We start from the raw sequence: 144179 nt of genomic DNA, 5'->3' as shown, positions 1-144179 counted from the left end.
GAAATTTGACATTTTGGTCATTTAGCAGACGCTCTTATGCAGAGCGACTTACAGTTAGAGTGCATACATTTTCATACAGGCAGAAATGCCTCAGATATGATGGAAATAAGCCTAGATTCCCCCAGGGTGAAATTCACCTTTAAAAATCTGTTCATATACACCCACAGGAAGAATATGACATTTTTTATATATATTTTCTGGCAAGCCAGCCCTTAGATAAATAATTAAAAAAAGAATATTTGTCTTGTCCAGGACTGGAGTCTACGCAGACCAGTGCGCCATAGCCAATCAGTCCAGTAGGCCTATATGCTAATAAGCCATTTGCCACACTGGCATTGTTGCCTACAATATTTAGTTTTAAGACCACTCCAGCGACTTTTATTGGTAAAACATTCTAGCGACAACATTCAGCTACTTACACGGGCCTGCCATCATTCACTTTAAACTGGACTGTATGTTTACAGGCTGTAGCAACAGCGCGACTTTAGATCATTTCAAACCATTCGCCAAATGCCACAAAATACACCTGAATGGATTTTTGCAAATACGCAAATACCACGGGGACCTCTTACATTTGGGAACTTCACAGTCCTATTGATCAAACAACAAAATTAAAAGGTAGGTTCTCTCCCTCAGTTGTCTATGCACATCAACAACAACAAGATCAACAACTGTTAGCCAGAGCGAGATGAGCTCAAATCTACCGAGGGAACACTAGATAAACCCTCTCAAACTTTTTCAGCTTGTAGTTGGGCGTCAGAATTGCACTGATAAACGATGGGGAATTGTAACCTGCTCGCGCTTCTAGTTAGCTGTATATTAAAGATTCGGACTTTGCTCGTTAATACCGCTTAAACGGAACGTGCAAGAATTATATACATGACATTCTTAATAAGCTGACTATAGCGAACAAGTTACACCCCTTGTTTTTGCAATTCGGTGTAATTTTCTTTCAGTAGGCTAAATGTAGCTAAAACGTTGCTCTCCTCCGCTCAGAGGGTTAAGGGACCATCTTAAAACTGCAACGCCTACTTTTGCGTTTTAATGAAACATAATAATAATAATATGGCATTTAGCAGACGCTTTTTATCCAAAGCGACTTACAGTCATGCGTGCATACATTTTTGTGTATGGGTGGTCCCGGGGATCGAACCCACTACCTTGGCGTTACAAGCGCCGTGCTCTACCAGCTGAGCTACAGAGGACCATGTCAAGAACTTCTCAACCACATGACATTAGCTCTCAAATCAATTTGACTTTGTTCAGAGACCTCTTCTCCAGTGGTGACCCGTCATGCAGGGCAGGTGCCTGTTTTGCATGTTATTTTGGCATTAATACATGTCACATATCAGTTTACAAACAATGTCCCAAAAAATAAAATAATTGAGTTAATAAAGCCGCATACAAACATGGTCTCTTTTTTACTTTCTTGAGTAAGGCAGCTCCAAAACGCTGGTGTTTCAGCCAGTGGAAAATACGGAGCGTAGGGGTTGGTAATGTTCTCTAGTTGCGCCGTGATTGGCTCAGTGATCTGTCACTCATGGGGACACTACGTCACCGCAAAATCTACGGGGAGAGCTTGAAAATTCAAGCCCCTTAGGTGCTGCCATAGAATTACATTAGAAGTGCCCATCCAAGAAGGCTCGTGGTCATTGGCCACAGATAAAATGACGTCAAATCACGTTATATCTACCGTAGCTTTGATTGGACTGATCATGTCAACATCATACTTTCAAAATCATAGCTAGCAAGCTAGCAGTCATCATCATGAATCAAGTCGACAATCTACTGGCAAATCCTTTTCAATCCTTCTGGAACATGTGAACTTTCATGTACCTTAACAACAAACTTGTATTCCATTCATAAATACGAATAAAATTGCTAAATTACGAGCCTAGTTGGTTTAGCCATGGAAAAATACAGGAATCTTGCCGCTAGCCATGATTGGCTGAGATAATGTATGGGCTGGACATGCCGGGAGATGAGTTTGGATTGGTCTGCCATGTAGCACGCTTCTGTCTATAATGTGACCTGTTCAGTATGTGTTGACAGTTCTTTCTACTGCGCCGTTTTTGAAAGATATAACGTTAGCCATCGAGAACTACAAAAGTTTTGCTACTTTTCTCAACAACATTGATGCCCTGAATTTAGCAGGCGCTATTGACAGATCAGTAGGAAAAAGTGATGGGCTACTTTCTGCACATGCCACGGTCAGTGTGAACCGGAGTGACTTGACACAAAGCTGACCAAACAATATGTAGCTACAAACAAAATGGAGTTAAATGGTTCCAGTCTGCCGTGAAGCGTTCATCCATGTATACGGGTAAGAGTCTAGCTACATTTTCCAGATATAAGTTTCTAATTTTGTCAAAGTTTTTTATTGCAAGTAAAAGCGTACTGTTAGTTAGTTAGCAAACATTAGCTTGCTGTCTTGCTAGCTAACGTTACGTGTATGTTCTGTGTAGTAATATTATTCGAATCAGAAAACCATTTGCATTGCTAGTTATAGCCTAATGTTAGCTAGCTAACATTTAACCTAGTTTGTTAGCTTTAGCTACCTGCAGATTCATACTACAGCTATGACAGTGTTTGTATTGGTAGTAGTATGAGATGGGGTTATGCCGTTTCATTGTTTAGCTAGCTAGCTACATGTCTAAACAAAAGACTCCACTTCGGCCGGATTATTACATGACCCATCAAATTAGCAGGTGTGTCTGGGGGTGATTATGGCCATCGATTTGTATTTCATGAACATGTGTGTACATGTCTTGACAATAGTGACCCATCCACTTAGCTAGATGTAGGTGAGGGGTGGTTATAGCATTTCCTTCACATGACCCATCAATTTAGACAAGTCTGTCGGGTAAGCGTCATCTAATAACGATAAAATATTTATAAAATATTTGTATCTGACACTTTCTGTTTTTGATATTGCTACTATGCAAGTACTATCACTGTACCATTTACACTTTCTGTATCCTGTGCATGTGACAAATAAACAAGATTTGATTTGATATAGCGTGTGTTTACCACATGGCCTCACATGTGAATCCTTAAAGAGATGGCTAAGGCTTAAGAGGGTGTGAACGATGTTGAATGGGTGTAGACAAAGAAGAGCTCTCCAGTAGGTGTACCAAAACATTCAAGGGCCATTTTCTCAAAAGTGGGGTTGCAAGTTTATCAACTTTCAAAGCAGAATTACTTTCCCATTGTTCCCCTACTTTTATCCAATGTAAAAAACACAATTTCAAATGTTGCTACATAAGACCAAATCGAGGCGGTCAGTCAGATACGGTTACAAAAGCAATTGAAGTTTTGCAGTTAACACTAGGTTTCAATTGCACTTTTAATACGGTCCCTTAGCTGCAATTACACAGAGAATGAGCCATTGAAATAATTATAAAACAGAATGGAATAGCGAAAACAAGGGGTGTGACTTGTTTGCCATTGTCAGCTGATTTAGAATATGGCATTTATATCATCTTGGCATGTTCAGTTGAAAAGGTATTGACGAGCAAAGTCTGAATCTTTAATATAAAACTAACTTCACTGCACTGCCTGCCAATGCATGCTTGTCCCAACCCACGTTTTGACAACAATGGGAACTTGCCTGCCTGCCCGCCCAATTGATCGATGCCAACTAAGAGATATGCTAACTGTGGATAACAATCGTTCAAGTTCAGTATAGCTAGATAGCAAAGTGATTCACATTTCTTGCTAACTAATCAAATGACACCTGCATCTCAAGCTGTAGCCACAGAAAAACAATATAGGGGGAAACATCTGCCACTCATCCAATGACAACATCCTTCCAGCAGCTAGCTAGCTAATGTTATGCTCTGTGTTTTTAGCTTGCTAAATAAATAACTACATAAATAGATAAGCTAGCCTATTACCCACGTTATGACTGACTTGTGATCATTGCCCATGCTAGTTTGATTGTATTGACATTCCCAGCCCTGGTTACATTTGTCTGTTTTTGTCAAAAATATTGAGTAATTGAAACTGAAACAGTGCATCCCGAATGGCTGGAGGAAGTAAACAATGTACCAGGCAGTGTTGCCAACTCCTCAGTAAGGAAAGTAGCTATTGGCTGTCCTAAAAGTCGCTAGAAGTTGCTAAATGATGTAATCACCTCATTTGCATAATTTGCCATGTGCATGTAATTGTGATGGACGCTGTAGGAGAGAGGAATAACGTCATGGGAGAGACAAAAAGTGAGTAAAAAACACCCTAAATATGTTTAGAACTACAAATGAACTTTCTTCTGTCGATTCTTGTTTTTTTTTATGTAACAATTCCAACCCTCCTCCTTTATCTGGGCTTGAGACCAGCAAAAGTGACCCAAAATAGACACTCTGGCGGAGTTACTTAGTTTTTTATTATTTTAATGTTTTTTAATTAACATTTTTAGTTTAGTTTTCTTAAGTTTGGTTTGGTTTTTAACCTTATGGTCCACTTAGGAGCCTACAACAAGTCACCGTAAAACATGAACATTTTTAACCATAACATTTTAAACATTTTTTGTATACAATCTACATTAACAATCTAAATGGACCAAAAAGAGACAATAGAAAAAACTGTCAATGGCAATGTGAGAAAATGATGGCAACTAGTCTGGCCCTAATTCAGGTTAATTGTTTGTTTTTTTCCAGACCCCCCTCCACACACACACAGGCTGTGCTGGCTCACAAAAAGAGTGGGTCATCGTCATTTTGGTCAAGGCTCTTTATGGCAGGTTCAGCAACTGAGGGAGCTGACTTAAATTAGTAAGCAGCTGATGTGCCAAAAAGCTGCAAAACATTATCAGGCAGCTGGTGCTCATAGCAAGCCTTACCAGACAGCTTCAGTCCATATCGAATGTACAGGATGGAGTTAAGGGTCTGCAAGAACATCCGATTTCTAAGTTTGCTTTTTACCACATTCATCTGTCTGAATACTCTCTCAACTTCATCATTCGAGTGTGGCAAGGACAACACAGACACAGCAACCATGGCAAGTTCTTGAAACGGGTTGATTTCAGCTGCATCCCTGAACTTCCAAATCGCACTCCAGATGCCCAGTGTGTTTTTTGTCTCATTCCATTTACTAAGATGGATGGCACGCCATTGCTGGACAATCTTGTCTATCTCTGCAGGGGAGTAGCCAAGAAGCCTGGCTATTTTTTATATTTCTCCAGGGCTCTTATTGTGCTTTAGAGTTTCCTCCACATTGAAAACTGATATGGACTGCAATGCTTTGATGTTGTCCGGCAGTCTCACCCTCAACTCATTAGTGAGTGTTAAAAATTGCGTAATTCAAATCTGGTATTGGAATAAGAGAAAACATAATCAAGAGATATTCAATCCAAGCTAAATTTATTATATGCAAAATGTATGTATGATAAGTATGATGGTTCGTATACGGGCTCACTGAAATACCACGCAGGGCAGACAGAGAACTGATCCATTGTTACAGGCTGTTCTTTTAAATACCCTGACAGTGATAGTTCCCGCTCCTTGCTGGGCCTATCAGGGTAGAGGTTGGGCGTGGTTTAGAAGAACTCAACCTATCGCTGGCACTCTGGCTGGTCCCAGCCCCTTGGCGCTCCACTGTTGCCAGGCATAAGTTGTTATCGTAACAACCTGTAGAGTCAGCTCCCATAGACACCGTTCCACTGTACTCTATGTACCTACGTTCAAGGACGGTTCACAGATCACAAAGAAGCAGTGTAGTCTAGTATTTTGAGACACAAGTTCTTATCTCATTCTACCCCATAACGTTCCTCACATGAATCACAGCTTGTTATGTGAAACAATTTATATCAGTACAGTACAAACCTTCTATGTTTAATCACCAATGCATTCCTTCTAAGCTATTCATCCCTCCAGTTATGAGAAAATAGATCCCCACAATCCCCCTTTTCACACCCACTGGGTAACCCAAAATAAGAAAACACAGGGTGTCACTCATTAAAATACAATACAAACAAAAATAATCACACTTTTATTAATATTGCAATAATAATACTAAAAAGGCCTTCAGTCCTTCCATCTACACCTAACTTGTACTGAGTTGGCTACCAGCCACCCAGGAATCCTTTACCTTCACATAAGGAAAGACAAACATTCACAATGGTTAACTTGATTAATAAAGCATAAAACACAGGATTACTAGAACACAAAACACAAGATTATTAAAACATAAAACACAAACAGGGAAGTACATTTTGGCCCCCTTTAGACACCCTCTAGGGTGTCACTCCACCAAGCCTGGTAGGTCGTATCCTTCATTCCTTAGGTCGGAGTCCGGGATTGGGCCGTATCTCACCATCTGTTGGGAAACCGCCTCCTCCATTTCCTTTCTCACCAACCCTCAGACACAGGGAATAAGACAACATCCACAAATAACAAGTATACCCATAGAAGCTATAACTTCACCCAGAATAGTTACAACAATAGTTTTCCATTTACCAAATATGTTATCAAACCAACCGTTTAGGGAGCTATCAATACCAGAGATCTCGGCCAGTTCGTTCGCCAGCGTGGTGAGTCCCTGAAGCGCTTTGGTCACGGACCCGTCCGGTGCTGTATTGTTTAGGGATGAAAGTACAGCACATAGATCCAAACAGAACACAAACTCCGCCCCGCTCAGCCAAAAGCATATCTAAAGCTATTCTATTCTGCCATGCCATTAAGCTAGTTGCCGCTGTCTGCTCAGCTAATCCCTTTATTGCATCACGAGTGTGGTTTATAAATCTTTGCTGGTTATAGTAAATATTATTTATCCAATCTACGTTTTTATTAATTGTTGACCACCAGAAAATACTTGATTCAAACCCAGCTGCGATCTGATTCCTAGCTTTGAATTCTTCTGGAACCCCTCGAGGTACTCGTATCCCATCAATATATATCATTTCATCAAAGGATCCCGGGAGGAGGTCCCACTTTCTACGTGACAACTCACCAGTCTCTGACACGTTTGATTGTTTGCGTATGTAGGTGAGTTCACAATCTGTTATCACCACACAACCATCAGATGTCAGCACGGGCCTGGTTTTGGATCCTAAAATCTTCTGGCTGCAACAGAGAGGAGAGATTAGTCATGGTCTCATTAGTTGTGATATTCTCTGTGTGGGAGCAGGAGCTAAGATGCCCTACCCTGTATCCTATCTTATTAGTCCTAGAAAAACAATAAGAATCCCCTGAGACTTCAAACGGAGGCAACCTAGGTCGGGGGGACTTTGTTATCGGGGGATACAGATAGTGCAAGTTACTACAAGACTCCTTCACCACATTCCCAGGTGGCTTGAACAATTTAATAATGGAGGATAAACCTGACAGAGAGTCAAAGCCTGTCAAGGGGAACGGAGTAGTTGTTAACCTTGGTTTGGCTGTCCCACAGGCATAACAGTCCTCTTTAGACATAGTTCTTGCCGTATACTGAATCCATTCCAACCACAGGTCAAGATCTCCACACCCCGTCTCCACCTGTACTACTTCCTTCAGGTCTATAGTTTGCACTATCTTCACCACAGCCCCGGTCTCAATACCTCCCTCAGAGAGGTTTACTCTATAGGGTGCCCCAGTTGAAGAGGATATCTCACTTGTCAGGTCTGTAACCTGTTTTAGCGTAATTCAGACTTTCAGACAGTACCTACCCTTATATGGGTCGCACTGCCATTTCTGGTAATTCCCTACTTTCACAATACTACACTAAACTGTGTATGGAGATTGACATATCCCCCCCGCTTGGTATGAGCAACTACATAGTCCCAGGATATATATGGTGACATACATATGGTGATGTACTTCCCCTTTCCCTACGTCTAGCTGTCTCCTATGCCTTCGTAGACTGTGCTCAGGTATTATTTTATCAACTTGTGTTAGGTTAACTACTACTTCTGGCGGATCAGGAGGGTTTGAGTGTGTTAGGAATATGGCCCCCACAATCAGACAGCTACCTACCGTCAGGAGACCTGTGAATCCCCACCCTCGCCCTGAGAACATGTCAGATGCCAGAGGCCAACCCATTGCTTTACCTTCTATCGAACTCACACAGGGATGATCAGACAGGGTGATCGGTTCTTTCTCCTAACTCTGTGTTTGTTCGTCAGGTGTAGCTGGGTTTACCTTTTTGCCGTGTGTGACATGCACCCAGGTGGATCTTTCAGCTATTCTAATGGCAAAGGCAGTGACCAATAGGACTTGGTAGGGCCCTTCCCAACAGGCCTGCTTCCAGTTTTTCTTCTTTAGGGACTGGATGCTCACCAGTCACCTGGTTAGATAGAGTGGGTCACCTTCTCCTTTAGTTCACCTGTGGGGCACAAAAACTCTGACATACGGGTGTGGTTAATAAACTATCTTTACACATGTTCAGCTCTAGATTTCTATTTCAGACTTTTTATTTTTTACTGTATCTAAAAAATTGTTTGTTTTTTAAAAGTATTTTGTCCTCTCCTTCGTATATATTTATTATTTAATCCTACCATCTCCTACCATCCCCCTTTTGACACGTGTCAATATTACCACCTACCTAAACAATCACTTAGGTAATATTGGTAATTTATCATCCAATTGCCATCCCTTATTTTTATTTATTTTCTTAGACTGTCCCTTGCTTCTTTATTGCTCCTCCCTTCCTGATCTCATTACTAAATAAATGATCTAGGTAATAGCTGTTTCGCATTAGATTGTGCCTTCCTCTGATTACTTCAGCTCATTGCATTAATTTAGTTTCAAATACCAACTTGTTGTTTATTAAAGCATACTAAAAATGAAATTTTAATGACAACATTTGATAATACCTACAATTTACTTCTATCCCGTAAAAGTAATCCAAGATTAGTACAATTGACTAGCAACAGTTATCCCTCATTCAGGGGAAGCTCTCTCTCTCTTCTGTTATTTTATGGTTTAAATCATATATATTATTACCAAATTATAATCTTCTTCACACTTTTCACAGTATTATAAATTACCCTCAACTTAGTAAAATAAACTATCTTAAAGTCCTCCTCTCATGCCTTTAGAATTTACTAGTGTGGATGATTAATTAACACCAGAAAGTTAAAACAGAGTTCAGAGGCAATTGAAATTATTCAACGAACTGTTCCATCCCATAGTATACCAAACATTACCATTATTCTAAATATTTCATAAATGTTACTTATCCCAAGTGTTCATTAAGTCCTCATGACATTCATTCTCATAAGAAATCATATGTACCCCAAACTCCATAAAATTCACTGTGCGTGCTCCTCCAAGACCTATCACCCTTGACCTGCTGAAAACCCCCCAAAATTGAAACAACAAGGCTTTATAAACATCATACTAGGTGTGTTGTTTTTTGTTTGAAAAACCCAATTTGATAAAACAACAACCACAAATAGCCAGGCCCCACTTAAATACTGCCTAACTTCACTACTGCTCCCCCTAGCCCTGGGCAACATTCCAATGAGATAAACTAATTCTCTTTCTCCTGGTTATAATCTAAAGATGGTAGTACACACAAAACATGATACAGACATCCCCAGTCCTAACCCATCAATAATTGTTTGTATCAATCTAATTCCTCATAACTAATCCATAAAACCACTCAAAATTCCTCGAGTATACAATGATTATTTAATTGATTACCCTAAATCTGCTACATGTGATCTCATCTCAAATGATCCATTATCAATTATTTGTTCAACACCCTAGGAAAATCTGTCTCCTCTTCTATTGTTCCTGTCCCCCCTGTAAATGTCATATCATTTTTTAGCCAATACAATCACGGTTACATCAAATGTTCCCTCCTTTGTTACAGTTACTAACTTTCTGGTCCTTTTTCTCATTTGTTAGAGATATTACCAATATCTTCACTATTTTCTGGGAACCTTCTCTTCATGATTGCTACTGGTGATCCTGCCATCTCTACTTCTGGTGTGGTCTGATGTCTATATTAGGGTGTAAGGTAAATTATTCCTGTTGTGTTTTTCAGCTAAACGTTTTATATCCCTCAGTTAATGGTATTTTCTCCCTAATATATCTTCATACTCTTCTTCTTTCCCTAAATGAGATTTAATCCCTTGCCTTTCCTCTACTATCCTTCTATCATTACTGGATCAATGATAATAACTGTAATAACTATTCATAATAATTGTGATAACTATTTCACATTATACTGTGCCCTTTTTCTGATAATGTTATAATTGTAGCCTATTGCATCACTTTAGGTTAAAATATAAGTTTGTTTATTTAACAAATCTAGAACCCACCACAGGCTGGCGCTATTCCCCCAGCACAACAGCCAAAGCCACTTGCATCCCCTGGTCCCCGTAATGAAAATAAATTATCGTTCTAGAATTTACCAACTATTTGTATACACCACTGGTGTTAAGCAACCTATCGAATAAAGTAATAACAATTAGAATTTATCAAAGCACTGCCTTCCAGTCAAGCATTCAGACCTCCACTTGAAATCCCACAGCTCAACCCAACTCGCTTGACTGTCTCTATTTTTTTTTCTCCCGCTAACCAGAGCCATAAATTATTCTCCTTTGTCCTCAACTCAATTTTCACAGCTCTATCGCCATTTCAGTTCGCTATTCAATTTCTTTAACTGTTCTCTCTGATTAGGCCCTAATTAATAAAACAAATACTTGCTATCATTGATAAGCATACATTTAATGATATTCCTATCATTTGAACTATCTCTCACCCCTCCCCTTGCTCCTTCCTACACAACGGGGAAGGTGCGGGACCTTTTAACATATTTTCATAGACCTTTCTAGAATACTTCTACTTAAGCTATCTAATTCAACCTTTCACATTTCTCAATCCACATAGTAATCTAGGTCTATAGCCCCAATGCGAAAGCTTTACCCACTGTCCCTACCTGTGTTCGAACCCGGGACCCTCTACATACATCGCCAGTCACTCCACACATTCCGCGATGCTTTCAAAGTAAATACTTCCAGTTCATAGAACAAGTGACATCACCAAATGAAAGCCGCACTAGCTCTCACCTCATTCAGCAACACAAAGTAATGCTCTCTCTCCCTTCACCCATTCCCTATTGAATAAGTGAGTCTTTCTATTTAACCCCAAAACACGCTACAAATCGTCCATTCAACATCACCAAACCAAATACTCAGTAGCATCCGGTCACCACCCACACCAGCCGTTGAATTCACTCATACACACAGACTTATAATTATATAATTATAATATACTTAACCTCATGCCACCGAAATGCCCAACAAAACATAATAGTTCAATGGAGCCCCCTACTGGCTCTCCACTATTTATACATTACATTCTATACCCATATTAGTTATGGTCCGATTATCCATTAAACCTTATCACATGATCAAACAACGGCACAACCTTAAACTCATATGGGGCGGCAGGCAGCTTAGTGACCAAGAGCGCCGCGCCAGCAACCGAGAGGTCGCCGGTTCCAATCCCCGAGCCGACCAGGCGAAAAATCTGTCTGTGCCCCTGAGCAAGGCACTCAACCCCAATCGCTCCCATAAGTCGCTCTGGACCAGAGCGTCTGCTAAATGACCAAAAATGCAAATGTAAATATTCTCTACTTTCTCACCCATGATGTAGGTCTACGTTCGGGTGAGCAAGTTCATACGTATATATCGTTAGAAATTTATAGGTACCTCTCAAACAATCGCCCCGTGGTGTTCCCAGCCAACTCCCAATCGACACAAATCACCCCCCAGTCTCTCCTGACTCTCCAAAAGCCACACTCTCGCTGTCTCCAGCCCCTCCCCTCGCGTTTTCCTCCTTTTGTTTCAAGGGTGGACTTCAGTACTTTCAGCACTCGTTCCGCCTCTGTGTGTCCTGCCATATTAATGTACACGATGCTTCCTTCTTTTTATTTCTATTCTAAAAGTTTTAAAATGTTAGGTTCAAGTTTCTATTCTATTTTAATACGTTTTATTTTAATTTCTCTACCTTAGTATATCTATTCCCAATTATCATTCACAAATTATACGGTTTAAACAACCACAAACCCAATAGTTATTCACAAATTATACAGTTTGGACAGCCACAGATGTCTTTAATTCCTAATTAGTTTTCTATCAAGGTATACAGGTTTATTAATTTTAGTAACCCGCATTCACTCTTTTATTTAGTCTGCAAACACTCTTTTATTACACTGGGATCATTCGCACTCTCATGCATACGACACCCTATACTTTAAAGTGCTCCTCCGATCTGGGTGTACCCCCAAGTACAACTCCCTGCCGAAGCGCAACACTATAGTGTACTTTAAAGTACTCCTACGATCCTAGCAGTACTAGTTACGGACCTTGCCGATAGCGCAACACTATCTAAAATTGTAAGTGTCCCTCTGATCCTAGCCGTACCTCATAGATACGATCCTTGCCAGTAGCGCAACACTTTTAGACCAATATTCCCTATATCCCTCAGTTCCCACCCCTGGTGGTCCTAGCCTGGAGATTTCAGTATTTTTCCCCGATCCTAGCCGTACCTAGCCCTCTGGTACGTGCCGGTGGAACAATACTCTATGGTACCAAGGTTTAACATCACATTCACCACAGGTTTGCATGTCACAATATGGTGCTTATCTACCCATAATAATTCATATAATTTAGTTCACTTACATCAGACAGGTGTTTCACAAAATTAATTTGGATAAAGCCAATGTGCAGAACTTTAGTTATATAACAATAGGTGTCTGCTTACCTGTTTTTAGTAGTCCGGACTCTTTGTGAAACACACCGTTCAATGACAGAGATGTCCAATGGGCCGGACAATACCCAGCGAAGTCCCTTTACCAGATCACGTCGGGGTCACCAATTGATAAGTTGCATCAATTCAAATCTGGTATTGGAACAAAAGAGGTCAATACACGTCTTCTAAAATAGACTAGTATTTTAATTAATGCAAACCACTTCAATGGTAAATATGATGTTCGTATATACGGGTCCACTGAAATACCACGCAGGGCAGACAGAGAACTGATCCATTGTTATAAGTTCTTCTTTAAATACTCTGACAGAGATAGTTCCCACTCCCTGCTGGCCTATCAGAGTAGAGACTGAGCGTGGTTTAGACTCACTCAGCCTATCGTTGGCGCACAGGCTGGTCCCAGCCCCTTGCGCTTCACTGTTGCCAGGTGTTTAGTTGTTTTGCAACTTGTCCAGAGAGTCAGCACTTTTGCAGTACACGTCCTTGAGCGGTCTAACAAAGAGGCAGTGTTTGTATGTGAGAGACACACAAGTCTTATCTCCCCCTACTCCCTAACAGCTCCTCACATGAATCACAGCTTGTTATGTTAAACAGTCTATATCAGTACAGTACAAACCTATTATGTTTAATCATTAATGCTTTCTTATTAAGCTAACAGCACATCTAAAATATAAGAGAATAATTTCCCACACTATGAAATGTCCTCTGGGAGGAGAGGCTGCTCTACTTCCTTGTTTCCTTTCCTCACTCAGATCTCGCATGGTTTTCTCAATTTCTTTCAGCTGCTTTGCGCCTCTTCTCACTTCCTCTTCCATTCTTTTAACTTCCTTTTTTCTTTCTTCTCTCTCTCTGTCCTCTCGTTCCTGATTTTTAAGTACTGATTGGGTCAAACCCCCATCAAGCATCAGGCTTCCCCTGTCGCCGTCACCCGTCAGGCTCATACGACTTTCTTCTTCCTGTAATCTGGACATGTTCTCAACGCTGTCTCGTATAGCTCTTGCTGCTTCTAGCAGTGCCCCACAATATCCAGTGTTGAGCCATTAGCTTTGGTGCCTCGTATGGGGGTGGAGACGTAGGCAGTTCTGGGTATAATCTTGGTGGCGGTTCCGTAGGAAACCTGGATCCTTCCTTCTTGTCCTGCTTCTCCTTATTGTTCTGTTGTTCTTCCCACATGTTCTTAAGTTTTCCCAACATTGCCAGTCCTATTCTTTCCTTCAGCCTTGCTTTTTCCATTGCTTCCTTGATTTTACCCCTTCTGGGTTCTCCCTCTTTCTTCCATTCCCCCTCTGTTTTCTGGGTTTTCTGCTTCAACGTTTCCAGTATTCTCCCTGGTTCGCCTCCTACAGGCACTCCATCGGGGGATAGTATACAACCATCTTCTATCCATTCCTTATAGAGTTTCTCTCCTCGCCTGCTCCATTCCTTCCCGTCCTTTCCTCCATTTAGTTTCAAGTGTGGATTTTAGAACCTTCAATATTCTTTCTGCTTCTCCACTGGTAGTCATGTTTTTCGTTTTAATTTGTAATATTCATCCGTTATTTAATTATTTAAAGTACGTCTATCTATTTATTTAAATCAAATTATTCCCACCTAATTAGTTAAAGTCGGTGCATATTTATATTTCAGCGATAAACCAAATTATTTCAGTCTAATTATTTTACCAGTATTTTGCAGGGTCAAACATCAAACGTTAAATTAAATAATAAACCAAATTGCTTCAACATAATTATTTAAAACCAGTATTATGCTATGTCAAACATCAAACGTTACAGTTCAATTATATCAGTTCAAACGTTTCAGTTTAGTCATACTAGTTATTCATTATTTTTTCCTTTATATTCCCAATTGACTATTACTCCTTCCTACCTCCTATTCCTCCCCCTATCTACAAAATACTCAGCCGAACCTAGCCGTACCCTCGTAGTTACGGACCTCGCCGGTGTAATTCTTCTAACCTCGCCGAGAGATTTCAGTATTTTCCCCGAACCTAGCCGTACCCTCGTAGTTACGGACCTCGCCGGTAGAACAATACTCTATGGTACCATGGTTTAACATCACATTCACTACACAGGTTTGCATGTCACAATATGGTGCTTATCTACTCATAATAATTCATAATTTAGTTCACTTACATCAAACAGGTGTTTCACAAAATTAATTTGGATAAAGCCAATGTGCAGAACTTTAGTTATATAACAATAGGTGTCTACTTACCTGTTTTTAGTTGTCCGGACTCTTTGTGAAACACACCGTCCAACGACAGCGATGTCCAATCGGCCGGACAATACCCAGCGAAGTCCCTCTACCAGATCACGTCGGGGTCACCATTTGTTAAATTGCGTCAATTCAAATCTGGTATAGGCACAAAAAGAGGTCAATACACGTCTTCTAAAATAGACTAGTATTTTAATTAATGCAAACACTTGAATGGTAAATATGATGTTCGTATATACGGGCCCACTGAAAAACCACGCAGGGCAGTCAGAGAACTGAGCTTTTGTTATAAGTTCTTCTTTAAATACTCTGACAGAGATAGTTCCCGCTCCCTGCTGGGCCTGTCAGAGTAGAGGCTGGGTGTGGTTTAAACTTACCCAACCTATCGATGGCGCACAGGCTGGTCCCAGCCCCTTGGCGCTTCACTGTTGCCGGGCATTAGTTGTTATCTTTACAACTTGTCTCGAGTCAGCAACCTCAGACATAGTTTGTTGTTCTTTGTAGCAGAACACATGTCCTTGAGCGGTTTAACAAAGAGGCAGTGTGTGTGTGTGTATCTCAGTCTATCTCAGTCTACCCCCTAACGGTTCCTCACATTAATCACAGCTTGCTATGTTAAACAATCTATATCAGTACAGCACAAACCTATTATGTTTAATCATTAATGTATTCTTTCTAAGCTAGGCATCACATCTATTTGTAAGAAAATAGATCCCCACAAAACCCACCTCAACCACTCCAGTACCCCTGCACATTGAATAAGGTACTGGCACTGACCTGCATATACTTGCAATCTCGTGTTTCTTTATCTCACACTGTCGTTTGTATTTACATTTTTTGTTTTATTTTCTCTTATTTTCTATATTATTATTATCACTGCATTGTTGGGAAAGAGCTTTCAAGGTAAGAATTTCATTGTTCTGTTTTACAAATGTTGTGTTCTGTGCACGTGGCTACTAAACTTTGAACTTTCCTGCAATTCAGGACATTTGAAACTAGGTTCAAACTAGGTTTAAAAGGGCATCTGAAGTTTGTAATTTCTACTTTGAAATGTCAGACTTGATCTTGCCTCACGAAAAATGTATATTAATTATAATCCACATAATAATTCACATTTCCTTTTGCTGCAGGATTATTTTCCTGCTGTAGCAAACTGGCTCAATTTTAGATCTGTATGAATTATCTTATTGGGTCCTGATGCAAAATGAATTGCTGGTGTTCCTACTCCACACAGTGGACCTTACTGGTAATAGCGTCACACTAACCATTACTCCAGAAGAGATTACATTAGTAGGGCCAGAGGAGATGATATCAGACAACTGTTTTACAAGGTTCAACCAGAGTGTGAAGCACAGGGTTGCTGGGCACTCCTCCCATACCAAATTAGGGTACCCGCCAAACCATTCGTTTTAATAACGCTGGTATACTGATGTTTAGGGAAATGTTTTTGGCTGCCCGTGAAAAACGGTATATTGAGTGGCAAAATATTTGTAGTGATATGTCATTTTTAATTGGAAATATGTATCAAACAGAAACAAATCTGAACTATCTATATGAATTTGTGCACTAACAATGTCTGTAATGTACATCTATACAATATCCCCACATTTCACATGATAATTGAGTATGATTCATCGTCTAGAGAAATCATCATCCATGATGACATTATTCCTTTAGCCACAGAGGCCATTCTACTCCATAACTTAAAACCTAATTAAGTGAATTTATTAGAGTGCTAATAACACTTAATTCCAGCCTGGCCTGGACCCTGACAGACACGCTACATTGATCTGCATTCAAATCTCTAGGCTCACCCCAATTTACCTGTCTCGTGAATAATACCAGTAATATAAAGCATTTTCACTTCTTAATTTGCTTTAAGGATTTCTGATTAGCTCCATTTGTTTAATGAAGTGTGCACACATTGTTTGACAAACTTTTATCACATCCTATTTCCACATTTAATAAAGCTGCATGTGTCGGAGTCCGCTGAAATTGCAAGACTCATTAACTCAGTGCTTGGCATATCACACTCTGCAAATGCCACCTGAATGGTGATGGTCCCTGGGATTTTGTCACACCGTGTTGTTTCATCCACTAACTTCCACCACTTTAACCATTAAATATATCCTACGATTTAAAGGTAGCTTGTTCTTCACAGGCAAATGCAGTCGGAAAGTATTCAGACCCCTTGACGTTTTTGACATTTTGTTACGTTACAGCATTATTCTAAAATTGATGAAATTGTTTTTTTACTCATCAATCTACACACAATACCCCATCATGACAAAGCAAAAACTGGTCTTTAGATTTTTTTGCAAATGTATTACACATAAAAAACGGATATAACATTTACATTTTTATTCAGACCCTTTACTCAGTACTTTGTTGAAGCACCTTTGGCAGCGATTAATGTAACAAAATGTGGAAAACGTCAAGGGGTCTGAATACTTTCCCAAAGCACTGTAGATGTGAGATGTCATGGCAAAGAAAAACAGCATGCATTTTGGTTAGAAAAAAAGTTAGGAGAGCTCAAACATTTTCTACTAATGAAAGTCTTAAAATAAATAAAAATGGTAGACATTTTTAAATGTAACTGTGTACAATTAATGTATTAAATTAAAAATGTATCAAGAGTCAACAGTAGGTAAGCCAATCCAGGTCACCCGTGATACAAGTCAGTATTCGACGTCCATCTATGTCTGAGGACATTGGGAGATGACATGGAAACTGGCCACTACGGGCAACAGTGAGCATTGTTACCTTCAAGTAGGTTTTGGTTTTACTAGTGCATTGGGGATGGTGGATGTACGTAAGCATCTGCTTCTAATTCCTAAGGTTGCAAGTACAAATCCAGCGATAGAAAGTTGTTTTTGAGATTTTTGTTTTAAGCCTATCCCAAACCTTAACCCTTACCTTAACCATTCGGTGTTAATGCCTAACCTTAACACTTAAACACTTTGACATTTGACATTTGAGAAACATGAATGAACGTCTAATTCTGACGTGAGACTGTGAGAGCTAGTTGCGTAAGCCATGGATAAAATGCAGTATTGATTTTCCACTCGGTCTGAGAACATCTACATTTTTCATTTTCATGGATTTCTAATATTGCTGCTCACATTCGTAGGAAAAGGCATGCCCTTATTCAGTGTCCCATGTTTCGGCAAAAGCAATCCGTCATGGTGGTTAACCCACTCTTAAAGAACTGCTTTAAATGCATTGCTAGTATTCCCCAAAATCACTAGCTACCTGTCTTCTACAAGGTGTGGCCATTGACCCATCTAACTGTGTGACACTCTGGCTCTAGGACTTTTGTATGTGAGCTAGAGTGTATGTTGTTTTGTTGGGGATTTGGGTGTTTTTCTATGTTGGTAGTTCTGTCGGGTGTATTTCTAGGTTTGCAGGTCTGTGGGTTGTTTTTCTAGGTGTTGTATGTTGTAGTCAATGACTCCCAATCGGAGGTAACGAGTGTCAGCTGTCGGCTCGTTATCTCTGATTGGGAGCCATATTTAAACTGTCAGTTTTCACCTTTGTTTTGTGGGTTATTGTTCCAAGTTCAGTGTATTGTTACGTTAGGACTTCACTATCGTCTTTTGTTGTTTTTACGTGGTTGCTTTATAAATAAAGTCATCATGTTCACTCCACGCGCTGCGTATTGGTCCGCTCCTTCCGACGATCGTGACAGAATAACCCACCATAAAGGAACCAAGCAGCGCGTCCAGGAACAAAGGGTCTGGACATGGAAGGAACTGGTGGAAGGTAAAGGGTCCTGGACTTGGGAGGAGATCCTAGATGGTATGGATCGCCGACCATGGAACGAGACGGTGGAGAGGCGACGGCGAGAGGAGCAACGGCATCAGCAGGGCCATCATCGTCGGAAGGACGAGAGGCAACCCCAAGAAATTTTTTGGGGGGGGCACATGGCTTGGGCGACGGAGCAGCAGGAGGCTGCCACAAGGCAGAGTCAGAGGGCTGCCAGGTTAAGGGGGCTGACGGAGGCAGAGAAGGGACAGATTCAGTGGGCTACCAGGTCAAGGGGGCAACTGGGTAAAGCAGGGAAGGAAAGTGTTGAGGCACGGCGTGAGGTACTGGGGTGTGTAACCAGTTCGGTCCGGCCCGTTCCTAGTCCCGTGGTGCAGCCAGTAGTGTGTGTTCCCCGTACGGTACGGCCTGTTCCGGTCCCTCGCACTAAGGATACGGTGCGCGTCGCCAGCCCAGCCCGGCCTGTTCCTACTCCTCGCACCAGGGATACGGTGCGCTTCGCCAACCCGGCCCGGCCTGTTCCGCCACTCGCACCAGGGATACGGTGCGCGTCGCCAGCCCAGCCCGGCCTGTTCCTACTCCTCGCACCAGGGATACGGTGCGCTTTCGCCAACCCGGCCCGGCCTGTTCCGGCCCCTCGCACCAGGGATACGGTGCGCGTCGCCAGCCCAGCCCGGCCTGTTCCTACTCCACGCACCAGGGATACGGTGCGCTCGCCAGCCCGGCCCGGCCTGTTCCTGCTCTCCGCACTAGGCGTTATGGGAGTCCCCAGGGTCCAGCATGCCCTGTTCCGGCTCCCCGCACTAGGCGTTATGGGGAGTTCCCAGGGTCCAGCATGCCCTGTTCCGGCTCCCCGCACTAGGCGTTATGGGAGTTCCCAGGGTCCAGCATGCCCTGTTCCGGCTCCCCGCACTAGGCGTTATGGGAGTCCCCAGGGTCCAGCATGCCCTGTTCCGGCTCCCCGCACTAGGCGTTATGGGAGTCCCCAGGGTCCAGCATGCCCTGTTCCGGCTCCCCGCACTAGGCGTTATGGGAGTCCCCAGGGTCCAGCATGCCCTGTTCCGGCTCCCCGCACTAGGCGTCATGTGCGTTCCCAGGGTCCAGCAAGCCCTGTTGCTTCTCTCCGCACTAGCCCTGAGATGCGTGTCCTCAGCCCGGTACCTCCTGTTCCGGCACCACGCACCAGGCCTACGATGCGCCTCAGACGGTCTGAACTGCCCGTCTGCCCAACGGGGCCTGAACTGTCCGTCTGCCCAACGCCGTCTGAACTGTCCGTCTGCCCAACGCCGTCTGAACTGCCCGTCTGCCCAACGGGGCCTGAACTGTCCGTCTGCCCAACGCCGTCTGAACTGCCCGTCTGCCCAACGCCGTCAGAGCCTTCCGCCAGACAGGATCAGCCAGAGCCTTCTGCCAGACAGGATCAGCCAGAGCCTTCTGCCAGACAGGATCAGCCAGAGCCTTCTGCCAGACAGGATCAGCCAGAGCCTTCTGCCAGACAGGATCAGCCAGAGCCTTCTGCCAGACAGGATCAGCCAGAGCCTTCTGCCAGACAGGATCAGCCAGAGCCTTCTGCCAGACAGGATCAGCCAGAGCCTTCTGCCAGACAGGATCAGCCAGAGTCTTCCGCCAGCCAGGATCCGCCAGAGCCGTCCAGCCAGGATCCGCCTGAGCCAGCCAGCCAGGATCTGCCCCTCAGTCCGGTGCTGCCCTTTAGTCAGGTGCTGCCCCTTAGCCCGGTGCTGCCCCTTGGTCCGGTGCTGCCCCTTAGTCCGGTGCTGCCACTTAGTCCGGTGCTGCCCCTTAGTCAGGTGCTGTCCCTTAGTCCGGTACTGCCTACTAAGCAGTTTGTGACTGTGGTAGGGTGGGGATCACGACCGGGGCCAGAGCCACCACCGTGGACAGACGCCCACCCAGACCCTCCCTAGAGCGTATGCTGGTGCGCCCGGAGTGCGCACCTTTAGGGGAGTACTGTGACACTCTGGCTCTAGGACTTTTGTATGTGAGCTAGAGTGTATGTTGTTTTGTTGGGGATTTGGGTGTTTTTCTATGTTGGTAGTTCTGTCGGGTGTATTTCTAGGTTTGCAGGTCTGTGGGTTGTTTTTCTAGGTGTTGTATGTTGTAGTCAATGACTCCCAATCGGAGGTAACGAGTGTCAGCTGTCGGCTCGTTATCTCTGATTGGGAGCCATATTTAAACTGTCAGTTTTCACCTTTGTTTTGTGGGTTATTGTTCCAAGTTCAGTGTATTGTTACGTTAGGACTTCACTATCGTCTTTTGTTGTTTTTACGTGGTTGCTTTATAAATAAAGTCATCATGTTCACTCCACGCGCTGCGTATTGGTCCGCTCCTTCCGACGATCGTGACAAACTGACTAGCTGCTACAGTCATTTGCTTACGTCTTTGATGTTCACCTTTCATTATTTCAACTTTTATTAGGACAGTAATCCCTCAACGATGAGTCATTCTTTTTATACATCATTTTTCAAGCTCTGTAATCACCGGATGATTCATTAAAATACAACTTCACATAAATCATTTGTTTCCTCCATCTGCTCACAATGATCCCATCAATGCAATGGAGCAGGGTTTAAGTTGTAGTAACAATTTGTGTAATGATGAACATAAACATTGCAAACACAATAAAAACTGCAAGGCATCAACATTATTCTTTTGATATAATAGTTATATTAATGCTAAAGATTATAATGTTGTGTTATGCTATGGTAATTGAAACTCAACTTAATGCACCTAATCATTTTGCATTTGCAACATTAAGCAGACAGATTACTTAAAAAATGATTGTTTTAGAAAGCAAATCTTGTTTTGAAGATGTAATTAATTCATTAATTGATTGATGGTTAGTATTGCACTGATGATAGCCTAATAGATAATTGAATCACCAAGAGGACACCAGCTCCATGACACACACTCCATCAGACAGTGTTCAGTGAGTTGTGCAATATGTCTTAGCTAGCACAGTTACTTGGTTGCATTACTTAGTTCCAGTTGACATATGGTTACAGTGGGGGAAAAAAGTATTTAGTCAGCCACCAATTGTGCAAGTTCTCCCACTTAAAAAGATCAGAGAGGCCTGTAATTTTCATCATAGGTACACGTCAACTATGACAGACAAAATGAAAAAAACAAATCCAGAAAATCACATTGTAGGATTTTTAATGAATTTATTTGCAAATTATGGTGGAAAATAAGTATTTGGTCAATATCAAAAGTTTCTCAATACTTTGTTATTTACCCTTTGTTGGCAATGACACAGGTCAAACGTTTTCTGTAAGTCTTCAAGGTTTTCACACACTGTTGCTGTTATTTTGGCCCATTCCTCCATGCAGATCTCCTCTAGAGCAGTGATGTTTTGGGGCTGTTGCTGGGCAACACAGACTTTCAACTCCCTCCAAAGATTTTCTATGGGGTTGAGATCTGGAGACTGGCTAGGCCACTCCAGGACCTTGAAATGCTTCTTACGAAGCCACTCCTTCGTTGCCCGGGCGGTGTGTTTGGGATCATTGTCATGCTGAAAGACCCAGCCACGTTTCATCTTCAATGCCCTTGCTGATGGAAGAAGGTTTTCACTCAAAATCTCACGATACATGGCCCCATTCATTCTTTCCTTTACACGGATCAGTCGTCCTGGTCCCTTTGCAGAAAAACAGCACCAAAGCATGATGTTTCCACCCCCATGCTTCACAGTAGGTATGGTGTTCTTTGGATGCAACTCAGCATTCTTTGTCCTCCAAACATGACGAGTTGAGTTTTTACCAAAAAGTTCTATTTTGGTTTCACCTGACCATATGACATTCTCCCAATCCTCTTCTGGATCATCCAAATGCACTCTAGCAAACTTCAGATGGGCCTGGACATGTACTGGCTTAAGCAGGGGGACACGTCTGGCACTGCAGGATTTGAGTCCCTGGCGGCGTAGTGTGTTACTGATGGTAGGCTTTGTTACTTTGGTCCCAGCTCTCTGCAGGTCATTCACTAGGTCCCCCTGTGTGGTTCTGGGATTTTTGCTCACCGTTCTTGTGATCATTTTGACCCCACGGGGTGAGATCTTGCGTGGAGCCCCAGATCGAGGGAGATTATCAGTGGTCTTGTATAATATAATAATAATATGCCATTTAGCAGACGCTTTTATCCAAAGCGACTTACAGTCATGCGTGCATACATTTTTGTGTATGGGTGGTCCCGGGGATCGAACCCACTACCTTGGCGTTACAAGCGCCGTGCTCTACCAGCTGAGCTACAGAGGACCTCTTCCATTGCCTAATAATTGCTCCCACAGTTGATTTCTTCAAACCAAGCTGCTTACCTATTGCAGATTCAGTCTTCCCAGCCTGGTGCAGGTCTACAATTTTGTTTCTGGTGTCCTTTGACAGCTCTTTGGTCTTGGCCATAGTGGAGTTTGGAGTGTGACTGTTTGAGGTTGTGGACAGGTCTTTTATACTGATAACAAGTTCAAACAGGTGCCATTAATACAGGTAACGAGTGGAGGACAGAGGAGCCTCTTAAAGAAGAAGTTACAGGTCTGTGAGAGCCAGAAATCTTGCTTGTTTGTAGGTGACCAAATACTTATTTCCCACCATAATTTGCAAATAAATTCATAAAAATCCTACAATGTGATTTTCTGGAGAAAAAAATTCTCAATTTGTCTGTCATAGTTGACATGTACCTATGAGGAAAATTACAGGCCTCTCTCATCTTTTTAAGTGGGAGAACTTGCACAATTGGTGGCTGACTAAATACTTTTTTTCCCCACTGTATATGAGGGCTCTCCTCTCTTTTCTGTCTTTGCACTAAGCAAAATCACCAGTGTTAAATTCAGTGTCAAAAGTGATCGACTCCCATAGAGTTGGTTTAACAACTGGCAGTGCCAAATGACCCCTAGCGTCAGTGCTGATAACTGGTGTTAATTGCTAAGGTATAACATTTTACTCTATTAGTGTAGAGTTTTACTCAGTAAGTGTAAACATCATCACAACCCTGCCCATAAATTCAGTTTCTGCATTCAAATTTCCAATTTTCTCAACACCATTGTTGGATCAACAAAATCCTAATTTGTTCCACGCAAAGGTGAGTTTTAAACAATTATTTCACTGAAATGATTTAGCTATTTTAATTTAAATACTTGACACTTGGTTGTCAGACTGCAGTGTAACATAAAAAGTCTAACAGTTTTGATTGTGTGTGTGCAGCTAACATTAGTTACTTGCGTTTCACTTTTTGCACGTCTTTGCTAGATAGCTAGCATGCTAGCTAACTAGCTCGCTCCTGTCCTGTGCAGTTAGTTTTCTCCACTTGGTGGTTCCATGGGCAGGTGTCTCATTTCAGCACCAAGCTTTTTTAGCCTCATGCTAGTTTGTTCTCTTTATTTCAGCTGCTTACTATATATTGAGGACTAATCTGATTAAGATGAGTTGTTTATTTAGCCAAATTATAACTGCATTTTGAACTTTTGGGTGATTCTTTTAGATAAATATTGTGGCCATTGCATCGGCAGTTAGCTAGTCTAGCTAACTGCGTTTCCCACTCGCTTTATCACCAGTTAATTTTGGTGGTCTTGTAAGACTGCTCCTAGAACATGACAACATAATACAGTGACTAGCTGGAATTATGAGTGTATTTTACTGGACTAATTAGCCCGTGTCCATATTTCGGGACAGTGAATGTGAGTTGAATAGTCTGTTTGCTTTAGTTTGGGACCTGCTTCAAGAAATATCAGACAAGTTGTAGTCATGATCCAATATTTTCATAATATACATTTGTAGTCATCCTTATAATGTGTCATGATTGAAATACAAATGTAATGCTTTTTCATCCATTTTGGCCTTATCGCGTACCATGAACTGCTTTCAGACCTAGTCATGCTGATCAGGGTGAAATTCAATGCTGAACAAAAATATGTCAAGATCATTGACCTGACATTTGAAATCCTTTTGATTGGAGGTAAACATTTAATTTGTGATTGGAAATACATTTATTGTTTTCATACATTTACAAGTCACTCTGATTACTCTTACCATTATGATTGCAATTCTAATTGTAGGTTGTTGTTTTAATGTTTGTCACAGCTTTCCTGAAATTTGAGATCCCACTTACTAGTTTATCAGAGGCAAAGCTGTATGATGGGTCTGGAACTGAAGTTGATGGGGATGTATTTGAGGAGGTGGTGAAACGGCCAGATCTTGGTGTTTTCAAGCTCACACTGAACAATGATGCTAAAGGTATGTGTTGGTTTTCAAGTCTTGGTTACTTGTGGCATCACTTTCAATATAACCATACATTTGACATGCCTGTATTGTCATCTTTGTGTATTGCAGAGTCTTCCCTGACGAGTCCTGTCTCTGCCAGTTCTGTGATGGTTGGTTCAGACCATGAGTCGGATGATACAATAATTTTGAGCGAGGATGGAAGCCCCTCACGAAAGCGTCAAAGATCTGATGACGAAGCAAAAAATTTACGTTTGTAACTCATTCTTCAATTGTCTTGCCATTAAATTGATTTTTCATTGCTGTTTTTTTTTTTACAGCTAATAGAGAGCATACTGAAGAAAAAGCCTGTTGGAGAGGTTGTCATCAAGGAATACTCCAAAACTAAAAGCCTGATTGACTGCACCAGATGAAAGATGATCAACATTCTTGTTTTGGCGATGACAGAGACTCATGGGTAAGTTTAAAGGAAAGATTCATAATGAAACTTGTTGAGCATTACTTGCTCCCATATCTGCTGAATGTTAAAAAGGACTTTATGTAAGTATACATTACAACTGATGAAGGGCATATGTGTTTAATTCGTCTGGTATGGTATCTGAGCAAATGGGACTTGGTTATTTGTTTTTTCTTTCAAGATTAGTAACCATGTTCATTTTCTTAAGGAACATTATTACAACCCTAATAGTGGAGAAGGGTACCTCTCGTATAGAATCAAAACCGTTCAGAGGAATTTGGCTTCATCTGAGAAACAGCCCACTCAACTATACCCTGGAGGGCCAACTGCTGAGAGGGAGTCCAGTCCATCCACTTTGGTTACCGTGAGTGAAGACCAGTGCAGAGAGGCCATTTCTCTTTTGAAGTATTCTTCTGATGAAGAAACAGTCAAACAGAAGATTAAATTGACCTTTGAGTACAGGAAGAAGATGACCCACGACCCGAGTAAATGCTCCACCATCCTAACCAAATTTCCACGCTTTCTGGATGTGAAGAGCTTGGTAGACTTTTTTTAAAGAACAGTTTTCAATTGTATACATTTCGTTTAATCTCTAAATGCCAATTCAGGTTGGCCAGTAAATTTAAACAAAAACAACACTTCCGTAATAGTAGTTAAATTAATGTGTATGCTGGTGATTTTCTCAAACTCTGTTTTGGAGGTTAAAGTGGAATGTTTTGTAAGAAAGAAATTGACTTGCACAAAACTAATGTTTTGTACTTTGTCTTATTTGTTTCAGATTGAACAGGATTTTGTGCTGCTGTTTGGAGAGGGAACATTAGCCAAGTTTTTGGAGAGGTGGCCAACTACATTCAAGCAAAAGATCATCATGCTAAGCATGGCCACTCAGGGAGCTGAACTTCAGGAGCTGATCCAGATGCCAGAATCTGCTGTTGATGAGGGAGCTGACACGAATGCTGACAGTTAGATGATCATAATTTATCATTAATATTTAAAATAACTCTGAAATGTTAATGTCACTGATGATGGAATTTACCATTTTAAATCAGGATCTCTTCTTTGTTTAGGATGGGACGGTGACCTTTCCTCCATCCTTCTCCTGCTCCATTTGATTCCTCCTTCATCACAAGGCCGCAAAAGACCAGGCAAGATGTCTGCATCCCAAGCTGAACAGCATCTTGTGATATTCCAAAAGATTTGTATTAGCGTTCTTATTCTTGGATAGTGCTGCAGCCGTTATGATGAACTAATGATGGTGTTCGTTTATGTCGTCTTCAGATAGGAACCAGTATCCAGGAGCACATTGATGCGATTGACCAGAGCCGCCAACCATATCTTCTTGCAGTCGGGACCAGGAAGAGCAGCATCCATGCTTACTTCATCATCCTGGACAAGTGAGCCTTGCTGTGCAAGTCAACGAGTGCTCTTGGTGCCTTCGATTAGCTTTTCAAGACTAACTTTGTTTTTGGTACTGCTTACAATACAATGCTGCTCAACATGTACACCTTCATACAGACAACTGTGTGCAACATAGACATTGGGAAGGTTAAGGAGACTCCAAGGGTTGCTGAGCTCAGAGCTAGACTCCTGCACTTATGATGATATGTTTTTTTTGCCATGCTAGTCATGGACATACCAACTTGCTCGTGAGGCATCTCAAGTTGATGCATGGAATGTGCCCTGGTAGAACTTTTAGACTAAAATGTGGTCAAGCAGATTGTTGTCGTGTATTTGGTACATTTTCAGGCTTTAGGAAGCATTTGAACAGGAAGAAGCAGTTCAAGAGATACAGGGTCAAGCTAAAGCAACTACTCTGACATATATATCTTCAAAAGACATCATTCTTTTCCTTTCACATTGTTGAATTCGATATCAAAACGAAGTGCTTATTTCATACAAAAATGGGGAACAGTTATGCCAAGAGTGTGCAAAGCTGTCATCAAGGCAAAGGGTGTCTATTTGAAGAATCTCAAATATAAATTATATTTGGATTTGTTTATCACTTTTTTTGGTTACGAAATGATTCCATGTGTTATTCATAGTTTTGATGTATTCACTATTCTTCTACAATGTAGAAAATAGTAAAAATAAATAAACTCTTGAATGAGTAGGTGTTCTAAAACTTTTGGCCGGTAGTGTATATATGAAGAGACGTCCTCTCTTTTCTAAAGAGAAAAATGCATTGCAAATTAAACTCTTTTATGACGACTCTGAGACTGCTAATCCATTGGGATCAAAAAATAGTATTCTCAAGTTGGGAGGTATATACTTTACTTTGAGAAAGTTTCCCCCAAAGTTTAATTCAATTTTGGTAAATATTCACTTATGTGCAGTCTTCCATACCCAGGACCTTAAAACTTATGGATTTGATTCCATTCTTGAAGTTCCCGTCTTCAGTGGTCGTACACATGGCAGTATTGTCCAAGTAACTGGAGATAATCTTGGTATACATTGCCTGTTTGGTTTTGTGGAATCATTTAGTGCTTGTTATTGTTGCCGTTTTTGCCTCACTGAGAAAGTGGATTTTCAAATTGTGTTCTCTGAGGATGACCGAAGAGTGACTTTATGAACAAAACACATGCACTCAGACCATTGTCAAACTATTCAGTCAAACCCAACACTACCTCGTGTACGGTGTGAAGCATGCTTGCTTATGTGTACGGTAGAATTCAATCATTTAACTATGGCTACACATAGAGGAGGAATTGTCCACCTGCAGTCAAATTGGATGATGGGAGCAATGGTTTGGGTCTAAATGCTATTCAGTCTTGGTGTCTTCTCCGTAATTTGCCATTGATATTTGGTGATCTGGTACAGAAAGATGATAAATACTGGCAGCTGCTTCTGTTACTACTACAAATGGTAAATGTTGTGTTTTCTCCTATATTAACAGAGGGCATGACTATCTATCTGAAGCACTTAATTGCTGAACATCATAGGCTTTTCAAGTATTTGTTTCCTGATAAAAACCTGTTAACGAAACACCACTTCATGATACATTATCCTCGTTGTATAAGGAATATTGGGCACATTCTTCACTTGTGGTGTATGCGCTACGAGGCAAAACATAATTTCTTAAAAAAACAACTGAAGAGTTTTAACAATGTCACTATGACCTTAGCCAAGAAACACCAAAAGTACATGGCATATAATTGGGAAACGTTCAGCCGGGATAGACTAGCTATAGGTCCAGGAAAGATGTCAAGGCTCAATGACCTGAAAGAATGCCATGAGATTGCTGCCATGTTGAATGTCTCAGTGCACACAAATGTTTTGTCAGTTAAATGGGTAAAGCACCATGATCTTGATTTGGTCATGTGGTGAAGTAGTCATTGAAATGCCAGTATTTTACGAAATTAATGCTATTGTTCTGAAAGAGGAAAATGTTGTTTTGGTTGGGTCAGCTCTTGAAACCTTATGTTTTGTTGATCATTTGCATGCATTTAAAGTTGTTTTGATGCGAAGTCCACCATGCAAGGTATTTCATGTAAATGACATCATGCACCACAAACCTTTTGATTTGATCATGTCATATGGAGCAAGGGATTTGTTGGACTACATTGTCCCCTACTGTCACTTGATAACAGTTTAAGCCAGGGCTGAGACTTATGGTTAGGTTGTGAGAAACATATATATTTTTAATGTAAATGGCATCATTTTCCAACAAACCTATTGATTTGCTCATGTCATATGGAGCAAGGGATTATTTTGACTACATTGTACTGTCACTTGATAACAGTTTAAGCCAGGGATGAGATTTATGGTTTGGTCATAATAAACATATTTGAATGTTGAAACAGCTTTGCTTGAGTTTATTGTGAAATTCCAAGTGCTTTTACAAAATATGATTTATATTTACGTGGGGGAAGAGTAAATTAATTAACACTGAATAGAGTAAAGACATTTTTACTCTAATAGGAGTCACCCTAGATCAACACTAGTGAGTGTCACTATAACACTCAGTGTTGATTACCTCTTAGTGTTAAATTTGATCAACACCGGCCAGTGTAGTGCAGTGTTAACTTTTTGCACTCCTCAGTGTTAAATCAACACTATAAATGTAACACTTTGATCAGTGTACTTTTTACTCTGTGTAGAGTGGGACCATATGTACTCACTGACAGTGTTAAATGTAACACTTAAAGTGTTGATTTAACACTTTCAAATGTACTGTGTACTCCAGTCAGGTAAGTGGGTACTCTCTTATGCCTGGACTAGACTGACTGGATATGTCCTTTTTCTATGATGTGGTTATCTAGTGAGTGTGGCTTATTGGGCCCTTCTGGCCTCCCCTGGCTTATGGTGGTTAATCATAGGATGCATGACTGAGCAGTCGGCGCTCAGCTCTCTGAGCTCCACCATGTTTATTCACTCAGACATGATGGATAGAAACACTCTTCTGTCCTGTCTGTCTGTCCACTACTCCTAAGAGTGAAGGGAGTTCTTGTTGTTTATGCTCTAAAACACAGGCCATCTCTCCGGTTCTAGCAGTGGGTGCAGATAAGCATTGTTATGCTCTGCCTTGGAGGAAAAGGGGAAGTGTTCTACAATTATGTTTGGTTCACAGCAGCATGCAAATGTTCTGCAGCAGCTATCACAAAATCGTACATTGTCATTATTTTTATTCAACAGTAAAATAGAATACATTTACAATAGGTTTAATTGGTCTATATAACCACGTGTGAAGAAAACCCTCACCTCACCTCCTCTTTGTTGCAGTGAGTCACCTCCAGCCAGCGATGCTTAGACTGAAGGTAACAGGCTAGAATAAAGCCTCAGGAGTCACATAACGCTATATCCTTGACGCTAGACCTACACAGTCCATGTGAGTGCACAATAAGTACTGAATACAAACTGTTTTGCAGTAGCTACTGACCGTCGTCTTCTGTGCTGCACTTTACATGCGAGACGGTTTGAGGAGGCTTGTGTGAGCGCAGTCAAACAAAACTGCATATTGGATCAAATACATAGACAATGTACTGACAGGATGGCAGGCATAAAGGGTTTCACTCATCCATTTTAGCTTCAGCTTTATTCTGTGAGCTTTATATTATGAAACTATACTGTAGGCTTAGTTACATAAACATATTTGGTGGCATATCCACTAATTACTGTATTTTCTTCATCACCAGAGTACTGGGCTCAACTCAGTGGTGCTGTAGTAGAATAATCAACACATTTTGAGTATCTGGCCCTGACCAAGGTTTCAACAGAAAAACCTCATGACTGACCAAAAATCATAATCTCATGCACCCAATTCTACCACATTGCATTTTTAACAAGACACTCTGTTTTTCCAATAAGACATTTTTGGACAAACAAAACTACTCAACCTTGTCTAGTTTCGTAGCAATCATGTGCCAATGGGGAAAGAGAGAGAGGTTTTAGGATGGTGCTTACATTTAATCAAACAACTGCAGATGTAACTCCTGTCATGCTCATTTGAGACTGACTGTTTGTAAGCCCCTTAAATGGAGCAGTGGGATTGGACAGACCATCAGGTTGAGAACGTTGGCTCTGCTTGGACTGAGAAAGCAATGGCTGGGCACTCCTCTGATCCTGATTGGTTTTAACACCTGAGCTAAGGCTCCTCATGGGAGCGCTTACTTTGCAAGGTGTTTCCAAGTGGCTGTATGCCTGGATGCCCTAGCAACATGGAAACTGTAAGTACTTCTGGTTAAGGGCTAACATTATACGCTATACTGTATCTATTGAATATACATATTATGTCTTTACTATATTGTGAATCACAGCACTAGGAATAGTCTTTTGAAAAACCATTTTATGCTTTTGAAGAGTGGTTAAAAAATATAGAAAATGATATTTGAAAATATTTGAATGAAATCGAGAACTATGAACAGCCTTGATGTACAGTATGAGACAATCCATTGTACAGTAATTATGAGAATAATATGATTCAATTTTTAAAAATTGTACAAGGGTGCATTTAGATACATTTTCTGCTATGTTGATTACACTGTTATTGCTTTGTAGAGTTTAAATGTTCTCTAATATCATTCTCAATTATTTAATTCAAACACGACTCTTGGATGTAAAGCAGTTCATCAATCATACTTTTTTTTTAATCACAGTTAATAGGAATCATTTAGGAATCATATAGTTTTGCAAGTGTCTGGGATGTTGGCTGACAGAGAATCAAAACTTAATGTAGGAGATTGTATAAGTGGGAAGGGTATTACTGACACAGAAGTACCGGTATAAATACAATACTACATCCAACCCTGTTCATTATCAAAGTCTAAAAGGAAATTGATATGAATGCAAACATATAAAATATTTATGCTACATGGGAGATATTCAAATGATTAATGGTGTGCTGAGTGTACCTTGTTGACTTTTATGAAACTAATTTCCAGAACGCTGTGTGTAACAGGTTCCTCTAGTCTAGATGACCTTCAGTTGGTTCTTGTGAATTGTTTACATTTGAATTAGAGGTATCTATCCCGCTGTGCGACCTTGTGCTAGATCAGGAGTGGGTGTTGCGAGCAGTAAAGCATGTTAAGATGAACTTTCAAACAGTAATTACACCATGGTGGAGGGTTGTGTCCTTTTCCTCCCACTCCTCCCACTGCTGTTCTCGCAAGGGCAGACCCTGAGCCAGTTGTTGGATTATGAACATTTTCTCCATCAATTGTCAACATTTTATGACAAATGTCTTCTTCTAGCTATTCTTGTAACATCTAGCATTCCACAGTAAAGGGTTTTAGTGCCTAGATAAATGTGTATATTGTGACAAAATGTGTGTCTTTAAAGCAAAAAGTCTCTGTGTATCTGTAGGTATGTTACGTTCCACAATAAGAAACCAAAAATCGTCACTCAACAGAAAAAGGGAACTCGCAAATGAGCAGCCTGTCAGCTTTGAATGGCCACCTTATCCCCAGGTTTGCCCCCATAATGTTATCAAGACTACAGTCCCAATCAGAGGGCTGCATTGACTTCCATTTTCCAGTGGTTGCCAACTACTGTAAGCCAAGTTAGACATATTCTACAATTTCCCACCATCTCGTTGCAGTATTCTCTGCAAGCTTGATTATTTATTATTGGGCAGTGGAAGTAATGCAATAGATAAGAGAGAATGTTTGTGTTTCCATGTGACAGTGTCAGAGAGGATGTCAAGTATGACAGAGTGCTGTAGCGGGTCACTGCTGTCTACACCTGATACCGTACCATGACTCTATTTAGACAGTTAGCCTAACCTCCAAAGTGGCATCTAAGGTTGACAGATTTACAAGAGGCCAGTGATTTTGACCTGCATTTGGTTGGTGTGCTGCTGCTAAATTCATACCCTGCAACATCAATAATAACAATTCCCTTGATATCCAGTATCCATTTTCAGTATGATCCCTACGACCCTACCAAACTAAGATATCCATACTTGCGTCCTAAATAGTAGGCTGTTTGAGTATGTGAAAAAATTAAATGTTATAGTATGTGACATTTTGAAAATCAAGTATACTTTAAATGCCCGGATGTCATACTCATTTTGGCTTTGACAAAAGCTGATCAATTAGATATGGGAATGCACTACTGAAATCAACGAATAGTGGGAAACCACGCAATCGCTCATGATGCATTCTCAGTATGCAAAAATAGGACGTTTTATAGTCAGAATTTTTGAAAATCTATTATGCTTTAAATGCCAGGATGTTATACTCATTTTATTTTATTTTTCTATTTTCACCTTTATTTAACCAGGTAAGCCAGTTGAGAACAAGTTCTCATTTACAACTGCGACCTAGCCAATATAAAGCAAGTCTGGAAGGAGAGTTTACAGTCTAACCAGACACCTAGGTATTTGTAGTTGTCCACATACTCTAGGTCAGACCCGCCGAGAGTAGTGATTCTAGTCGGGTGGGCAGGTGCAAGCAGCGTTCGGTTGAAGAGCATGCATTTAGTTTTACTAGTGTTTAAGAGCAGTTGGAGGCTACGGAAGGAGTGTTGTATGGCGTTGAAGCTCGTTTGGAGGTTTGTTAACACAGTGTCCAATGAAGGGCCAGATGTATACAAAATGGTGTTGTCCGCATAGAGGTGGATCCTAGCGTCACCAGCAGCAAGAGCGACATCATTGATATACACAGAGAATAGAGTCGGCCCGAGAATTGAACACTGTGGCACCCCCATAGAGACGGCCAGAGGTCCAGACAACAGGCTCTCCGATTTGACACATTGAACTCTATCTGAGAAGTAGTTGGTGACCAGGCGAGGCAGTCATTAGAGAAACCAAGGCTATTTAGTATGCCAATAAGAATGCGGTGGTTGACAGAGTCGAAAGCCTTGGCCAGGTTGATGAAGACGGCTGCGCAGTACTGTCTTTTATCGATCGCGGTTATAATATCGTTTAGGACCTTGAGCGTGGCTGAGGTGCACCCATGACCAGCTTGGAAACCGGATTGCATAGTGGAGAAGGTACGGTGGGATTCGAAATGGTCGGTGATCTGTTTGTTAACTTGGCTTTCAAATACTTTCGAAAGTGGAAGTTGGGAGAGTTATATTTGAGTGTTTCAGTGAAAGGTAAGTGAGGGAGGCCCCGCTCTCTCGCTTCCCCAGATGTTTAGTTAATTTTATTCTGATCTATTTTGCATTATTGTAGCCTTTTCTGTAGCCTGTCTACTATGTGTCTGTCTATCCCTGTTCTCTCCTCTCTGCACAGGCCATACAAACGCTTCACACCGCGTGGCTGCTGCCACTCTAATCTGGTGGTCCCTGCACGCACGACCCACGTGGAGTTCCAGGTCTCCAGCAGCCTCTGGAACTGCCGTTCTGCAAGGCAACAAGGCAGAGTTCATCTCAGCCTATGCTACCCTCCAGTCCCTCGACTTCTTGGCGCTGACGGAAACATGGATTACCACAGAAAACACTGCTACTCCTACTGCTCTTTCCTCGTCTGATCATGTGTTCTCGCATACCCCGAGAGCACTTGGTCAGCGCGGCGGTGGCACAGGAATCCTAATCTCTCCCAAGTGGACATTCTCTCTTTTCCCCCTGACCCATCTGTCTATCTCCTCATTTGAATTCCATGCTGTGACAGTCACTAGCCCATTCAAGCTTAACATCCTTATCATTTATCGCCCTCCAGGTTCCCTTGGAGAGTTCATCAATGAGCTTGATGCCTTGATAAGTTCCTTTCCTGAGGATGGCTCACCCCTCACAGTTCTGGGTGACTTTAACCTCCCTACGTCTGACTTTGACTCATTTCTCTCTGCCTCCTTTCTATTCCTTTCCTCTTGACCTCACCCTCTCACCGTCCCCCCCTACTCACAAGGCAAGCAATACGCTTGACCTCATCTTTACTAGATGCTGTTCTTCTACTAATCTCACTGCAACTCCCCTCCAAGTCTCCGACCACTACTTTGTATCCTTTTCTCTCTTGCTCTCCTCCAACACTACTTACTCTGCCCCAACTCAGATGGTAATGTGCCGTCGCAACCTTCGCTCTCTCTCTCCCGCTACTCTCTCCTCTTCCATCCTATCATCTCTTCCCTCTGCTAAATCCTTCTCCCTCCGATCTCCTGATTTTGCCTCCTCAACCCTCCTCTCCTCCCTTTCTGCATCTTTTGACTCTCTATGTCCCCTATCCTCCCGCCTGCTCGGTCCTCCCCTCCTGCTCCGTGGCTTGACGACTCATTGCGAGCTCACAGAACAGGGCTCCAGGCAGCCGAGCGGAAATGGAGGAAAACTAGACTCCCTGCGGACCTGTCATCTTTTCACTCCCCCCTCTCTACATTTTCTTCCTCTGTTTCTGCTGCTAAAGCCACTTTCTACCACTCTAAATTTCAAGCCTCTGCCTCTAACCCTAGGAAGCTCTTTGCCACCTTCTCCTCCCTGCTGAATCCTCCTCCTCCTCCCCCTCCCCTCCCTTTCTGTGGATGACTTCGTCAACCATTTTGAAAAGAAGGTTGACGACATCCGATCCTCAGTTCTAGGCCCTCTCCTATTCTCTCTATACACCAAGTCACTTGGCTCTGTCATATCCTCACATGGTCGCTCCTATCATTGCTACGCAGACGACACACAATTAATTTTCTCCTTTCCCCCTTCTGATAACCAGGTGGCGAATCGCATCTCTGCATGTCTGGCAGACATATCAGTGTGGATGTCGGATCACCACCTCAAGCTGAACCTCGGCAAGACGGAGCTGCTCTTCCTCCCAGGGAAGTATTGCCCGCTCCATGATCTCGCCATCACGGTTAACAACTCCATTGTGTCCTCCTCCCAGAGTGCAAAGAACCTTGACGTGACCCTGGACAACACCCTGTCGTTCTCCGCTAACATCAAAGCGGTGACCCGATCCTGCAGGTTCATTCTCTACAACATTCGCAGAGTACGACCCTACCTTACACAGAAAGCGGCACAGGTCCTAATCCAGGCACTTGTCATCTCCTGTCTGGATTACTGCAACTCGCTGTTGGCTGGGCTCCCTGCCTGTGCCATTAAACCCCTACAACTTATCCAGAACACTGCAGCCCGTCTGGTATTCAACCTTCCCAAGTTCTCTCATGTCACCCCGCTCCTTCGCACACTCCACTGGCTTCCAGTTGAAGCTCGCATCTACTACAAAACCATGGTGCTTGCCTATGGAGCTGTGAGGGGAACGGCACCTCCTTACCTTCAGGCTCTGATCAGACCCTACACCCAAACGAGGGCACTACGTTCATCCACCTCTGGCCTGCTAGCCCCCCTACCTCTACGGAAGCACAGTTCCCGTGCAGCCCAGTCAAAGCTATTCGCTGCTCTGGCACCCCAATGGTGGAACAAGCTCCCCCACGACGCCAGGACAGCGGAGTCACTGACCACCTTCTGGAGACACTTGAAACCCTACCTCTTTAAGGAATACCTGGAATAGTATAACAGTAATCCTTTTACCGCTCCCCCCCCCCATTAAAATAAGGGAGAAAAAAGGGTGGTTGTCCCACTGGCTATCCTAAGTTGAACGCACCAATTTGTAAGTCGCGCTGGATAAGAGCATCTGCTAAATTACTAAAATGTCAATGTAAATGTTACCGTTTCACCTCGGCACACCAATTTGATAAAGTATGTGGCAGTCTAGCTACTGTATCTACTTTGCTCATGTTTTGGTTAATGATGTACTCAGGGGTGAAAGTAGATTTAATTTCTTACGGAACACCCAAGAGCATGCACACATTTTTTTTTTATACTACAAAAATTACAGGGTAGCCTACTCTGCTGACACTGACAAACAGATCAATAAAAACAATGTTGTCTGATCCATATAATTGGCCTACGAAAAGAGGAGACACAAATACAATATGACATCCATCTAACCTGGAGGAGGACATTTTTGTCCAAAAACAAACAAAAGGGCGACTGACCCAATGACAAAGACAGTGAATATGCACACTCAGGGATATGGGATATGGTCGATGTTCTCCGCTGGTGCCAATAAGATAGGCTGCTGTTCGCTCAATTAAGTTACGAATTTTGAAAACTAAAAGACAGTCTTTTCATTGTCATCTCTTTACTGCAATAGCCATTTGCTTTCCAAGCGGTTTTTCCCCAATTGTATTTTTAAATATTGCGATATGCCTGGCTGGGTCTCTCTGCTTTTCACTGACAGTTGCAACTCAACAATGATCTATTTGGTATTTGCAGCACGGGCCCTTCCGACTGTAGGCTATGCAATTTAAAACAATCCACAGGTTGTTTTTTTTAAGCTAATAATCCTCTGTGGCCAAATCATGCTTTCTGGTGTAGTAGCCTATTTAGAATTATTTAATTTATTTCTGTATAGACAGGAGTAAGCTAATTAGGCTATATAATTTTGGCAATTTAATTCAATTTACTTTAGGGAAGTTTAGCTTCCCCTAGCCTTATGGACATGCCGCCTATGTGTTTTAATGTGGCATAAACACAACCAGTCATGATGTTTTCATCTGATTGTCAAACAATCACTTAAAGGCGCTCCTGTAGGCTACCCGCACATATTCATCTACTCACAAAATAACTTCAGCATACAAACCCCAACAGTGCACTGTGCACCCGCAATTTGATGAATGGAAAGAGGCATCTGTAACAAAACACCTACGTGTATTGTAATGCGATTCTGCAATTGTCATTAGGCCTACACTAAATCATTTTCTCTGGGTGTGTGCCATCTCATGCTTTTTATTTGGCCTCTTGGACATCGTCAGAGCTTTTTGCTATACTAAACTAAATAAACCATCTTCGGTATAATAATAATCTATTTAATTTCTATACCGCTTTTGATATGACGACTTTTTGATACAAGATTATTAATGTATGTTAACTCATAAACTGAATGTGAGGGACAGAGGACAAGGACACGCCATGTGTTATTGATGTCACGGGTGAGTGACAGAGGGTCGGTGTACCAAGATAGATTGGGGGACACTGTTGCTAATCTTAGAAGGAGTACTTGAGGAAGGGCCTGGCTAGGGTGCCACACGATACCATGTATGGGGATACTATTGTAGTAGATGAGTGACACTCAATAATGGTTGGCAACTGTGGGACAGAAGTAGCTTGGAGAGCATTATATAAACTGAGGGATTTTCTATGGAAGTCATTCAGATGACAGGAGGCTACGTCCGTACCGCCTGTCATTGAATCCAGTACTGTTACCATTAAATAATGACTGAATCAAATCTCCATCTAAGTCTCGACTACTCTCTTGCATCCTGAACTTCTCGATACCAGAAATTCATCATAGCAGCTTTTCATAACAATCTCAGTGCATCAAAAGCAAAAAAACAAGCAATACATCGTCATGAGTAAACTAGCTATAGTTGGCTAGGTCAACCAATAGAGGCCAAGTCTTTGAGTGCATGCATCCTCCAAAAGATGGAAAGGGACAGTTTATGGCTTGATCAGAGGAAGGTGGTCACGGAGATGGTTGATGAAGATGGAGTCTGGTGACGATCTTGTAGTGGGCTAGCTACTCTGGGAACCAGCCTGAGTCATGTAGCCACTGGACTTCTCCTTCACAATGTATGGCACCCACTTGGGTGATGCCTCAGCAGCTCTGGACGCCAGAAAGCTCACCACACACAGTTCAGAGTAGTAGCTACCCAGTCATCCTCTGCCTCAACACTGCATTCCTCTACTGCATCTCCCATTCCTCTCAAGCTTCAGGTGACTCTTCAATTGATACATGCTTAGGCCTACGGTAACTCAAGTTTACTCCAAATACATAGTTCCTAATGCTAGCTGGCTATTTAGCTTACATTAGCCCAAAATCAACATTCTGATGAAGTGAAAGTTCACAGGGTGGGGCGACAGACGATCCTTTCCGGTTCATATGCGAAGCCGTAATTGATGGTGTGTTCAAGACAACAGTGAACTTGAGGAAAAACGTGCTCTGACTGGGATTTTTTTTTTAACAGTCATCCAACTCGGAATTAGTCGGAAACTCTGGCATCATCCTAGAGCTCCGACTTCTCCGACTTCTCCGACCAGAAGAACACTGACGTAACAATTTTCCCAGTCCGAGCTTGTTTTGTTTCCTAGTTCCCAGTTGTGTTGAGCGCACCAAAAGTAGTATGATGCGGCCGTGGCATACTTTTTACTAAACAGTACATGCTAAATAGTACACATGCAGTTTAAGTTAATAGTAGGCAAGAGATTTCAGACAAGGCCACTCTTCAGGACAATGAATGATGTCACCTAAAATCACTTCTAATGCATTTATCGTTCTGATCTCCTGCTCATTTGAAAGGGTGTTGGTTCGATCAGTATGGCTGAATCCACAGTGGTTAACTGGAGGACATTAGACACTAAAGATGCCATCATTAATACCTAAACAGATAATTACCAATGCTCACTCAATCAATGATTAATCTGGAGATTTAACTTTATCATCTGCGTGACACTGGCTGTGTATTCTTGTCACGAGTGTCAGTGTAATGCGGTGGATCGAAGTCAGGCGCAGGACACAGAACTCTATGAACCGTACTTTACTGAATAAGTAAAGAAATCAATACAAAATACCTCCACACAGGGAGGAACAAAGCCACTCACCAACGACACACGAAACGAAAAACAAACACGCACAAAACACAATGGGAGCCACCGGGTTAAATAGGGAAGGAGCAATCACATAATGGGAAACAGGTGTGTAACAATCAGACAACACGTAGAACATAGATCGGCAGTAGCTAGTATTCCGGTGACGACGAACGCCGAAGCCTGCCCGAGCAAGGAGGAGGGGCAGCCTCCGTGACAGTACCCTCCCCGGCCTCGGGGACGGCCAGGAGGATGCGGTGCGGGGCGAGTCGGATGACTGCGGTGGAAATCCCTCAACATGGAGGGATCGAGGATGTCCCTCCTAGGGACCCAGCACCGTTCCTCCGGACCGTAACCCTCCCACTCCACGAGATACTGCAGGCCTCCCACCCGACGCCTCGAATCCAAGATGGAACGGACCGAGTACGCCGGTGCCCCCTCGATATCCAGTGGGGGCAGAGGAACCTCCCGTATCTCAGACTCCTGGAGTGGACCAGCTACCACCGGCCTGAGGAGAGACACATGGAACGAGGGGTTAATATGATAATCAGGAGGAAGCTGTAACCTATAACATACCTCGTTCAATCTCCTCAGGACTTTAAATGGCCCCACAAACCGCCGACCCAGCTTCCGGCAGGGCAGGCGAAGGGGCAGGTTTCGGGTCGAGAGCCAGACCCGGTCCCCCAGGGCATACACCGGAGCCTCACTGCGGTGGCGGTCGGTGCTCGCCTTTTGCCACCCGATGGCCCGTTGCAGGCGCACATGGGCAGCGTTCCAGGTCTCCTGCGAGCGCCGAAACCATTCATCCACCGCAGGTGCCTCGATCTGGCTCTGATGCCAAGGTGCCAGAACCGGCTGATAACCTAATACACACTGGAATGGTGTAAGGTTAGTGGAGGAGTGGCGGAGTGAGTTTTGGGCCAGGGGAGGAAAACCGACCACTCCCCCCGCCGGTCCTGGCAAAACGACCTCAGAAACCTACCTACCTCCTGGTTGACTCCTCCCACCTGCCCATTACTTTCGGGGTGAAACCCTGAGGTCAGGCTGACCGAGACTCCCAGACATTCCATGAACGACCTCCAGACTCTCATGGTGAACTGGGAACCCTGATCAGACACTATATCCTCAGGTACCCCATAGTGCCGGAAGACGTGTGTAAATAGGGCCTCAGTAGTCTGTAGGGCTGTAGGGAGACCGGGCAGAGGAATGAGGCAGCAGGACTTAGAAAAACGATCCACAACGACCAGGATCGTGGTGTTCCCTTGTGAGGGGGGAAGATCCATCACGAAGTCCACCGATAGGTGGGACCACGGTCTTCGTGGAACGGGTAGGGGTTGCAATTTCCCGCTGGGCAGGTGTCTAGGAGCCTTACACTGGGCGCACACTGAGCAGGAGGAAACATAAAACCTCACGTCCTTAGCTAAGGTGGGCCACCAGTACTTCCCACTAAGACAATGCACTGTCCGACCAATACCAGGATGACCAGAGGAGGATGACGTGTGAACCTAATAGATCAAACGATCGCGGACCTCCAGCGGGAAGTACACACGACCCTCTGGACACTGGGGAGGAATAGGTTCGTTACGCAATGCCCGCTCGATGTCCGCGTCCACCTCCCACACCACCAGTGCCACCAGACACGACGCCGGAAGTATGGGAGTGGGCTCCACGGAACTCTCCTCTGTGTCATATAGTCGGGACAGAGCATCTGCCTTAGCGTTCTGGGAACCTGGCCTGTGCGAAAGGGTGAAAACAAAACGGGCGAGAAACATGGACCACCTTGCCTGGCGAGGGTTTAATCTCCTCACCGCCCGGATGTACTTCAGATTGCGGTGGTCAGTCAAAATGAGAAAAGGGTGGTTAGCCCCCTTAAGCCAATGTCTCCATGCTTTCAGGGCTTGGAGCACAGCCAACAGCTCCCGGTCCCCCACATCATTGTTGCAATCCGCAGGGCCGAGCTTCTTCGAAAAGAACGCACAGGGGCGGAGCTTGGGTGGTGTGCCCGAGCGCTGGGAAAGTACAGCACCTATCCCAGCCTCCGAAGCGTCCACCTCAACCGTGAAAGCCAAGGAGGGATCCGGATATGCCAGCACTGGAGCCGAGGTAAACAGGTTTTTCAGATGACTGAACGCCCTGTCCGCCTCCGCTGACCACCGCAGACGCACCGGTCCCCCCTTCAGCAACAAGGTAATGGGAGCCGCTACCTGACTAAAGCACCGGATATACCTCCGGTAGTAATTGGCAAACCCCAAAAATCGCTGCACCTCCTTCACCGTGGTTGGAGTCGCCCAATTACGCACGGCCGAAATGCGGTCACTCTCCATCCTTACCCCAGACGCGGACATGTGGTACCCTAGGAAGGAGATGGCCTCCTGGAAGAACAGGCATTTCTCTGCCTTGGCATACAGGTCATGCTTCAACAGTCGTCCAAGCACTTTATGCACCAGGGACACATGCTCGGCCCGTGTGGCGGAGTATATGAGAATGTCATCAATATACACCACTACACCCTGTCTGTGCAGATCCCTGAAAATCTCATCGACAAAGGATTGGAAGACTGATGGAGCATTCATCAACCTGTATGGCATGACGAGGTACTCATAGTGTCCTGAGGTAGTACTGAATGCCGTCTTCCACTCATCTCCCTCCCGGATACGCACCAGGTTGTACGCGATCCTGAGATCCAATTTCGTGAAGAAGCGCGCCCCATGAAATGACTCCGTCATACAAGCTATCAGAGGTAATGAATAGCTGTACTTGACGGTGATCTGATTAAGACCACGGTAATCAATGTACGGGCGTAACCCACCATCCTTCTTCTTCACGAAAAAGAAACTTGAGGAAACAGGTGAAGTGGAAGGCCGAATGTATCCCTGTCTCAGAGATTCGGAGACATATGTTTCCATAGCCGCCTTCTCCTCCTGTGACAGAGGGTACACGTGACTCCAGGGAAGTGCAGTGCCTACCTGGAGATTTATCGCACAATCCCCCGGACGATGGGGTGGTAATTTAGTCGCCCTCTTTTTACTGAAGGCGAGAGCCAAATCGGCATACTTGGAAGGAATGTGCATTGTGGAGACCTGGTTTGGACTCTCCACCGTAGTAGCCCCTAAGGAAACCCCTACACACCTCCCTGAGCACTGACTGGACCATCCCTTGAGAGCCCTCTGTTGCCAAGAAATAGTGGGGTCATGAGTGGTTAACCAGGGAAGTCCCAACACCACAGGATAGCAGGAGAATCAATCAGATAGAGACTAATCCTCTCCTCATGACCCCCTGCGTCCTCATTAAGAGTGGAGCGGTAACCTCCATGATTAGGCCTGACCCTAACGGGCGACTATCTAATGCATGTACAGGGAAGGGCACATCAACATGAACTGTAGGAATCCCTAAACTAAGTGAATACTGATGATCAATAAAATTCCAGCTGCGCCTGAATCTACTAGCGCCTTATGCTGGGAATGAGGAGAAAACTCTGGGAAAACAACCTCTATACACAGCTGACCAACAGGGAGCTCTGGGTGAGTTGGGTGCTTACTCACCTGAGTTGGTCGACCAGTGCTCTGCCTACTGCCTCAACTCCCTGGGGACCCTCCCCAGCACCGACCCGCAGTGTGTCCTCTGCGGCCACAGTTGGTACAGGGGACGGCCCCTCTCCTGGTCTTCCTAAGCGCAGCACCTCCGAGCTCCATGGGGGTAGGGTCAGAGGTGCTGGGAGATGGAATGAATGGGCCCTGATCAGAACGTCCGCGGGTCTCCAACAGGTTATCCAGCCTGATGGACATCTCCACCAGTTGGTCCAGGTTGAGGTTGGTATCCCTGCAGGCCAGTTCCCGCTGAACGTCCTCCCTTAGGCTGCAACGATAGTGGTTGTTCAGGGCCCTCTCATTCCATCCTGCGCTGGCTGCCAGTGTCCTGAACTCCAGCGCAAAATCCTGGGCACTCCTCCTCTCCTGTCTTAGGTGGAACAGACGCTCACCCGCTGCTCTCCCCTCCAATGGATGATCGAATACCGCCTGGAAGCGGCGGGTGAAATCCTCGTAGCGGACAGATATAGTGTCAATTCCTCCCCACTCTGCGTTGGCCCACTCGAGTGCCTTCCCCGACAGACAGGAGATGAGGGCGGACACGCTCTCGTATCACAAGGGCGCAGGGTGAATGGTTGCCAGGTAGAGCTCTACCTGGAGAAGGAAACCCTGACACCCGGCTGGTGTACCGTCATATGCCCTCGGGAGCGCGAGCCGAATCCCACTGGACCCAGGTGGCGAAGGGGTGGACAGTGGTATGGGTGGTTGAGTGGTTGGAGGAGGTGTAGGAAAGCCACCTCTCTCCCATCGGTCCATAGCATTCACCACCCTCTCCATAGCGGTGCCGAGAGCCTGGATCATGCTCTCCTGTTGTTGAACGCATTCCTCCATCGATCCGGACTGACTGGCTGTACCTGCTGAGTCCATCTTTGGTGCGTGTTTCTGTCACGAGTGTCAGTGTAATGCGGTGAATCGAAGTCAGGCGCAGGGCATAGAACTCTATGAAACGTACTTTAATGAATAAGTAAATAAATCAATACAAAATACCTCCACACAGGGAGGAACAAACCCGCTCACCAACGACACACGAAACGAAAAACAAACACGCACAAAACACAATGGGAGCCACCGGGTTAAATAGGGAAGGAGTAATCACATAATGGAAAACAGGTGTGTAACAATCAGACAACAGGTAGTACATAGAAACATAGAACATAGATCGTCTGTAGCTAGTATTCCGGTGACGACGAACGCCGAAGCCTGCCCGAGCAAGGAGGAGGGGCAGCCTCGGCAGAATCTGTGACAATTCTAGGCTTATAAAGGTGACACCTGATGGGGCATTATGCTAAGTGAACTTGCTTTTGCTTTATAAAACAGCTAAGAGCAGGGTAGTCTGGTTTGTAATCTTCACCATCGTGATCACTATCATTGTGTAAATTAATTTATATAAATAACATAATGAACAAATCAACATCCATTTTAACCTCTAAGAGTACTTGCAGAAATAAGATGGCATGAAAGTAAATTTTTTTGCCTTACATTACCAGGTAAGTTCACTGAGAACACATTCTCAGCAATGACCCGGGAACAGTTACCACATTCCTCTGCTGTTGGAGTGCTCTCAGTGACAGTGAACAGCAGTGGTATATCATTTCCATTTATTTTGAAGAGCCAGGCCTGCCTCAACCCACCACCCACCGCCTGTGCATATATCTGCCGGTCAGCCATAGTGCAATCAGAATTAATTTAACCTCCTCTCCCAGTGATCCTCGATGGCAGTCTGGAGAAATGTAATCCATTAGGTGTGGAGAGGAGAATTCGTGTACCTGTGACCCTGTTATAAATCACAATCATAGTGTCAGACAACTGCTGCCACACAAACACCCTCTGATTTACTGTAGGATCTGCCACTAATGGGACTTATTCACCTCACTTCCAGGGTGGTGAAACTGGCTCTATAACCAGGTTAAATACTCATTTTGTTTTCCATTGAATTGATTGAGCTTAATGTATGTACCATTGTAGAAAATATATTGTGTTTTCTTTCCTGTGCATTATAATTTCTGTATTACCAGGTTGTGAACTACGGGATTATTATTTTTTTATTGCTGAAACAATCTCATCACTTTTCACACAACATTGACTAATTTCTGGTTTATAGTATACCTTCCCTGCAATGCTCATTTCCATAATGTATAAATTAGAAGCTTCCGTTTGTAGACTGAATGCTAGCTTGAGGTGCTAATTTGTTACAATAACCTTCATTTACTAAAGAGAAGAGGTCTTACACAGTGTGGCAGGTAGCCTAGAGTTTAAGAGCATTTGGCCAGTTACCGAAAGGTCGCTGGTTCGATTCCCTGAGCCGCCCAGGTGGAAAATCTGTCGATGTGCCCTTGAGCAAGGCACTTAACCCTAATTGCTCCTGTAAGTTGCTCTGAATAAGAGCGTCTGCTAAATGACGTAAATGTAATTGTTGTAATGGCAACACAATTACCCGGAAAGCTACATTATGTTCTCTGTAATATTATTGTAGAATGCAGATGTCCTAATTATTAGAACCCATAGAGAAGATTGTTTCACAGCACATTGCCTTGTATAAAGAGTAACCTAATATTATTTCCAATTACCTTGTCACAAACACATTGTCTAATCATCGTCTTACATACAGTACAATCCAACGACACCAACCATTATCTCCATTGTCTTGCTTTAATGGCTACCATCGAGAATCTGGATGAGACATTCCACAATACCTCAGTTCGAGGTGCAAGGAATCCAAGTTGACCGGCTATTGGAAACAAGGCTTCCACTTTACTAACATGGTAACTAATGTATGTTTCTAACCATTTTATAGTCTGGCTTGAGTCAATCATCCTCCATTATTGCCTCTCTGCCTATATCTGAGACGGTTAACAAGGTCACATTTGCAACAGTTGATAGAATTCCCATTTTATGTTTCTCTCCGTCAAGATTAGGACCTGTGGGGAGAGGACGGAGTAGGTAAAAACCAATTAACTATTTGATACCACAGCCATAGGTTCAGATAGTCTACTACCTACTGTGATACTGTTGCTAAATGATACATGTCCTCCTCCCACACCATTTAGATTCATGCACATTCTCAACCCTGAACATAGTGGAGCAAAGTAGAGAGAATATATTGAAGGAAGAGAGTAGGTTGAATTGCAACCACCAGCCATCAAGAGAACCAGTTAGAGCTCAGAAGGATATTTTATTGTGATAGCTTGAGTGGGACTCCGGTAAGTGGGAAAATGCAATGGAGCCAAAGGTGGGAGATTCCATGAATTGCCTAGTTTTTAGTATTCTACTTAAATTGGACACCGGATGGAGGGGATCTTCAGCTTTTATATAATATAATTTCAACTATAACAGTTTATGACAAAACAACATTTTGCAGTCAATTGTAAAATTACAGAATTGCACGTTTTGGTTTTTGCCCTAGCACTATACAGCTGATTCAAATAACCAACTCATCAAGCTTAGATTATTTGAATCAGCTGTGTAGTACTAGGGGGGAAAAAGGACAGAGTTTTGAAAACTCTGATCTAACACACACACATCTGTTCCGGATGCCAGGAACCAAATGCATAATAATGATGGAAGTGCTTTGGAACCGGGGATATAGGTGGTAGTCAAAATGTAATTACCTTTTCCCTACCTGCCCAAACGTCCCTCTAAGGGTCTCCCACTGAGTAAATTCGGTGGCACTAATGGAGATTCTGTTGTTAAATCAAATGAAAGCTTAAAACTTGTTTTAACGTGTGGGCTCTTCCATCATTCCCGAGGAGCAAGGCCCCATTATTATCCCAGAGTTATTTGTTGCCATCATTCCCCATGCAGCATTGCCTTGATGGAGACAGCAGCTGTAAAAGAAGAGCTATGGTCTCTAAAAGGGGAGATCTACAGCAGTCCGGGTCTCACATGACAAACGAGGAGCTCAGGCCAGTGCTTATTTATAGCTACTTAAAGCTGTCATTGGGAGATGATTGAGGGTGACCGCTTGATTGGAAAGTGTTGGATCGGCCCATTCACTGTAAGCAGTCTGCTAAAGGCACAGTGGAGCAGGGGAAATGAGGTGACAGTGCAGGAGACTGTCTGATTCTGGGTGATATGTTTACCTGTCAGGCCAAGAGCCAGGTGGTAGAACAGATTCCAGCTTCGAACCAGGCCTGGTCTGGCTTACCAATTAGAAAATATTAATCATATAAAGGCTGTTAATTATTCTATTTAAATTCTTATGTTTTTAGAATTCAAATTGGTAACTCTAATAATTGTGTTATTACACAGTAATTGCCGTAGTCTTTAGTTAAAGTCATTAAGATAAAAAAAAACAATCTGTCTGTTCTCAATTCGAAACAAGAAACTGTATTTATAGGTAGTTAGGAACCATAGAGTGGAACACCAGAGGTGTATACTACAATGCAAGCTAAATCTACTCAGGGTTTTCTAAAGCTAGTCAACTTCAAGTTAGCTTCACATTCCAGCTGAGGCTTCATCCATGTGACAAAGGTGGATATTGATCTTGCAGCTGCCGCTAACTCGAGCAGAACTCGAGCCAGGCTTGTAACTGCGGGTGCATGTCGCTCGTGGACACCCCAACTAGTCAAACGCCAAACTCTTCAGTGAGACAATGCTGAACCATCAATCCATGGGCGAATTAGTGGCACATTTTAATTTATGCCGAAATCAAAATGAAAGAAAAGTTATCCTGCAAATTCAGCAGGCTATGGTGGGAAATCAAATCCAAATCAAATCAAATGTTATTTGTCACATACACGTATTTAGCAGATGTTATTGTGGGTGTAGCGAAATGCTTGTGCTTCTAGCTCCGACAGTGCAGTAATATCTACAAGTAATATCTAAATATTTCACAACATATACCCAATACACACAAATCTAGTAAGGAATGTAATTTAAGAATATATACATATATGGACAAGCAATGACAGAGCGTCATGGACTAAGATACAGTAGAATATTATAGAATAGAATACAGTATATACATATGAGATGAGTAGAGCAAGATATGTAAACATTATTAAAGTGACTAGCGTTCCATTTCTTAAAGTGGCCAGTGATTTCAATAGGCAGCAGCAGCCTCTAATGTGCTAGTAATGGCCATTTAACAGTCTGCTGGCCTTTAGAAATAAGCAGTTTTTCATTATCTCGGTCCCAGCTTTGATGCACCTGTACTGACCTCGCCTTCTGGATGATAGCGAGGTGAACAGGCAGTGGCTCGGGTGGTCCTTGATGATCTTTTTGGCCTTCCTGTGACATCGGGTGTTGTAGGTGTCTTGGAGGGTGGATAGTTTGACCCCGGTAATGCGTTCGGCAGACCGCACCACCCTCTGGAGAGCCCTGCGGTTGCGGGCGGTGCAATTGCCGTACCAGGCGGTGATACAGCCCGACAGGATGCTCTCAATTGTGCATTTGTAAAAGTTTGTGAGGGTTTTAGATGCCAAGCCAAATTACTTCAGCCTCCTGAGGTTGAAGAAAACTGTTGCGCCTTCTTCACTACACTGTCTGCGTGGGTGGACCATTTCAGTTTGTCAGTGATGTGTACGCCAAGGAACTTGAAGCTTTCCACCTTCTCCACTGCGGTCCCGTCGATGTGGATAGGGGGGTGCACCCTGTGCTGTTTCCTGAAGTCCACGATCATCTCCTTTGTTTTGTTGATGTTGAGTGAGAGGTTATTTTCCTGGCACCACACTCCCAGAGCCCTCACCTCCTGTCTGTAGGCGGTCTCGTCATTGTTGGTAATCAAGCCTACTACTGTTGTGTCGTCTGCAAACTTGATGATTGAGTTGGAGGAGTGCTTGGCCACGCAGTCATGGGTGAACAGGGAGTACAGGAGGGGGCTGAGTATACACCCTTGTGGGGCCCCAGTGTTGAGGATCAGCGAAGTGGAGATGTTGTTTCCTACCTTCACTACCTGGGGTCGGCCTGTCAGGAAGTCCAGGACCCATTTGCACAGGGCAGGGTTCAGACCCAGGGCCTCGAGCTTAATGATGAGCTTGCAGGGTACTATGGTGTTGAATGCTGAGCTATAGTCAATGAACAGCATTCGTACATAGGTATTCCTCTTGTCCAGATGGGATAGGGCAGTGTGTAGTGTGATGGCGATTGCATCGTCTGTGAATCTATTGGGGCGGTAAGCAAATTGAAGTGGGTCTAGGGTGACAGGTAAGGTAGAGGTGATATGATCCTTGACTAGTCTCTCAAAGCACTTCATGATGACAGAGGTGAGTGGTACGGGGCGATAGTCATTTAGTTCAGTTACCTTTGCTTTCTTGGGTACAGGAACAATGGTGGCCATCTTGAAGCATGTGGGAACAGCAGACTGGGAAAGGGAGAGATTGAAAATGTCCGTAAACACACCAGCCAGCTGGTCTGCATATGCACTGAGCACGCGGCTAGGAATGCCGTCTGGCCACGGAGAAGGAGAGGCCACAGTCCTTGGTAGTGGGCCTCGTCGGTGGCACTGTGTTATCCTCAAAGCGGGCGAAGAAAGTGTTTAGCTTGTCTGGAAGCGAGACGTCGGTGTCGGCGACGTGGCTGGTTTTCCATTTGTAGTCCGGGATTGTCTGTAGACCCTGCCACATATGTCTCGTGTCTGAGCGGTTGAATTGCGACTCCACTTTGTCTCTATACTGATGTTTTGCCAGTTTAACTGCCTTGCGGAGTGAGTAACTACACTGTTTTATTCTGCCATATTCCCAGTCACCTTGCCATTGTTAAATGTGGTGGTTCGTGCTTTCAATTTTGCGCGAATGCGGCCAATAGGCCACAAGAGGTGCAGTCTTTCTTTTATTAGGCCTACTCGTATCAATAATGTTGTCTTTGGTGTGCTTATCAATGCACGAGCACCTTAATCCCCACTCTATCCACCTATAATTGTATTAAGTAATACAAAGGTTTTCCTTCTGTGAAGTTTCAAATGCATCCTGTCATTACTAAATGCAGGGGGCAACTTTCAATTGCATTTTTGTCCCCCCCCCCCCGTGCGGTCGGGTAAGCTGTTTGGAGTGTTTATCCAACTGGATTTAGGGCCACGAGGACAGCACAGAGCGGGCTGACAGGCTGTGTGAAGGCAAAGCTTCTGGAAGGCTGGCTGGACCAGCACGGAAGAGTTAAGCATTGTTCAGTGCGTACATGTTGCGCTCTGTCACTGAGTTGTAAATGAAAGCAGAACAGAAACTGGCTACTCTTTAGTTGACTGGTGTAGCTGGCAAGGTAACTGCTGTTTAACTTAACAGAAAACCCCCCAAAGTAGTGTTTATCGCAGTGCTGAGCTAGTATTGTAACTGACATGTAACGTTAGCTAATATTTCATCCCCTCTCGACTGAGGTGAATGAATAAGCTACACTAGTGAGTAGCTACCACAGCCAGGTCAGCTTTAGCCTCTAGTTATCTGTCAGATAGCGATATGAGGTGGCTATTATTACTATCTAACAGCAGTTGTTTGTATGGAAATGTTTTGTAGCCTTTGTTTCGTCACGTTTCAGAAGTACATGAACTTGACAAGCTTTCGCCAATTCATGTACCGTTAGAGAGACAGCTGGCCAAAAGTTGGCTTACATTAGCTATTATTTTTGCCTCAATCAAACTAGACCTGAATCAAACGATGAAACCATCTACCAAAAGATTGAAGATTTCAGTGCAATGTGAGTTGTATTAGTCAGTATGTCAATGTAACATTATTGATCTGTCAGTTTCCCTAGCTAATTTTCACACTGACACAGTAATAATATAATAAACTGCTCTAAAAAGTTACAGGCTTCACTTTCATGGTGCACAGTAGAGGTCTGCGCGGGACCGATTTCTACATCCCGCTCCCTGCTGCACCCACTGGCTTTCTGTCCTACTCCCACCCAATACCGCAAGAACTGGTCCCAACCCAACCGCAGTCCCGCAATGTTATTTTAGGCATATGTGACGCAGCTCACTTGCCAGCCATGGTCCCAGCAATTTTGCGCCCTAAAGGCAATATCAAATGTGCAAAAATAACTTAAGAAATAGGTTAAATTAACAGAGATTCTCACATGGCCCTTACATTGTATTCCTGGGCTATATCAGCCAATATGCTAGATGTAGTTTGAAGAGAGCAGAGTTGGAGAAATATGGGTGATCAATATTTAGGCCTATTTTTAGGCAATGTAGTAAACTATAGCCTAATCATAGGACTATTTAGGAAGTACATTTCCTTGGAAAGATAACTGCCCCGTGCTTCTCCGCCCATGTATACATGTATTTAATGGAGACCACACGCGCACCTGATCTCGCAGGTATGGCTACTGAACTGGAAGCACCAAGAATGATGACAGCGACACTTGCTACGTTTTGCATAGTCTTATAGGATATAGCCTACCTTTTAGGAGGACGATTTGCAGGCAGAGACAAATAAATTGGTAATCCATAGTTATTGAAAATGAAAAGGCGCAATGCTCGCTCACCATAGTACCCTAACCTATGCGTGCCTTTTCCTTTTCAATGATGATTAAATTTTTTGATTGCACTTCGACTCGCGTTGTTTGAGCGCCCTCCACTTCTTTTCATTATCAATATTTATTTACAGACGCTGTAGTAAACTACAGTCTAATCATATTTAAGTTAATTTAATATTCAAGTTAACTGCCACGTGATTCTCCGGCCATGTAGGCAGCCTACTCTATTTCAATGAGACCACACATACTAGGCGCACTTGAACTCTCACGCCCAACTGGGAGGTAGGCTACTGAAGTTGAAGCAGCGAATTCTGAGTGTGTGAATAAAATGAAAAAGATGTGCTTCTAATACAATAGGTAATGCTAATGCATACAAAGCACAAAGAGGACCGTTTCAAAATAATCTGTGGGACAACAAAAATATTTTAATCCCAAAGTCGTCTGTCTGACCACCCGCTCCCGCCTGCAGCATGAAAAATGACGACAGCCCCGCAATGATCTCTGTCAGGGACCTGTAGGTCCCGCAGGCATCCCTCAGGAATGCAGCCCTCTGGTGTAGTCAGTATACAACACTATGCTCATCATGTCTTAGCAGGATCAGATGGTGACAGGGGTCCCAGCAGGGTCAGACAGCCAGGGAAGCTCAGGTGAGTTTTGCAGTATATTCAGTGAATGATACAAAGTTCCATCTTGAATTGATGGGTAGACCTACTGTAGCTACAGGACAGCAGCTTAAGCTTAAAGCTACAGTCTGGGATCTGGGAATAATGGTAATTTCAATTATTGAACCATTGATTCTATTCTTGGATAATATAATGTATAAATGTACACCAAGGTAATTCTTTGTCATGCCTCATTTTAGGAGGATCTGATGGTGACAGGGGTCTCAGCAGGGTCAGGCATCCAGGGAAGACCAGTCTGTGATAGAGGTGAGGTGATTTTTTGCAGATTCAACACTTTATTCACTCTGTCCAGCAAACACTGGACAAGCCAGATGCTATTTTAAGGCAGTCTGACAAACCTCCAAAGTTGATTTCCAAACTGTATCAAGGGTTGATAGAGGCTTTTCCCGATGACACAAAACATGTATAACAAAAATGTGAGGAAGACCTGGGAGACGCTATTGATGATGATGAATGGATACAGATATGATAGAATGCCTTGTCATGTTCATATAATCAGACCAGCCATAGAATGTACTATATGCCAGTGAAACTGAATATCATGCACTCAGAAATTTTATTATTCTGCTGCAGGTGTAAACCACAAAAGGGGACATATTTACATATGCTGTGGTCTTGTGAAGGCTGGCTGAATTCTGGCAAAGAGTATGTTCTTTTATCTCAGGATGTCTACAGATTCTCCCTCCTCCCTGGTTTTGTTTGCTTGGAAATGCTGATACTGGAGACTGTTATCAGAAGAAACTGTATAACCTAGCATTTATAGTGGCTAATAAATGCGTTGCCATTAATTGGAAGGTTGGTTATCCTCCCACAATATATGGAAGAAATGTCAAGTTATGTGCAGTATCACAATATTTGTTTTAAGATTAAGGGTCTACTGTGCAACTTTCATAAGGTCTGGATGCCTTATATGGAATACTGTATGACAAAAGGAGTGTGTATTGAAAACATGTCCACGTCAGGGGAGATACCTATTTAGGCAATCCGTAGCTGCTGGGCTGCTCAGTCCTGGCCCTTAGTGAAACATTCAATAATGAATGTTTCACTAAGATCCTAAAGCTGAGTGGGGTGTGTTGGTTTGGGGCGCTACAGGGCCGTGGATCCCTAGGGGCAGGACGGGGCGACCCAGATATACTGGGCAATTAAAAAGAGCTCTACAGTACTATTAGGCCTATGATATGAATTATATGGAGGGTGTACCGTTGTTAATGTGTAGGTGTGTGTGTGTGTTTTCATTCAACTATTGTTTTCAAAACCTTTCCCTTGAGACATAAAAAAAAGATGGGAAGGAAGTTGTGTTGGGGAGAGAGTTTAGTTATTGACTAGACTGGTGGGGGTCGGGGAGAGAGTTGAGTTACTGACTAGACGGGTGGGGGTCGGGAGAGAGAGTTGAGTTATTGACTAGACTGGTGGGGGTCGGGGGTGAAGGCGGCTCGGGTTGGCTGGGTGGTCTGGCTGACATTTTATATCTTAAAGACAATCAAAAGTTGTCTTTGTACTTTATTTATAAGAGTTGTTAATTTGTTAGGCTATTGGTTAAAGGTGCAACACAATATTGATTATTTAATTATCATGGATCTAGTTCAGTCTTATCAATCACTTAAACATATTTAATAATCTCTTACCTAGCTTGATGACTGTGGGCATTTTTGCATACTTTTTGTTATTGTAAATACAGACGTCTAGAAGGGCCATGGGTCATATAAGATTGCCCCAAAAAAATGGGAGGACCCCCAGACCCGCTGCCAAGTTGTCCCCCTCTGTAAATAGCACTACTGGGTAATTTAAAAAGTAATAGTCAATCGATCAATAATATAATACTCTTAGCAAAAATGTTTATTTTTAATTTACAATATGTAGAATCTATGAGAATAGAAAGGTTCAGAACTTTTGTGAAACATCATAGCACAGTTGAAAAATATATGGCAAATAGAAATCAAAACTGGATGGTGTTCAGAGATAGATGGGAGAGGTTCAGTGGAGCTGAAAGATGGGACTAAAAACAAAAGATAACTATTGTCAAATTAACTGTGTCAATAAAATGGATATAGTATTTAGGCAATCCTAAATGCATTTGGAAAGTATTCCGAACCATTGACTTTTTCCACATTTTGTTATGTTACGGCCTTATTCTAAAATTGATTATTTATTTTTTTACATCAATGACACAATACCCAATCATGACAAAGCGAAAACTGGTTTTTAGAAATTTTTGCAAATGTATTACAAATAAAAAACAGATACAGTGAGGGAAAAAAGTATTTGATCCCCTGCTGATTTTGTACGTTTGCCCACTGACAAATACATGATCTGTCAAGGGGTGCTGAAGGTGGGTGTGGTGCATGAATCAAGCGCAGGACGCAGAAGCTCAGTCCAAAAGACTTTAGTGCAATATTCACGTAGAAAATAAGCACAATAAGCCCGAAGGTGAAATAACGGCGCACACAGGCGTCAAACAAACGGCGCACTAACATGTGCGAAAAACCTCTCCAAAACACTGGAGGGAAGTACGTAGCTCCAACACGAAACAGAAGAGCAATCACACACAAAGACAAACACACACAACGAGAACTAAATAGGACACTAACGAGGACTAACGAGACACAGGTGTACAACATCAAGACAAAACCAAACGAACATGAAACATAGATCGGTGGCAGCTAGTACTCCGGGGACGACGACCGCTGAAGCCTGCCCGAACCAGGAGGAAGAGCAGCCTCAGCCGAAACCGTGACAGTACCCCCCCCTTGACGCGCGGCTCCAGCCGTGCGCCGACCCCGGCCTCGGGGACGACCAGGAGGACGCGGAGCAGGGCGCGCGGGATGGTCCCGGTGGAACTCCGACAGGAGAGATGGGTCTAGGATGTCCCTCCGCGGCACCCAACACCGCTCCTCCGGGCCGTACCCCTCCCACTCCACGAGATACTGGAGACCCCCCATCCGGCGTCTTGAGTCCAAGATGGACCGAACGGTGTACGCCGGAGCCCCCCTCGATGTCCAGTGGGGGCGGAGGAGTCTCCCCTATCTCATTGTCCTGGAGTGGACCAGCTACCACCGGCCTGAGAAGAGACACATGGAACGAGGGGTTAATATTCTTATACTCAACAGGTAGATGTAACCTATAACACACCTCGTTCAATCTTCTCAGGACTTTAAAGGGCCCCACAAACCGCCGACCCAGCTTCCGGCAGGGCAGGCGGAGGGGTAGGTTTCTGGTAGAGAGCCAGACTCGATCACCGGGTGCGTACACCGGCCCCTCACTGCGGTGGAGATCGGCGCTCGCCTTGTGACGAAGGACGGCCCGCTGCAGGTGGACGTGGGCAGCGTTCCACGTCTCCTCCGAGCGCCTCATCCAATCATCCACCGCAGGGGCCTCGATCTGGCTCTGCTGCCAAGGTGCTAGAACCGGCTGGTAATCTAACACACATTGGAAGGGGGTTAGGTTGGTAGAGGAGTGGCGGAGAGAGTTCTGGGCCATCTCGGCCCAGGGAATGTACCGTGCCCACTCCTCCGGCCGGCCCCTGGCAATACGACCTCAGAAACCTACCCACATCCTGGTTGACACGTTCTACCTGCCCGTTACTCTCCGGGTGGTACCCTGAGGTAAGGCTAACCGAGACCCCCAAACGCTCCATGAACGCTCTCCAAACACGGGAGGTAAACTGGGGGCCTCGATCAGACACTATATCCTCGGGTACCCCGTAATGCCGGAAGACGTGGGTAAATAGGGCCTCAGCGGTCTGTAGGGCAGTAGGAAGACCCGACATAGGGAGAAGACAACAGGCCTTAGAGAACCGGTCCACAACGACCAGGATGGTGGTATTCCCCTGCGAGAGGGGAAGGTCTGTCACAAAATCCACAGAGAGGTGGGACCATGGTCGTTGTGGAACGGGCAGGGGTTGTAACTTACCCCTGGGCAGATGTCGGGGCGCCTTACACTGGGCGCACACCGAGCAGGAGGAGACATAAACCCTCACATCCCTAGCCAAAGTGGGCCACCAGTATTTAGTGCTAAGGCAATGCACTGTCCGGCCAATACCCGGATGTCCAGAGGAGGGTGACGTGTGAGCCCAGTAAATGAGTCGATCCCGAATCTCGAGCGGAACGTACTTCCGACCCTCAGGACACTGTGGAGGGCTGGGGTCGGTGCACAACGCTTCGCTCGATTTCGGCATCGACCTCCCACACCACCGGTGCCACAAGGCAAGACTCCGGTAGTATGGGAGTAGGCTCAACGGACCTCTCCTCCGTGTCATACCGCCGGGACAGCGCATCTGCCTTACCATTCTGGGACCCAGGGATGTACGTGATTTTAAATACGAACCTGGTGAGAAACATACTCCATCGAGCCTGGCGAGGGTTCAGTCTCCTCGCTGCCCGGATGTACTCCAGGTTCCGATGGTCAGTCAAAATGAGGAAAGGGTGTTGAGCCCCCTCAAGCCAATGCCTCCACACCTTAAGGGCTTGAACTACAGCTAACAGCTCCCTGTCCCCAACGTCATAGTTACGCTCCGCCGGGCTGAGCTTTTTTGAGTAAAAAGCACAGGGGCGGAGTTTAGGTGGCGTGCCGGACCGTTGAGAGAGAACGGCCCCTATACCAGCCTCAGACGCGTCTACCTCAACCTGAAAGGGTAATGCGGGATCCGGATGCGCCAGCACCGGAGCCGACGTAAACAGGTCCTTCAGTCTCCTAAAGGCCCTGTCCGCATCAGCTGACCACTGCAGGCGCACCGGACCCCCTTTTTAGAAGGGACGTGATGGGAGCTGCCACCTGTCCAAAACCACGGATAAACCTCTGGTAGTAATTCGCAAAGCCCAAGAACTGCTGCACCTCTTTTACAGTGGTTGGAGTTTGCCAATTACGCACAGCGGACACACGATCCACCTCCATTCTCACCCCTGACGCGGACAACCGATAACCCAAAAAGGAGACCGACTCCTGGAAAAACAGACATTTCTCTGCCTTGACATATAGGTCGTGCTCCAACAGCCTCCTCAATACACGACGCACCAGGGTTATATGCTCGGCTCGGGTAGACGAGTACACCAGAATGTCATCAATGTACACGACCACCCCTTGTCCCTGCATATCCCGGAAAATGTCATCTACGAAGGATTGGAAGACTGATGGAGCATTCATCAACCCATATGGCATGACGAGATATTCGAAATGACCTGACGTGGTACTAAACGCTGTCTTCCATTCGTCGCCCTCCCTAATGCGCACCAAGTTATACGCGCTCCTGAGATCCAATTTTGTGAAAAACCGCGCTCCATGCAATGACTCTGTCATGGTCGCAATCAGAGGGAGTGGATAACTGTATTTCACAGTAATCTGATTGAGACCACGGTAATCAATGCACGGGCGCAACCCTCCATCTTTCTTCTTCACAAAAAAGAAACTCGAGGAGGCGGGAGAAGTGGAGGGCCGAATGTATCCCTGTCTCAAAGATTCGGCTATGTAAGTCTCCATAGCTTTTCTCTCCTCTTGAGACAAAGGATACACGTGGCTCCGTGGGAGCGCTGCTCCTGCCTGGAGATCAATCGCACAATCCCCCTGTCTATGAGGAGGCAACTGCGTCGCCCTAGTTTTACTAAACACGAGAGCTAAATCCCCATATTCAGGCAGAATGTGCAGTGCGGGCACTTGGTTTGGACTTTCCACCGAAGTCGCCCCCACGGAAACACCCAGACATCGCCCCTCGCACTGAGCAGACCACCCATCGAGAGCCCTCTGTTGCCACGAAATAGCAGGGTTATGGGTGCTTAACCAGGGAATTCCCAGCACCACTGGGTACGCAGGAGAGTCGATCAGATACAGCTGTATAGTCTCTTCATGACCCCCCTGCGCACACATCCTAAGTGGTGCTGTGATCTCCCTAATCAACCAAGACCCCAACGGGCGGCTATCTAAGGCATGAACGGGAAAAGGTTTGTCAACAGGTAGGAGAGGGATCCCTAAATCTAAGCAAAACTTCCGATCAACAAAATTCCCAGCTGCGCCTGAATCTACTAGCGCCTTATGCTGGGAATGAGGTGCAACCTGTGGAAAACACACAGGTATACAAAAGTGCGCAACAGAAAGCTCTGGGTAAGTGGGACGTCTACTCACCTGGGAGGCCCCCCAGTGCGTGGCCTGTTGTCTTCTCCCCCGGAGAACCCTCCCCAGCACCTGGCCGCAGTGTGCCCTCCACGACCGCACTTGGTGCAGGAGACAGGCCCCCTCGGGCTCCTCCTCCTCCTTTCTCTAGCGCCGGCACCCCCGAGCTCCATAGGGCTCGGCTCGGAGGTGCCGGAGGGCGGAATGGACGGACCCCCCTCGGGACGTCCACGGGTGGCCAGCAGGGTGTCCAGACGGATGGACATATCGGCCAACTGGTCGAAGGTGAGATGGGTATCCCTGCAGGCCAACTCACGTTGAACGTCCTCCCGTAGGCTACATCGAAAATGGTCGATGAGGGCCCGTTAATTCCACCCTGCGTCCGCCGCTAGAGTCCGGAACTCTAGAGCAAACGCCTGTGCGCTCCTCCTCCCCTGTCTCAGGTGGACTAGACGCTCCCCCGCCGCTTTGCCCTCAGGTGGATGGTCGAACACGGCCTTGAAGCGGCGGGAGAACTCGGCGTAGGAGATGGTGTTGGCGTCCATCTTCCTCCACTCTGCGTTAGCCCACTCCAACACCTTGCCCGTGAGACAGGAGATGAGGGCGAAACGCTCTCGTGTCCCGAGGGCACAGGGTGTACAGTGGCCAGGTAGAGCTCCACCTGCAGGAGGAACCCCTGACACCCGGCAGCTGTTCCGTCATACGCCCTCGGGAGCGAGCCGAATCCCCTGGGTTCCGGACCTGGGACTGGTGGACCGGCCGATGGGGTTGGCAGGGTAGGTGGAGGTGTGGGTACCCGCTGGCCTCCCATCGGTGCAGGGTGTTGATGACGTCCTGTAGAGCGGTCCCCAGTTGTCGTAACTGGTCATCTTGGCCGCGAACATGCTCCTCGAGCGACTCAGGCGTAACTGCAGATCCTGCTGATTCCATTTTGGTGTGTGATTCTGTCAAGGGGTGCTGAAGGTGGGTGTGGTGCATGAATCAAGCGCAGGACGCAGAAGCTCAGTCCAAAAGACTTTAGTGCAATATTCACGTAGAAAATAAGCACAATAAGCCCGAAGGCGAAATAACGGCGCACACAGGCGTCAAACAAACGCGCACTAACATGTGCGAAAAACCTCTCCAAAACACTGGAGGGAAGTACGTAGCTCCAACACGAAACAGAAGAGCAATCACACACAAAGACAAACACACACAACGAGAACTAAATAGGACACTAACGAGGACTAACGAGACACAGGTGTACAACATCAAGACAAAACCAAACGAACATGAAACATAGATCGGTGGCAGCTAGTACTCCGGGGACGACGACCGCCGAAGCCTGCCCGAACCAGGAGGAGGAGCAACCTCGGCCGAAACCGTGACATGATCAGGCTATAATTTTAATGGTAGGTTTATTTGAACAGTGAGAGACAGAATAACAACAACAAAATCCAGAAAAACGCATGTCAAAAATGTTATAAATTTATTTGCATTTTAATGAGGGAAATAAGTATTTGACCACTCTGCAAAACATGACTTAGTACTTGGTGGCAAAACCCTTGTTGGCAATCACAGAGGTCAGACGTTTCTTGTAGTTGGCCACCAGGTTTGCACACATCTCAGGAGGGATTTTGTCCCACTCCTCTTTGCAGATCTTCTCCAAGTCATTAAGGTTTCGAGGCTGACGTTTGGCAACTCGAACCTTCAGCTCCCTCCACAGATTTTCAATGGGATTAAGGTCTGGAGACTGGCTAGGCCACTCCAGGACCTTACTGTGCTTCTTCTTGAGCCACTCCTTTGTGGCCGTGTGTTTTGGGTCAGGGTCATGCTAGAATACCCATCCACGACCCATTTTCAATGCCCTGGCTGAGGGAAGGAGCTTCTCACCCAAGATTTGACGGTACATGGCCCCGTCCATCGTCCCTTTGCTGCAGTGAAGTTGTCCTGTCCCCTTAGCAGAAAAACACCCCCAAACATAATGTTTCCACCTCCATGTTTGACGGTGGGGATGGTGTTCTTGGGGTCATAGGCAGCATTGCTCCTCCTCCAAACACGGCGAGTTGAGTTGATGCCAAAGAGCTCGATTTTGGTCTCATCTGTCCACAACACTTTCACCCAGTTCTCCTCTGAATCATTCAAATGTTCATTGGCAAACTTCAGATGGGCCTGTATATGTGCTTTCTTGCACAGCGGGCGCTGCAGGATTTCAGTCCTTCACGGCGTAGTGTGTTACCAATTGTTTTCTTGGTGACTATGGTCCCAGCTGCCTTGAGATCATTGACAAGATCCTCCCGTGTAGTTCTGGGCTGATTCCTCACCGTTCTCTCCACGAGGTGAGATCTTGCATGGAGCCCCAGGCAGAGGGAGATTGACAGTTCTTTTGTGTTTCTTCCATTTGCGAATAATCACACCAACTGTTGTCACCTTCTCACCAAGCTGCTTGGCGATGGTCTTGAAGCCCATTCCAGCCTTGTGTAGGTCTACAATCTTGTCCCTGACGTCCTTGGAGAGCTCTTTGGTCTTGGCCATGGTGGAGAGTTTGGAATCTGATTGATTGATTGCTTCTGTGGACAGGTGTCTTTTATACAGGTAACAAGATGAGATTAGGAGCACTCCCTTTAAGAGTGTGCTCCTAATCTCAGCTCGTTACCTGTATAAAAGACACCTGGGAGCCAGAAATCTTTCTGATTGAGAGGGGGTCAAATACTTATTTCCCTCATTAAAATGCAAATCAATTTATAAAATTTTCGACATGCGTTTTTCTGGATTTTGTTGTTGTTATTCTGTCTCTCACTGTTCAAATAAACCTACCATTAAAATTATAGACTGATCATTTCTTTGTCAGTGGGCAAACGTACAAAATCAGCAGGGGATCAAATACTTTTTTCCCTCACTGTACATAATTTATATGGACGAGCAATGACAGAGCAGCATGGATTAAGATACAGTAGAATATTATAGAATACAGTATATACATATGAGATGAGTAATGCAAGATATGTAAACATTATTAAAGTGACTAGTGTTCCATTTCTTAAAGTGGCCAGTGATTTCAATAGGCAGCAGCAGCGTCTAATATGCTAGTGATGGCTATTTAACAGTCTGATGGCCTTGAGATAGAAGCTGTTTTTCAGTCTCTCGGTCCCAGCTTTGATGCACCTGTACTGACCTCACCTTCTGGATGATAGCGAGGTGAACAGGCAGTGGCTCGGGTGGTTGTTGTTCTTGATGATCTTTTTGGCCTTCCTGTGACATCGGGTGCTGTAGGTGTCCTGGAGGGTGGGTAGTTTGCCCCCTGTAATGCGTTCGGCAGACCGCACCACCCTCTGGAGAGCCCTGCGTTTGCGGGTGGTGCAGTTGCCGTACCAGGCGGTGATACAGGCCGACAGGATGCTCTCAATTGTGCATCTGTAAAAGTTTGTGAGGGTTTTAGGTGCCAAGACAAATTTCTTCAGCCTCCTGAGGTTGAAGAGCTCTGTTGCGCCTTCTTCACCACACTGTCTGTGTGGGTGGACCATTTCAGTTTGTCAGCAATGGTCGAATAGCAATGGTCGAGAACTTTAGCAGCCCGAGTACAGCAGTCGATATGTTGATAGAACTTCGGCAGCCTAGTCCTCAAATTTGCTTTGTTAAAATCCCCAGCTACATTAAATATAGCCTCAGTATATGTGGTTTCCAGTTTGCATAAAGTCCAGTGAAGTTCTTTGAGGTCCGTCGTGGTATCGGCTTGAGGGGGGATATACACGGCCGTGACTATAACCGAAGAAAATTATCTTGGGAGATAATACGGTCGGCATTTGATTGTGAGGTGTTCTAGGTCGGGTGAACAAAAGTACTTGAGTTCTGTATGTTACTATAATTACACCATGAGTCGTTAATCATGAAACACACACCTCCGCCCTTCTGCTTCCCGGAGAGATATTTATTCCTGTCTGCACGATGAACTGAAAACCCATCTGGCTGGACCGATTTCGACAGAATATCCCGAGAGAGCCATGTTTCCGTGAAACAAAGTATGTTACAGGCCCTGAGCTCGTCGACTTTGTTATCCAAAGACTGAACATTAGCGAGAAATATACTTGGAAGCGGTGGGTGGTGTGCGCGCCTCCTAAGTCGAACCAGCAGGCCAGTCCGAGTGCCTCTCCTCCGCCGGCAATGTTTTGGGTCAGCCGCTGGAATCAGTTCAATTGCCCTGGGGAGAGCCAAAAAATGATATTTTTCGGGAAAGTCGTATTCCTGGTCATAATGCTGGTGAGTATGTAATGATACAAAACACTTCCTGAGCTAAAAATGTAAAAAAAAACAAATAATACATAAAAAAACAAAATACCACAAAGTTTCCATAGAGCTAATCGCGAGACCGCCATCTTCGTCGGTGCCAGATATATAAATAGCTGTGCAGCAGCACTCCCCATCCAACCTGACAGAGCTTGAGAGGATCTGCAGAGAAGAATGGGAGAAACTCCCCAAATACAGGTGTGCCAAGCTTGTAGTGTCATACCCAAGAAGACTCGAGGCTGTGATCACTGCAAAGGTGCTTCAACAAAGTACTGAGTAAAGGTTCTGAATACTTACGTAAATGTGATATTTCAGTTTTTTTTATTTAATACATTTGCCAAAAAATTCTACAAACCTGTTTTTGCTTTGTCTTTATGGGGTATTGTGTGTAGATTGAGGAAGAAAAAATCAATTGTATCCATTTTTGAATAACGCTGTAAAGTAACAAAATGTGGAAAAATCAAGGTGTCTGAATACTTTCCGAATGCACTGTAAGCTGGAAGTATAAGCCTAAATGTTGTTGTCCATTAGTTTACTCCAATTATGGCAGGGATGGTAGGGTTAACGGAAAATAATAAAGTCTTTTTTATTTTATTTTTTATAAACAGTACCAGTCAAAAGTTTGGACACACCTACTCATTCAAGGGTTTTTCTTTATTTTTACTATTTTCTACATTGTAGAATAATAGTAAAGACATCAAAACTATGAAATTTATGGAATCATGTAGTAACCAAAAAATAGTTAAACAAATCAAAATATATTTTATATTTGATATTCTTCAAATAGCCACCCTTTGCCTTGATGACAGCTTTGCACACTCTTGGCATTCTCTCATAGCTTCACCTGGAATGCTTTTCCAACCGTCTTGAAGGAGTTCCGACATATGCTGAGCACTTGTTGGCTGCTTTTCCTTCACTCTGCCGTCTGACTCATCCTAAACCATCTCAATTGTGTTGAGGACGGGGGATTGTGGAGGCCAGGTCATCTGATGCAGCACTCCATCACTCTCCTTCTTGGTAAAATAGCCCTTACACAGCTTGGAGGTGTGTTGGGTCATTGTCCTGTTGTAAAACAAATGATAGTCCCACTAAGACCAAACCAGATGGGATGGCGTATTACTGCAGAATGCTGTGGTAACCATGCTGGTTAAGTATGCCTTGAATTCTAAATAAGTCACAGACAGTGTCACCAGCAAAGCACCCCCACACCATAACACCTCCTCCTCCATGCTTTACGGTGGAACTACACATGCAGAGATCATCCACTAATCCACACCGCGTCTCACAAAGACACGGCAGTTGGAACTAAAAATCTCCAATTTGGACACCAGACCAAAGGACACATTTCCACCGGTCTAATGTCCATTGCTTGTGTTTCTTGGTCCAAGCAGGTCTCTTCTTACTATTGCTGTCCTTTAGTCGTGGTTTCTTTGCAGCAATTCGACCATGAAGGCCTGGTGGTTCTCTGTAGCTCAATTGGTAGAGCATGGCGCTTGTAACGCCAGGGTAGTGGGTTCGATCCCCGGGACTACCCATACGTAAAAATGTGTGCACACATGACTGTAAGTTGCTTTGGATAAAAGCATCTGCTAAATGGCATATCATATTATTATAAGCATTTATTTGGGCTACAATTTCTGAGGCTTCCATCCCTGTAGCGGTCCTCATGAGAGCCAGTTTCATCATAGCGCTTGATGGTTTTTAAGACTGCACTTTAAGAAACTTTCAAGTGATTAAGTTACAAATTTCAAATATGGACAGTCCGGGGATATTCTACCCCCGATCTTGATAAGAAATGTCCATAACAAACCAGTTGTATTTAATTACATCAATTGGAAACTAATAAAATAATAAGAAAAGGCTACACCAACATTCGTTTTCCATTCATACAACATGTCAGGTAAATTGCCACAGTAGATTTGCTGTTGTAAATGAGGAAATACTTTATACTTCAGTTGTACGGAATGATTGTCAAATAGATAAAATCGCCCTTAGTCTGCTTAAAAAGTAGGACTAAGTTGTTCCAGTGATAATACCCACCGCAGGGCGAACATATCTTGAAAGACTTTGGTAGCAAGCAGGACTAAGATAACACCAACATCAGCTTTTTGGGAGCGGTAATGAAGTGACCAATAATGGTTATAATTTATATCAGCTGTGCGGGTGAATTTAGCGTGTATTGATGGTTTAATGAGAGATCAGCTGGCAATGATCTGCTGGCCATCGATGGTTGCAATTGGCCCCTCATGCCCCGTTAGCTTGCTTTGGTTAAGAGTTATTTGTTTCAGTCAATCCTGCATTAGGCCTGTGAATGAGAGGAATCGATAGGAGAATTGAGCAGGCTGTGGTATCTTTGGATTCATTAGAGAGTTAAATTGGAGATTATGGAGGATGAAAAGAGAGAAAATAGCGTAATGTGGGGGTGGGATAAAGTATGACTCTCCTTGGTAATAGGTGAGGGAATTGATTGGTAAAATCCATTTGCTGTCACCTTCATTACTATTATATGACTTTTACCAGTCCATTTCATGTGGAGAGCACATGATTTGGTACATGTAGAGAGGATATTTTGTAATGAAGGTGATTGCAAATGCATTATTGTATTTTTGATTTAAAAAATCCCATTTACAGTGCCATCCATGCAAACACTAGACACCAAAGATGATGCTTTTATTTTATCCTTGTAAATGTACCATTCAGTTCTTTTCAGTACCCTATTTGTGTGAAGAACCACTGAACATTTATACGTTTATTGTGAGAAAGATGTCTCTCTCTCTCTCTCTGCCTCCAGTTCTGCTGAACTCATAAAGCTAATATATTCAACTTTAGTGCAGCCTAAGCATTTCATTAGCTTTATCTGACATCTCCTCTATTGCGTTTGACTTCTGCAGCATTTGCAGTAGCAAGCAGCAAAGTTCAAAGACTGATAGGCACCCCATTGCAATGTTCTTCATTCTCTTTGAATTGCTACTTGCAGCTGGCCTGACTTGGGTATTCTGGTCCCAGATCTGATTGTGCTGTCTTGCCAACTCCTATGGTGTGCACATGACTATAGGAGTTGGCAGGTACCACTACAATATAGGTTCAGCAAATCCCCTTATTGTTTGGGATACTTTTAAAATGTACCTTCGGAGGTCATTCAATTAAATTAAATATTCATCAATAATAAAAAAGCAGTTTCTGTCTAAAGAGGCAAGACTAACAAGGGAAATACATGAACTAATAGTACAGGTAGATAGCAATACAAATGATACTACAGAGATACAAAATAAGTTAGAGGAAAAACAGAAATAAATGGAGGAACTTATTCAAGAACGATCTAATGTAATCTATTACAGAAAAAAAGCAAACTGGATGGAATATGGTGAAAAATTCCTGAATCTCCAACACAGGAACGCTACCAAAAAGAATGTGCAGAAACTCGTTACTAAAGACGGAGTCATCTATGATTCTCCGAATTATATTTTAAAAGAGGAAGCTAAATATTTTTTGCAGATGTTTCCTTTTCCGTCTCATCCTCACTCTCTGAATGACGATTACTGTAAGGAATTCTTTCCAAATAACACAAAAAATTGAAAATTATCAAATGTACAAAAAGGCCAAATTACAGAGGAAGAACTTTGAGGCTATTAAATCCTTTCAGTCTGGAAAACCCCCAGGGCTTGATGGCATACCGGTAGAGATATATCAAGCCTTTTTTGATATACTCAAAGCTCCATTATTAGCTTGTTTTAACTACTCCTATGGAAATAGTAGTCTGTCAGGTACTCAGCAGGAAGGTCTGATTTCACTATTATTAAAACAAGACCCAGATGGCAAATATAAAGATCCAGTCTATCTAAAAAACTGGAGGCCTCTTAAACTTCAATGTTGTGATGGAAAAATAGACAAGATCCTACAGTTTACTCACTTACTTATGGCACTGCCTACTCCTGATGATTTGTTTTTATCAAATCATATGAGCAAAAAATATTTCACTTTATTTGGATGCTAAACCAGACAAGATAAAGCGTGCCTATCTATATAATGAATATGAACTGGGTGGGTTGAGATTATTAAATATAAAAGCACTAAACCTCTCTGTTAAAGCTTCACTTATACAAAAGTTTTACTTGAACCCTAAATGGTTCTCAAATAGATTACTAAGAAAAGCTTTGTGCAGATTGCAATGTGTAACGTTCTCTCATTTTCAAGCAAGCATTGCAGAGCTGGTTACAATTTCAATTTCATCGCCCTGAAAAGATAGAACAAATATTACAACACATATTATGGCTGAACTCAAATGTGCTGGTCGATGAAATATCTGTATTTATGGTGAAGATGTTTGAAACGGGTATTTTGTTTTTAAATGATATTGTAAATTGGAATGGTAGAGTTATGTCTTTCATGGAGTTATCAGAATTGTATGGGAAGGTATTCTCAATCCAAGATTACAACCAATTGATTACAGCACTACCTCGAAAATGGAGGAGGCAGGTAGCAGTGGGAGGAGGTAGGGAACTGGTCTGTCTGCCCAATATAAAGGATCAAAACTGGCGGAGGAATAAAAATAGAAAATCCAGAAAATCCAGAAAATCACATTGTATGATTTTAAAGTAATTAATTTGCATTTTATTGCATGACATAAGTATTTGATACATCAGAAAAGCAGAACTTAATATTTGGTACAGAAACCTTTGTTTGCAATTACAGAGATCATACGTTTCCTGTAGGTCTTGACCAGGTTTGCACACACTGCAGCAGGGATTTTGGCCCACTCCTCCATACAGACCTTCTCCAGATCCTTCAGGTTTCGGGGCTGTCGCTGGGCAATAAGGACTTTCAGCTCCCTCCAAAGATTTTCTATTGGGTTCAGGTCTGGAGACTGGCTAGGCCACTCCAGGACCTTGAGATGCTTCTTACGGAGCCACTCCTTAGTTGCCCTGGCTGTGTGTTTCGGGTCGTTGTCATGCTGGAAGACCCAGCCATGACCCATCTTCAATGCTCTTACTGAGGGAAGGAGGTTGTTGCCCAAGATCTCGCGATACATGGCCCCATCCATCCTCCCCTCAATACGGTGCAGTCATCCTGTCCCCTTTGCAGAAAAGCATCCCCAAATAATTATGTTTCCACCTCCATGCTTCATGGTTGGGATGGTGTTCTTGGGGTTGTACTCATCCTTCTTCTTCCTCCAAACACGGCGAGTGGAGTTTAGACCAAAAAGCTCTATTTTTGTCTCATCAGACCACATGACCTTCTCCCATTCCTCCTCTGGATCATCCAGATGGTCATTGGCAAACTTCAGACGGGCCTGGACATGCGCTGGCTTGAGCAGGGGGACCTTGCGTGCGCTGCAGGATTTTAATCCATGACGGCGTAGTGTGTTACTAATGGTTTTCTTTGAGACTGTGGTCCCAGCTCTCTTCAGGTCATTGACCAGGTCCTGCCGTGTAGTTCTGGGCTGATCCCTCACCTTCCTCATGATCATTGATGCCCCACGAGGTGAGATCTTGCATGGAGTCCCAGACCGAGGGTGATTGACCGTCATCTTGAACTTCTTCCATTTTCTAATAATTGTGCCAACAGTTGTTGCCTTCTCACCAAGCTGCTTGCCTATTGTCCTGTAGCCCATCCCAGCCTTGTGCAGGTCTACAATTTTATCCCTGATGTCCTTACACAGCTCTCTGGTCTTGGCCATTATGGAGAGGTTGGAGTCTGTTTGATTGAGTGTGTGGACAGGTGTCTTTTATACAGGTAACGAGTTCAAACAGGGGCAGTTAATACAGGTAATGAGTGGAGAACAGGAGGGCTTCTTAAAGAAAAACTAACAGGTCTGTGAGAGCTGGAATTCTTACTGGTTGGTAGGTGATCAAATACTTATGTCATGCAATAAAATGCAAATTAATTACTTAAAAATCATACAATGTGATTTTCTGGATTTTTGTTTTAGATTCCGTCTCTCACAGTTGAAGTGTACCTATGATAAAAATTACAGACCTCTACATGCTTTGTAAGTAGGAAAACCTGCAAAGTCAGCAGTGTATCAAATACTTGTTCTCCCCACTGTATATCAGTTTCATTTGAGGACCAGGATGTTGACAGCTGTGACATACAGATTGCAAAATAGTTGAGAAGAGATTTTTGATGTACCGATTCCATGGTACAGGGTGTATGAGTTGATGTATAAAACGATGCAAGATTCAAGACTTTGTGCTTTTCAGCTAAAATTATTGTACAGAATTCTTGCCACCAACAAAATGTTGAATATTTGGGGCATAGAATCATCGCAACTCTGCAGATTTTCTTGTAAGGATACAGAATCAATTGACCATTTGTTTTGGTATTGCCCTCAGGTAGCCTGTTTCTGGTCTGAGGTTCAGGAATGGCTGAAAAAGCACAACATGAATCTAAAATTGACACTAGAAATAGCATTGTTGGGAGATCTGAAGAGACCTGGGCAGTCAATTACTAAAACTCTTAGTAAAAGTATTTCTCTTCAACTCGTAATCTGTGGATTCTATTTGATGAGATAGATTAAAATTGTATGTTAAACATCATAACATAGTTGAAAGATATATGGTGCGTAGAAATGTGAAGTGGTTGGCCAGCAGAGATAGGTGGGATGGGCTGAGGGAAGCTGAGGGTTGGGATGTGGAATTGGAGACAAGTGGGAGTTGCTGGGCGGGGGATAGAATGACGGTCAAAGACCTTGTGGGAGATCTGTCGACGTGCCCTTGAGCAGGGCGTTGACCCTGGTTGCTTCTGTGGGTGGCTCTGGATGGGAGTCTGTTAGATGACTGAATGTGATGTAAATGTTGAGCGGCTTCACTGCAAGTAGATTGTATATTTGTTATGATTTACCAGTATTAGAACCCAAATGCAGACAAGTACACCAAGCCAGAGAAGGTTTAACAGGTTTATTTAAAATGTTCAATAGTCCAGGTTTCCAATAATAGGGGAAGAGCAAGTCCAGGTTACAGGGAGGGTAACAGATCCAGGTCAGGGCAGGTGTGGTACCGTAATGTCCTAGTGTCCGTGGTGAGTCCAAAAGAGAGGTCCGGTAGTGGAGAGCAGGATGGTGGTGGCAGGAGTGAAGCGGAGGCAGGAGTCAGGTTCCAAATATATGGTCGTCTTGACTATGATCTGACGATGAGTGGTAAGTTTGACCGGGTCTTAAAGGCTGAGGTGATTATGGTGAATGAGCTGCAGCTGGAACCCTGACTCCCGCACACCAGACTTCACTCCTGCAATCAAGGACAGACAGAGGGGAGGGAGAGAGCAGAGAGAGAGCTACCTAGCAGCAGTAGGCCTAACAGTACCCCCTCTACGGACGCCACCTGGCGGCCGACGGGGTTTATCGGGATGTAACCTATGAAACTCTCGGACCAGAGCAGGATCCACAATGAAGCTCCTGGGCACCCAGGAACGTTCCTCAGGACCATAACCCTCCCAATCCACCAGGTACTGGAAACCACGACCCCGCGGCGAACATCCAGAAGTCGCCGGACAGTGTAGACCGGACCCCCACCCACGATCCTGGGCAGAGGAGGGGGACGAGAGGGGCGGGCACAGAGGGCTAACCGACACAGGCTTAATCTGGGAAACATGAAAGGTGGAATGAACCCGTAGGGAGGCAGGAAGCTGTAGCTTAACCGCGCAGGGGTTAACAATAGACAGTATCTTGAACGGTCCTATAAAACGAGGCGCCATCTTCTTAGACTCCACCTTCAATGGAAGGTCCCGTGACTTCAGCCATACCTCTTGACCAGGAGAGTAACCGGGAGCCTGGGACCGGTGACGGTTGGCTTGCCTCTGCATGTACGCCGAAGCTCGGGACAGAGCTACCCTGGCCTTCCTCCAGACCTTGAAGCAGCGGCGCATGTGGGACTGCACCGAGGGTACCGCCAGTTCCCTCTCTTGAGAAGGGAACAGGGGAGGTTGATAACCCAGAGCACACAGAAAAGGAGACAAACCAGAGGAAGCGTTAGTCAAGGTGTTATGAGCATATTCCACCCAGGGGAGCATGGAGCTCCATGACCCAGGGTTAGACCCTGTGACACAGCGAAGAGCGGTCTCCATCTCCTGGTTCGCTCTCTCGGCTTGCCCGTTGGTCTGGGGGTGATATCCAGAGGACAGGCTGGATGTAATGCCCAAAGCTTTACAGAAAGCTTTCCACACCTGGGAGACAAACTGGGGACCGCTGTCAGAGACAATATCCGTGGGTAGACCATGAGAGCGGAACACATGTTCAACCAAATATCAGCCGTCTCTCTGGCAGTGGGCAGTTTAGGTAGGGCCAAAAAATGAGCGAACTTAGAAAACGATCAATCACCGTAAGAATTACAGTCTTTCCAGACGAGGGGGGAAGTCCAGTGACAAAATCCATAGCGATATGCGACCAGGGCCGGCTGGGTATAGGTAGAGGTCGTAGATGACCAGCGCTGGCCTGGGTGGAGTTCTTACTTCGTGCACATACCGTACAAGCAGCAATGAAGGCTCGAGTGTCCGCCTCCATCGTGGCCCACCAGAACTTCCGTCGCACAAAGTCAAGGGTCCGCGAAACTCCAGGGTGACAGGTAAGGGGAGACGAGTGAGCCCACTGAAGTACCTGGGAGCGAGCAGACTCAGGGACAAACATCCGGTTAGGAGGACCCCTCCCAGGGTCAGCTTGATGATGTTGAGCCTGTCTAACAATCCCCTCGATGTCACATGTGACGACCGCAATACTGCAGGTAGGAGGCAAAATGGGTTCAGGGTTACTACCAGTATCAACAGCCGAATGAACACGAGACAGGGCGTCAGGCTTGACGTTGCGTGACCCAGGACGGTAAGACAGAGAAAAATTGAATCTCCCAAAAAATAGTGCCCACCTGGCTTGACGGGGGTTGAGCTGCTTCGCTGACTGGAGGTAAGCCAGATTCTTATGATCCGTCCAAACGATGAAGGGTTGTTCCGCCCCTCCAACCAATGTCGCCACTCCTCGAGAGCCAGCTTAACGGCGAGCAGTTCACGATTGCCAACATCATAATTCCTCTCTGCCTGAGAAAGTTTCCTTGAGAGAAAAGCACAGGGATGCAGTTTGTTATCTTCAGGAGAACGCTGTGACAACACCGCACCTACCCCAGTGTCGGATGCATCCACCTCCACGACAAACTGGCGGTCGGGGTCCGGCTGCATCAGAATGGGAGCCGAGGCGAAGCGATGTTTCAGTTCTTCGAACGCTGATTCGGCCCCTTCATTCCAAGCGAACGGTCGTGAGATGGAGGTGAGAGCGGTGAGTGGCGCCGCAATGCGGCTGTAGTCCTTGATGAACCTCCTATAGAAGTTCGCAAACCCCAGAAATCGTTGAAGTTGTTTGCGGGTAGAGGGGGCTGGCCAGTCCGTGACAGCAGAGATCTTAGCTGGGTCCATCCGCAACTCCCCCTGAGCGATGATGTAACCCAAAAAGAGGTCTCAGACACATGAAATTCACATTTCTCCATCTTCACAAACAGTTTGTTCTCCAACAACCTTTGCAACACCTGGCGCACATGCAGTTCATGTTCCTGGGAGGACTCTGAGAAAATCAAGATATCATCCAGATAGACAAAAACAAACCGATTCAACATGTCCCGAAGGACATCATTGACTAGTGCCTGAAAAACAGCAGGGGCATTAGACAACCCAAAAGGCATAACCAGATACTCAAAATGTCCCAAGGGTGTGTTGAAGGCAGTCTTCCATTCATCACCCTTACGAATGCGCACCAGGTGATACGCATTTCGTAGATCCAGTTTCGTAAAGATGGTAGCACCATGAAGGAGGGGAAAAGCAGAATTAATCAAAGGCAGAGAATACTTGTTCTTAATGGTGATGTTGTTAAGTCCACGGTAATCAATACAGGGTCTGAGGGTCTTATCCTTCTTAGCAACAAAAAAGAATCCCGCTCCTACAGGTGACGAGGAAGGACGCATAATACCTGCCGCCAAGGTGTCCCGAATGTAGTTCTCCATAGCCTCCGTCTCCGGCCGGGAGAGATTGTACAGGCGACTGCTGGGGAGCGGGGCTCCTGGCTGGAGGTCAATGGCACAGTCGTAAGGCCGGTGAGGAGGAAGAGAAGTAGCTCTGTGTTTGCAGAAAACGGATGCCAGGTCATGATACACGTCAGGAACATTAGAAAGATCCATGGACTCCAGTGGAGGTCGAGGCACAGTACTGGCAGGAGTCAGAGCAGAACACAAACAATTCACATGACAAAATGTGCTCCATGAAACAATTCTACCTGTCACCCAATCAATGTGTGGATTGTGTCTTATGAGCCAGGGGATACCAAGGACCAGAGGGGTCTGTGGGCAGTCGATAATATGGAATTGAATGTTCTCCTGATGATTTCCCGACACTCTAAGACAAACAGGAACAGTCTGATGGGTAATATGGGTCAACAATTGTCCATTCAGACCCTTAGCCTGCAGCGGACAGTCCATAGGAACAGTCTCCAAATCCATTTGTTGAGCCCACTCTCTATCCAAAAAGCTTTCGTCTGCACCAGAGTCAATCAGCGCACTAACAGAGAGATTCTGGAACTGCCACTGGAGGGATGCCTGGAGCAGAATGCGGGGAGAAGAGGAAGAATCCGCTGCTCGGCTCACCAAAACTTCTCCCATTAATGATGAGCCGGCCCTTTTCCCCGGACGAACTGGGCAGGAAGGAACGAAATGACCAGCTTCTCCACAATACAGGCAGGCCCGAGCCTGAATGCGGCGTGCACGCTCCTCTGAGGACAACCGTGCACGACCCACCTCCATGGCGTCGGGTTCAGTGCTCCTCGTATCGACTCGGGAAGACACGGCTTTCTCCGTAGGGGAAGATGCGGGGAGGAGTTTGTTGATGACAGACAGGTTGCTTGGAACTAACACTCCTCTCCCGGCGGCGCTCCCGAATCCGATTATCCAACCTGATGGTGAGTGAAATAAGATTATCCAGCGTAGGCGATTCATCATATGACACCAATTCATCCTTTAAAGTCTCAGACAAAGCATTGATGAACACTCCTTGTAATGCCTCGTCATTCCAACCACTCACTGCTGCTAAAGTCCGAAACTCCACTGCCATCTCCGCCACACTGCGAGCCCCCCTGCCGAAGAGAAAACAACCGTTTCGCAGCCTCCTTGCCTCGTACGGGGTGGTCAAAAACCTTCCTCATCTCAGTGGTGAAGGCAACGTAAGCGTTGCAAATGTCCGACTGACTCTCCCAGACCGCGGATCCCCAGGCACGAGCGGAACCGCTAGTAGAGTTGATAAGGTAGGCAATACTGGCTCTTTCTGAGGCGTAGGTGAGGGGCTGTTGTTCAAACACTAACGAGCATTGAGTCAAAAAATCGCCACAGGTTCCCATGTTCCCGTCATAGCGCTCTGGAGCAGGAACAAAAGGCTCTCTGATCTGGGCTGAAGGGGTAGTAAGGGCAGACACTTGATTGGTGAGTAATTGAACCTGATTAAGCAGCACCTGACTGTCCTCAGCAATCGTCTTAAACAGGGTATCATGTTGGCCAAGTAAAATGCCCTGATTGGCTATGGCAGTCCAAATTTGAGTGCACTCTGGGGTGGTATCCAAGCTACTGTCTGCTGGGTTCATGATGGTCAGATCATACTGTTATGATTTACCAGTATTAGAACCCAAATGCAGACAAGTACACCAAGCCAGAGAAGGTTTAACAGGTTTATTTAAAATGTTCAATAGTCCAGGTTTCCAATAATAGGGGAAGAGCAAGTCCAGGTTACAGGGAGGGTAACAGATCCAGGTCAGGGCAGGTGTGGTACCGTAATGTCCTAGTGTCCGTGGTGAGTCCAAAAGAGAGGTCCGGTAGTGGAGAGCAGGATGGTGGTGGCAGGAGTGAAGCGGAGGCAGGAGTCAGGTTCCAAATATATGGTCGTCTTGACTATGATCTGACGATGAGTGGTAAGTTTGACCGGGTCTTAAAGGCTGAGGTGATTATGGTGAATGAGCTGCAGCTGGAACCCTGACTCCCGCACACCAGACTTCACTCCTGCAATCAAGGACAGACAGAGGGGAGGGAGAGAGCAGAGAGAGAGCTACCTAGCAGCAGTAGGCCTAACAATATTTTAATATTCAATTAAAAAAGTAATTATAATAATAAAAAAAAAGGTACCAGGCTATGGCTTGGATGACTATAATCTGTGACCAGCATCATGGTGTCACAGCGGCCTGATGAGAGTGACAGGCGGTCAACTGTAGAGCTGCTAACAGATAGAGTTCCATTAAACTGGCTGTTCAACCAGCTGTCACAGTCAAAACCACTGCTGCCACCCCCTTCTCTCATCATTGCCTTAAAAAACCTATACTCTATCGTTCACTGTGACCTACATTGTATCTGGCAGGATAACCATCTTATCATTGATGCAGTTGGATCATATTTCAAACAGAGTCTACGTCTGAGATGATAAGCTACATTAATTGGTAGGATAGTAAATGAGAGCAGTACTGTATGCAAATGGGAGAGCATCATCCCTGAGCGTTAATCTATAAACTTGGTTGTGTCTGACAGAAGTACCGACTTCAGCATATCTCTCTAAAGTCCTCCATACATTTCCGTTCAAATCCACTTAAGTGAATATGCAGTATGTACACTTTCAAACTTTTCTATTTGCTTCAGAGTTGCATCTATTAGAATGTTTTTGTTTTACACCCATTCTACAGCACCCTTCCTCCCCCTGAAGACTGACTGACGAAGCAAATGAGTACAGATTTCCCCAAGGCTCGAGCCATACATACATATTGCCCTTGAACAACCCAGATAAGTATGTCAGTGTAGGCCTACTCCTGAGTGGATTATCTGTAATAAGCCACAGCTCTGGCCGCTATCTATCTGCAGGATCATGTTCACGAACAGAATGGCTCTTGCCAACAGAGCTAATTCACTTGTCAGTCATCAGCCTTTACCCCATACAATATAGCCTATACTCTTGACAAGTGAAGAGAATGTAACAGGCCAAATATCATCTTTAAAGTACCAACACCAACAATACCAGCATATTGATAACTATGACAACCATGGGGATCAATATAGCATTACCGTGATTTATTGATATTGCCATACTGATAATTAAAATGTGATATGAAACTTGGACTCATTATAGAAGTGGCTCTTTGCCCATCGTTATCATGCCAGTCACTGCATGGATGTAGCAGGTATGTCCAAAAATTCATACAAGGACACAAGTGTGCATCATTTATCCTAGCCTGAGTGTAAGGCCCAGTGATCTTCAGAGGGCTTTTAAAAAACATGAATCAAGCCTGATAGTGCTAAGTGTACATGAATGTAGGGGGGTAAGCTGAAGAAAATATTAAAAAATACAACTTTGTTCTCTTGGCTGACAAACAGGATACAACCCACTCACATTTTCAGAAAGGTGATTACCATTAGGCCTGATTTGCAAATCCTCAGGCCCTTGATTGCTGAGGATCAATTTTGTTAAGGAGTAATGCAATCCAGAGGTCTGAGACAGGTCACAGACAACAGAGACTCAGCAGGCATGATAATGAACCCTGAGGGGCTGTTTATAGGAGGCTGGCTCATGGCGAAAGGACCAAGAGAATATTAATGTTGAGATTTGTAGATCATAAAATTATGTATGAATATGTAAGTAATTATTGTGTGTTCTATATATATCTATAATATTATTATTACTATTATTATCTCTGCGTTGTTGGAAAGAGCTCTCAAGGTAAGAATTTCACTGTATTGTTTTACACCAGTTTTATCCTGTGCACGTGGCAAATAAACTTTGAAACGTTGAAACTGTAACTTGGGAAAGAGTGACTCAGAGTCTGAGGCATGTTGGGAATTTTGTTACAGAGGGTGAGAACTCTTACCACTGAGAGATGTATGGTCCTCGCTCTCTGTCTGATGTAGTGGTTCTTCTGAGTGATGTTGGGGATCTCAGCGAATGGCGGCCATTTTCCTTAGAGACTCATTACTGTACACTTCCATCATGTGCCAGACTGAAACGAGAACAAACTAAGTTCAGGAAACTACCAGAGTTTGTTAATGGCCTGCCTCAGTGACAGACAAATACCTTACAAAACAATCAACTTCCCTCGAGATGTAAACCAAAGTAATTTAGACATTTCAGAGAACTAACTTCTGGACAAAGACGTTCATATTCTCCTCAAGGTAACAGCTGTTCTAATTGTTAATCATTTTACTGTACACGTATACAGGAAGGGTTGCTGACCTCCACCAAATGCAACCTTGATATTAAATTAGGATCAGATATCATTACAGATTATTTTCAGAGAAAATGGATGTCGAGCTGAGCATATAGATTAATAAAAATGTTGGTTTGCTCAAGATAAATGAACAGAGTGGTGTGTGTGTATATAAGTGTGGGTGAAGGGGGATTGTCTTGCAGGCTAGGGAGAGAAGAGAGCGTCAGTGATGGAAAGGCAGTGTATGACAGCGTTTGAATCAGCAGCACTGAAAGCCTGCGGGATAATAGGTCAGATGGTTTTAAGCTTTTGCTTCTTGTTGCGGTTGCTTGGTGACAATCAACGGATGACAGGCACACATCCTTCCAAATAAGCTTTTTCATTTACTTTCAACGAGATAACCATGTCATCTCATTGTGAAGTCCCCCACTCATATCCTGCAAATGAAATAACCACTGAATGAAAATATTGGATAGGAAAAGTGCAATACTTGGCAGAACTTCCATGGAATTATTTTCTTCAGCTTTACAAACACTAAGCCTACCTTGGTGTTTGTGTTTACAGCTCTCCAATTGAATTTATTTTTAGAAAATACATCTTGCCATTTTGCAGCTAGTCAACGATATCACATAACTGGGAAATGTGATATGGTAAAGGAACTCTTGTGACATAAGATAGCACTCCATGTATGTCCAAGTGTATTGTCAAGTGTAAAGGCCATCTGCGGGACCAAAGGAACTTTGAAATGTCCCTTTAGTCACCAAAGTAGTACATTTTTCCCATTTAGAGATATTGATGACCATACTGTAAATCATTTCTGTAGTCTGTCCTGGCAGTGTGTTACAACTCAGATTACCTAATCATTAAGTTATCAAAACATTTAATAACAGTTTCTGTTTGTTGGCAACAATAATCAAGTACACCTTAGGGATTAATATGATCTATACAGCACCAGACAAGGAGATTACATAAAGAATATATAGCTCATCATTCTACAGGAAGTTCTGAAATCAAGCACATTTCTGATTAGTACGCATTTTCTTTCATTAAACATCATTCTGGTGAAATTAGTGTGTTGCTGTGAAGGACATTGTTGCAGATTGGGATTTTGGTTTCCCAACCAAAATCATAATTGGGTCTTATTTCAAACTGCTACGGAATCAAAGCGTTATACCACCACCTTATGGAAGCCATGGGAAAAGAAACCCACACTCCTAGTTTTGGTCATGGGGAATAGCCTAATGTAGCCTATCACTACCACAGCAACAAGTTACCATGGGGTCAACAGACTGTCACCAGGATACAATCCATCTTAAGAAACGCAGAGAAAACCTGTTGACAAGGAGTTTAATCACCTCAGTGAGGGGCCCAGACTATAATGACATGACATTTGAGGAAGACCTCTGCTACAGCAGTTCTCTGTGTGTGATTGACCTATTGAAGAGACGGATACAAGAAAAGGATCTGAGGCCGTAGATCAAACATCAAAATATCACAAGACCTGTGATTTACAGTTTACATTGCAAGAGATTTAAATTTCACTTCATCACCACGAATCAGAGAAGACATAGTACATGTCATTTCCATGAGCCATGGTGGTAGGAAGCTAGCAAATGCATTTTTCAGTAAATAATCTACCTAATTTCATGAGAAAGACTTCATGTTCTTAGTCAGACAAAATAAAACTATTAATAAGACCACATCCAGAAAGATTGTAATTATGACAGTTTGATTGATTCAGAGTAATTCATGAATGTCCATGTTCCATATTTTCAGTCAGTGTGCTGCCACCCACCTGCTGTCCAGGGTGCATAATATTTACATCTCACAGACCACATGGACATGACCAACATCTTGGTTCCCGAACCAGACTTCATCTATTTATACACACTCTCTGGTAGTTTAGAGCAGTTTTCCAACTCCTGTACCCTCAACAGCACCCATTTTTGGTGTAGCCCCGGACAAACTCACCTGATTCAACTCATTGAGTCAGGTGTGCTTGTCCGGGGCTACAACAAAAATGTATACTGTTAGGGTTACTCGAGGACAGGAGTTGGGTAACACTGGCGTAGTGTACAGTATGAGACCTAATGAAGATCTAAGGGTCAAAGTATTGTCTGGGTGTAGATAATGGGCTTGTATGGGAGTAGATAATGGGCTTGTATGGGAGTAGAAAATGGGCTTGTATGGGAGTAGAAAATGGGCTTGTATGGGAGTAGACAATGGGCTTGTATGAGAGTAGATAATGGGCTTACAGTGCATTCGGAAAGTATTCAGACCCCTTGACTTTGTCCACATTGTTACATTACAACCTTATTTTAAAATGTATTAAATTGTTGTTTCCCTCATCAATCTACACACAATACCCCATAATGACAAAGCAAAAATATTTATTACAAAGCAATTTTTTTAATTAAAAATAAAAAACGGAAATATCACATTTACATAAGTACTCAGACCCTTTACTCAGTACTTTGTTGAAGCATCTTTGACAGCGATTACAGACTCGAGTTGTCTTGGGTATAACGCTACAAGCTTGGCACACCTGTATTTGGGGAGCTTCTCTCATTCTTCTCTGCAGATCCTCTCAAGCTGTCAGGTTGGATGGGGAGCGTCACGGCACAGCTATTTTCAGGTCTCTCCAGAGATGTTAGATCGGGTTCATGTCCGGCCTCTGGCTGGGCCACTCAAGGACATTCAGAGACTTGTTCCGAAGCCACTCCTGCGTTGTCTTGGCTGTGTGCTTAGGGTCATTGTCCTGTTGGAAGGTGAACCTTCGCCCCAGGTCCTGAGCGCTCTGGAGCAGGTTTTCATCAAAGATCTGTCTGTACTTTGCTCCGTTCATCTTTTCCTCGATCCTGACTAGTGTCCGAGTCCCTGCCGCTGAAAAACATCCCCAAAGCATGATGCTGCCACCACCATGCTTCACCGTAGGGATGGTGCCAGGTTTCCTCCAGATGTGATGCTTGGCATTCAGACCAAATAGTTCGATATTGGTTTCATCAGACCAGAGAATCTTGTTTCTCATTGTCTGAGAGTCTTTAGGTGCCTTTTGGCAAACTCCAAGTGCGCTGTCATGTGCCTTTTACTGAGGAATGGCTTCCATCTGGCCACTCTACCATAAAGGCCTGATTGGTGGAGTGCTGCAGAGATGGTTGTCCTTCTGGAAGGTTCTCCCATCTCCACAGAGGAAGTCTAGAGCTCTGTCAGAGTGACCATTGGGTCCTTGGTCACCTCCCTGACCAAGGCCCTTCTCCCCCGATTGCTCAGTTTGGCAGGGCGGCCAGCTCTAGGAAGAGTCTTGGTGGTTCCAAACTTCTTCCATTTAAGAATGATGGAGGCCACTGTGTTCTTGGGGATCTTCAATGCTGCAGAAATGTTTTGGTACCCTTCCCCAGATCTGTGCCTTGACACAATCCTGTCTCGGAGCTCAACGGACAATTCCTTTGACCTCATGGCTTGGTTTTTGCTCTGACATGCACTGTCAACTGTGGGACCTTATACAGACAGGTGTGTGCCTTTCCAAATCATGTCCAATCAATTGAATTTACCACAGGTGGACTCCAATCAAGTTGTAGAAACATCTCAAGGATGATAAATGGAAACAGGATACACCTGAGCTCAATTTCGAGTCTCATAGCAAAGGGTCTGAATACCTATGTAAATAAGGTATCTGTTTTTTGTTTTTTATTTGCACAAATTTCAAAAAAACTGTTTTCGCTTTGTCATGATGGGGTATTGTGTGTGTATATTGCTGATATGTTTTATATTTTTTATGTAATGTAATGTAACAAAAAGTAAAGGGGTCTGAAATCTTTCCGAAGGCACTGTAAACGCAACATGTAAAGTGTTGGTCCCATGTTTCATGAGCTGAAATAAAAGATTCCAGACATTTTCCATATGTACAAAAAGCTTATTTCGCTCAAATTCTGTGCACAAATTTGTTTACATCCCTGTTAGTGAGCATTTCTCCTTTGCCAAGATAATCCATCCACCTGACAGGTGTTGTATACCAAGAAGCTGATTCAACAGCATGATCATTACACAGGTGCACCTTGTGCTGGGGACAATAAAAGGCCACTAAAATGTGCAGTTTTGTCACACAACACAATTCCACAGATGTCTAAAGTTTTGAGGGAGAGTGGAATTGGCATGCTGACTGCAGGAATGTCCACCAGAGCTGTTGCCAGAGCATTGAATGTTCATTTCTCTACCATAAGCCGCCTTCAACGCCATTTTAGAGAATTTGGCAGTACGGCCAACTGGCCTCACAACCACAGACCATGTGTAACCACGCCAGCCCAGGACCTCCACATCTGATTTCTTCACCTGCGGGATCGTCTAAGACCAGCCACCCGGACAGCTGATGAAAATGAGGAGTATTTCTGTCTGTAAAAAGCCCTTTTGTGGGGAAAAACTCATTCTGATTGGCTGGGCTACAATCCCAGTTTTTGGGCCTATGCCCTCCCAGGCCCACCCATGGCTGAGCCCCTATCCAGGTATGTGAAATCCATAGATTAGGGCTTAATTTATTTATTTCAGTTGACTGATTTCCTTATATGAACTGTGACTCAGTAAAATCGTTGAAATTGTTGCATGTTGCGTTTATATTTTTGTCAGTATATTTATTGGAGAGGGAGAGTAGCATTAATTTGACATGTGTCACTGACCAGCCAATGTACATTGGAAAGGTCAGACTGTATAGGAGTCACTGTGTTTGCAGAATTCTGATTAAACTGTGTGACACTCTGGCTCTAGGACTTTTGTATGTGAGCTAGAGTGTATGTTGTTTTGTTGGGGATTTGGGTGTTTTTCTATGTTGGTAGTTCTGTCGGGTGTATTTCTATGTTTGCAGGTCTGTGGGTTGTTTTTCTAGGTGTTGTATGTTGTGGTCAATGACTCCCAATCGGAGGTAACGAGTGTCAGCTGTCGGCTCGTTATCTCTGATTGGGAGCCATATTTAAACTGTCAGTTTTCACCTTTGTTTTGTGGGTTATTGTTCCAAGTTCAGTGTATTGTTACGTTAGGACTTCACTATCGTCTTTGTTGTTTTTACGTGGTTGCTTTATAAATAAAGTCATCATGTTCACTCCACGCGCTGCGTATTGGTCCGCTCCTTCCGACGATCGTGACAAACTGGCCCAGGTAATACAGGCAACAGGTGTGTGCTTTGTAGGTGGGCTCTCCCTCCGCTATGGCACCAACATGACTGTCTGTAAGGGCATATAGTCTCAGGGCAGAATAGAGAGTAAGAGAGGGAAAATGTATGGCGCCAAAATTACATTTTCTTTAGTAATGTAGTGAAGTAAAAATAAAAGTGGTCAAAAATATAAATATTAAAGTACAGATACCCCCAAAAACTGTCAGCGACCACTTGAGGTGAGTAGGATGGAGGTGGCAGCGAGGGGATGAAGTGCTGAGGGCCTAAAGTGGCCTTCTAAAGAGAAAATGAACTCTCAGCTCTCCATGGTACGAGAAATAACAGATCATCTAAGGTCGTTACTAGAGACATCTTAGCCAGACCATCTCTCTCCATCCGAAAACCCCAAACAGATTGGCTGGGGACCATATGATGTAAGGAAAATACCAGAAAGGCCAAGTGTCAGCTGGTCCCCCCCTAAATCATCCATCCAGCCGGGGATAAATCACAATACTAAGGCCCGGTCAGGAGACTTCATATTAGAGTTGATATGATCTACACCGTTCTGGGATTAACCTGAATGTGGAGCATGTGTGAGAAGACTTGGCATGTTTAAACAAGCTGTGTGTGTAATCTAAAATTAAATTAAATGTATCATTGCTTTTATGAATTGTTGTTTGTGATCTTTAAGAAACTCTACCCAGCAAACCAAAATTGTTTCTGCGAAAGTTCCCAGAACATTCGTAAGGTCGCAGCAAATGTTCTCATAACACAAAAACTGTCCAGTCGTGGTGATGAGTATAGAATGATTGTATAAAACATTCACCTGATGTTGCAAGAACGTTCCTAGAACACATTTCATTTGGTCTTTAAAGGTTCCCAAAATGTTTCATTAGGTTGTGGGAACAGTCTAGTGAGAACAATGTGGGAACATTACAAAGTTGTGTGGATGATTCTGCAATGTTTATTTTACGGTGCAAAAAAGCATTCACCTGATGTTACAAGAATGCTCCCAGAATACATTTAGTCTGTTCATTAAATGTTCCCAGAATGTTTCATTAGGTTGTGGTAACAATGTGGGGACATGACAAGAGATATGTTCCCAAAACACAAAAACTGTCCAGTTGTGCTGACATTCAGATAATGTTTGTATCAGGGTGCACAAAACATTCCTTTGATGTTGCAAGAATGTTGACAGAACAGCCTTTCTGAATTCTTTAAAGATTCCCAGAACATGTAATTAACTTGTGGGAACAGTGTGTGTACATTACAAGAGATAGGTTCCTCCCAAAACACAAAGTATGCACAGCTAGGTTGCAGAAGACATTCCCTTAATGTTGTAAGACTGTAATAACTCTGTTTTTATAATGTTCATGGCATATTTGTTTTAGGTTTAACATAATATTCTATTGAAGTTTACGCAGTATTCATTTGACCTTGTCTTGGAGGTTCTCAGAACATTTCAAGAACATTTAGAAAATGTTACATTTAAGTTATACCTAATATTACCACAACATTCTATGCATGCAAACTAAAGTGGATTGGAATACATCCCCATTATATTTCTCGCCAGATTTAATGGTAATTTGCATTTGAGGATTGTATTGTAGGTGATATACAGACACATGGCATTATTATTTCATTCATAGCATTTAATCATACAAACACAACCATATTTTTTACACATCATATATTGACAATCTGCACAAATGGGGTTTGGTTCCCAAGCCAGGTTTTTTATCCTCTGTGGCACCAGGGATGCTCTCGTACATCATCTTTCTTTCAGTATATAGCCATGGCAGTATGGTCAATCAGGAATTCCATGCTTCCTTTTTAGCCTTTTTAGACATAACTAACCCAGGGAAATACTGGTAACTGGTTATTCACTTCACCCATCCTCTTTATATGCTGCATACTTCTGGGCCCATATTTACAAGGTTTCCAAGACCATGAGTGCTGATCTAGGATCACTTTTGCTTTTCAGATCATGGAAAGTAAGCCAGGGGGGACCATATCAAGTGTCTCAAAGTAGGATTTATATCAGGTGCAGGTTGAACAGTCAATTTGTACACAATGTTTTATGTTTTACAGTTAGTCTAAATTCTGCATTTCTGACTGGATTTATAAAACTGGATGAAATAAAGACATCCTCTCTTTTAGTAGAGTATATCTGAGCCTCAATTTCACAGTAAAAAATAAAAATAAAAAAAAGGTTAAAGAATTTGTGAACCTGCAATCTCTGGATCTTCAGACAGATCATTAACCATCTGCGCCACCAGTGGAAAGCTGTTGCCTGCTGTGTTTTTTTTTTCCTTAGTAAAATATAGTCAAGCAGGACTCACAACACAATTTCATAGTTATTAAAATGTTCTTCTTCTTAGAGGCATGTGGCCTAGTGGTTAGAGTACTGGGCCAGTAACTGAAAGGTTGCCAATTCAAATCTCTGAGCCAACAAGGTGGCAAATCTGTTGTTGTTCTATTGAGCCAGGCACTTAACCACTCCAAAACAACAGCTCCCCAGAGTGCCCAAAGTGGCAGCCCCCTGCTCCTCTCTGAATCGGAGGGGTTTGGTTAAAAGCGGAACTCAATTATTTTAATTGAATCACTTAGTGTTCTGTCTACTTGTAACACTATATTTTATGATTTAGTTTCTTCATCAAGTGTTGACAGTCTTATGAAATGTGATTCTAGTTGGATAAAGCTTCCTTTCAATAACCTGGATTATTGTTTATTCATATGCTTCTTAAATACAGACTCAGAATATATATTTTCTAAAAATGTTCTCAATTTCAAAATCACAACACGTGATGAAGAAAGAAAATCATAAAATACAGTTTTACAAGTACACAGCATATGAAGAGTATGGTAACATTTAAATAAGTCAGAAATAGCGTGTCCTGATTGACCTTCTTTTTTTTTTTTAACACAGCCACAGCTATCCACTGGTGGTGCAGAGGGTTAATGAATGCAGATCTGAAGAGTGCAGATTTAATCCCACATATTCCTTAACCATGTTTCTTTTGACAATTCTTTTTTTTTAAATTGAGGCTCAGATATACTCTACTAAAAGAGAGGATGTCTTTATTTCATCCAGATTTATAAATCCAGTCAGAAATGCAGAATTTAGACTAACTGTAAAAAAGAAAAAACTTTGTGTAAAAATTGACTGCTCAACTTAAAAAAATGTACCCGATATAATTCTTACTTTGAGACACTTGATATTGTCCCTCCTGGCTTATTTTTCATGATCTGAAAAGCAAAAGTGATCCTAGATCAGCACTCATAGTTTTGAATACCTTGTAAATATGGGCCCAGAAGTATGAAGCATATAAAGAGGATGGGTGAAGTGGTGGTGAATAGTTAGCAGTATTTCCCTGGGTTAGTTATGTCTAAGAAGGCTAAAAAGGAAGCATGGAATTCCTGATTGACCATAATGCCATGGCTATAGACTGGGAGAAAATAAGCTGCAAAAGTGCTTCCCTGGTGGCGCAGAGGACAAAAGACCTGGTTGGAAACCACACTTGACAGGTTCAAACCCCACATGTGCAGATTGTCAACGTATGAAGTGTAAAAAGTATGTTTAGGTTTGTGTGATTAAATGCTGTTCAAATGTCCTATGAACAAAATAATTTGCAGATTGTCAACATATGAACTGTAGAAACTGGGTTTATATGATTAAATGCTGGTGAAATTAAAACATTTCTCCACCTACAATACAGTTCTCAAATGTGAATTGCCATTAAATCTGGAGAGAAACACAAAGGTTATGTATTCCAATCTGCTATCTTATGCTTTCATTTGCATGCTGAGAATGTTGTGGTAATATAAGGTAAAACTAAAATATAACATTTTCTAAATGTTCTGAGGACCTCCAAGACAAGGTCAAATGTATATTTCTTTCAAATCAATTAAATATTATGTTAAACCTAAAACAAATACAGTGCCTTCAGAAAGTATTCACACCCCTTGAGTTTTTCCACATTTGGTTGTGTTACAACCTCAATTAAAAATGATTAAATTGAATTTTTTTGTCACTGGCCAACACACAATACCCCATAATGTCAAAGTGGAATTATGTTTTTAGAAATGTTTACAAATTAAATTAAAATTAAAATCTGAAATGTCTTGAGTCAATAACTATTCAACCCCTTTGTTATGGCAAGCCTAAATAAGTTCAGGAGTAAACATTTGCTTAACAAGTCACATAATAAGTTGCATGGACTGTGTGCAATAACAGTGTTTAACATGATTTTTGAATGACTACCTCATTTATGTACGCCACACATACAATTATCTGTGAGGTCCCTTAGTCGAGAAGTGAATTTTAAAACATAGATTCAAACCACAGTGTGACCAGGGAGGTTTTCCAATGCCTCGCAAAGAAGGGCACCTATTGGTAGATGGGTAAAAAAAAAAAACAGACATTGAATATCCCTTGGAGCATGGTGAAGTTATTAATTACACATTGGATAGTGTATCCATTGGCTACAAAGATACAGGCATCCTTCCTAACTCAGTTTCAGGGATTTCAGCAAGAGGTCAGTGGTGACTTTAAAACAGTTTAATGGCTGTAATAGGATGAAACTGAGGATGGATCAACAACATTGTAGTTACTTCACAATACTAACCTAATTGACAGAGTGAAAAGAAGGAAGCCTGTACAGAATAAAAAATATTCCAAAACATGCATCTTGTTTGCAACATGGCAGTAAAGTAATACTGCAAAAAATGTGGCGTACCACTCCATCTTTTCAAGCATAGTGGTGGCTTCATCATGTTATGGGTATGCTTGTAGTCATTAAGGACTGGGGAGTTTTTCAGGATTAAAAAAATAAAATGGAATGGAGCTAAGCACAGACAAAATCCTAGAGGAAAACCTGGTTCAGTCTACTTTCCACCAGATACTGGATGAATTCACCTTTAAGCAGGACAATAACCTAAAACACAAGGCCAAATCTACACTGGAATTGCTTACCGAGAACACAGTGAATGTTCCTGAGTGGCTGAGTTACAGTTTTGACTTAAATCTACCTGAAAATCTATGCCAAGACCTGAAAATGGTTATCTAGCAATGATCAACAACAAATTCGACAGAGCTTGACGAATTTTGAAAATAATAAATGATAAATGTTGCATAATCCAGGTGTGGAAAGCTCTTAGAGACTTATCCAGAAAGACTCACAGCTGTAATCGCTGCCAAAGGTGCTTCTACAAAGTATTCACTCAGGGGTGTGAATACTTATGTAAATGAGATATTTCTGTATTTCATTTTCAATAAATTTTCAAAAATGTCAAACAACATTTTATCACTTTGTCATTATGGGTTATTGTGTGTAGATGGGTGAGAATATGTTCTATTTAATCAATTTTGAATTCAGGCTGTAACACAACAAAATGTAGAATAAGTGAAGGGGTATGAATACTTTCTGAATGCACTTTACATATGGGGAGCGGATGGATCGGGATCCTTAATTGAACACTTTCTGAAGGCACTGTATGCTATGCGCTTCATAACTGACATACCATTCTAACAACATTAAGGGAATGTCCTGTGCAACCTAACTTAAACATTGTGTGAATGTCATCACAACTGACCATAATATATATATAATATTGTGTTGTGTTTTGGAAACTTATCTCTTGTAATGTACCCACACTGTTCCCACAACCTAATAACAGGTTCTGGGAACCTTTAAATAACTCAGAAAGGCTGGTTCTGTCAACATTCTGTGCATTGTTTTGTGCACCCTGATACAAACAGTATCTGAATGTCAGCACAACTAGACAGTTTTGGGGTTTTGGGAATTTATCTCTTGTCATGTTCCCACAATGTTACCACAACCTAATGAAACGTTCTGGGAACCTTTATAGAACAGACAAAATGTGTTCTGGGAATGTTCTTGTAAGATCAGGTGAATGATTTTTGCACCCTAAAAGAAACAATGTAAAATCATCCGCACAACTCGAAAGTTTTTGTATTTTGGTAACATATCTTTTGTGATGTCCCCACAGTATTCCCACCAGACTGTTCCCACAACCTAATGAAACATTATGGGAACCTTTAAAGAACAGATTAAATGTGTTATAGGAACGTTCTTGCAACATCAGGCGAATGTTTTATACATGTTATGAGAACTGTTGCCGCTACCTATTGAATGTTCTGGGAACTTTCACAGAACCAATTTTGGTTTGCTAGGAAAACATTACTGGTACATTGTGTTATTACATTACCTGGAAACCTAATGAGAACTTTTGTGGAATGTTCTGTGGTGGTTTTTACAGATGTTGTGCATAACATGTTAGTGAATGTTAGGAGAACATTCCAAGGATTTTTTTTTAAATATTTTTTTGAAAAAACATTCTATGTTTTTGGATGTTATCATCCTAATGTTAGATAAAACCCTAACTAGAACTTAATGGGAATCTTAGCTAATGTTCTGTTAATGTTCCCGGTTTGCTGGGTAGGCTGTTCATTGTTGTCTACCCGTTAAGTAGCAAGCATTATTAAACCAGACATTCGTTACAATGGTGCCAGACAGTGGACCAGATAATATCTAGTTGGATTATGATGTATAAACCCACTATAAAGTCTTCATGGTGTTCTTAGAAAAGACAACAATATTTGGACTCCAAAATAGTAACTAATGGTCCTGTGATCATCTCAGTCTCTGAGGCTTTATAGAGGAATCAAGTGCTCGGCCAATATATTTCAGCTGTACAACAGCTGTGAAGGATGTACTTTCATTGGTAAATCCCTCAACTAATGGCTTTTGAACCACATCTATTCTTCGACAATTGGTCTCGTCTTTAGAGCAATACCAGCCTTCAAGTTTGTAGAGCCATTTCTAGTAGGCTTCTAACTGGTTACGAAATGATGCATGTTTGTGAAAATCAGGATGACTTGTAACTAGCTTTCACTTGCCCATTAGAATTGCAATATTGGCATTCAAAGGTTTTTCGAATTCCGGTATGAATAAACTGGGATATAATGCTGGAGTGGCTGAGATATTAGATTTGATACTAGTCTAAAACCTTGCCTGGTTGTAATGTAGAAGTGTTCAGTGGTATGGAAAAGGGACAACATGCTGGTTACAAGAATATAATCTCTCAGGTATCTCCAGTTATATCCAAACATGGGTGCAACATTTAACCCAGCGATGTGAATCTTTGTGAGGGGAGATGAGAATAGCATTACAAGCATTACAATAAATGTCACCGTATTAGAATTACAGCCACCCCGATCCTGTACTTTATTACTGTCACTGGCTAGTTTTAGTTTCATCATGTGATCATGTGATTTATTGTTGTCTGCGAGGTCTCAGAGGTCAATCAGCCATGTGAAAGGCTGTTTGTCTCAGGCATATCATAGCTCAGTCAGTCAGTCAGCGTGCACTGAATGGCAACAATGAACAGGTGGGGCCCAACAGGTATAAAACAATGTGATCGCTGCCTGTTTGAGACATATGGCAGAAGGCACAGTAGTACATGTTAGCAGAGAGGAAGGATATACCCCATTCGCATTGCATTGACAGATCCTGCCAAGCTCATCATTAGTTTAATCTGATTATGATAATACTGACTGGACAACACCTTCCTGTGACCTTTCTGCAGCCGATTATTTTATGATGTATGCTTTAAGAATAGCATTTGATTTATTTATGTGGCCTTGATATGTGACCTGAACAGGTTGGCTGTGAATAGCATACCCACGTTGAGAGATAAATCACGTCTCTCCGCCAGAGACCCTCCTCTCACTCTCCATGCCTCTTCAGTAGCATGGGATCACTTGTTTACCCAACTTCTCAATATACTGTATTACCTCAGGCAGTGGTGGAAAAAGTACCCAATAATTGTCATACTTGAGTGAAAGTAAAAGATACCTTAATAGAAAACAACTCAAGTAAAAGTGAAAGTCACCCAGTAAACTACTAGTCTAAAAGTATTTGGTTTTAAATATACTTAAGTATCAAAAGTAAATGGAATTGCTAAAATAGTATCAAATGTAAAAGTATAAATCATTTCAAATTCCTTATATTAAGCAAACCAGATGGCAATATTCTTGTTTTTTGAATTTATGGATAGCCAGGGGCACACTCCAACACTCAGACATAATTTACAAACAAAGCATTTGTGTTTAGTGAGTCCACCAGATCAGAGGAAGTAGTGTTGACCAGGGATGTTCTCTTGATAAGTCTGTGTATGGGACCATTTTCTTGTCCTGCTTAGCATTCAAAATGTAACGAGTACTTTTGGGTGTCAGGGAAAATGCATGGAGTAAAAAGTACATTATTTTATTTAGGAATGTAGTGAAGTTAAAGTAGAAGTTGTCAAAAATATAAATAGTAAAGTACAGATACCTAAAAAAAACTACTTAAGTAGTACTTTAAAGTATTTTTACTTAAGTACTTTACACCACTGACCTCAGGCATGTCTGCTAAAACATGTATTTACTCTCCAGAGGCTGATTCAGGACTTTTACAAGCATTTCTAGAAGCTTAGAAGGGGTCATTTCACCACGACCTCACAAAATGATTTGTAGAATATTTGAAGAAGACATTTGATGAATGGCAGGTCATTTGAGTGACCACTTGGCAGACCACCCGGTACATGTTTTAGACCCTCTATGTCCATTTAGAGTCCTGTCTCTTGTTACTCTTGCACATAGTACAGGTATGGCTCATCTAGGCAAGAGGCCATGCTTACCATATACATTTTGATATATGAAATGTATTATTTTATTGTCTCAGAAGTACTACCCATCATTGCATACACGTATCAAAATTATTTTCCAGAGTTCTTCACCAACTACATCAGAGATGGCTGACATAGTTACGTTTAAAATGGCAAGATAACTGCTAACAAAAAAGTCAACTTCACTTGTTTTTTCTTCCTCTTTTCCTCATCGAGATCTGGTTATGTCTCTTGTTGTATTTTGAATGACCAGGCACCGGTGACATAACCCAAAGGCCGCCATGCTCCAATGAGGGGCCGGCCATTGCTGTCTAGTTAGCACCCAGGCGGCTCCTCTCAGTACTTGTCCATGGCCGGAATGATCACTATGTGCCATGACATTTTATCAATATAGAAAAGGATCAACGAAGGGACTTTAAGTCCTAATCCAGTAGGTTTATGTGGGATCATGCCTACTCAGGAGCCTATTTAGTTCCACTAGGGGAACTGTACGTGGAAGGACGAACATGGCAGGAGACTGGCACCACATGAAACTTGCTGGTCTTATTGAAAAAAACACATCCGGTGTTGTCAGCTGTGGCTTGTTATGATATTTGTACCTCCAGATGATTAGTATGTCATTCTTTTAGGATGGCTCACTTTAGAAAGGGAAGCTAGGCAAACTCATTGAACTTACAAATATGTTAATGTTGCTTAGATGAGAAACATCAAAAACGTCTAGACAGATATGAATGATAGCAAACATGTTTAGATGACGTATATTCACTTCTTGATGTAAACAAATATTAATGCTTGGGAAAAGGTACTATGGTCTGTATGCATTAAACTAGCAGCAAACAGCTTGGAAAGCATGTACGGCATTGTGGTGTGTCAGGGAAAGATCGCTGTCACCAACTACAACAACAGGACCAAGGCGTCGAAACCTCTTGCTCCCTGTGTTTTCATTTGCAGCGCAATGTAAGATGTTTTATTACCCAGTTTAAAATATCCTCTTTGTCCTTTCATCAATCATGGTCAAGTGACCGCATTTGTCATATCAAGTTTTGGGGACATGCAACCTTCAGCATAACAAGTTCATATTCTTGATTATTTATTCCACTATAAAGGATGGTGACATATAAGCAAACTACAGAAAGACTAAAGAGTGTCTGTGCGAACAGTAATGATGCAAACATTGTACAAGCACAATACGTTGTATTCCCCAGTCGGTGTTCGGAATTCTCTTTTGGATCATGACCAGACTGTCAAAGCAGCAGTAATTACATAGAAGCCACTCTGACTGAGTGTGAAGGATTAAGATCTCAGAGATATCGGAAAGAGACACGTTCCCATGGAGAGGACCGAGTATAAACAGGCATTACACTCAGACCTCCTCATGCAAGTGTCTGCCATTGGAAATGCAGGAACAACTGCAAAAACAAAGTCTGTCAGACACGACTATCAGGCAGATGAGATAAGGTTTTGACTAGGCTGTTTTGACGCAAAGATCAACGGTGGTGTTTTCATGCTTAGTTTCCTGACTTCTTTATGCTATCAGTATCCTTTCAAATAAGTTATAATGTACAGTGCCGTGAAAAAGTATTTGCCCCCTTTCTGATTTTCTCTGTTTTTTTATATTTTTTACACTGAATGTTATCAGATCTTCAGCCAAAACCTAATATTACATAAAGGGAACCTAAGTAAAAAAAAAAAGCTTTTTTTTTGTTTAAAATAAACAAAGTTATGCAACACCCAATTCCCCTGTGTGAAAAAGTAATTGCCCCCTTACATTCAATAACTGGTTGTGTAACCTTTAGCTCCAATGACTGCAACCAAATGCTTCCTGTAGTTGTTGATCAGTCTCTCACATCGCTGTGGAGGAATTTTGGCCCACTCTTGCATGCAGAACTGCTTTAACTCAGTGACATTTGTGAGGTTTTCAAGCATGAACTGCTTGTTTCAAGTCCTGCCACAACATCTCAATTGGGATTAGGTCTGGACTTTGACTAGGCCATTCCAAAAAATGTATTAGCCATTTTCATGTAGACTTGATTGTGTGTTTTGGACCATTGTCTTGCTGCATGACCCAGCTGCGACGTGAGAGACTGATCAACAACTACAGGAAGCGTTTGGTGGCACAACCAGTTATTGAGTGTAAGGGGGCAATTACTTTTTCACACAGAGGCATTGGGTGTTGTATAACTTTGTTTATGTGTCACGCCCTGACTCTGGGAATTTGTTGAGTCAGGGTGTGTATTTTCTATGTGGTGATTGTCTATGTTGTATATTCTAGTATTTGTATTTCTATGTTGGCCGGTGTGGTTCCCAATCAGAGGCAGCTGTCGCTCGTTGTCTCTGATTGGGGACAATACTTAGGCAGCCTATTGGCACTAGTGGGTTGTGGGATCTTGTTCCGTGCTAGGTATGTTGTTTGTGTACCTTGGACTTCACGTTTCGTTTCTTGTTGTGTTTATAAGTCTAATAAACATGTATGCATATCACGCTGCGCCTTGGTCTCACCCGTCGATGAACGAACGTGACATTATGAAATAAGTATGTAATTGTTGTGTTATTTGTTCACTCAGGTTTACTTAATCTAATTTTAGGTTTTGGTTGAAGATCTGATAATATTCAGTATCAAAAATATGCAAAAATAGAGAAAAATAGAAATGAGGCAAATACTTTTTCACAGCACTGTATATTAGAGAAATGCTGAAACTGAGATCCTTGTATTGATGAAGGTGAAGTTCTCACAGAAGTTTTCCAAATTATTCAAAGCCCTTTAACTTTAGTTTAGGTCAATGCGTTTCCTTTTACAAGACTCCTAAGAGTCCCCCAATAACAACTGTCTCGGAGCACTAGCAGGAAGAGAACAAGATATGACACAATAGCGATAAGGTACCCTTGATTACGCATAACATGTTACATAATGCGTTTAGCTTGATGAAAAGGGACAAGTGACTCCTTCTTAACCTCAACCTCTGATGTCTACTTTGCAGTATCATCGCAGCTGATGAGCATTAGCACTATGAGAGGTCAGCTATGTGAGGTCAATATGAACCCACGTTGTGTTTGTCAAGCCATATAGGAAGCATATGGTGTCACTGTCATTTCACCTTGATGAAATAACTACAATATTCTTTGAAGTGTTTTTTTAGCGATAACACTAGTTGACCGTTGAATAGAGGCATATAAGAAATGAAAACGAATTATGTTAATAACGTATCTTGCATTTGAAACAATCCCCATTTTCTGTTTGAATTAAAGGAGCTAGTGAATAAGATACATCTACTCTCTCATTGATTGATATAGGCACTGTATGTGTGACAAGATTTGAATACCAAGCTAATGTCTACATAACTTTAAAAATGGAGACCACCACACCAATCATGTTTTTTTCAGCAAATGTTTATGTAAAGATGGCTAGACTGTCACCAGTCATTATGTGGTGTAGAGAAACTCATCGCTGACAATCTGTTGGTACCCCTCACTCCATCATCCTTTTCAACACATATCCCTCCACCCCCAGACCACCCTCCTCCCCTTTTGAGGAACCGTCTGCCTAAATACAGGGAGAGCCTCCTCTTGATCAGAGTCACTGTGTCTGGTTACTAACTGCCTGGTAGAGAAATCAAACCAGTTTCCCCCAAAGGATTTACTACAAAGCAAAACCTTGAGGGCAGCGAGAAAATACCCAAAGAAATACCCAAAGAAATACCCAAGCCATCAAATACAGTCAGAGTTGGACTTATAGGACGTGAGCTGTAGACAGGCGACAGGCAGGTAAGCTACCTTTAACTGACCATTGTAAGATCATACTGAGTAGGGTCACCACAGACATTTCGTTTCCTGGGACCATAAAACAGATTTCAATCCCAGGTGTACCTGAAATGTACCTGCAGAGGTTTAAGTTATACTGGATTTTGAAAAAACAAACACCCTGAGTGTTCTACACTGGACCAATACTGTATTTTCCCCAATTACACTATCTCTGTGATGACTTGATTAATGTCGTCAATTTATTATAATGCAATATTTCCTGCTTCACACAATTAATGTAATTCATGTCATGTGGTTTTAAGTTCTGGTAGGCTATATAAAATAAAATAAAACTGCCTTTCACTTTATAATCATCTCTAATTACAAAAATATAAGATCATTTTTGTATTTCTTTCTTGATTGATAATGTCCTCATCGGAGTCAAAAAAGACATGCTATGGATTAAATGTCAGGCCATGGAACCCATGATGTGTTGGACCACATGTAGTAAGGTCAGGTGCAGTGAAGACCACAGGAGATTTGTGGCACCTTAATTGGGGAGGACGGGCTCATGGTAATGGCTGGTGCGGAATCTGTGGAATGGTATCAAATACATCAAACACATGGTTTCCATGTGTTTGATGCCATCCCATTGACGCCGTTCCAGACATTTGTATAAGCTGTCCTCCCCTCAGCAGCCTCCACTGGTAAAGACATATGAAGTCATTGCAGTAGGCAGGCCTGCGTTCAAATACTATTTGAAATCTTTCAAATACTTTGAGTGTTTGCCTGGAGAGCCAGGTGGTCAGCCTTTGGATTTTTTAGACTCTTCTATTGGTTGCATTGCTCAATCATGCACATATACAGTATTTGCAATTATTTAAAATAGTATTTGATCCCAGGTCTGGCAGTAGGTTACCAGCAGGGTCACAGCTAACTATAGCGTGAGATGTGTGCACAGTCAGTGTTTGTCCTGTTACTGTTATGACTCATGGGACAGAGAGGAACATGACAGGAAGGGAATGCTTGGCACCCTGATGTTCATTCCAGTCATATACGTTTTATTTAGTATAGTGCTCTGACTGCCAAGATGTGATGACCCTCAAATCCCTTTGGGCCACTTTCCCTGTAGCATTAATGCTTTAATTCAAACTACTGTAGCTCTTAGGAATTTCTAAACATTAAGGTTCAGAGTTTGCCATTTTGTTCAGCAGGTTTGATTTATTATACTCACATCAGCTAAGCATATACTTCTTGTTTTGGAATGTCTTCTTGTTTTCCCTTTTTTTTTAGGATTCAAAGCAAATACTGTACTCAACACCAATCTCTCAGATCAGCTTGTGAGGAAATGTGAGGGTAGCCCAGCACTCTGATTTGTAAAACTCAACTGTCTGTGCCCATATTTCGCCAGGCTTAGCCTCTCACTATGTATCAGTTGGCAGGTACACATGCAAGTGAAGTTCAAATGGTTTAGACTTAGAGCATGGAACGCTCAATTAGAACAGCATGTGCGTTATTGACAAGGTCCGCTATCTTAATAATCAATCACATTTATTTCATAAAGCCCTTTTTACATCAGCAGTTGTCACAAAGTGCTTTATAATAAGACATATCCACAGCTCTAAACTTTTGAGAATTGCCTCTCATACCAAGACTAGTGTTGCAAAGCTACCAGTAATTTACCAAATTATCGAAATATTCTGTAATTTTGGTAATTAACAGAAAATCTATGGCAAACTATTGTAGCGTTGGTAATTTATGCTGTGTTCATATATATATATTATAATTTGTTTATATCAGTGTCCATATTGTCCATGAGTTTCTAGTAGATAAATCATATGGTTCAAGAGAAAATAGCCTAAATAATGAAAAAAGCATCTAATCTTTTTTATTACCTCTGCAACCTGTCCAACTATTGACTTTTTTTCACAACTGCCACCAGTTTGACGCCAAAACATTGACAACAAATACATGTTGACAGTGAAACAAATAAAAGTATATATATATAAATATATATATATATATATATATAAAGGATATTTCATGCTGAAACCCCCATATTAAACACCAATGGTATTCAATTGGTTGATGGTTTATATTTAGGATACTGTTTTACAGCTTTGTCATTGTATTCTTTATTTAAAAATCATGTTAATAAAGTATTTCATATATTTTACATGTGATAAAGCCACACAGAAGGCCAGAGATTATTACAGACATCTGTGATAATGTGAAGTACCCAAAAGGGTACTTTATGTAATAGATTACATAAAATCCTTGAAAGATACCAACATTCTGGTAGTTTAGTTGTAAAATTTGAATGTTTCCAGTATTATACCCTCCCTTTGCAACCCTAACCAAGCCCCTTATGCTTTTCAGCTGCAATTACCTTAGTCTGCCACTTTTTGGCAAGACAATTCTTAGACTGCATTTTCACAGGCACTCTAATTCTGATATTTTGCCAATAATTGTTTTTTAACCAATCAGATCAGATCAAAAAAAACTTTGATGACCTTACTATTTCTATCTGCTTACCTATTCAAGTATAACCACTCCAGTCATTTGTACAATCTTGGTGATAGCATGGTCATAGTTTTATGAGGTATGTACCCTATCACATGCACAGGGTTAGTCTTGGCTGTTAAATGAAAGTTAATAAATCTTCTGAATCCCATGTAATTAAATTGGCTTCTGACAGTTTATAAAGACAACACCACACAATAAGATGAATGGCAATGCACTGTATGCTGTATCTTTACCAGATTATTAGAAACACACACACACACACACACACACACACACACACACAGACACTTTGCCTTGCTCAAGATACACCATCATATGCATCCCATAAATAATGAATATTGTCAGCAAACAACAAGGAAGGTTTCATCTCTTAAGATGAAATACAGTCTCCAGTACAACACACTGTGCACCCTGAGCATGTGTCATTGTCACTGTTATGAGCAGTGGTCACTATCAGTCAAACAGGAGAAGGGCATCAGCCTAAAGTTCAAACACGACATGCATCCTTCACACTTCACATTTAATGGACACCTCAACAAGTGCAACACTTTACAGATGACATGTCAACATTGCCTTCTGGAGACAGACATACAGCTCAGCTGTGTTCAGGAACTAAGTAATCAATCAATTTATGTTTACATTATGTTTTCATTTACAGAGAGCCCCCTGACTGACTGAGCTTTTGGATCACACACACATCTGCCAAGATGTGGAAGAAGTCAAAGGTCACAGACCAGACAGCCACTGGCCAAGGAGGTACTGTATACATGAGTGTTCCTTTCTCTCCTTCCTAATTCCAGTACAGTACATAAGACAGAGAAGACATCAAACATCAAGCGTTATCTTCAGAAGGCCCCCAATTATTGCCAGAGAAAATAAAGATGGAAAGACCTTGTGGTTCACTGTGGTATTGCAGTAGCCTATATTGGCAGCATTCTCCACATGACCAAAAGTATTTGGACACCTGCTCATCGAACCGTTTGTGTATGGACCTCACTTTGTGCACGGGGCATTGTCATGCTGAAACAGGAAAGGGCCTTCCCCAAACTGTTGCCACAAATTTGGAAGCACAGAATCATCTAGAATGGCATTGTATGCTGTAGTGTTAAGATTTCCCTTCACTGGAAATAAGGAGCCTAGACCGAACCATGAAAAACAGCCCCAGACCATTATTCCTCCTCCACCAAACTTTACAGTTGGCACTAGCATTGAGGCAGATAGCATTTGCCTGGCATCTGCAAAACCTGTCAGACTGCCAGATGGTGAAGCGTGATTCATCACTCCAGAGAATGCATTTCCACTGCTCCAGAGTCCAATGGCGGCGAGCTTTACACCACTCCAGCCGGCGCCTGACATTGCGCATGATGATCTTAGGCTTATGTGCGGCTGCTCGGCCATGGAAACCCATTTCATGAAGCTCCCGACTAACAGTTCTTGTGCTGACTTTGCTTCCAGAGGCAGTTTGGAAGTCGGTAGTGAGTGTTGCAACCGCTTCAGCACTCGGCGGTCTCGTTCTGTGAGCTTGTGTGGCCTACCACTTTGCGAATTAGCCGTTGTTGCTCCTAGACATTTCCACTTCACAATAACAGCACTTACAGTTGACCGGGGCAGCTCTAGCAGTGTAGAAATATGACAAACTGATTTGTTGGAAAGGTGGCATCCTATGACGGTGCCACGTTGAAAGTCACTGAGCTCTTCAGTAAGGCCATTCTACGGCCAATGTTTGTCTATGGAGATTGCATGGCTGTGTGCTTGATTTTAAACACCTGTCAGCAACAGGTGTGGCTGAATTAGCCGAATATACTAATTTGAAGGGGTGTCCACATACTTTGGTATATACAGTGCTGTGAAAAAGTATTTGCCCCCTTTCTAATTTTCTTTACTTTTGCATATTTCTTATTCTGAACATTAATGGGATAATGGGAACCATGTCATCCAAAAAGTTATAATTTTGACTCATCTGTCCATAGAACATTCTTCCAAGAGTCTTGATGATCATCCAGGTGCTTCCAGGTGCTTTTTGGTAAACTTGTCAACTTTTTGGACGAGATGGGTCCCATTATGTCTGGCTAAAACAAAACACTGCATTTCACAGTAAGAACCTCATACCAACGGTCAAGCATGGTGAAGGTAGTGTGATGGTTTGGGGATGCTTTTCTGCCTCAGAAAGGGGGCAAATACTTTTTCACGGCACTGTATAGTGTATGTTGGCAGAAAGCCTGCTTTAGCATTGCTACTTATACTGGCCAAGTAAAACTATGTTTGATAATAGCTGGGTTACAAAAATGCTTTAATCATGCAAACTATTTTTTTCTGGCACCAATTATTTTCCCATCATGCACAGGAGAATTTGTTTGACCTTTTTTCATTTTGCGAAAAGGCTGTCCTTAGGGAACCTAATGGAGTGAAGAAATTGTACTTTGGTTATTTATTCATGCAGTGTGGCTAGTGGGCCCTAAAGGAACTGATGAGACAAACATTTCAGCTATTTGCTTTATGGTAAATGTGTAAAAAGATACTACTGAGGACCACAGAATGGCAATATCAGGGCTCCTGACAACTCTTAACTCTCAGGCACTATGGATGTGCCAAGGTGCCTGAACAGTCTATTATGAGATGAACCACCCCAAGAAAAACCACAACACAAGGAATTGATTACATCAAATGTTGGTCACCAAAATAAGAACATCTTGTTTCAAGCGATCAGCAGTTTCAGAAGAGGCGACTGTAAGACCCAAGACAATGAACAAGACAGGATGGAACTCGGTTTCAAATTAATGTTCAGTCTCATTGAATATTGAACATTGCAGATGAGGCCGAGTCGCAAATGGAGGGTTGTCTCCTTTATACACAATGGCAGCTCTTTGAAATATAACCATTCAATCAGAGTTGACCATAAACACAAGAACATTGGAATTGCCCTGAGGATGGGGAGGGAGGACCATGAAATCAAGCTCTAGGGTCTAGTACCATGTCTCACAGGAGATTTAAAAAATCTCTACAACACTGAAATTGTCTGAGATTCAGACACATCTGCAAGAAATGAATGAAGTTGTATTGCCCTACTAACTTGCTCCTTGTAGTAGCATTAGTTAAATTCATTAGGGATATGTCTTTAACTATTGTCCTTAAATGTACAAAACTACATTCCAAATCTAGCGAAATGTCTTTGTACCTGTATTTGTCTTTCCCCCCTTTTATTAAATTGGTCACACTTTACTTTAAGCCAACAATCCTTCATTACTTGTTTTAGGCATACAGTATATGAGCCTTTTTGGTGATGTATTGTAAGGCTTAAATAGTATGTTACCTAATTTGTTAATGTATGGCTTTAAGTGTTAAAAATGTATTGTATGTCTCCATGTTGGAATCTATCCTGTCTTTATCATACATACCGTAATGTATGAGGATTCTATTGTCTCTCTGCCATTCTGCCAAAGTAGTAGGCCTCAACCATGTCTTTGCCAGAAAGGTACTTCTCCTCTCCCTCACCCCAAGTCCTTACCAGGATTAATATTTCTTGTCCCCTCTGCTTCCATGTCATCCCTTTGTCTTTGCACGCCCAGGCCCTTCAGAGGCTGAACAGGAAGAAGATAAAAAAGGTAGGACAGTGATGATCAAAAAGCAAGTTTAGCTTTTTCACTCACTGGTGTTTTGGTTTTCAAATTCCATACATTGAGGTCAATTGATTTTGATTGGTTGTCCTGAGATTAGAAATATTCTGGGCAATTAATTAAATCAGTTAACCTCATTCTGCCTTCAGGGCAGATCTGAACTCTGGTCAGATTTGAAGATGAAAAACACAAACAAACAAAATGTTCAAGCTATTTTTGATTCAAACAACAGTGGTATAGTATCTGTGTTGTATTCATGTTTAAGGAGATTGTGTAGTATGTATTATTGATGCCCGTTCCCCTGGAATGCACATACCGGGAAATATAAATGTTTATTTTCTTAAGAAATGGTAAGACAGAGGTAAACTGTAATCAATGTACTTCAGCATAAAGATGTTGGTTTACCTTTGATGTCTACATTCTGCTACGTAAAATATAAAAATACAAAAACTCTGATGTGACAAAAAACTTCCTAAAACTCTGAGCCATTCTCCTGTGTGAAAATGTAAAATGCTATTCACATTCAAGGACAAGAATAGTTTGTAAACAATTGTCTGCCCAGTGCATTTTGGATGTTTATTGTCCTGTCATGTGAACAGCAAAGGCATTGGAACCATTTCCAGTACCTCACTTGTGGAAAAGCATGTCATGACTGACATCTGCTGGTAGGGATAAGAAGTCAGCTAAAGCCCAACCTAAATTTAGGTCATGCAAAATAAACAACCTGGCCAGAGATGCAGCAGATGCATAATATGTTAAAGATATATATATACACATGTATATATATATATATATATATATATATATATACAGTACCAGTTTCAAGAACTTTGAAAGTTTCTTCAAGTGCAGTCGCAAAAACGATCAAGCGCTATGATGAAACTGGCTGTCATGAGGACCGCCACAGGAAAGGAAGACCCAGAGTTACCTCTGCTGCAGAGGATAAGTGCATTAGAGTTACCAGCTTCAGAAATTGCAGCCCAAATAAATGCTTCACAGTTCAAGTAACAGACACATCTCAACATCAACTGTTCAGAGGGGACTGTGTGAATCAGGCCTTCATGGTCGAATTGCTGCAAAGAAACCACTACTAAAGGACACCAATAAGAGGAAGGGACCTGCTTGGGCCAAGAAACACGAGCAATGGACATTAGACCGATAGAAATTGGAGATTTTTGGTGTCTTTGTGAGACGCAGTGTGGGTGATCGGATAATCTCCGCATGTGTATTTCCAACCGTAAAGCATGGAGGAGGAGGTGTTATGGTGTGGGGTTGCTTTGCTGGTGACACTGTCTGTGATTTATTTAGAATTCAAGGCACACTTAACCAGCATGACTACCAAAGCATTCTGCAGCGATACGCCATCCCATCTGGTTTGGACTTAGTGGGACTATCATTTGTTTTTCAACAAGACAATGACCCAACACACCTCCAGGCTGTGTAAGGGCTATTTGACCAAAAAGGAGAGTGATAGAGTGCTGCATCAGATGACCTGGCCTCCACAATCCCCCAACCTCAACCCAATTGAGATAGTTTGGGATGAGTCAGACAGCAGAGTGAAGGAAAAGCATCCAACAAGTGCTCAGCATATGTGTGAACTCCTTCAAGACTGTTGGAAAAGCTTTCCAGGTGAAGCTGTTTGAGAGAATCAAGGCAAAGGGTGGCTATTTGAAGAATCTCAAATATAAAATATATTTTGATTTGTTTAACACTTTTTCGGTTACTACATGATTCCATATGTGTTATTTCATAGTTTTGATGTCTTCACTATTATTCTACAATGTAAAAAATAGTACAAATTAAGAAAAACCCTTGAATGAGTAGGTGCGTCCAAACTTTTGACTGGTACTGGATATATATATACAGTATATATAAACTCAGCAAAAAATTAAACGTCCCTTTTTCAGTACCCTGTCTTTCAAAGATAATTTGTAAAAATCCAACTAACTTCACAGATCTTCATTGTAAAGGGTTTAAACACTGTTTCCCATGCTTGTTAAATGAACCATAAACAATTAATGAACATGCACCTGTGGAACAGTCGTTAAGACACTAACAGCTAATGAAGGTCACAGTTATGAAAACTTAGGACACTAAAGAGGCCTTTCTACTGACTCTGAAAAACACCAAAAGAAAGATGCCCAGGGTCCCTGCTCATCTGCGTGAACATGCCTTAGGCATGCTGCAAGGAGGCATGAGGACTGCAGATGTGGCCAGGGCAATGACGCCTAAGACAGCGCTACAGGGAGACAGGACGGACATCTGATCGTCCCCGCAGTGGCAGACCACGTGTAACAACACCTGCACAGGTACATCCGAACATCACACCTGCGGGACAGGTACAGGATGGCAACAACAACTGCCCGAGTTACACCAGGAACGCACAATCTCGCCATCATTACTAAGACTGTCCGCAATAGGCTGAGAGAGGCTGGACTAAGGCCTCGTTTGGGTGTAGGGTCTGATCAGAGCCTGAAGGTAAGGAGGTGCCATTCCCCTCAGCTCCGTAGGCAAGCACCATGGTCTTGTAGTAGATGCGAGCCTCAACTGGAAGCCAGTGGAGTGTGCGGAGGAGCCGGGTGACATGAGAGAACTTGGAAAGGTTGAACACCAGACGGGCTGCAGCGTTCTGGATAAGTTGTAGGGGTTTAATGGCACAGGCAGGGAGCCCAGCCAACAGCGAGTTGCAGTAATCGAGACGGGAGATGACAAGTGCCTGGATTAGGACCTGTGCCGCTTTCTGTGTAAGGCAGGGTCGTACTCTGCGAATGTTGTAGAGCATGAACCTGCAGGATCGGGTCACCACTTTGATGTTAGCGGAGAACGACAGGGTGTCCCCCAGGGTCACGCCAAGGTTCTTTGCACTCTGGGAGGAGGACACAATGGAGTTGTCAACCGTGATGGCGAGATCATGGAGCGGGCAGTCCTTCCCCAGGAGGAAGAGCAGCTCCGTCTTGCCGAGGTTCAGCTTGAGGTGGTGATCCGACATCCACACTGATATGTCTGCCAGACATGCAGAGATGCGATTCGCCACCTGGTTATCAGAAGGGGGAAAGGAGAAAATGAATTGTGTGTTGTCTGCGTAGCAATGATAGGAGAGACCATGTGAGGATATGACAGAGCCAAGTGACTTGGTGTATAGAGAGAATAGGAGAGGGCCTAGAACTGAGCCCTGGGGGACACCAGTGATGAGAGCACGTGGTGCGGAGACAGATTCTCGCCACGCCACCTGGTAGGAGCGACCTGTCAGGTAGGACGCAATCCAAGAGTGAGCAGCGCTGGAGATGCCTAACTCGGAGAGGGTGGAGAGGAGGATCTGATGGTTCACAGTATCAAAGGCAGCAGATAGGTCTAGAAGGATAAGAGCAGAGGAGAGAGAGTTAGCTTTAGCAGTGCGGAGAGCCTCCGTGACACAGAGAAGAGCAGTCTCAGTTGAATGACCAGTCTTGAAACCTGACTGGTTTGGATCAAGAAGGTCATTCTGAGAGAGATAGCAGGAGAGTTGGCTATAGACGGCACGCTCAAGAGTTTTGGAGAGAAAAGAAAGAGGGGATACTGGTCTGTAGTTGTTGACATCGGAGGGATCGAGTGTAGGTTTTTAATAATTGATCAATTACATTTTTGTGCAGTTCATGTTTTTATTCATTGGTTGGATTTATGTTTTTGTTTAACATTTGTTGGGGCTTAATCAGACTTATTTTTCTCTTGCTTCTCATCTTTTCTCCAGCTGGCATCAAGAAGAGGTCCAAGGTCCCTGGGGTTATGATCACGCAGTTTATAGAGGATCTACCGGAGGGCAAGAGCACCCCAGACTTCCTTCGCAAACCCATCGCTCTAACCATTCAAGAGGGTGAGCCCCCAGGGTGTTATAGGAGATCTTTATCAGGCCTAGGCCCTCTTAGTGTTGGTCTATGTGCTCAGAGGCGTCATGCCCATAGTTGGCACAGGGGCACGTGCCCCCTAAGATTTGTCAAACATTTTTAAATACATTTTTTTTCTCTGTAATACTATAAGTTCCCAATCTCCCAAACTCATAACTAGCTACCAAGAAGCCATTTCAGGCTATCAATCAAGTTAGAGTAGCTAGCTTGTCTAACTATCTTAGCTGGCATGCCTGCTGGCAAGGTTGGTAGACTTTACAAAAGCAAGCAATAACTAAATAAGACTCACATTCCTTTCAATCCTTTTTCACGTTGGGATTGGGGTATTTTATAATGAATCAATGTTTTTGCTCATCCTACAGGTAAATTAGCAATTTTCAAAGCCCATGTGTGTGGGGATCCCAAACCAGAGGTGACATGGGGAAGAGCTAAAGGGGATATGTCAGACACAGAAAGATTTCAAAAGAAATATGATGAACCTACTGGTGAATACACTTTAGAGGTGAGTCTAAACTTGTGCACAAGAGTGTGCATATAACCCATGATTCTGTTCAGTTGTGATTAAACAGTTAATTTATTTCACCAGATTCCCAGAGTGTCTGGAGAGGAGGCAGACACTTACAAATGCTATGCTACCAATGAATATGGCAAGGCTATTTGCACCGCTGCATTGAATGTGATTGAGGGTGAGAATGCTTGTTTCTTTACACTTCATATAACTTACTTTACATTTGACTCATTTAGCAGACGCTCTTATCCAGAGCGACTTACAGTTAGTGAGTGCATACATTTTCATACTGGCCCCCCGTGGGAAACGAACCCACAACCCTGGCGTTGCAAGCGCCAAGCTCTACCAACTGAGCTACAGTTGAGTCTTTGTATTTGGTGCTAATCCTAAACATCTGTTATTAGTTGGATTCAAGAAGCAGAAGGCCATGGAGCAGTTAGAAGACATAGGTGGGTCTTTTCATTCATTCATCCATCCATCCATGATAAAAGTAAGAAACCTACAAAAGAGGCAGAGTATTTGGAGGAGATGTGTCAAACCGTGGCCTAATATTCTGACCTGCTCTCTAAAAAAACAGCATTGCTTATGGAAACCATTTATTAATTATGAAAAGCACATTTAATAATTGCATTTATGTGTTTGCTTACCATGTCATCTGGTACTGTTGATCATTAACCAACATGTAAAACTTTTAAAAGAGAAAGAAACGTATGGGAAGTTTGTAGGATGCAGTCATTCAATTGGTTTTGGCGCCAAACATTTGTTTGTTGCTCCACTAGTTTCACCCTGTTAATCATGCTTTTTGGGTATTAATGTTACCACTACAAAGTGCACATATTTTATTATTAGGATCGCTATTCCTATGTTAAGTAATGGTTAGAACTTACCTTTGATTCCTCGTAATTTAAGAGGTGAAATGTTTGTTCCTTTTGTCGTGCTCAGGAAGGGGGCGTATCAACCAGAACTACGTTCGTCCTTGTGTTCGTCCATCCTTTGTGTTGGGTAATGCCCCGTTGGCTAAATCCCAGGGGGAGAGCAATGTGTACCCTGTTTAATTTAATACTTAGGCATGGTTCTCCACTAATAATTTAAGTGTGTATTTATGGTAATTGTGTGCTTGTATTACCTGAATGTGTTTTTGTGGCCCTCTCATGGGCCACAAAATTTTAAAAAAATCATTCCATTATTTGTTAATTTGTTGCAGTGGTAGGCTTATATTGAAATGTGAGGCCTTAATGGAAACATATGTAAGCTCTGTCATTCCTCTTGCAGCCATTCAGGGGACAGATTGCTACATGGCTATTATCGGGCATTATTAAGCCCTTAAAATCTTGGTTTTGACTTTGGTTTACTTATTATTTGATTTCTGTCCAGTTTATTTTCCTGTCTGTTCATCGTCCTGTTTATTGTTTTGTATTAACGTCATGTAGCCCAAAGCCATTCAAACGCGTTTGTCTTTCAACTTCCAGCTCAGTGACACATGCAAAACCATTGTTAAATATGAACTAGATGGTAATTTTACATGAAGTAAAATTGTGGTACTTGCTTTAGCTTTTGAAAATTATTTTTGTGGTAGTGGAATAAGTGTTCAGATTTTGTATTTGAAAAGCAGAGAAGAAGACCAGGATTTTATACACTAGCTCTGGAACGGCTGGGGGTCCCTGAGGAGAGATTTGTGAACTACTGTGTCTCAGTTGACACAAGTCCATATTGTGTGATTCTTTCACAAGACTCTGACACTGGCCATAGTCATGCGTAGCATATAATGGCACAATGACACAAAAAGAGCTGTGCGCAAACCACACCCAAAAATATTAGAATGAACCGCCGCCCCTACATTTTAATTATCACTCAGAGCAAAGAATCCATTTGAGAACAGCAAAGAACTATTGAAGGGCTCAAAGGGTTATTAGAGTCAGTATGATTCCACATTCTTCCCAAAGAACCCTTGAGGAACCCTCTTTTCTTTGTGTATACAGTGCATTCGGAAAGTATTCAAACCCCTTGAATTTTTGCATTTTGTTATGTTACAGCCTTATTCTAAAATGGATTTCATTGTTAAAAAATCCTCATCAATCTACATGCAATACCCCATAATGACAAAGTGAAAACAGGTTTTTAGACATTTTTGCAAATGTATTAACATTTAAAAACAGAAATACTTTATTTACATAAGTATTCAGACCGTTTGCTATGAGACTCGAAATTGAGCTCAGGTGCATCAATTTTCCATTGATCATCCTTGATATGTTTCTATAACTTGATTGGAGTCCACCTGTGGTAAATTCAATTGATTGGACATGATTTGGAAAGGCACACACCTGTCTATAGAAGGTCCCACAGTTGACAGTGCATGTCAGAGCAAAAACCAAGCCATGAGGTCAAAGGAATTGTCCTTAAAGCTCCGAGACAGATCTGGGGAAGGGTACCAAAAAATGTCCGCGGATTTGAAGGTCCCCAAGAACACAGTGGCCTCCATCATTCTTACATGGAAGAAGTTTGGAACCATCAAGACTCTTCCTAGAGCTCAGCCAAACTGAGCACTCAGAGGAGAAGGGCCTTGGTCAGGGAGGTGACCAAGAACCCGACGGTCACTCTGACAGAGCTCCAGAGTTAATCTGTGGAGATGGGAGAAACTTCCAGAAGGACAACCATCTCTGCAGCACTCCACCAATCAGGCCTTTATAATAGTCGTGGTCAAAGGTTTTGAGAATGACACAAGTATTGGTCTTCACAAAGTTCGCTGCTTCAGTGTTATGAGATATTTTTGTCAGATGTTACTATGGTATACTGAAGTATAATTACAAGCATTCCATAAGTGTCAAAGGCTTTTATTGACAATTACATTACCTTTATGCAAAGAGTCAATATTTGCAGTGTTGACCCTTCTTTTTCTAGACCTCTGCAATCCGCCCTGGCATGCTGTCAATTCACTTTTTGGCCACATCCTGACTGATGGCAGCCCATTCTTGCATAATCAATGCTTGGAGTTTGTCAGAATTTGTGGGTTTTTGTTTGTCCACCCGCCTCTTGATGATTGACCACAAGTTCTCAATGGGATTAAGGGGAGTTTCCTGGTCATGGACCCAAAATGTCGATGTTTTGTTCCCCGAGCCACTTAGTTATCACTTTTGCCTTATGGCAAGGTGCTCCTTCATGCTGGAAAAGGCATTGGTTGTCACCAAACTGTTCTTGGATGGTTGGGAGAAGTTGCTCTCAGAGGATGTGTTGGTACCATTCTTTATTCGTGGCTGTGTTCTTAGGAAAAATTGTGAGTGAGCCCACTCCCTTGGCTGAGAAGCAACCCCACACATGAATGGTCTCAGGATGTTTTACTGTTGGCATGACACAGGACTGATGGTAGCACTCACCTTGTCTTCTCCGGACAAGGTGTTTTCCGGATGCCCCAAACAATCGGAATGGGGATTCATCAGAGAAAATGACTTTACCCCAGTCCTCAGCAGTCCAATCCCTGTACCTTTTGCAGAATATCAGTCTGCCCTGATGTTTTTCCTGGAGAGAAGTGGCTTCTTTGCTGCCCTTCTTGACACCAGGCCATCCTCCAAAAGTCTTTGCCTCACTGTGCGTGCAGATGCACTCACACCTGCCTGCTGCCATTCCTGAGCAAGCTCTGCACTGGTGGTGCCCCGATCCCGCAGCTGAATCAACTTTAGGAGACGGTCCTGGCGCTTGCTGGATTTTTCTTGGGCGCCCTGACGCCTTCTTCACAACAATTCAACCTCTCTTCTTGAAGTTCTTGATGATCCGATAAATGGTTAATTTAGGTGCAATCTTACTAGCAGCAATATCCTTGCCTGTGAAGCCCTTTTTGTGCAAAGCAATGATGACGGCACGTGTTTCCTTGCAGGTAACCATGGTTAACAGAGGAAGAACGATGATTTCAAGCGCCACCCTCCTTTTACAGCTTCCAGTCTGTTATTCTAACTCAATCAGCATGACAGAGTGATCTCCAGCCTTGTCCTCGTCAACACTCTCACCTGTGTTAATGAGAGAAGCACTGACATGATGGCAGCTGGTCCTTTTGTGGCAGGGCTGAAATGCAGTGGAAATGTTTTTTGGGGATTAAGTTCATTTTCATGGCAAAGAGGGACTTTGCAATTAATTGCAATTCATCTGATCACTCTTCATGACATTCTGGAGTATATGCAAATTGCCATCATCAAAACTGAGGCAGCAGACTTTGTGAAAATTTGTATTTGTGTCATTCTCAAAACTTTTCACCACGACAGAAGCCACTCCTCAGTAAAAGGCACATGACAGCCCGCTTGGAGTTTGTCAAAAGGCATCTAAAGGACTCAGACCATGAGAAACAAGATTCTCTGGTCTGATGAAACAAAGATTGAACTCTTTGGCCTGAATGCAAAGCGTCACGTCTGGAGGAAACCTGGCACCATCCCTATGGTGTAGCATGGTGGTGGCAGCATCATGCTGTGAGGATATTTTTCAGCGGCAGGGACTGGGAGACTAGTCAGGATCGAGGAAAAGATTAACGGAGCCAAGTACAGGGAGATCCTTGATGAAACCTGCTCCAGAGCGCTCAGGACCTCAGACTGGGGCGAAGGTTCACCTTCCAACAGGACAATGACCCTAAGCACACAGCCAAGACAACGCAGGAGTGGCTTCGGGACAAGTCTCTGAATGTCCTTGAGTGGCCCAGCCGGAGCCTGGACTTGAACCCAATCTAACATCTCTGGAGAGACCTGAAAATAGCTGTGCAGCGACGCTCCCCATCCAACCTGACCGAGCTTGACAGGCTCTGCGGAGAAGAAGGGTAGAAAATCCCCAAATACAGGTGTGCCAAGCTTGTAGCATCATACCCAAGAAGACTTGAGGCTGTAATCGCTGCCAAAGGTGCTTCAACAAAGTACTGAGTAAAGGGTCTGAATACTTATGTAAAGGTCATATTTCAGTTGTTTATTTTTTATAAATTCGCAAACATTTCTAAAAACCTGTTTTTGCGTCGTCATTAGGGGGTATTGTGTGTAGATGAAGGGGAAAAACAATCCATTTTAGAATAAGGCTGTAACGTAACAAAATGTAGAAAATATCAAGGGGTCTGAATACTTTCCCGAAAGCACTGTATATACTTTGTACATATTGTACATACATTTGCTACTGCTTATTTACCTACATCACAGTAAAAAGTAACCGCCTCACCATGGGCATTGCACAACTACAATGGGGCATTGAGAAAACAGTACGCTTTTTATCTGCTACATTGGAATCGTTACTTTTTGCTGCCTTGAGCAGAATGAGACATTTTATCCTGTTCTCGGGCGTGAGCTGCATGTTGAAATTTTGAAAATAGAACCAAAGCATAATCTCACATAGCCGGCGCTCTTATGCCTGGTTTCATTTAAATTAATATGATGGTATCCTGCTCTGAAAACATGAGTCTGGTTTAGCTGGCCTGTTACCATCTAGTTTCCTCCTTACTGAACACTCCACCACCAATAGCACCACTTTTTGACATTTGGATATATAGACGATCTATAGATGTTCAAACTATCAAACTCTGGGTAGTGAGTAGTTGGTTGAATAGTTTGTTGACAGTTACTTGAACATCTATTTGGGACTATCCAAATAACGTGTTATGAGAAGCAGATATTTAATCTGACTACCCACTGGGCACAGGCGTCAGTTCAATGTCTAGTTTGATTTACATTTGGTTGAGTTGTCAGCTACTGTGAATTCAACATGAAATCCAAAAACAAATTCACCATGCCATTGGAGTTAATTTAGGTTAAAAGTTGGGTGAAAAAAGACAAAATTCCCTTACATTGATGACTTTTTGCAAATCCAATCAGTTTTTCACATTGATTCAACGTCATCACATTGATTTATTTTGTTAAAATTATGTAACAACATTGATTCAACCAGTTTTTGCCCAGTGGGTATTCTGCAGTGGAGGCTAATGGGAAGAGCTATAGGAGGACAGGCACATTGTAATGGCTGGAATGGCATAAATAGAACGGAGTCAAACGTGGTTTCCATGTGTTTGAGGAGTTTTATACTGTTCCATTTATTCCATTCCAGCCATTACAATGATCCCCTCCTATAGCTTCTCCCACCAGACTCCACTGGTATTCTGTCACTTTACATTAAGTTGGGTAACATTGAGTGTCCTTTATTTTGTTTAGGTTCAGTAGATCCAGCAGAGTTCAGGAAATTGCTCAGAAAAAGGTAAGATATGAGATGATGATTCATGATATCATGATATCACTAACCAGATCATTCTATTGACATTACATGTATTTGTAAACAGGGACCTCTGTGCCTGACAAAACAGTGCGATGGGATGACCACAATGAAAATGGGGAGACTAAGATCAGAGGAGGCTCCTCAGAGGAGGAAGGGAAGACCTTCCTACTCAGTGAATTTCATAAAAATAAAAATCATTTTTAGATAAAACTATACTAAATATATTCACATGTCACCAAATAATTGATTAAAACACACTGTTTTGCAATGAAGTTCTACAGTAGCCTCAGTAGCACTCTGTAGGGTAGCACCATGGTGTAGCCGGAGGACAGCTAGCTTCTGTCCTCTTCTGTGTACATTGACTTCAATACAAAACCTATGAGGCTCATGGATCTCACCCCCTTCCATAGACTTCCACAGTAACCTATCAGAGCTCTTGCAGCATGAACTGACATGTTGTCCACCCGATCAAAGGATCAGAGAATGAATCAAGTACTGAAAGAATAAACTACAGCTAGCTAGCACTGCAGTGCATAAAATGTGGTGAGTAGTTGACTCAAAGAGAGAGAAAGACAATAGTTGAACAGTTTTGAACAAATTAATTTATTCCAAAATTAAGGAGAAATGAGAGAGAGAGCTAGCTATATTTCGTAGTATAATTTCTTTCACTTTCACTTACTTAGCTAGTGTCAAATGGAGCTAGTTTAGCCTACTCAAACACCCAGCTCAAACAGAGAGAGATGCTATGTTAGCTAGCTGGCTATGCTATCCAACACTGGAACTCTTCCATGTCAAGGTAAGCTTTTGGTTTTATTAATTTATTACCACTGGGGCCCGCCGGTGTAACTGCTAAACTGATTGCTACTGAGTACAATTTACTGCATGATTGTAGCGGGTTTACTAACGTGTTAGTTCTAGTAGCTATGTTGACTATGACGTGACAACGATGTAGGCTGTTTGTAGCAGTTAGCGGTCATGATATGAAGGTTTGGTTTGGCAAAGTTTTTTCGCCTGGTCACAGACAGCTGATGTGTAGTCCACTGAAGTCCACAAGCAAAGGGAAAAGGTGAGAGGAGAGAACGTAGATAGATGCGAGAAGGAATTATACAGTTGAAGTCGGAAGTTTACATACACCTTAGCCAAATACATTTAAACTCAGTTTTTCACAGTTCCTGACATTTAATCCTAGTAAAAATCCCCTGTCTTAGGTCAGTTAGAATCATCACTTTATTTTAAGAATGTGAAATGTCCGAATAATAGTAGAGATAATTATTTATTTCATCTTTTATTTCTTTCATCACATTCCCAGTGGGTCAGAAGTTTACATACACTCAATTAGTATTTGGTAGCATTGCCTTTAAATTGTTTAACTTCGGTCAAACGTTTCGGGTAGCCTTCCACAAGCTTCCCACAATAAGTTGCGTGAATTTTGGCCCATTCCTCCTGACAGAGCTGGTGTAACTGAGTCAGGTTTGTAGGCCTTCTTGCTCGCACACACTTTTTCAGTTCTGCCCACAAATGTTCTATAGGATTGAGGTCAGGGCTTTGTGATGGCCACTCCAATACCTTGACTTTGTTGTCCTTAAGCCATTTTGCCACAACTTTGGAAGTATGCTTGGGGTCATTGTCCATTTGGAAGACCCATTTGCGACCAAGCTTTAACTTCCTGACTGATGTCTTGAGATGTTGCTTCAATATATCCACATAATTTTCCTTCCTCATGATGCCATCTATTTTGTGAAGTGCACCAGTCCCTCCTGCAGCAAAGCACCCCCACAGCATGATGCTGCCACCCCATGCTTCACGGTTGGGATGGTGTTCTTCGGCTTACAAGGTACCCCCTTTTTCCTCCAAACATAACGATGGTCATTATGGCTAAACAGTTCTATTTTTGTTTCATCAGACCAGAGGACATTTCTCCAAAAGGTTTGATCTTTGTCCCCATGTGCAGTTGCAACCGTAGTCTGGCTTTTTAATGGCCGTTTTGGAGCAGTGGCTTCTTCCTTGCTGAGCGGCCTTTCAGGTTATGTCGATATAGGACTCGTTTTACTGTGGATATAGATACTTTTGTACCTGTTTCCTCCAGCATCTTCACAAGGTCCTTTGCTGTTGTTCTGGGATTGATTTACAAAAGTACGTTCATCTCTAGGAGACAGAACGCGTCTCCTTCCTGAGCGGTATGACGGTTGCGTGGTCCCATGGTGTTTATACTTGCGTACTATTGTCTGTACAGATGAACGTGGTACCTTCAGGCGTTTGGAAATAGGTCCCAAGGATGAACCAGACTTGTGGAGGTCAACAAAATAATTTCTGAGGTCTTGGCTGATTTCTTATAATTTTCCCATGATGTCAAGTAAGGAGGCACTGAGTTAGAAGGTAGGCCTTGAAATACATCCACAGGTACACCTCCAATTGACTCAAATTATGTCAATTAGCCACCAGAAGCATCTAAAGCCATGACATAATTTTCTGGAATTTTCCAAGCTGTTTAAAGGAACAGTCAACTTAGTGTATGTAAACTTCTGACCCACTGGAATTGTGATACAGTGAATTATAAGTGAAATAATCTGTCTGTAAACAGTTGTTGAAAAAATTACTTGTGTCATGCACAAAGTAGACGTCCTAACCGACTTGCCAAAAACTATAGTTTGTTAACAAGAAATTTGTGGAGTGGTTGAAAAACGAGCTTCAATGACTCCAACCTAAGTGTAACTTCCGACTTCAACTGTATATACAACGAGCTGTTTGTATGTGTCTGGCATGAAAGTGAAATGTGTTTGCGTGTGATCAGGGGTGTATTCATTACGCCGATTCTGTTGAATGTCTTTTCTTAAAAGGAAGCAAACGAAACGGGGATAAACATACCTGTCACGATCGTCTAACATAGAGGACCAAGGCGCAGCGTTGAAGGTGAACATATCTTTTTATTACTGATCACACGATCAAAACAATAAACGATAACGTGACGTCTACAGTTTAACACAAACCGAAATGAACAAGAAACCACAAACACAACGTGAAAGACAGATAGTTAAATATGGCTCCCAATCAGAGACAACGAGCCAACAGCTGACACTCGTTACCTCTGATTGGGAGTCACTCAAACAAAGAAATACAATAACCTAGAACCCACAACAAAACATAGAAACTAACACCCTGGCTCAACATACGAGAGTCCCCCGAGCCAGGGCGTGACAGTACCCCCCCCTAAAGGCGCGGACTCCGACCGCGCCAACGAAACACAACAGGGGAGGGACCGGGTGGGCACTCCGCCTAGGCGGCGGATCCGGCTCCAGTGGAACAGGCACGTGCCGTGCCGGACCGACGACGCACACCACTGGCTTGGTGTGGGGAACAGGCACGGGCCGTGCTGCACTGACGACGCACACCACTGGCTTGGTGTGGGGAGCAGGAGCGGGCCGGACAGGGCTGACGAACCGCCCCACAGACTTGGTGCTGGGAGCAGGAATGGGCCGGACCGGGCTGGCGACGCGCACCACAGACCTGGTGCGGAGAGCAGGAACGGGCAGAGCCGGGCTGACGAGAACGCACCACAGACTTGACGCGGGGAGCAGGAATGGGCCGGACCGGGCTGGCGACGCCGCACCACAGACCTGGTGCGGAGAGCAGGAACGGGCAGAGCCGGGCTGACGAGACGCACCACAGGCTTGATGCGGGGAGCAGGAATGGGCCGGACTGGGCTGGCGACGCGCACCACAGACCTGGTGCGGGGAGCAGGAACGGGCAGAGCCGGGCTGACGAGGCCGCACCACAGACTTGATGCGGGGAGCAGGAATGGGCCGGACTGGGCTGGCGACGCGCACCGCAGGTTCGGTGCGGGGAGCAGGAATAGACCGGACCGTACTGGGGACACACACCACTGGCTCTACACCGGGATCTGGAACGGGCCGGACCGGACTGGCAACACACGCCAGTACCTCTCGCCGTGCCTCCACACCTTCCATCCCCTCTTCTACCAGTGGCCCCCGTAACCCGGCGGCCTTCTCCGGCAACCCACTGGACCGCTCTATCGCGGCCTCCTGCTGGTCCGCCGTCGTGAGCCCCCCCCTAAAAATTTTCGGGGCGTCTCTCCTACCCGTGGACCACGTCTCCATATCCCTCGCCAGCTTCTCGCCCTTCTGCCATAATGTCAAGCCCTTGTCTTCCTCCCTCGGCTTGACCCAGTCCAGGAGGCGAAGGAGATCTGTGAGGGATCTCCCTGGCGATGGCTCCTGGACACGCTGCTTGGTCCCATCTTGGTGGTTTCTTCTGTCACGATCGTCTAACATAGAGGACCAAGGCGCAGCGTTGAAGGTGAACATATCTTTTTATTACTGATCACACGATCAAAACAATAAACGATAACGTGACGTCTACAGTTTAACACAAACCGAAATGAACAAGAAACCACAAACACAACGTGAAAGACAGATAGTTAAATATGGCTCCCAATCAGAGACAACGAGCCAACAGCTGACACTCGTTACCTCTGATTGGGAGTCACTCAAACAAAGAAATACAATAACCTAGAACCCACAACAAAACATAGAAACTAACACCCTGGCTCAACATACGAGAGTCCCCCGAGCCAGGGCGTGACAATACCTGAATTTGTCCAATAGAAACTCTTGTTTGCAACTGTTGGACTAATGATTACACCCTAGATCAGCTAGATGCAGGCAAGAGTGTGCAAGGCGGTATTGAATGTGTCACTGTCTGTAACCTTGATTACTCAAAATTCTCTCGACCTGTGCACCTAAGTTGTAAACTTTCATTCACAGGCTAGGTTGTAGCAAACTCATGATGGGTACAGGGAAAATTCTAGTATCATGTAGTAGCCTAAACCTATCGATGTTACATTGAGCTGGGTGAATGGAACATGAATGACAGTCATCCAATATGCTGTAATAGAAATAAGGCCAAGTTAATTTTTTTAAAGTATCATCCTCCCACATCTTAAACGGCACCGACCGCCACTGACTAAGAACCTATATGGTTTTGTACCAATACTCAAGTAATGCTTCTGTCATTTTTCAACCAGGAAGGGAGTGGACAAACAGGAAGCAGTGAAAGAACCTGGAGAAATCGATGAAAGGTTCTGGGAAATCATCATGACTGCAGACAGGAAGGATTATGAACGAATCTGTGCTGAGTTTGGTGTCAAAGACTTCCGTGTGATGCTGAAGAAACTCAATGAGAAGAAAAAGGAGCGAGAGGAGGAACAGGCCAAGGTTTGAGAATTGGGCACATTCAGTATGTGCAAAACTTATTCTGTGTGTACTGTTTCTGGTCATATAATGTAGCTAATGGACTGTGTGAAAACCTATATGACCACTATGAACCTCAGGGTTCATAATGTCTCAAAGGTGGCACTGATTAATTTGAGTGTAACCAGTTAACTACATTAAGTCATTGTGGCAATAGCCTTAACCTATAATTTCATCCTCATGATTTTAAACTCCATTTCTCTCCCCTCCCTCTCATCCATTATTTTCTCTCCACCACTTTCCTCATTGTGATCTTCCAAACCATCTGCCATCCTTTCCTCAGTATATTGAGACCATCAGTAACCTGAAACATATTGATATTAAAGGAGTAGGCATTGCTTCGTTTGAGTTTGACCTTGAGCTCAAAGACCCCGCCAGTAGGATTTTCCTCTACAAGGTGAGACATCTAGAAGTTGACCTCTGATTCAGTTTCCACATGAGGCAAAGGTATCATTATACATAATTTAGCTTTTATCTCAACTTACACAACAATTTTATCATTCAACGTTGTACAGCATTCTAATGGATGACTACTGCCTTACAAGAAAGACTGACGTTGCACAATTAGAACAGAATGTGTCACTGTCTTTCTTGTAAGGCAGTAGTATCTCCTTTAAAGTTCTGCCCATCACCCAAAGTTCCGGGCATAGAATTACATTTTCTTTGGTTCCAGAGTAACTTCATCCCCTGTTATCATCTTGCCATCATAATGGAACACATCCATGTCAAAACATGTCAATAGTCATACATCCCATCAACTATGAGGATTTTCGTTTTTTCATAAAAAAAAAAAAATTTATGAACTCAATTTCAAGTCATATCTGATAGTAGCTGTCACTGTGTGCAACTCCGTATCATCTTGCAGGATGGTGTAATGATTCCCTACAGTGATGAGGAAGATATGAAACACAGCTTAAAGACTGTTGGGAAGAAGTTCATATTCAGTGTGCGGGACCTTAAGGCAGAGGATGCTGGGCTCTATCAGGTGGATGTTGAGGAGGTCAATCTCTTCTCTACAGACTTCAAGTGTAAGATGACAACAGAATGATTATGAATAACATTCCTTTTTGATAGAAGATAAAAAACGTTCTTTATTTCTTAACATGACCTTGCTCCATTTGCCCTTTTCATTCCAGTTTCCACAGTGGATTTCATTGTCAAGATCCAGGAGGTGAAGGCCAAAGAGAGAGAGGATGCTATGTTTGAGTGTGTCCTGTCACATCCCTGCCCCAGAATCAAATGGATGGGCAAGAACGCCACTCTGGAGGAGGGAGAGAAATACACTATAACTGTGTCAGAAGACAAGCTGATACACAGACTGCTAATAAAAGACTGTAGCCAGCTGGACAAGGGCATCTACTCTGCTGCGGCAGGAATCAAGACATGCAGTGCCTGGCTGATAGTGGAAGGTAACATGACATCTTCATATCTTGCACAATATGTAATTTTTCAGATGAAGGAAACAGCAGAGGGGTTCATTTTTGGTTGAACAACATATACTATGTAGTTTCACCTCAGTAACTCAGTTCTGGTCTCATGACAAATTTGCGAGGTACTATGTCTTCTCAACACTTATCGAAATGTTCCATATCAATAATCTCTCTCTCTCTCTCTCTCTCTCTCTCTCTCTCTCTCTCTCTCTCTCTCTCTCTCTCTCTCTCTCTCTCTCTCTCTCTCTCTCTCTCTCTCTCTCTCTCTCTCTCTCTCTCTCTCTCTCTCTCTCTCTCTCTCTCTCTCTCTCTCTCTCTCTCTCTCTCTCTCTCTCTCTCTCTCTCTCTCTCTCTCAGCTGACAGCGATCCTGCTTCCCATGGTAAAAAGAAGTCCCGTAAAACAACCCAGGCTGGTGGAACAGGGTTGGATCTGGGGAAACTGGCTCAAGAACAGCAGGAAAAACTGGCGAAGGAAAGGCAGGAGAGGATCGACGCTGCAAACAAGGCCAGAGTGGAGGAGGAGGAGAGGTTAGCCCGAGAGGCACTCCTGGCTCCCCCTCCTCCTGATACTGGGGATAGAGACAGTGGGGAAGGCAAAGACACCGGAGATGGAAAGAACAAGTCTAAAAGTGGATCAAACAAATCCAAAGATTGTGGCAAATCAGTTGACGAATCAGTTGGCAAATCAGTTGGCAAATCAGTTGGCGAATCAGTTGGCGAAATGAAAGACTCTGAGAAGGAAGGAGATGACAAGAAGAACAAGAAATCCACTGATGATTCTGACAAAGGCAAAGGTAAGACAAAATGAAAAAAGTATTTGATCCCCTGCTGATTTTGTACGTTTGCCCACTGACAAAGACATGATCAGTCTATAATTTTAATGGTAGGTTTATTTGAACAGTGAGAGACAGAATAACAACAAAAAAATCCAGACAAATGCATGTCAAAAATGTTATAAATTTATTTGCATTTTAATGAGGGAAATAAGTATTTGACCCCTCTGAAAAACATGACTTAGTACTTGGTGGCAAAACCCTTGTTGGCAATCACAGAGATCAGACGTTTCTTGTAGTTGGCCACCAGGTTTGCACACATCTCAGGAGGGATTTTGTTCCACTCCTCTTTGCAGATCTTCTCCAAGTCATTAAGGTTTCGAGGCTGACGTTTGGCAACTCGAACCTTCAGCTCCCTCCACAGATTTTCTATGGGATTAAGGTCTGGAGACTGGCTAGGCCACTTCAGGATCTTAATGTGCTTCTTCTTGAGCCACTCCTTTGTTGCCTTGGCCGTGTGTTTTGGGTCATTGTCATGCTGGAATATCCATCCACGACCCATTTTCAATGCCCTGGCTGAGGGAAGGAGGTTCTCACCCAAGATTTGACGGTACATGGCCCCGTCCATCGTCCCTTTGATGCGGTCCATCGTCCCTTTGAGTTGTCCTGTCCCCTTAGCAGAAAAACACCCCCAAAGCATAATGTTTCCACCTCCATGTTTGACGGTGGGGATGGGGTGTTCTTGGGGTCATAGGCAGCATTCCTCCTCCTCCAAACACGGCGAGTTGAGTTGATGCCAAAGAGCTCGATTTTGGTCTCATCTGACCACAACACTTTCACCCAGTTCTCCTCTGAATCATTCAGATGTTCATTGGCAAACTTCAGACGGCCCTGTATATGTGCTTTCTTGAGCAGGGGGACCTTGCGGGCGCTGCAGGATTTCAGTCCTTCACGGCGTAGTGTGTTACCAATTGTTTTCTTGGTGACTATGGTCCCAGCTGCCTTGAGATCATTGACAAGATCCTCCCGTGTAGTTCTCGGCTGATTCCTCACCGTTCTCATGATCATTGCAACTCCACGAGGTGAGATCTTGCATGGAGCCCCAGGCCGAGGGAGATTGACAGTTATTTTGTGTTTCTTCCATTTGTGAATAATCGCACCAACTGTTGTCAACTTCTCACCAAGCTGCTTGGCAATGTAGCCCATTCCAGCCTTGTGTAGGTCTACAATCTTGTCCCTGACATCCTTGGAGAGCTCTTTGGTCTTGGCCATGGTGGAGAGTTTGGAATCTGATTGATTAATTGCTTCTGTGGACAGGTGTCTTTTATACAGGTAACAAACTGAGATTAGGAGCACTCCCTTTAAGAGTGTGCTCCTAATCTCAGCTCGTTACCTGTATAAAAGACACCTGGGAGCCAGAAATCTTTCTGATTGAGAGTGGGTCAAATACTTATTTCCCTCATTAAAATCAATTTATAACATTTTTGACATAGGTTTTTCTGGATTTTTTGGTTGTTATTCTGTCTCTCACTTCAAATAAACCTACCATTAAAATTATAGACTGATCATTTCTTTGTCAGTGGGCAAACGTACAAAATCAGCAGGGGATCAAATACTTTTTTTCCCTCACTGTATGTTATGTCTCATTGACTTATTCAAGTCTGTGTAGAACATTTGTTCTTGTTAGTAACACTTTGCGTTAAGGAATACTTACCTAAAATAATTTTAAAGGGTTTATAATTAGTTTATACTATATTATCTATATAAACTAATAATTAAACTATAATAATAATATAATAACTATAATAAACTAATAATTAACGCAAACGGGGATGGCGATGGAGACAGTAAGGGACGTAAGGGGCATACTGGTCCACTTATCCCAGACACAGTCATTGGTAAGAAATACACTGAGACACCTTGGTTACTGCATGGAGGTAGTCTCTAAAATCTCAGATGCATCTTAATGAATTAACAAGTAACCTTAGGATTGCATTAAACGATAAAAACTAAAAAGTGTACAAACTTGATTTTAATTAGTCAACATTTTAACTAATTGTACAGTAATTTAACTTAGAGTAACACGCAGTAATAAACGTACAGTATCTTTGTATTCCACTTGACATCAAGTGATTAACCAGTATGCAGTTTACTTAAAAACAGTTTTAACAAGCAAAATGTATTTTTTAAAACCCTCCTAAAAATAGTAAATATTTCAAATATTGAATCTCATGCATACATTTTTTAACAAGTTCTTCTGTTCACATGTATGTTATCTCTCTGTGACTTATTCACGTCTGTTCGTCTAGAACAGTTTGCTCTTGTTAGTAACTTTTTAAAAACCTGTAAACACTGAGAGGCTGTTTTGGACCTGGTTCCAGGTCCAGACAGTTTGGTTATCCCCACTCCCTGCTTTGGCCATATTCATAGAGTATGCAATGTAGGTCAAGTCACCAAAAGTGCAAACATTTAGTATGTATGGAAAAGGTACACCCTGATGGTCATTGTAAAGCAATGCATTTCTTTCTCCATCCACATGACCTTATATGCATCTTCCACATGCGCTGTTGATCTATTTCACTCGTTTACAATAGCAAAAGTGAATGGGAAAATAAGTTTGAAGTTTCCTCACCTGTCTGTGTCTTATTTACATTTTTTAAGTGATAACCCGAAAGTCGTGATTGCTATGGTCATTTAAATATGTCAGGCTTGAAAATCCGTTCAGCCATTTTGACACAGTGACACACTACCCAAACCAGACGCAACTGGTTTCAAGAGGCCAAGAGACGTCATGTGATCACCTACTGCTTTCTAGTGGATGAACTGGGAATCAGACAGGGGATATATTTACATCAATGGATAGGTAGAGACTTCAGCTTTCTCCTCGTATGTATATCATTCCTGTAAGAGGATAAATTATTCATGTAAGACGAGAAATTAAGTTGCACAAGCCCTGCACTTTTGAAATGTCTGTGTTCCTATTTATCCTTTTGGAACAGTAATTAGTGACATATTTTATGAAAAAACCTAGACTTTCAAATGTATTATTCCCCAACATTTGACAATTAGAATCCCACAGTTCTTACCTTTCTAACACTACTAAGCATGTAGTATACAATATTATGTGTAGTTTAGAAAATGCCACCAGAGGGCATCAGAGTTGAACAGGTTAAGGAATACTTACCTTAAAGTATTTAAAAAGGTTTATAAGTAGTTTATAAACTGTTGTAGATAGTTTATAAATCTGTAATAAACAGTAATGATACATTGGTGAAAATTGTGCTTCTCATTTATCTGCTAGCCAAATACTGAGCTTATATGACAGCACTGGCTTTACTCACAATAATAATCAATAACATTGCAGTCATATATTAGCTCATTATTTGGCCAGTACCAAAATAACCATTGTGTTATAACTATTTATAACAGAATCATAAACTATCTATGTAAACTACTAATTAACCGTTTATAGACTGCTTGTCAACCCCTATATAAATCATTTTAAGTATGCCTAAATGTAAAGCATTACTGGTTTGCTTGTATGTCCCAGTGTATATTTTGTTCACAATAATATGTCTGAATTTTGTCATATATTGTTATTTGTTACTCTACCGTGTCATCGTTACCATTACAATCATGGAATGGATTGTTTCGTTTCATATTTAACCAAACAAAAAGTAATTATGAAAAGTGTCGGCAGGATTATTCTAACTTTAAGGCCAAACCACAGATCCCAATGCGAAAATGGGGACAGGAGAAACTGAGGAGTACATTGATGTGTCTGGCAAGCGTTCAGTGCACACAAGGCAAGGCCCACTGCTGAAAGACATGGTGATTGGTAAGGGATCACATTTGACGTTGTGCACTGACTGCATGAAGGACATGACGTTCGTACAAATATAACTAAAGTTTGGGAAATTACTTGCAGAAGTATGATACTGACGAGATGATACTGAAATGTTCATTCAAGGGGAATGTTGAATCTAATCATTCATACAGTATCTCAAAATAATCCATGTCTGTTTATTTTTGAGAATGGATGTACAGTATGCAGTCCTCTAACATCAGTAGTATCTTCAATGGAAGATCTATGAAACCTTACTATGTTCCATAGAACTCAAACTAAACTTTACATATCTATAATAATACAAAAAATATCTAATAACTGAATCCCGTAGAGGCTTGTTGTATTGTGTGTTTGTATATTTCTGTCATGCTTTTTGTGTTGTATTCATAAGACTTTGAAAGCGTCCTTGATTTTCAAATACTCAACAAATCATTGTAAAACAAACCATGGAAACAGTATCTGCATGGTAAGACCATTCCAATAACTCTGATACCAGAATCTCCAAGCCAACAGCATGGTTGAGGATCTGTTCATCATGAGAAGATGTCAATAGACACCAACCCAACATCTGTTCTTGTCCAAGTTTAGATTAGAAGACACAGTATTACTTAGAATGACCTCTCCTGCAAACAATTGGTCAAACATGTTTGTCTGTCCACAACTTTGTGCTTACGTCTCTGTGACTTGTTCAAGATTGTTCATATGTGTAGAGCAGTGTTTGTTGGTAACACTTCACATTAACGAATACTTACCTAAAAGGATTTAAAAGGGGTTTATAAGTGGTTTGTAAAAACATAAACAATAAAAATATAATTTACTCTTTATTAACTACTTATAAACCCCTATATAAATCCTTTTAAGTATGCCTTAATGTAAAGCGTTACTGGTTTGCTTGTATGTCCCAGTGTATGTTTTGTTCACAATAATATGTCTGACTGTGTTTTTGTTCTATTAATCTGTATATATATGGCTATTTTGTCACGTATTGTTCATTGTTGCTCTGTCTCTGTTTCTGTCTCATCATATTTAATCAAATGAAAAGTAATTGTGGAAAGTGCCATCAAGGTTGTTATTATTTTTTACGGCCAAACAACAGATCCCAATGCGAAAAGTGGGACAGGAGAAACTGAGGAGGACATTGATGCGGCTGGCAAGCGTTCAGTGCGCACAAGGCAAGGCCCACTGCTGAAAGACACAGTGATTGGTAAGAGACCACACGTGATGTCATACACGTGACATCATGCACTGACTGCATGGAGGAGATGGCAATGGCGTTCACATGAGTGACAAATGTCATTCAAATTTGGGAAATGACTAGGAGAAGAATAACCAATAGTATGATAATTATCTGGAATGGATTTCCGTACTCCTATGATAACATCCATAGTATCTTCCTTGTGATGTAATCTTCTAACAAAATTTTACATGATGGGGCTTAAATATATATATGCACTATATTCAGTGCATTCGGAAAGTATTCAAACCCCTTGACTTTTTCCATATTTTGTTCCTTTACAGACTTATTCTAAAATGGATTAAATAAAGCATTTTCCTCATCAATCTACACACAGTATCCCATAATAACAAAGTGAAAACAAGTCTTTAGACATTTTTGCAAATGTATTAAAAATAAAAAACATAAATACCTTATTTACATAAGTATTCAGACCCTTTTCTATGAGACTGGAAATTGAACTCAGGTGCATCCTGTTTCCATTAATCATCCTTGACATGTTTCTACAACTTGATTGGAGTCCACCTGTGGTAAATTAAATTGATTGGACATGATTTGGAAAAGCACACACCTGTCTATATAAGGTCCCACAGTTGACTGTGCATGTCAGAGCAAAAACCAAGCCATGAGGTTGAAGGAATTGTCCGTAGAGCTCCGAGACAGGATTGTGTCAAGGCACAGATCTGGGGAAGGGTACCAAAACATTTCTGCAGCATTGAAGGTCCGCAAGAACACAGTGGCCTCCATCATTCTTAAATGGAAGAAGTTTGGAACCATCAAGACTCTTCCTAGAGCTGGCCGCCCAGCCAAACTGAGCAATCGGGGGCAAAGGGCCTTGGTCAGGGAGGTGACCAAGAACCCGATGGTCACTCTGACAGAGCTCCAGAGTTCCTCTGTGGAGATGGGAGAACCTTCCAGAAGGACAACCATCTCTTCAGCACTCCACCAATCAGGCCTTTATGGTAGAGTGGCCAGGGGAAGCCACTCCTCAGTAAAAGGCACATGACAGCCTGCTTGGAGTTTGCCAAAAGGCACCTAAAGGACTCTCAGACCATGAGAAACAAGATTCCCTGGTCTGATGAAACCAAGATTGAACTCTTTGGCCTGAAGGCCAAGTGTCACGTCTGGAGGAAACCTGGCACCATCCCTACGGTGAAGCATGGTGGTGGCAGCATCATGCTGTGGGGATGTTTTTCAGGGGCAGGGATTGGGAGACTAGTTAGGATCGAGGGAAAGATGAACGGAGCAAAGTACAGAGAGAACCTTTTATTTTTTTGCTTTTTTTTAAAGGGTAGACAGCTTTAATATTGCAGATAGATTGTAGCTTCCATCAATATCATTGTCTGCATCACTTCCAATCCCACATATATACAGTGAGGGAAAAAAGTATTTGATCCCCTGCTGATTTTCTACATTTGCCCACTGACAAAGAAATGATCAGTCTATAATTTTAATGGTAGGTTTATTTGAACAGTGAGAGACAGAATAACAACAAAGAAATCCAGAAAATGCATGTCAAAAATGTTATAAATTGATTTGCATTTTAATGGGGGAAATAAGTATTTGACCCCCTCTCAATCAGAAAGATTTCTGGCTTCCAGGTGTATTTTATACAGGTAATGAGCTGAGATTAGGAGCACACTCTTAAAGGGAGTGCTCCTAATCTCAGTTTGTTACCTGTATAAAAGACACCTGTCCACAGAAGCAATCAATCAGATTCCAAACTCTCCACCAAGACCAAACTCTCTTGGCCAAGACCAAAGAGCTCTCCAAGGATGTCAGGGACAAGATTGTAGACCTACACAAGGCTGGAATGGGCAACAAGACCATCGCCAAGCAGCTTGGTGAGAAGGTGACAACAGTTGGTGCGATTATTCGCAAATGGAAGAAACACAAAATAACTGTCAATCTCCCTCGGCCTGGGGCTCCATGCAATATCTCACCTCGTGGAGTTGCAATGATCATGAGAACGGTGAGGAATCAGCCCAGAACTACACGGCAGGATCTTGTCAATGATCTCAAGGCAGCTGGGACCATAGTCACCAAGAAAACAATTGGTAACACACTACGCCGTGAAAGACTGAAATCCTGCAGCGCCCGCAGGGTCCCCCTGCTCAATAAAGCACATATACAGGGCCGTCTGAAGTTCTCCAATGAACATCTGAATGATTCAGAGGAGAACTGGGTGAAAGTGTTGTGGTCAGAGGAGACCAAAATTGAGCTCTTTGGCATCAACTCAACTCGCCGTGTTTGGAGGAGGAGGAATGCTGCCTATGACCCCAAGAACACCATCCCAACCGTCAAACATGGAGGTGGAAACATTATGCTTTGGGGGTGTTTTTCTGCTAAGGGGACAGGACAACTTCACCGCATCAAAGGGACGATGGACGGGGCCATGTACCATCAAATCTTGGGTGAGAACCTCCTTCCCTCAGCCAGGGCATTGAAAATGGGTCGTGGATGGGTATTCCAGCATGACAATGACCCAAAACACACGGCCAAGGCAACAAAGGAGTGGCTCAAGAAGAAGCACATTAAGGTCCTGGAGTGGCCTAGCCAGTCTCCAGACCTTAATCCCATAGAAAATCTGTGGAGGGAGCTGAAGGTCCAAGTTGCCAAACGTCAGCCTCGAAACCTTAATGACTTGGAGAAAATCTGCAAAGATGAGTGGAACAAAATCCCTCCTGAGATGTGTGCAAACCTGGTGACCAATTACAAGAAACGTCTGACCTCTGTGATTGCCGGCAGGTAGCTTAGTGGTTAAGAGCATTGTGCCAGTAACCGAAAGGTCGCTGATTCTAATCCCGAGCCGACTAGATGAAAAATCTGTCGATGTGCCCTTGAGCAAGGCACTTAAACCTAATTGCTCCTGTAAGTCGCTCTGGATAAGAGTGTCTGCTAAATGACTGAAATGTAAAAATGTAAATTGCCACTAAGTCATGTTTTGCAGAAGAGTCAAATACTTATTTCCCTCATTAAAATGCAAATCAATTTATAACATTTTTGACATGCGTTTTTCTGGATTATTTTGTTGTTATTCTGTCTCTCACTGTTCAAATAAACCTACCATTAAAATTATAGACTGATAATTTATTTGTCAGTGAGCAAACGTACAAAATCGGCAGGGGATCAAATACTTTTTTCCCTCACTGTATACCCCTGGCGCAGGGCTTCAGTGACCGTTTCAGCCTGTGACAGGGGGTATATATGACTCCTGGGAGGTACAGCGTCTACCCGGAGATTTATCGCGCAATCCCCTGCCCGATGAGGTGGTAATTTCATCGCCTGCGTTTTAGAGAACGCTTGCGCCAGATCGAGGTATTCAGGGGGAATGCGCACGGTGGAGGTACTGTCTGGACTTTCCACCGTGGTTGCACCAACGGAAACACCTAGACACCTACCCTGACACTCTCGCGACCACCCCGTGAGAACCCTCTGCGGCCATGAGAAGGTGGGGTTGTGCAGTGCTAGCCAAGGGATACCTAATACCACAGGGAAAGCAGGAGACTCAATAATGGAAAAGGTAACCTGCTCACAATGAGTCTCCTGGGTAATCATGGTGACTGGTGCAGTAACTTCCTTAACCAACCCGGACCCTAATGGTCAACTATCAAGTGTTCTGATGGGGCGTGGAATGGATAGGGAAATCAATGGAATGCCTATACGGTGTGCGAATGCCCTGTCCATAAAGTTCCCAGCTGCGCCTGAATCGACTAGCGCCTTACACTGGGGAACTACCATGTGCTCAGGAAAGGAGATGTGTATTTTACAGTGCGCAGCAGAGGGCTCTGAACGAGTGTGGGTGTTCGATACCTGGGGTGATGCGAGAGTGCACTGCCTGCCGCCTCCCAGCCCAAAATAACGTTGACTACGACGTGTGGTGTATTGTCCCTTCGTGCCACCAGAGTGGCACTGTCACTGTCCTCCGGCTGCCGGGCAGACCCCTACCAGGACGTCCTCTGGCTGCCAGCAAGTTGTCCAAACGAATGGCCATGTCCACCAGTTTGTTGAAGGACAACATGGTGTCTCGGCAGGCTAGCTCCCGTCGGAAGGAGTGGCTTCGTAAGAAGCATTTCAAGGTCCTGGAGTGGCCTAGCCAGTCTCCAGATCTCAACCCCATAGAAAATCTTTGGAGGGAGTTGAAAGTCTGTATTGCCCAGCGACAGCACCAAAACATCACTGCTCTAGAGGAGATCTGCATGGAGGAATGGGCCAAAATACCAGCAACAGTGTGTGAAAACCTTGTGAAGACTTACAGAAAACGTTTGACCTGTGTCATTGCCAACAAAGGGTATATAACAAAGTATTGAGAAACTTTTGATATTGACCAAATACTTATTTTCCACCATAATTTGCAAATAAATTAATTAAAAATCCTACAATGTGATTTTCTGGATTTTTTTCTTCTCATTTTGTCTGTCATAGTTGACGTGTACCTATGATGAAAATTACAGGCCTCTCTCATCTTTTTAAGTGGGAGAACTTGCACAATTGGTGGCTGACTAAATACTTTTTTTCCCCACTGTATTGACATAACCTGAAAGGCCGCTCAGCAAGGAAGAAGCCACTGCTCCAAAACTGCCATAAAAAAGCCAGACTACGGTTTGCAACTGCACATGGGGACAAAGATCGTACTTTTTGGAGAAACAAAAATAGAACTGTTTAGCCATAACGACCATCATTATGTGGCAGCATCATGCTGTGGGGGTGCTTTGCTGCAGGAGGGACTGGTGCACTTCACAAAATAGATGGCATCATGAGGAAGGAAAATTATGTGGATATATTGAAGCAACATCTCAAGACATCAGTCAGGAAGTTAAAGCTTGGTCGCAAATGGGTCTTCCAAATGGACAATGACCCCAAGCATACTTCCAAAGTTGTGGCAAAATGGCTTAAGGACAATAAAGTCAAGGTATTGGAGTGGCCATCACAAAGCCCTGACCTCAATCCTATAGAAAATGTGTGGGCAGAACTGAAAAAGCGTGTGCGTGCAAGGAGGCCTACAAACCTGACTCAGTTACACCAGCTCTGTCAGGAGGAATGGGCCAAAATTCACCCAACGTGAATTCACCCAAAATTCACCCATTCTCTCTACTATTATTCTGACATTTCACATTCTTAAAATAAAGTGGCGATCCTAACTGACCTAAGACAGGGAATTTTAATTAGGATTAAATGTCAGGAATTGTGAAAAACTGAGTTTAAATGTATTTGGCTAAGGTGTATGTAAACTTCCGACTTCAATTGTAGCTATTAAAAATATGTATCTATTCAAATATCTTGCGTATCTTAATTTCCATCATTAACAATTAATATGTGTAATAATGTCGGCATTTCATGCAAAGGATTGTTACCTATAACCAGGATTGCCATTGCATTACATTACATTTTTGTCAAGCAATTACTGTTTTAGCAAACAGTTATTGTGATTCATCCTATATTGTCCCTAACATCCTTACCCTCTTCCAACAGATGTGGGATACATACACATACACACACACACACACACACACACACACACACACATACTCTTACAAACTCAACCCCTTTCCCCCACAATCAACCATAAACTCAGATGCTCAACGGTTGTTACATCCCAGAGCCCAACTCAAGAAAGGACCTGATTTACGAATGCATATACAGTTACAGCTGTTTGAGAAAGCATGCAAGATTGAGCAATAATTGGCAACAATTTGAGATTTGATTAACCAATGTCAAGACCTAGGTGATGGAGATCAGATCCTTCCCCTGAAACACACACACGCTGGTCCCCCGTTGTGACCATTTTCCCAAGCATCTCTGTGCAGTCAGACCTTTGATTATTTTGTGCCACCAGGGCCACAATAATATGCCCCCTCTCTGATTGTTCGAGTGTGACCCCCTCCCCATGGGTTACTGCAGCCAGTGTTGCCAGCACTGCCACTACCTGGGTGGGGGTACCCCACCGGAATCCCCACCAACTAGGTACAAGGTCGTCAAGCTTCTCATTAGCAGCTTTTAGAATTTCCTTGTATATTATGCTCTCCCATCAGGGGGCTCTGGCTTTGTAGGACCAACCCTGCCAGGCAGGCTCAGAATCTTGAGGGGGCGGTGCTGCTCTAGTAGGTCTCTGACCGCATTTATCTTTCTGTTTTGGCTGCATATAGGCAACTTACAGCAGGCCCATAAAACAGATAGGGACTTCTCTTTGGTGTATGGGTCGCTCAGGTGGGTGTCTAGGGTATAGGGTTGGGGACCGTTCCATCATGATAGGACAAGAAAATAATTAATTAGATGTATACTTTATTTTAAAATGTATATCCCTCATCTGCACAAAATTGAAAGCTCTCTCTCAAAAACCCTGCTCACAGACACACATTGGTTCTGGGATATGCAACCCTTTCCTTTCTCAATCAATTAACGCCACACTTTTCCAAACACAAAAACACACAACACACCTTCCATCACAATACATCCACACATATCCACATACTGTGCCTTCTATGTCTTCTGTTTGCTGTGTTTTTATCTCCATCATGTTGATTGAGTACTTTTGTGTTCCAATTAGTTATTTTGAAGATGTATTATTTTGCTAGTTATCCTTTCTTCTAATTATGTTTTATCCATTTATAAAATACTATAAATAGAAAATGGAATACTAATTCTTTTGCATCATTCCCTATCTTGTAAGGTACAGGGTAGTTGTACTATATTTATTTAACAAATGTTTTATTTTATTGCTTTTCTATCTATATTTTTTATTATTCCAATCCCTACCATGGCTAGTTTTGTGTGTTCCATTATTCAACTCATCTATGAGAACTTCGTAATTTTTAGAATAGCCATGGTAGTCTTTGTGTCTCAGAACATTTGGTTGTCAATATACAGTTTATCGACTACGAGAGCTACACGCTTCCTTTTTAATCTATTCTCCTTGAAGATTGGGTACAGAACTTTGCGCCGTTCTGCAATCTCCCTCGGGAACTGAACATTAATGCCTATTTTTGTGCCAGCAAATCTTTTACCCAGGCTTTTAACCATTACTTTATCCTTAAAGAAAGCAAATTTGGCAACGATTGGATGCTCATATCTCTGTCCACTTTGTCCGAAACGGTGTACACGTTCGAGTTGGATTTTATCGACAGCATCGTGTGGGATTTGAAGCGCTGTAAAAAATAATTCCTTCACTACCTTTTTGGGAACCTCTCCTTCTCTTTCTTGGATACCCGTAAGTACTAGATTTTCTCTCATAGATCTAGTCTGTATGTCTAGTAAGGCTTCTCTCAGAAAGATGTTATCCTTTTTAAGTTCATTAACATCCGTTTCTATCTTAGGGACTGTCCCTTTCAGCTTTTTTGTTTCTTTCTCCATTATCGCTGCTTTTTCGTCACTCATTTCAAGGCTCGCTTTCAACTCCTTTATATCCTTACTGACTAATTCAAGTATATCCAGTTTGTCATTTATCGACTTTAACAGACCGCTTTCCACATATTTGAGTATTGCTTGTTTTCGTAATATTTGTCGATACATTTCTCTAGCCTTATGATTTGTTTCGTGTTATTATTCAGATTGAATGTTATTACCCACGAGTATATGAAGTGCTAATATTTAGTCTAACTTACTGATATTGAATATTACGTTTTTATCTTGAGGCGATTTGCACCGCTGTGTTCAATACGCCATCTTGGTTGTTTTTTCTGTCTCAACCATACTAAGAATTGACTAAAGGAGAGATCCTTGATGAAAACCTGCTCCAGAGCACTCAGGACCTCAGACTGGGGTGAAGGTTCACCTTCCAACAGGACAACAACCCTAAGCACACAGCCAAGACAACGCTAGAGTGGCTTCGGGACAAGTCTCTGAATGTCCTTGAGTGGCCCAGCCAGAGCCCGGACTTGAACCCGATCGATCATCTCTGGAGAGACCTGAAAATAGCTGTGCAGCGACGCTACCCATCCCACCTGACAGAGCTTGAGAGCATCTACAGAGAAGAAGGGGAGAAACTCCCCAAATACAAGTGTGCCAAGTTTGTAGCGTCATACCCAAGAAGACTCAAGGCTGTAATCGCTGCCAAAGGTGCTTCAACAAAGTACTGAGTAAAGGGTCTTAATACTTATGTAAATGTGATATATAAATTGTCCAAAAAACCTGTTTTTGCTTTGTCATTATGGGGTATTGTTTGTAGATTGATGAGGAAAAAAATATATTTTAGAATAAGGCTGTAACATAACAAAATGTGGAAAAAGTAAAGGGGTCTGAATACTTTCCAAATGCACTGTGTGTATGCACTGTATAAATACAGTGAGGGAAAAAAGTATTTGATCCAATGATGATTTTGTACGTTTGCCCACTGACAAAGACATAATCAGTCTATAATTTTAATGGTAGGTTTGTTTGAACATTGAGAGACAGAATAACAACAAAAAAATCCAGAAAAAAGCATGTAAAAAATGTTATAAATTGATTTGCATTTTAATGAGGGAAATAAGTATTTGACCCATCTGCAAAACATGACTTAGTACTTGGTGGCAAAACCCTTGTTGGCAATCACAGAGGTCAGACGTTTCTTGTAGTTGGCCACCAGGTTTGCACACATCTCAGGAGGGATTTTGTCCCACTCCTCTTTGCAGATCTTCTCCAAGTCATTAAGGTTTCGAGGCTTATGTTTGGCAACTCAAACCTTCAGCTCTCTCCACAGATTTTCTATGGGATTAAGGTCTGGAGACTGGCTAGGCCACTCCAGGACCTTAATGTGCTTCTTCTTGAGCCACTCCTTTGTTGCCTTGGCCGTGTGTTTTGGGTCATTGTCATGCTGGAATACCCATCCACGACCCATTTTCAATGCCCTGGCTGAGGGAAGGAGGTTCTCACCCAAGATTTGACGGTACATGGCCCCATCCATCGTCCCTTTGATGCGGTGAAGTTGTCCTGTCCCCTTAGCAGAAAAACACCCCCAAAGCATAATGTTTCCACCTCCATGTTTGATGGTGGGGATGGTGTTTTTGGGGTCATAGGCAGCATTCCTCCTCCTCCAAACACGGCGAGTTGAGTTGATGCCAAAGAGCTCGATTTTGGTCTCATCTGACCACTTTCACCCAGTTCTCCTCTGAATCATTCAGATGTTCATTGGCAAACTTCAGACGGGCCTGTATATGTGCTTTCTTGAGCAGGGGGACCTTGCGGGCGTGCAGGATTTCAGTCCTTCACGGCATAGTGTTTTACCAATTGTTTTCTTGGTGACTATGGTCCCAGCTGCCTTGAGATCATTGACAAGATCCTCCCGTGTAGTTCTGGGCTGATTCCTCACCTTTCTCATGATCATTGCAACTCCACGAGGTGAGATCTTGCATGGAGCCCCAGGCCGAGGGAGATTGACAGTTCTTTTGTGTTTCTTCCATTTGCGAATAATCGCTCCAACTGTTGTCACCTTCTCACCAAGCTGCTTGGCGATGGTCTTGTAGCCCATTCCAGCCTTGAGTAGGTCTACAATCTTGTCCCTGACATCCTTGGAGAGCTCTTTTGTCTTGGCCATGGTGGAGAGTTTGGAATCTGATTGATTGATTGCTTCTGTGGACAGGTGTCTTTTATACAGGTAACAAACTGAGATTAGGAGCACTCCCTTTAAGAGTGTGCTCCTAATCTCAGCTCGTTACCTGTATAAAAGACACATGGGAGCCAGAAATCTTTCTGATTGAGAGGGGTTCAAATTCTTATTTCCCTCAATAAATTGCAAATCAATTTATAACATTTTTGACATGCGTTTTTCTGGATTATTTTATTGTTATTCTGTCTCTCACTGTTCAAATAAACCTACCATTAAAATGATAGACTGATCATTTCTTTGTCAGTGGACAAACGTACAAAATCAGCAGGGGATCAAATACTTTTTTCCCTCACTGTATATATATATATATATATATATATATATATATATATATATATATATATATATATATATATATATATATGTATATATATATACACAAAAGTATGCGGACACCCATTCAAATTAGTGGATTTGGCTATTTCAGCCACACCAGTTGCTGACTGGTGTATACAATTCAGCACACAGCCATGCAATTTCCATAGACAAACATTGGCAGTAGAATGGCGTTACTGAAGAGCTCAGTGACTTTCAACCAGGCACCGTCATGGATGTCACCTTTACAACAAGTCAGTTCGTAAGATTTCTGCCCTGCTAGAGCTGTCACGGTCAACTGTAAGTGCTGTTATTGTGAAGTGGAAACATCTAGGAGCAACAACGGCTCACCCGCGAAGTGGTAGGCCACACAACCTCACAGAATGGGACTGCCCAGTGCTGAAGCGTGTAGCGCATAAAAATCGTCTGTCCTCGGTTGCATCACTCACTACCGAGTTCCAAACTGCCTCTGGAAGCAACGTCATCATAAGAACTGTTCATCGAGAGCTTCATAAATGGGTTTCAATGGCCGAGCAGCCGCACACAAGCCTGGAAACGCGTTCTCTGGAGTGATGAATCACGCTTCACCATCTGGCAGTCCGACGGAATAATCTAAGTTTGGCGGATGCCAGGAGAACGCTACTTGCCTGAATGCATAGTGCCAACTTTAAAGTTTGGTGGAGGAGGAATAATGGTCTTGGGCTGTTTTTCATGGTTCGGGCTAGGCCCCTTAGTTCCAGTGAAGGGAAATCTTAACACTACAGCATACAATGACAGTTTGGGGAAGGCCCTTTCTTGTTTCAGCATTACAATGCCCCCGTGCACAATGCGAGGTCCATACAGAAATGGTTTGTCGAGATCGGTGGGGAAGACCTTGACTAGCCTGCACAGAGCCCTGACCTCAACCCCATCTAACACCTTTGGGATGAATTGGAACGCCAACTGCGAGCCAGGCCTAATTGCCCAACATCATTAATGCTCTTGTGGCTGAATGGAAGCAAGTCCCCGCAATGATGTTCCAACACCTAGTGGAAAGCCTTCCCAGAAGAGTGGAGGATGTTATAGCAGCAAAGGGGGGACCAACTCCATATTAATGCCCATGATTGTTCGACAAGCAGGTGTCCACATACTTTTGGTCATGTAGTGTCTATATACTGAGTGTACAAAACACTTCAACCAGTGTAGATGAAAGGGCAGAGACAGGTTAAAGAAGGATTTTTAAGCTTTAAGACGATTGTGTATGTGTGCCATTCAGAGGGCAAAACAAAATATTTAAGTGCCTTTGAACGGGGTATGGTAGTAGGTGCCAGGAGCACCGGTTTGAGGGGGTGGGGGGTGGGGGTGGGGGGGGGGTGATCCTAATGTTTTGTACACTCAGTGTATATGTGTATATATATGGAGATCTAATCCCTGATCCCATAGAGAGGCATGTTGAGTTGTGTGTTTGGTTATCGCTGTCATGCTTTTTGTGTTCTATTCACAAGACATTGAAAGATTCCTTGATTTCCAAATATTTAACAAATCATTGTAAAACAAACAATATCTCCATGTCAAGACCATTTTAAGAACTCCAAGCCTACAGCTGATGGTTTAATTTCAGATTGAACAAAAAATGCCTGCAAGGTTTTTATTATTTTACGGCCAAACCACAGATCCCAATGCACTAAGTGGTACAGGAGAAACTGAGGAGTGCACTGATGCATCTGGCAAGCATTCAGTACGCACAAGGCAAGGCCCACTGCTGAAGGACACAGTGATTGGTAAGAGACTACACGTGACATCGTGCACTGACTGCATGAAGGAGATGGCGTTCACATGAGTATCACTCAAGTTTGGGAAATGACTGGAGAAATATGATACTGATGTAACAGGGTCATCTGTTACACTGACAAGAGATGATACTGAGAAGATACAGTGGGGAAAAAAAGTAATTAGTCAGCCACCAATTGTGCATGTTCTCCCACTTAAAAAGATGAGAGAGGCCTGTAATTTTCATCATAGGTACACGTCAACTATGACAGACAAAATGAGAATTTCTTTCTCCAGAAAAACACATTGTAGGATTTTTTATGAATTTATTTGCAAATTATGCTGGAAAATAAGTATTTGGTCAATAACAAAAGTTTCTCAATACTTTGTTATATACCCTTTGTTGGCAATGACACAGGTCAAACGTTTTCTGTAAGTCTTCACAAGGTTTTCACACACTGTTGCTGGTATTTTGGCCCATTCCTCCATGCAGATCTCCTCTAGAGCAGTGGGCAACACAGACTTTCAACTCCCTCCAAAGATTTTCTATGGGGTTGAGATCTGGAGACTGGCTAGGCCACTCCAGGACCTTGAAATGCTTCTTACGAAGCCACTCCTTCGTTGCCCGGGCGGTGTGTTTGGGATCATTGTCATGCTGAAAGACCCAGCCACGTTTCATCTTCAATGCCCTTGCTGATGGAAGGAGGTTTTCACTCAAAATCTCACAATACATGGCCCCATTCATTCTTTCCTTTACATGGATCAGTCGTCCTGGTCCCTTTGCAGAAAAACAGCCCCAAAGCATGATGTTTCCACCCCCATGCTTCACAGTAGGTATGGTGTTCTTTGGATGCAACTCAGCATTCTTTGTCCTCCAAACATGACGAGTTGAGTTTTTACCAAAAAATTATATTTTGGTTTCATCTGTCCATATGACATTCTCCCAATCCTCTTCTGGATCATCCAAATGCACTCTAGCAAACTTCAGACGGGCCTGGACATGTACTGGCTTAAGCAGGGGGACACGTCTGGCATTGCAGGATTTGAGTCACTGGCGGCGTAGTGTGTTACTGATGGTAGGCTTTGTTACTTTGGTCCCAGCTCTCTGCAGGTCATTCACTAGGTCCCCCCGTGTGGTTCTTGTGATCATATTTTGACCCCACGGGGTGAGATCTTGCGTGGAGCCCCAGATCGAGGGAGATTATCAGTGGTCTTGTATGTCTTCCATTTCCTAATAATTGCTCCCACAGTTGATTTCTTTAAACCAAGCTGCTTACCTATTGCAGATTCAGTCTTCCCAGCCTGGTGCAGGTCTACAATTTTGTTTCTGGTGTCCTTTGACAGCTCTTTGGTCTTGGCCATAGTGGAGTTTGGAGTGTGACTGTTTGAGGTTGTGGACAGGTGTCTTTTATACTGATAACAAGTTCAAACAGGTGCCATTAATACAGGTAACGAGTGGAGGACAGAGGAGCCTCTTAAAGAAGAAGTTACAGGTCTGTAAGAGCCAGAAATCTTGCTTGTTTGTAGGTGACCAAATACTTATTTTCCACCATAATTTGCAAATATATTCATAAAAAATCCTACAATGTGATTTTCTGGATTTTTTTTCTCAATTTGTCTGTCATAGTTGACGTGTACCTATGATGAAAATTACAGGCCTCTCTCATCTTTTTAAGTGGGAGAACTTGCACAATTGGTGGCTGACTAAATACTTTTTTTCCCCACTGTACATGTACCTTAAAGGGGAATGTTGAATCTCATCTCATACAGTACTGTATGTATGCGCACATCTCAAAGTAACCAATAGAATGTTAATTTTTGAGAATGGATTTACGTAGTCCTATAATAACATCAATAGTATATTCTGTGCAATGTGTTCTTCTGGGCAGATTTTCTATGAAACTCTTCTATGTTCCATAGAACTCTTCTAACTATACTGTAGATGTAGCTATAGAAATGAAGTTCTAATTCCTAGTATCTTGAAAAAATAAGATCTGATGCCATAGAAATGCTTGTTGTGTTGTGTGTTTGTGTGCATTATTGTAATGCTTTATGTGTTCAATTCACAAGACACTGAAAGCTTCTTGATTTTCAAATGTTCCACAAATCATTGTAAATCAAACTGTGGATAGGATCTCCACAACAAGAAAATTACCCTATGCCAAGACTACCAGAATTTCCGGGCCTACTGGTTGAGGATCTGTTCGTCATGAGAAGATGTCAGTAGACACCAACACTTCATATGCTCTGAACTGAAATACTACATTTTACAGATCAGAAGACAAAGTTGTCAATGTTCTATTATTCTGTTACTTTATTCCAAGTAGAAGTAAAAAATTCAAAACACCAGATGAAGAGGACAACCATGGATGAACTACAGTTTCTTGAAGAATCTTTACACCGTTACCAGTTCAACCAGACATTATTAACAAATTGAAAATACTAGTGGATTGGACATTTGCGAGAAGATGCACATGATAAACACAGATACAATGATAACTTTACAAAGTGCCTAAATGATGAGGAGGGTAATAATAATAATAAAATACACAAAGGAGCCAAATGTGGCAGGAGGGCAAAATACATGAAGTGAAAAATACATTAAGTGAAAATGATATATATAAAAAAAGGAAGAAGAAGAAGAAGAAGATAAATCAGAAATGCATTGATCAAGAGTAATAATTTGAAAAGTACATAAAGCAACCATGTGGCGGGGAGCAGTACATGAAGTGGATGATGAAACAGTCCCCAAAAAAGAGGAAGAGAAAATAATCTGAACAAGAAAAAAAATGGAACTCTTGTGATAACATTGACTGGACATACATCGACTACCCATTATCCTACTCAAGACAGCCAAAATAATAATTTATTCAGAGCACTATAAAATGGCATTAGATGTTAACATCTGGTAAGTATGTCTGATCCAAATGTAATAAAACCAGTCTTAAGTTCCTAATTGTTTGCTGTTGTGTATGCCAGATCCAGGGGTTCAGTTCGTAAGCGGGTTGTCGAACGTCCATGCCCTCATAGGCCAGCCTGCTGAACTGATGTGTAAGCTGAGCAGTGATAATTGTGAAGGGGCCTGGTACAGAGATAGCAAGAAGGTTAGACTGAATTATCTTTGTCATGCTCACCCCCAACATTTTTTTTATTTGATAATATCTTAAGATAAACGATAATATATTATTGGTGCCTATATCTTTACTGACAGTTGACTGCAGACGATGGACACATAATGTCCAGAGATGGTGCAAGCCACAAGCTGGTCATCAACCGTTGTCAGGAGGAAGACTCTGGAAAATACCGCTTTGAGGCAGACGGGCGTAAAACTGAGGCAATGCTGAATGTGGAAGGTTAGAAAATGAAAGGCATTAATTTTGGTTACATGTACATTACGATGTCTACACTGTCTCAACATAATTTTAATTACCATTTCACAATACTCAAATTATAAAATCATTATGCATTTGAAAAAAATCATATCCAATTTTAGTATTCAGATTACAAAATCTGACATCATTGCAGTTGAGTCAACTGTCAGTTACATTGCATGATCTGTGTCCTATTCCAGACCCTCCTAGGTTTGACACTGATGACCTGTCAGCATTCTCTCAGCCGGTCATAGTCAAAGTGGGGAATAGCACCACGTTCAAACTGCCCTTTGTGGGCCGCGAGCCCATGAAGATCCAGTGGTACAGAAAAGGAGAGCAGCTCCTGGACGACAACACCACCAAGATAGAGAAGTCCTTCAACCAAAGCCGCCTGCTCCTCAGCAAGTGCCAGCGCAAAGACACTGGAGAGATCAAGATCAAGCTCAAGAACGAACATGGTACCATGGAGGCTATCACAAGACTCATCGTCCTCGGTGAGTTGAGAAATGGAACCAATGTTAGAATTAGTTCAATTCAAGAATTCAAGGTAAGAACTGTCTCAGCTCAATCATTGTTCACAGATATTCAGGTGTATCTGTGCTGTGGACAGTCAGTTCTCTCTCTTACATTCCAATGCAGACACATGACTGCAGACTGTTTAGGCCAGGGTAATGTGACCTCTCTCTCTCTATCTGATCTGGTAGACAAACCCACCCCGCCCCAAGGCCCTGTGGAGGTCCTCGAGAGCACAGCCTCTTGTATTAATATCAAATGGAGAGCTCCAAAGGACGACGGTGGCTGCCCAGTAATAAACTACAACCTGGAGCGCCAGCAAGTGGGCCGCAACACTTGGAAGAAGCTGGGGGACATCCCTGGCGTGCCCAAATACAAGGATAACGACGTGGAACATGGCAGGAAGTACTGCTATCGTATCAGGGTGGTCACCGAGGAGGGCGTCAGTGAGATGATGGAGACTGATGACCTCACAGCTGGCACCTTGGGTGAGCTAGTTGTATGGCATAGATAGCAGGTTTATAGCTGATCTCAACAATGTGATGTAAGTTGTTATATGCTGTCATTAGAATCTACTTCAAAAGTTGTGCTTACGATAACCTTATTTAGATATTATGACAGAACATTTTGAAAAGTGTTACCCAAAGAACATGAAATGTTATGTAACTTTCCCTGAAATATCTCAGCCTTTCCTAGTAGCCCCGCCCCACCAAAAGTGGCTAGTGCTTTTAACAACTGCATCAACCTGACATGGTCTACCCCGACCGACACTGGCGGATCTCGCATACTGGGCTACAACTTGGAAAAACGCAAGAAGGGGAGTAATCTTTGGAGTCCCGTCAACCCTACAGATGAGCCTATCCAAGGTCTCTGCTTTTTGTGAATTAGGGCTGTTAGTATACCACAGCTTCTTTGGTTTAATTTATTCAATTGTATTGGACTTTCTGTTACTGATTCTGTTTATCCTCACTACTAGAAAAGAAATGTGAAGTGACAGATGTTGTAGCAGGGAACGAATATGAGTTCAGAGTTTATGCTATCAACGTCTCTGGATTCAGCGAGCCCAGTGCACCTTCAGAGTTTATTTTCGCAAAGGACCCAAAAAGTAAGTCACACATCCTTTCAAAGTGCGAGCAACATGTACAACTATCAAAACCATTAACTGGATAAACAATGTTTCATAATTGTGCTTAGCTCTACTTCCTGCAATCAAGACTGCCTCTGTTTGTTTGTTTGTTTGTTTTAGATCCCCCAGGGAAAGTGGAAGATCTGAAGGTGACAGACACCTCCTACACCGCCCTCTCCCTGTCCTGGAACAAACCCACAGAGGAAGTGGGGGTCCAGGATGAGGCCAAAGGGTATTTTATAGAGGTCAGGCAGGCTGAGTGCATAGACTGGACCCGCTGTAATGCCACCCCCATCATCCTGACCGCCTTCACTGTGAAAGGCCTGAAGGCCATGGCCATGTACTGGGTCAGGGTGATCGCTATCAATGATGGAGGAGAGGGAGTGCCCCAGGATCTGGACAACTACATCCTGGCCATGCCTCCACCTGGTGGGTGACGGTGATGCTTTCATTAGGAATAGTGTTGGATTGTTTGTCTGTTTTAGCCCACAATGGGGATAATCTCCCAAGAGTCCTTATAAGCATATATAAGTAAGCATTACATAAGATGAGTTTCAAATGTCCTCATTTATTTTTGTCACTGTTTTTCAGTGAGACCATGCTTCACCGATAATAAGATGAAGAGTTTCATGGTGGTGAGAGCAGGGAATTCTGTCAGGATCCTCTTGAACTTTGAGGTAAGAGGGTAAGAGGTGAAACTGTTAACTCATCTTTCTCTAAACGCTATTATCCTTAGATGGCATTGGTAGGTCTTTCCGGTAGTTTCCTGGAATTGGCTTATGCTTTAAGAGCATGATCCATGTGCAATGCATACTATCGTGATGTTTTGAATCCTGATTATCATCTTGTTATTAACAGGCATCCCCATGGCCAGAAGTCACGTGGCTGAAGGACGATGTTCCAGTGCTGAAGCGGGTCAATATCTCCAACTCTGAATCGTCATCTCAACTTCTGATCACTTCTTCTGAGCGCTCTGATTCAGGGATCTACACCATAGTGGTAAAAAATCTGGTGGGCCAGGAGAGCTTCAGTGTGGAGGTCAGGGTTACAGGTACAGTAACATACAGTAAAGCTCTCCTAGTGTGTTTCAGACTGAGAAGGGATTAGAACTTGCACAAAATGAAAAAGACAGCCAGGGCCAGCAAAATATCAGCAGACACAATGAACATCGGCCATAATTGAATCAACAACAATTACCACCAAATGATAGAATGTCCTCCCAAAGTGTAACATCCTACTGACTATCATATCTGACTCTGGCTCTAGATGATCCCAAGCCTCCAGGACCAGTAGAACTTGAGGAGAACGTCCCAGGCACTGTGACAGTGATCTGGGAGCCATCCCCTGATGAGAAGCGTGACGACCACCTCCACTACTCTGTGTCTAAACGGGACTCCACCAAAGGCTCATGGAGCACAGTGGCCGACAGGCTCTTCAACAACAAGTTCACGGCTTGTAACATTATGCACGGCAGGGAGTACCACTTCAGGGTCTACGCCAAGAACGACATGGGCATGTCTGCCCCGTCTGAGTCTCCCACTTGGGGAAGCGAGAGGAGGAAAGGTATTAGTAGCCAGGCACAGAGAGATTCTTTGCCAAGTCATATAAATCAGCTTTTATGGATAGACTGGCACTAATACAGTCATTAAGCTCAACATTTGACAAGTACTAATGTGTTATTATAACTGTTTATTACAAATGTATAAGCATTTTATCTTTCTGCCATGTTTCTTCTCTAGACAAATTTGTGTTGAACATGCCAGCCTACAAAACCTGTGATTTGCGGACCGCTCCAGCCTTCCTTGTGCCACTGAGACAGCACACAGCACCCAAAGGCTACGAGTGCTATATGAGCTGTGCCATAAAGGGAAATCCCAAGCCTCGCATCACTTGGTACCGCAACAACATCAGTCTCAACACTAACACCAACTACTTGATCACCAACATCTGTGGCGTCTGCTCCTTGCTGATACTCCGTGTGACCCCCAAAGACTGGGGCGAGTACAACATCCAAATAGAAAGTGCCCTGGGGAGGGCCGAGTGCTCCACCAAACTCACAGTCAGAGGTGAGAACTCCACTGACCTACTCTGATAAATATGTTTAGTACCTCGGTGTGAGTTGGAATATAATTAAATGTAATAAAAATAGGGTAATATTGTTTCTCTCTTTCTCTCTCTTGCTCACAGAATGAAGAAACATTTTACAGTGCTTCAGTATGTAGAGGCATTATTATGTATCAAGGTGGAAAATGTCAAGTTTGTTATATGATTGAATTAAGTTATTTTCCAAAATGCATGGCTGTACTGCTTGTAAGACATGCACTGTGTTTGTTGAGGATAGGAAGTAAAAATCAGAGTTATCGTTTTTGATCATTATGTTTGATGTGGATATTTCACGACCTAAAAGGACCTGAATTGAGATGGCATTGACCCAACCTGAGTTTCCTAGATTTAAATTAATTCTGATCCTAAATCACTTGAGATTACCAAAACCCTCTCCAATTTTTTTGTAATGTTAAACATACAAATTTAATGCTGAATAATGTTGACATTCCTCATAAAAAAAATATTAGAAAGTGACCGAAAGTGTACACACACACATACAGAAAGTGTTGTGTAAAGCCTGTGGAAGTGATGGTAATAGACATGAATGCAGTGGACAGATTACTGTAGGTCCCATGAAATACAAAATATGACAACAGAAAATAATTGAGCTGTGCTGTCAATTTTTTTGAGAACTCAACTATGTCACTTGTAAGGTGCAATGCAAATAAAGAGTTTGGCAAAGTTGTTGTGATTGTGAAATGTTTTTTAAGGCTTTTTGAAAGACCTATTCATATTTTAGGCTACATACTGATAATTGGCCTACTCAGTCACTAAGAAGCTACATGACATGGTGGTGCCGAACTAAAATTATATACAGTGCATTCAGAAAGTATTCAGACCCCTTGACTTTTTCCACATTTTGTTACATTACAGCCTTATTCTACAATGGATTAAATTGTTTTGTTTTACTCATCAATCGACACACAATACCCCGTGTAGCTCAGTTGGTAGAGCATGGCGCTTGCAATGCCAGGGTTGTGGGTTTGCTTCCCACGGGGGGCCAGTATGAAAATGTATGCACTCACTAACTGTAAGTCGCTCTGGATAAGAGCATCTGCTAAATGACTAAAATGTAAAATGTAAATAATGACAAAGCAAAAACAGGTATTAAACATAAAAACGGCAATATCACATTTACATAAGTATTCAGACCCCTTACTCAGTACTTTGCTGAAGCACCTTTGGCTGTGATTACAGCCTCAAGTCTTCTTGGGTATGACGCTACAAGCTTGGCACACCTGTATTTGGGGAGTTTATCTCATTCTTCTCTGTAGATCCTCTCAAGCTCTGTCAGGTTGGATGGGGAGCGTCGCTGCACAGCTATTTTCAGGTCTCTCCAGAGATGTTTGATCGGGTTCAAGTCCGGGCTCTGGCTGGGCCACTCAAGGACATTCAGAGACCTGTCCCAAAGCCACTCCTGCGTTGTCTTGGCTGTGTGCTTAGGGTCGTTTTCCTGTTGGAAGGTGAACCTTCGCCCCAGTCTGAGGTCCTGAGCGCTCTGGAGCAGGTTTTCATCAAGGATCTCTCTGTACTTTGCTCCGTTCATCTTTCCCTCGATCCTGACTAGTCTCCCAGTCCCTGCCGCTGAAAAACATCCCCAGAGCATGATGCTGCCACCACCATGCTTCACCATAGGGATGGTGCCAGGTTTCCTCCAGACATGTGACGCTTTTCATTCAGGCCAAAGAGTTCAATCTTGGTTTCATCAGACCAGAGAATCTTGTTTCTCATGGTCGGAGAGTCCTTTAGGTGCCTTTTGGCAAACTCCAAGTGGGCTGGCATGCCTTTTACTGAGGACTGGCTTCCGTCTGGCCACTCTACCATAAAGGCCTGATTGGTGGAGTGCTGCAGAGATGGTTGTCCTTCTGGAAGGTTCTTCCATTTCCACAGAGGAACTCTGGAGCTCTGTCAGAGTGACCATCAGGTTCTTGGTCTCCTCCCTGACCAAGGCCCTTCTCCCCCGAT

General features: G+C 42.9%; 1 protein-coding gene across 1 annotated transcript; it reads left to right on the top strand.

The window, feature by feature from the left end:
* Positions 1-97375: 97375 nt before the first annotated feature.
* Positions 97376-143067, top strand: LOC121538480 (immunoglobulin-like and fibronectin type III domain-containing protein 1). Its single transcript, XM_045207019.1, has 21 exons — positions 97376-97430; positions 100241-100276; positions 104016-104138; positions 104532-104671; positions 104756-104855; positions 105082-105126; positions 110839-110881; positions 115941-116130; positions 116450-116563; positions 117032-117194; positions 117303-117575; positions 138078-138202; positions 138310-138451; positions 138670-138963; positions 139669-139848; positions 139959-140087; positions 140229-140537; positions 140700-140785; positions 140967-141159; positions 141375-141671; positions 141848-143067. Exons 1-21 carry the CDS (start codon positions 97382-97384, stop codon positions 142198-142200), a joined length of 3384 nt encoding a protein of 1127 aa, XP_045062954.1. The 5' UTR covers positions 97376-97381; the 3' UTR covers positions 142201-143067.
* Positions 143068-144179: the final 1112 nt, after the last annotated feature.

Source organism: Coregonus clupeaformis, chromosome 24 (assembly GCF_020615455.1).
Source record: "Coregonus clupeaformis isolate EN_2021a chromosome 24, ASM2061545v1, whole genome shotgun sequence".
Classification (NCBI taxonomy): domain Eukaryota; kingdom Metazoa; phylum Chordata; class Actinopteri; order Salmoniformes; family Salmonidae; genus Coregonus; species Coregonus clupeaformis.
The sequence above is the reverse complement of the archived record's forward strand: the minus strand, read 5'-3'. Positions and strand labels throughout refer to the sequence as shown.

Excerpts from the sequence above, each read along its gene's own strand:
- LOC121538480 (XM_045207019.1), top strand. The coding sequence starts at position 97,382 with ATGTGGAAGAAGTCAAAGGTCACAGACCAGACAGCCACTGGCCAAGGA. Across the intron at positions 105,127-110,838 it reads GGAGCAGTTAGAAGACATAG|GTTCAGTAGATCCAGCAGAG; the intron begins GTGGGTCTTTTC and ends TATTTTGTTTAG. Across the intron at positions 138,452-138,669 it reads GGCAATGCTGAATGTGGAAG|ACCCTCCTAGGTTTGACACT; the intron begins GTTAGAAAATGA and ends GTCCTATTCCAG.